The 144,179-nt window shown below is 41.1% G+C and overlaps 3 protein-coding genes across 5 annotated transcripts; all 3 read left to right on the forward strand.

The window, feature by feature from the left end:
- The first annotated feature begins 6,478 nt into the window (after positions 1–6,478).
- Positions 6,479–72,197, forward strand: spon1a (spondin 1a). The gene is made up of 16 exons (XM_076726863.1): positions 6,479–6,925; positions 8,007–8,113; positions 12,587–12,720; positions 20,525–20,598; positions 21,063–21,185; positions 26,575–26,723; positions 52,588–52,652; positions 60,418–60,619; positions 63,281–63,421; positions 64,916–64,991; positions 65,100–65,282; positions 68,924–69,094; positions 69,174–69,341; positions 69,659–69,823; positions 70,912–71,178; positions 71,273–72,197. Exons 1-16 carry the CDS (start codon positions 6,694–6,696, stop codon positions 71,434–71,436), a joined length of 2,421 nt encoding a protein of 806 aa, XP_076582978.1. The 5' UTR covers positions 6,479–6,693; the 3' UTR covers positions 71,437–72,197.
- Positions 72,198–93,485: 21,288 nt separating this feature from the next.
- Positions 93,486–116,012, forward strand: syt9a (synaptotagmin IXa). Its single transcript, XM_076726889.1, has 7 exons — positions 93,486–94,375; positions 101,276–101,762; positions 102,069–102,624; positions 111,910–112,030; positions 112,127–112,298; positions 112,587–112,716; positions 115,298–116,012. The coding sequence occupies exons 1-7, from the start codon at positions 94,228–94,230 to the stop codon at positions 115,364–115,366; spliced, it is 1,683 nt and encodes a 560-aa protein (XP_076583004.1). The 5' UTR covers positions 93,486–94,227; the 3' UTR covers positions 115,367–116,012.
- Positions 116,013–126,961: 10,949 nt separating this feature from the next.
- ppfibp2a (PPFIA binding protein 2a) lies at positions 126,962–142,970 on the forward strand. 3 transcript variants are annotated; one of them, XM_076737519.1, is made up of 22 exons: positions 126,962–127,075; positions 128,923–129,009; positions 130,016–130,129; positions 131,872–132,003; positions 134,460–134,552; positions 135,952–136,063; positions 136,264–136,296; positions 136,914–136,975; positions 137,672–137,750; positions 137,895–138,019; positions 138,102–138,178; positions 138,264–138,324; positions 138,548–138,686; positions 139,479–139,620; positions 140,038–140,166; positions 140,428–140,578; positions 140,769–140,880; positions 141,149–141,237; positions 141,380–141,502; positions 141,775–141,900; positions 142,004–142,192; positions 142,277–142,970. In XM_076737519.1, the coding sequence occupies exons 1-22, from the start codon at positions 127,028–127,030 to the stop codon at positions 142,490–142,492; spliced, it is 2,439 nt and encodes an 812-aa protein (XP_076593634.1). In that variant the 5' UTR covers positions 126,962–127,027; the 3' UTR covers positions 142,493–142,970. The 3 variants fall into 3 exon arrangements, with proteins under 3 accessions (XP_076593634.1, XP_076593643.1, XP_076593652.1); XM_076737528.1 differs by lacking the exon at positions 136,264–136,296; XM_076737537.1 differs by lacking the exons at positions 126,962–127,075; positions 128,923–129,009; positions 130,016–130,129 and adding an exon at positions 130,779–130,944.
- The last annotated feature ends 1,209 nt before the right edge of the window (positions 142,971–144,179 follow it).

Genomic DNA, 144,179 nt, shown 5'->3' on the forward strand with positions numbered 1-144,179 from the left:
AAAGATTCGTATTCATTTACACTGTGTTCCAGAAGGGTGCCTTTGAGTCATCTTAACTAAATTCACAGTTTACAATTTTATTTTTCAGTCAGACGTAGATGCCATTACTCAATATGTATACATCAACTGGAAAAGTGCTTTTGCCGATTCCAGGGTTATTCAGTGGGTTCTATCTGGTGAAGCGCGGTGACATGGCTTGTAATAGCGCCTTACATCAGCTCTGAGAAAACGTGACTGCCATGTCTGGTTTCTCTAATTTGCCTTTGTTGTTGAGAGAGTATGTCTATGTTTGACCTGTGAAGAGAGAGAATCAGAGTTCTCCATTAATAGACTCTGTTTTTGGTTGTACTGTCCAGATTTTATGTGTCATTGTCCAAACACATTCATGGAAATGTCTCACTAAGCCAGTCTTCAGCAGCGAAACATATATTGCTTCTCATAGACTACTAGCAAACTTTGGCTGAGACAGTCTGTGTCTGAGACAGAAATATAATAGTTTCTGACAGGGTGTATAATTTCCTCAAAGCCATTTAGATATGGCCCAGGTCTCCTTAGAGCTAAAGACAGGATTCAATAAGCAATGCCTCAGCAGGCCCCAGCACCTGGCGATCCCCGTCACCCTCTAGCTGACTGTAATCATTTGTGATAGCCCCGTACGATTGCTGGCCTCCCAACAGCACATGTTTCACTCAGGCTTTTAGACGGGCATCAAAATGCATTACCTCCAAAGCAGTAGATGGGGGCCTGGATGCGTGAAGCCAGGGTTGAAATAAAGACATTAACTCTGTCTGCAGGCCAAGATTGCTGAGCTGTACTGTGTGACATCAGAGCCTGTTGTACGTATACATCAACCACCATTAATGCACGTTCAGGACATGTCAGTCATTTGCACACCTAAATTTCAGCCTGCAGATCTGAAATATGTCTGACATGTAGAAACGATACATTACTGCAACATTATTGTTCTACTGTACAAGTGACTGGAGAAGAGAGAGAAAAGAAATAAGTTTTCTTCCGTCTTTCCTGCCTGTATCCTCTAACCACTTCTCGTTCTCCTTCAAATTAAGTGGAAACAGCATGGTAGATCTTCTCAGGTTCTGTGCATATAGCGCTATTGCATGGCAAATATGGCCTTAATGACTCGGCAGCGGGGGGCTCGGCTACTTAATGAGCAGGCTCTCCTGTTCCACCACGATCAAATGAAAGCCTAATTTGATTTTCCCTGTTGACCTCTATTCCTCTCAGAAAACAACAAAGCACTGGGGATTTTTTCAAAGGCTTGTGCAGTGGAGAAATTCAGAGGTGTGTGGCGAAAGAGTGGGTAAGGATGAGATCTTGCTCATGAGGATATAATAGTTTATAGATATTATATTATATATATTATATCCTTGCTAGGACATTCATACACACATGCAGTTATAAAGCACGCATATTGTATGAATTTACACATACGTTAAGAGGTTTTAAAGGGCAAAATTAATATTAAGCAGTTGAAGAATGCTTTAAGGAATAGCTAGATGGATAGAGAGATACTTTTATTCATCCCCAAGGGTTAACATTTTGGGAAATTTGTGAATTAGATGAGAAGATTAATTCCACCCTGATGTTTGTCCATTAAACATGAAGATACCACTGGCAGCCGGTTAGCTTAGCTTAGCACAAAGACTGGAAACATTGGTCTTGATAAAAAATGTGTAAATATGACTGTTTGCCGTTTAACATGGGGCTACGTGTGGAACTGTTTCTTGGCCAGGCACAATAACTTCCTGGAGTCTCCAATGGTTACCTGGCATCTTTTCAGACCAAATAAATAGCCGTGCATCTAACCCTCCCAAAACGGCTAATTGTCAGTTTTTACAGTTTTCGTACAGATTAAATAAATGAGATAAAAGAGTGCTGGTAGATGGATTTTGTTACTTTTGCACAGAGCCATGTCAGCTTCTTCCCCCTGTTTCCAGTCTTTCTAAGATAATTACCTGCTTGCTGTAGATTTAATGGACAGATGTCAGAGCGGTATCAGTCTTTCCACCACCTCTCAGCAAGAAAGGAAGTAAGTGGAAGACTTTGAAGCATAAAATGTGTTTTATATTGTACTCGGTAATAAAAAGCAAATTAGATAATTCTGAATTTATTTTAAGTGAAGCCAAAAGGAAGCACAAGCTTTTTAAGCAGGCAGTGGGAATAGGGATTAAAATCTAGGTTTGCAGGACTCCTGTTGGAAACCGTTCTCATGATTTGATCCCTTAGATGTGGCAGTAGAGGAGCCCACTTCAGAAGCAACCAGCAGACCATGGTGTCACAACAGAGGAAAACACACAGTGGGTGTCTAGACCAACAGTAACAACCTTATGTGCTAATACCACCACATCCACAGGCCACGTGTTCTGTCAGACTGGTGTCAGCAGTGAGAAAGACTTTTTAACAGACGACTTGGATCCTTAAAATTTTGTTTTTGTGAGGAAGGGAATAAAATGTGGTCTGTGGAAAGTCTAGTGAGTGAGGTCAAAGCTAGTGGCATTTTTTATCACTCTTTAAAGAATTCTCTCTTATCAGCATGTCAGCAAGGCACAAACTTTTCATGTATCGTAGTTACTTACTGCTCACCCAACAGAACGGTAGTCTGTCTCATGTTTAAATAACTTATGTATGTCCAGAAAAAGTCAGCTAAAAGTCAAGGCTATTTTCAGCTTTGCTGTTTTTTCACATCCCTAGCCACACACACATGTACCTGGACACAATAGCATGCAATACACTCAGTCTCCTATTGTTGGCTCTGAGCTGTTGGGGGTTAAGTGCCACACTCAAGGGCAACTCACAAATAGTTGTTGATGGAGTGACAGCTCATATTTCACTCAACTTCGCCTCTCAGATTTTATTGACTGTTTTGGGAATTCAAATAAGATTTCTGTGGCCAGAAGCTCCTTCTCTAACACAGTGAAGCAATACAACATGGACACATTGTCATCTCTGCAGAGGATAATAAATGTAATGCAATACAAAAAGAAAAAGTTTGGAGTAAAATCTCTATTCAGCAGCTGCAGACTCTTGTTTATTTTTATACAGAATGATATGGTTCTTGTTGCATTTGTAATGTAGAGGTACATCACATATGAACATGTATTATATAAGCTGTACTGTGGTAAAAACAATGTAGAGCTTTAAGTTATTATTTTCTTTTAGAAAGGAGTGACCAGGCCTTATGCAATTCATGAGGTAAATGGCTTTGAAAATTCTGTTCTGCTGAGTGCAGTCAACATTTTCCCTCAGCTTTATACTTCCATTGGTAAAAGGAAATGTAAGGATCTTGTTCTGATGTACAGTATATTTTGTAAAAAGGCAGGGCGTAACCCGAGCACTGAGGGTGGTGAGCAGCTTCAGCTCAGCAGGGCCGAGAGACAAAATGCTTTCATGACACCTGCTGGTGTAGCGTTCTGCGGTCCAGGTTCTCTTCCACTCCTCCCCATCATCCATCCATCAACCCAGCGGAGGATGCACAGACCATAGCCACTCTCCATTTGTCAGCGGCCATCAGAAATTGTTACTTTCTCATTACATGCTTGCTGACCCTTTTGAAGACTAAAATAAACTGGGAGTGTTGCAAGAAAATGTCACAAAGGATAAAATGTTACCAACCTCCTGAGTAAGATTAAGAGGCAAAGAAAGAAAGGAGCGGGATTACATCAACGCTTTTCAGTTTATCGCTTCACACCTAGTGCCGTGTTGTCGTCGTGTAATGTGTCATCATTTCAGTGACTGGAAAACCTGCACTGAACGGACAACTGTCAAAACCAATATGCTTTGGAAGAAAAGAGGAAGCGAGAGTTGAAAAGGCAGAATAGAAGGTGAGAAAGGTGACAAGAGAGCGAGGCAATAAGCAATCAGGAATGAATATTTTATTCCTCAGCCTGTTAATGAGACACAGAAGGTCAAAATAAAGCAAACCACAGAATAGATTAAAAAGTGATTAGTCCCCTACATGTGGTTTCTCTACCATGGTTTTGTCAAACACCCTCTATGTTTTCCAGAACGGGGCTAATTTCAATCTTTAAGGCTTTTTAAGTATATATGCAGGGAATGGTTGAGTTTGAGTGAAATCCAGCTTTTGAGACCACCACTAAACCACCATGCTTCTGTTACTGAGCTAAACAACGCATAGTTGATCCTAGGAGCTAATAGTTGCTGAATAAATCGATCAATAAATCAATATTGGTTATTATGATGAAAAAAGAATAGACCAAATGTGCATGAATGTCTTGATTAAATGCCCCTTCAAACACTCACACATCCTTCATCATTTATTAAATTGCATTATATCTGGACACAAAGGACACTTTGTTTACAGGAGAGCACTTGGTCACAATCGTGAGTAGCAGCTGAACTCCATGTTTAATGATTCTGATAAAAAAAAAAAAAGCCTAAAGGTGAGTGGTCTTTCAGTGGGTGATGTGTGTTATAAAATTCAAATAAATTGCTGCTGCTATTAGTTTTTGCTTGTATCTGAGGTCTTCCATTAACATCTCCCCACTGGCCTTACCCCGTGAGTAATTTAACACAAGTGACAGACAGGTAGTTTAGAACATTTGGGTGTAAGGAGTAATATATGGTCTGTATGTGTCCTGTTAATGAAATTGTCTGCCAAATTGTATCCATTAAAAATAGATATAATGTAATCTATCTGTGTGTAGTACTATCTGACCTAGTCTTAAAACCGTCTGATGGTCAGTTTGTCCGACTTTGTGTATTAACACACAGTTGAGACTGAGTAATACATAAACAGCGGTGGATGGTTCTGCAATTCATATATCATTTTTAAAACTGTGGGTTTATAATTTTGAAGACTGATTATTTGGTCTTATGAAAAAACTAAAGGTCTACAGCCAGGCCATTGACACTGTGAGTAAATGCTAACGTCAGCATGCTACAATAACATGCTCACAGTGACCATCCTGATGTTTAGCAGGTGTAATATTTACCTTGTTTGTCATCTTAGTTTGGCATGTTTGCAAACTAAGTCACAAATTGGCCCACCAGACAGAATGCAAGTTTTGCAGATGTTTGTTCACAAAACAAAGTATTGGACAAATGTAAAATTTGACCTGGTGATGGCGCTGGATGAGAAATCAGGGGACCACCAAAGGCATTACAATTCATTCTGAGGGGGAGGGGGGGATGAATGTGTGTACCAGATTTCCAGACACTCCATCTAATAGTTGTTGACACATTTCACTAAAAACACAAATGTGAACATCTTGATGTCACCAGAGGAAATGTCAGGGGCTCATCAAAGCCAAGATGAGAGAAGTTGTGTGGGCAGATATATATCTGTACCACATCTATTTCAGTAGCCACCCACACGTTTAACTTAAATGCAATGTCAAATGTAAACCTGTTGGTGGCGCTGGAGGAAAGCTCAGTAGATCACCACAACTCACAAGCCAGCAGACTTCATCCTCTGGGGACCATGAACATTGGTTCTAAATTCCATGGCAATGCATTTAGTAGTTGTTGAGATATTTCAGTGTGGACCACAGTGGTGGCCTGACTGAACACACTGGAATCTCAAGACACGTGCAACTAACATGACTTAAACTGCTCTCTGTCTACATACACAGTGCTACAAAATGAGGATACGTAAGTGTATGCAGTAAATCTGCAAGGCCACACCTCACTGCTTGCATGACAACTTAATTATGAGCTGCATATGTGTGCCTGAAGCAGCATGTGAGAGACATTTGGATCAAGATGCCTTCAGGTTATATGCTTTCCAGATGTTACTCACATGGATCAATATTCTCTGAGTGGCCCCTTGTGTACTGGAAAGATGTGAAATCTCATCCCATGCTGCTCTGATAATGACAGCACATCACTTCCTTTCAGTCCCAAACATTTGAAACCTCACTTTGCAGGAATTTGCCTAGAACGCATTCACCTTACCAACCCGTATGCCCGTCTGATCTTACTGATGTGTTAAATCAAGTGGAAGCTCGTACAGTGCTGAAATTTAATCAGTTAACCGTTGTGCACCAAGAAAATAGAGAGCAAAGCACTCAGCTACCAGCCAATGAATTTCAACACTTATTGTTTAATTAGTCACCCTGACAACCATTTGGCATGCTTTTTAATTCCTTTGTGTGTCTGTGTGTGTGCGCACGCCTGTCATCCTTCAGGCTCTTGAGTGATGGCACACACACGCGCACACACACACACACACACACACACACGGACAGTTCAGGCCAAGTATGTCAAACGTGTTGCCTCCTCTCAGCACTCATTGGTAGGAATGTTTGTCTTTGTTCCCAGTCTGCTGGTTCAGAGTATTCTTCTCCTATCCTGTTAGTAAATAGCTGTGGCCTTGGAGACAGCCACACAACGCTCATGCCTCGCTTGGCCATTTCCTCGGACCCCTGTTATCCTGCTCAGTGTCAGCAGCGGCACGCAGTGTGCAGTCCTCCTAGAGCGAGAGTGCACAGCACATCCCAGTCAGTCCTCCTCCTGCTCTCTCTCTCTCTCTCTGTCATCCGCACCGGGATGGATCTATCCTCCTAGCAGAACAGAAGTCTACTTCAGCAGTTGGCAAGTTGGGCTCTCATTTAGAAGTGCACCGGGAGCTGAACGTTTCTTCTCTCCCCGTCCACCACACGACATTATTCCCTTCTACTGCGCGCATCAACTTGGCTGTCGGAAACCTACACGATGACAGCAACCGGGCGACATTCACGCGTTATGCTCCTGCTCTGCTTCATCTCCACCGCAGCGTGCAATATGTCTGCGTTCACCGAGGAGCCGTCCGAGAGAGCCGGGAAGTCAGACGGGTATTGTAGTCGGATATTACGGGCTCAAAGCAGTCGGAAGGAGGTCAACAACGAGTTTCGCCTCCGCGTTGAGGGAGACCCGGAGAGCTATCAGCCAGGGAGCACATACAGAGGTTGGTGTTATCCGGGAGATTTACGCACACTGCGCTTATTGGCACTATGTGCGCAATGTCAAATAAACACTAATCTACGTCCAGTAGGCTATGCAAACTTAAAATAAGTTTCCACAGAGTCTACTTTACATGCGACGCAAGTGTAAATGCCCTTAAAGTAAACTGTATTTGGTGAGTAAAGAGATTATCCTTCGTCAAGAAATAGGCATTGAACTCAATACCGAGGATGAAGACAATTTACTTTAAACCTAATGTGAACACCCATGAGTAAACATTCTGCCTTAAAACTCCTTTATGATCAAAATTTTAAAAGGTTTATATAAATCTGGATCCCTCTGCGGTCTATTTCATGCATTTTGGTATTCTCTTTCATAGTTAAAACAGATTTTTAAAAAGCCAGCACTCCCTGATTTCAGTGCTTTTGTCGAGAGTGGAAGTTATTGGGTGCTGCTAATGGGCATGTGCCATCTGCTCTGTGTGAATCTCAAAGGCTCACGCTGCTCTGGTCTCCACAATATGTTGCACTGCGGTTGGTTCATTCTTTTCTGATTTGATCATAAATAGTTTTCTTATCATTCAAATCGCATAACTGAATTAGCTCGGAGTTGGAAATCACATTTATTCAATTATTTTGCCGTCACTTACAAAAGAAATGAGTCTTTTGAAAGACGTCTTCTCCCAACACGTAGATAAAGTTGTCAAGTACAGGAAATTAAATTTTCCCCAAAGTAAATGAACATTCTTTTATGCTCTGCTGGATTGCAAAATGAATGAAAAACACTATCTTAAACATCTTATTGAAATGCTTCCAGGCTTAGACTGAAGCATTGTAATTACTGTTATCTGAGTTAAATCCTCAAGAACAGGTGCAACGTCTGATTGTTCATTTAAAAAAAAAAAAAAAAAAATCTGTAGAATTGTGTCAGAATATGTTACCCTCTATCCACCAGAGTTTGACATATTGTATTATTTCCAAATGTAACTAAGCCCACTTTGTCCAGTGTTTGGGAGCGAGGATTGCAGTTCGGCTGTTTTCTGTGTCAGCTGATGCTTGTTGTTGCTCTTGTTTGCTTCCATCCAGTGACTCTAATTGCATCTAGCCCCTCATACTTCAGAGGGTTCACCCTTATTGCCCTGAAGGAGGGTGCAGAAGGAGACAGGGACGAGGACTACATCGGAAATTTCCAGGTAAAGTAGCAGCAAATGATTATGACTGCCTGTACAATCAGAAACATGCAAACAGTTTGTGAGTTTTTCCCCTCTATTATCACAGCGCAGCTACATGGTAATTAATTAACTTGTCCACTGTAATACCCATCCTTCGTATCACACATTTTAATTGAGCACTCAGCTGTAACAAAAGACAGCACACCAGCACAGTTTCCCACACATGGCTTCACCGTAATGTCAGTGCCATCCTTCCTCTGGACTCTGTGCGTGACGTGTGTGAAGAGAGAGAAAAAATAGATCCTGCTGTAGATGGGGGTCTTTACAGATTTTCTTTCCACGTCCTTCCTGTCTTCACATGTCAAAGTGTGATTATTCTCACCTCACCTCCTGTAATAGGCTTGATATAGCATATGAAAAGAGCTTACTCTAAGCTCAGCTCCATGCAGCATTGCTTTGCCAGGCTATGAAAGTACATGCATGTGGAATTTGAGCGGCTGTGTGTGCTCAAGCAGGCATGCAGCTCACACATGTAGGAAGTGTACAGTTGGTGTAGTCGTGAGGCTAATAAGCATTTTGCACAGGCGGGTCCAGCTGGAGTACTTTGGGAAGCGGGGAGAGAAGGAGAGGGGCCAAGAGTGCGAAAGAAAGAGAGAAAAGGCAAGGAAGCTGGTGCTGTTTCGCAAATGTGATAATAGCCAAATATGTGAGGCCTTTGTAAATATAATGCTGTGTGAGGAGTCAAGTGGTAGAGAGAGACTGGTTGATGGAGTATGTGAGGATAACAGTCGTGTACTCTAATACAACAATAAACCTTATACATTTATTTTATTTCTAGAATGTAACAAATTATTCTGCATGTAGTATTACACATTTAGAATAATATAATGTCAGTAGATGCAATCGCACCACACACACAGTATAACACTACATTGTAAATGGAAGTATGAAACCTAAGTGTATTATTAGATTCATAACCTTTAAATTCATTCTTCTTCACTGGTTCTTATTCTGCTCTCCTGCCTCCCATGCAGTGTCAAGAAATTCATACAGCTTACAGTGCACAAGATGACATCCTGTTTTCAAAACATTTGAAAAGAAGTGAGCAACTTAGGTTTTGGTTTTAGCTTTATCAAGTACCCAGATACTTGAGAAATACTGATGTGTCATTTACAAGAGTAAAATCAGTATACCATGATACGGTGTATTCCTAACAAGAAAATACAAGGCATACATGCAGGCACCCAGTTTTAACCTAAGCCAATGCTCCCAGTCCTGCCCAGAACTTAAAATTGTGTTTTTTTAAAGCAGACATTGTCAGGGAGCAGTTGTTAAATGGGTTTAATGGCATGTGCGGAGGTCCCCTTTTCAGACTTTTGTGAACCTGTCGGTTTCAGTCGCTTCCCACATAAAACCCCATTATTTTATTGAACCTGTAGTACAATACATGGGGACGTTTGCACAGCAGCCCTCAGGCTGTTTTGATCACAGTTACTGCCATGCTGTGGCACTCTCAGTGAACCTGAGCCTTGAATATGGGACGACATAAAAAACAGGAACATTTTATTTTTGTCCTGTGTGCACCTCACATCTCATTACCCAGCGTTATCACTGGCGAGGTTTATTCTGTTTTTATTTGTCCTTGCAATTGATTTCATGCTGTCGTTATTTAGTGCCAGCCTTGAGCGTGCTCCTCAGCCATGTGGCGGAGTGTGGCGTGGTGTGACAAGGCGCTGAACGTCAGGAGTAAAGAGGGGGCACGCTGCATCATTTAGCCACGTTCTGTCGCTTTGCTCCACACATGGATGAGACTCGAGTGTGGAGTGGACAGAGAGTGCTAGATGTGATAGACAGATGTGTGACCATAGGCTTTGGCATCAAAAGTAAAAAGAATGCATGTGTCAGTACTGGGACCTGCCTTTGATTAGACTCCTGCTAGATTTTCAGAAGTTGAAGGTCTGTTTTCATGGCTGCAGATGATCACCCGTCTTGTTACAAACACCATGTGACAGCGCAGTGAAAATAAACTGCTGTTAGAAGAGAAATCTCCTCTATCATCACCTGCTCAGTTAGTCCTTTATGTTTTATGTCATTTATGTTAAAAAAAAACAAAAAAAAAAAAACACAGACACACATACACACATACACACACTATTCCTCCATTGTGAAGGAGCTCTGGGTGGGCCAGCCTCCAGGCATTGAGAGAAAAGAAAGACAAAAGAAGCTGCAACAGAAGACGTCAGGCTTTATTTAACATACAGCTCATTTGAAATCCGCTGGTGTGCCCCATCCCAGCCGTCTCAGGACAGCTCCCGACTTGATGAAAAGCACCTTTATTGAGCTTTCTGGGAAGGTCAGCTGCCACCGTGTGCGTGCGTGCGTGCGTGTGTGTGTGTGTGTGTTTGTTGGCAAGAGCGTAAACCAGCGGGCAATGCTGGTGATGTGTGACGAGACATTGCTTCTCAGCAGGGTGAGATGATAGAACAAGAAAAGGCAAATTGTTAGGTGGCTGCGTGAGGGGTGAAATCGGTGCCACTCAGAGTGCAACATATGACATCATCGCAGACATAACAGACATTGTGAGTGCATCATCTCCACATCGTAATTCCACAAGGACTTTTCCCAAGTCCTCATGCTATTTTAGATAGATGTTGAATGTTATTGAGTCTGACCAGCACATTATTTGATGCATTCGTTCTTGCAGAAACCTAGAAACACAACCCAGTTTTTCCAGTAATGAGTTACTCTTTTCCCAACGCTCATGTCTGTCTGTTGGTAGATGATCTAAAAACTTGGAATTAGACACGAACAAGAAGAAATGGATCATAGGTCATTTTGTGATAAAATGCTTGCAAATGTTTTTGAGATTTCACTGGTTTTAACATGTGTTGTAGTCCAGTCAGGCCGACCCAGGATGCCTGTTAGAAACCATGGGAACATGGGGGGGGGTTATAATCTGTCAGACAGAGATAGACTGCACATACACACAGCTCCCAGGCTCCCCTTCTCACTCCATCTCTCCTTCTCTCATGGACACACACACAGACACACACAGACACACACACAGACACACACACAGACACACACACAGACACACACACAGACACACACACACACACGGAGGCATGCACATCCACATTCAATCCACTTTCAGAGGGAACTCATTCATAACATGGCATGACAAAGGAAATTCTCTGCTGACACCTTTATGGAGTGAGAAAGTTCCCCGTCTTTACTGCCCTGATGTCACTTCGTATCAAACACATTCTTGGTTTCTGGGTGGCGAATATTAGCTCGCTGGCTGCGCTCACTCATGCAACCCCACTCTACTAATTTCCTGTCCAGTTAAAAGCAGTGAGATGCTTCATGTCTCAGGTGAGCACCTGAGTAGAGAGGACACTATACATGTGGACTCATCAGTTTGACCTTCTGGGGTCTTTTTTTTTTTTCATGGCTGCCAACAGTGATAGCATCATGACTGGACATCTGGGTATTAAATTTGTGGTCAGTTTGAGTATCGAGTGAATCCACTCAGTATCATTGCTGATTTTTACTGAGACAGGAAGCTTTCAGCTGCTGGTTGATGCCATGTGATAGTGAAAGTGTGCAATGTATCACCCATTCACTAGACTGGATTATTTGCTTTGCTGTTTGGTGTCAAATGCCTTAACCAAATTTTTTTGTTCCTGCAACACACTGACAATGACAGATTTTCACATGGAGTGGAGTGAGGGAAACGTCACAACTATCTGACCATCAGCTGTTCTATTTCTCTTATTGTGACTCAGTAACTCCCAACCTTTTTGGCTTATGGCCAAATACTCCCAATTACTTGTGACTCCTAGTCAAACGTTGCACACATCTATGATTTGTAAGCACTTCCACCAAGGAGAAAATTTCCCACTCCGTTTTGTTTTAACCAGAACAGAAAAGTATCCAGTATTACACAAGAAAGAAAAAACAAAAACAAAAAAACCCAAACATTAGAGAACATGAAGATGCATATATACATTATGCTGTCGTGACAGAATGGTTTTAACTCTGTCGTCTCCTGTTAATCACATCTCAGATTTATTTTGTGACCAGTTGGGGAGATGCTGAACGTACTTCGGGAGAATTCTGTTCAGTTCAGCGTAACACATGGAGCTGCTGGCGTCAGATGCTTTAAACAGCAGACAGGCACAAATGGTTGAAGACTAACATTTTCTATTATAAATCCCATTCATGATAATTGTTCAACTCCCAGGTTGTGTATTGTTTGATTTATTTTGAAGTAAATCCCTTGATGTGTCGTGACAATGTGAAATTAATGTCAACTTCAACTGCTAATTACGTTTAAAGGTGCTTGAGCTGACAGTGGGAGAGGAAATTAGTGGGAAATGCTCCAATACCTAATAAATAATATCACATGTGAATGTTTTAATTGCCTCTTATATGTGGACATTTTTATTCATCACTGATCTCTTTGTCTATGTGTGTGTGCATGCTTTACAGATAATTGATGAGGAGGAAACACAGTTTATGACCAACTGCCCACCTGCAGTGACAGAGAGCACTCCCCGCAGACGCACTAGCATCCAGGTGTTTTGGACAGCGCCCCCTAGTGGCTCCGGCTGTGTCTCGCTCAAGTATGTACACAGCAACTGATGAGCAGAGTGCTCAGCTCAAATGCTTAGAGATACAGTGTACACTGCCAGTGGAGGATTAACGCTGATAAACAAATCCTTGAACTTGATAAACTGCCATTCATTATGTTATAAGAGGTCTGGTGATATGGAGAGTCGGGCTTCCCCCTTCTACAGCCTCGATTCCAAAAGAGTTGGGACTTGGTGTAAAACATAAATAAAAACAGCATGAAATCATTTGCAAATGAACAGTTGTGCAAAGTGTTCCAGTAATATCCTTTATCCAGCCACGTGTTTCACAAAGTGATGATCCTCACTCCGTCCTAGCTCTTGGAGCATTTCTCAGCTTTCCCAGTCCTTTGTAGCTCCTGTTCCAACTGCTTTGAAACATGTTGCTGGCATCAAATTCAGAATACGCAGATATTTACAGAAATCAGTGAAGTTGATGAGGTAAGTATTAAATATATTGTCTTTGTACTGTTTTCAACTGAGTGTGGTTTATTTATGTTTTACAAACCGTCCCAACTTTTTTTTTATGGAATTATTAAAAGGTGCTTTTTCATCCTGCATCACTGCTTGATTGATACAAGCTACAATCTGTAAGTCCCATCATGTCTCAAAAACAGGGTAGATTTGATTTGTAATTACCTCCTGCGGACCAGTTTCACAGTATACTGTACATTTAAAGATGGATAAATTCTAACTTTATGACGTAAGGATTTATTCCAGGACTGTTGCGTTTGAGTTCAGATCAGTTTTAGCTTGGTGTACCTAATAAACTGGCAACTGAGTGTACAGTGACATTGGTAACTGTAATGTAATAGGATGGCTTTAAGCATTTGGTTTCAACTTTTTACCTAGATCCTCTTTAAGTTGTCAGTGCTTTCCAAGATTGGTTGTCCATCTTATATTTAATTCTGTCATAAAGACTTATAGCTGAAATTGAATCATTTAATGTTTAGTGAGTGTATAGTGGGATTGTGAGCTGTGCTACCAGCATACAGTATGTCAAGTCCACATGTACAGCAACTCTGTTTCATTACATCCCTTCCCCCAGGCAAAGCAGACTTAAATGCAGAAGGTTTTATCAAATTTTCATTTCCACTTGGCTTAAGAAGCTATTCATGACCTTTATATGGCCGAATGACACTAATCATTTCTATTGTTGTGTGCCCTCTGGGCTTGCTTGGATACAGACATGCAGTCATGTGCAGCTGAAGAGACATCATGGCAGAAATCCATTTATTAATCCAGTACTGTGGGGAAATATAGGAGGTAGAAAACATTGGCCTTCTTATCAATGCATTATTTAACTGTTTACGTACACAGTCAGTTTCTCTGCTGCCTGGTCTTCATCTCTGCTCTACAAGAGATGATTAAAAGGTTCCATTTCTTAGTGATGCCTGTTATTATGTGACAGCCACAGAGTGTTATGAATTTTCCTTTTCTGTGTCTCTGTGTTCTCCCTTTCCCTCGTCCTCGTCTTCCTGAAGTATCTTCATGACCTGCCTGAGCTTTCTTGCACTCTCTCAGACTGGGGCAACTCTTCTTTCTGCTCCTCGCTCCCTCCTCCTCGCTTTTTATCTGTCTCCTCTTTGTTTTCATCTTCGCTGCGGTGTTGTCGTCGTTTTCTCACAGCAGGTCATGTTGTACAGCACTTCTGCTCTCCTCATAGAGACCAGTGGGATGATGGCAGAATTGTATTCAGTTAAGCACATGGATAGAGGAAAGAAGTTGAAAGTGTGACAGAGCGTACAGCCTAGAAAGAAATACTTGAAAGTGCCAAGATATGGATGTAATACCAGGGAGCAGACAATAGGGGAGGGAGAGGGTGAGAAGCCTGTAGTTCAAAAGAGATGCCTCTGAAAGTCATGATTACAGGCTGGGAGTGGGTATTTGCAACTGTTCTTCTCCCTACCTAGCAGTCACAAAGATCACAAGGTTTTTGTACGCCTCTGTGTTGCAACACAACAAAAGTCTTAATAAAGTCTCATTGAGGAGGCACAACTCCTGAAAACTGATGGTACATATTAAAGCTGTTCAGAGACACTCTTGTACACCGCGGCTGTGTTATCATACACAAGAGACACAATGGCACATACACACACAGTCAGCGTAGTCAACAAATATACAACGAATGAAACAACATGATTATGTGAAATAATATTGTAGATTAGCACAGAGAGGACAATTTCATGACCACCCGTGGCAGGGTAAATGTTTGTTTTTAATTTCATTTCGTATCCCCAGAGAGCTCTGTGACTGCCTGTCGGTCTGCCTGCCTGTTAAAAAATCACAGTTATTTAAAAAAAAAAAGAAAAGAAAAAGACATCTGGCCATGAAATTAGAGGTGTGTGTGTGTGTGTGTGTGTGTGTGTGTGTGTGTGTGTGTTTCATTTAGAAAGCTCCTGTGACTCGAATGTTGTCCCACGAGTCTTGCTCTTCCCGGGTGGTTTGCTGCAGTATAATTGATGGGCAGTTGCTGTCTTTTAGATGGAAAGACTGAGCTTGGTGGTTTGGTTCCGTCTAAGGTTGGTCCGTGATGACAGGGTCAGGCGAGGATGCTGATTCAAACTCCTGAACTCAGAGCACTGACTTTGAAAGTCTTACCATCGAATCCAGCTATTTTCGTCTTTCTTGTATGCTGGAATCAAGTCTCGCCAAGGTCTCCTTCACCGTGTCTCTGTTGCTGCTACGCCACTCTTGTTTTGTAAAAATGTATTCTACAAGTGGAAATTTTCCTGGGTGTTGTGTAACTGACCCCTGCAATATTAAACTCGTGTTTTTGCTGATTTTCAGTGGTTGAATTTCCCACCTTCATGCAGTGATACGGACATGTTTCAGGGTGTGGATACAGATGGAACAGAGCACTTTGCTGACAACATGCAGTCATGATGTTGGGTGTGGTCAGAGGTATCGAATCTACTTATTGAATCTGATTCCTTTACCTTTCTGTTAAATCTGGAATCCTCTATCTTAAACACCACAGCTTTTTCATTAATGTTCACAACCTGTTGTCACAACCTGAAAGTGAGCTAATGAGCTGAAGTATGAAGTGCTGATTAAAAATTGTATGGGTTATTAATAAGAGGTGTTGCCTGCTGAGTTTTTCATCTTTCACAGGCTACTTGCCACACCAAACAGCGCCATTTAGTTTAGAATACTATATAGATATGAATAGAAGTTTAAATTCTCCTAATATTGACGTCTCGAGTCTTGTTGAACTATAAAAACACACAGTCTGTTCAGGGTTGCACCATGGTGTTACAGAGTGATGTCAGGCAGTCCAGGCACCGGTTTGCAGGGAACACTTGCAGATTTTTTCTGTAATTAGCTACAGTTAACTACTGACAGTGACGTTGGCCATTTTAATTGGCGAAAGTGACATCAGCTAAAAATAAGAAGCTTGAATTTGAATGTTTTGCTCTTTGCTAATAAAACAGAGTGAGGAGAGACGAACATTCAATAAGAGATCTGTTTTTCTCTGAGCTTAGTAAGTCAAAGTATTTTGCTAGCTGTATCTAAAAATTAGCAGGTCATCAGAACTCAATTCTTGTTAGAGGCATAATGTTAGCTTGGAAAAATAAGTGAAATTGCTATTTTTCAGCTTGGTTTTCCACATTATGAGACATTTATGAGGCCTTTTCTACTGCTGCTTGATTGGAAATGCTGCATGAATGACTGTTAAATGCTGTTTAAATGTAAAACATTGTAAATCTCCTCTCTTTTCTACCATATTAGCTCTGGTTCTTTAACCGGTTCAGTTCAGGATTCTTTGATCCTTGGTGCTATGTAGAAAACCAGCCTGCATTTTCTCCAGTTTTTAGCAGAACCATTGTAATTAAAGATATGATATCAACGGACGGTGTTGCACAATGCACAATGGAAAAACAACAATAATAGCAAGATGGCGGATCGCAGTGATCGCCTGCAAGCACTTGTTCTGTTATTACAGACATTTATATTTATCCAAAAAACTAGCATGGACCAGCTATTAATCATAAACTGATGTCGAAGACTAACCTTTTCCAGCCTCTCTTTCCAATCTATATAATATGACATGGTTCACACTTCAGGTCAAGGAAAACCTGCTGTTTCATGGTTCCAGCTGGGCACCAACTATTTGGGCTTTGACCCAATTTATTTTTGGTCAAAATGCTCCGGTTCAAAATAAGGTGTGCAAACATTTTGGTGAAAAGTGGCATCTGTGCCCCTAATTTTTATCCAGACTGTTCTTTACGCAATATCAGATCTAATTGTCAAAATTCCCTCAAAGCAAATTGCAGCAAAGAGGGATTTTGTCTGTTTTTCCACCCAACTTTGTTCTTAATTAAATGTTTAGCTTCATGTCTAATTGGGTTGGAAATAATTGGCTTCCATTCTGCTCATTAGAGAGAGCTTGATGATAAAACCAAACATGACCTGCCCGATGACAAAAAGTGGAAATCTAGTCAGGAGCTATCGTCACAGCTGAACCCTCGTGGTCGGCTTCGTCCTGGGTGTTCCACAGAGTCAGAATACGTCACATCGAAATATAATCTATATATTGCAGTTTTACCATTGAAGTTGCCACTATCTTCTATCTTTCCATTTGTAGGTAAGAAGCAATTTATTTGTCATCTCCCCTCTGGCATGTGATGTGTTGCCGTTGTGCGATGTGTTCTGATGGGCTGAGTGAGACAGTGTATCTGTGATCAGATGAATGTCACAACCCTGTGCCGCTGTCAGACCCTGTTTATCTCCTTCAGCACAATGATAAGACGGATCAAGGAGGACTTCAGCAGGACACTATAGACAAGCAGATACATAGAAGTAAAGTGTAAATGCATTTGCTTTTGTGCAGCCGATTCCTAGTTGTTTCTTTTTTTGTAAGTTATGTTTGTAGCAGCGGCAGATTAGACAAAATGAAATTATTTAATCTTTGGTTGTGGCAGGAGCAGATAGAACAATATGAGAATTTCTTTTCTTTTGCACATCTATTGGGCATGCAAATGGAAACGTAGCCATAGAAAGACAATATCCATCTCGCTCTTTTTGCTTTTTTTCCCTCTTTCTCACTCTCTCTTCTTTCTGTCTTTTTGTTAAGCTCTCACACTGTACATGCTCCCTCTCACACCCCCACACACATTCAAATCAGTGCACTTTTGGGGTGATTGGGATCAGTGGTGGTGTGGATCAGGCAACGTGAGATAGAATTTAAATTGGATGTTAAATAAAGCATTACTCTGCTTGATTGTCTGGCCAGGCCAGGAAAGTGGGCAAGCAGTGAGGCAGAGTGTGCTCCCCTCTCTCAGGGAGATATGTGAAATTGGGGTGAGATTGAATTAAAGCGTGAACAATTAGAGATGTGCCGGTGGTGTCGCTTACTTTGAATTGTTTCGTCCACGTTATGATAGGCCGTTTTGGCCATAGATCGTACTTGCTCTCTCACACATCATCATAATCTCACATACACATCAATAGTCGATGTGTTTGAAGGTGGCTGTGGCGTGTAGCCTCCTGAAATCAAAGCCTCTTTGTTTTTACCATTTCATTCAAGTTCTCTCACACAACTATACATATATTTAGTATGCACGTGATGTTTGAGATTGAAAGAACAGAGCGCATGAGAGAAATGGTTTGTATGTGTGTGCGCGTGCATGTGTGTGTGTGAATTAGTATAATGTGTGTGACTGTACCTGAAAGAGTATAATTATGTGTGTGTGAGATTATGGTAACGTGTGGGAGAGAGTGATTTTCTATGAGAAGTAAAGACATTGCATATGGCAGACAATAGTAGCTTGAAACAGAGCTTTTAACTAAAATGGTAATTTAAGTTGGAAGGTGTCTGTGGCATGAAGCCTCCCGAAATCAAAGCCTTTTTGTTTCTACCATTTCATTCAAGTTCTCTCACACAACTATTCTTTATCGCACATAGTGTCTTTCTCTCAAGCAGTAAGCATACCATTGTTCTGTTTCACAGATACCGTCTATTTTCAGTCACTTACAGTGAGGGAGTGTAGCTATAGTAAGTATAGCTGTGAATAGCAGTGTGTAGAAGAGTATAGTGATGAGTGTAAGAGAGTGTTATCACAATGCAGTACTGTGTATGAGACCGAGTGTGATTTATGGCCTAAACGGTCCTTCACGATGAAGACACACCTGTCTCTGTACCATCTTTGTTAGAAAAGGACATTTTGCAACAATATTCTTCCATTTTGTCGATGTCTGATCTTTTGATCTTTTGGTTATTTTTCTTTCTGTCAGTTCCTCTCATACGCACTGTATACATTGAAAAGGTAAATGAAGCTTATCTTGCGAAGAGGATAGGCAGTGTTATGTTAGTAAGGCCCATCCTTCCCTGTTATCATGGAGATGTGATATCCCCAAACCAATCTATCATCATTCATAATAATGCAAGAACCACTCGTGCAACAGCATTTGGTCTTAAGTGGCGTGTTCAAGTGACGTAAGAGAATTTCTGGCATTCACAAATTTTATTGTTCTTTGCATTGTTCTGTTTACTATAAACAGAAATTACAATTAGTCTAGAACTGTTATATGAGTTATAAACAGGCAAAAACAGTCAAAACACAAATCTCCAAACCAATAAGTCATCATTTCTAATGTATTTGAAAAGCCAGCTTGGAGAGATGTCTGGGGGTCCATTTGCACCACTGGCTCGTATTAGTGTATTTCCATATAAATGAGTTATACATGAGGTGGTGGATATTTAATTTCTCTCATGTTCGAGGTTAATGTACATTTTCTCTCTTCATGTCACTGTATGTATTTCCTTGCTGTGAGGGACCGGTTCTGTGATCAGCTCAGCTCAGCAGAGCACAGCACAGTTCAGCTCGGTGTGATACTCCAGCATAAATGGTATCCAAACAGTCCAGCTGGACGGGGCCCACCTGGATCAGACCTTACCCTGGCACCTCCATCCAGCATCTCATTGTTGGGTTTTATCCCCATGGAAACCTTCCTGCAGCCAGGGCTGGTGTAAAAGGCTGGTGTTTGTGAGGAAGTTAGGTGCCTGGAGGCATGTTTTCTGTTGTTGTTTTCTCAAGTCTGCTGGCCTCTGAAAAGGTTTGTTTGTGGCTGATTTACATGTCAAGGCCCCTCTCAGACCTGTGTTCCCCACCACCCAGTGGAACAAGCCTCTTAGACAGCTCAATCTAGAGAAGCTCCTCTCTGCCAGGCCTCACATTTTGTGGAGCGTTACTGTTGGCCTGTCAGTCAGTTCTTATCGGCACAGTGCATAAACCAACTGTATACTGTCTGTGCATTTCTGAATATTTTCCTTAAGAAGTTTAGTGGGGACTTTCTTCAGTGCAAAATTTTCGCACTTGGTTGCTGTCTCTTTTTCATTTGCTGTCTCTTTTTCAGCCTTTCAACCTCTCATTTCTGTGTGCGTGAGTGTCTTAATGCTGATGCATTCTTTTCTGTGGTCTTTGTATGAGACACTGAATGCCTCCGTCAGAAAGACAGCCTGATTTAGCAATTTCCCTGTGGGCTTTGATACCTGCTTTTAGGAGTCTTCTGAAAAAACAGGAAGATTATTATGAATAACTCTGCACCTGTTCCATCTGCCACAATCCACTGTTCAGACTATCACAGCTTAAAAGCCAAGATTTTCCTCATGTCCCGCTGTCTGTTGTCCTCTTTAGAAAAAACAAAAAACAAAAAAACCCTCACTGCTTCTCCTGCTTTTCCAGTTTTCCCACTGTGATATTTTTGCCCCTTATGTCCACATTTGAAGTTGGTCCTGATCCCCAACAAATTTCATTCCACACCTCCTCCATCTCTTCTTGTTCTCTCTGTGTAGGGCAAGCATTGTGCAGAAGAGGATAATCCACTTCCAGGATGAAGGCTCACTCACCAAGCGAATGTGTGAGAAAGGTTGGCTTCTTTTATTGACATGGAATAAATTATTTACCATGAATTTCCTATCCCTTCAATACCCCTGCTGGTATTTCACTCCCTACCGATGGTCTCTTTTTTCTGTCTTCTTTTACTCTACTTTCTTTCATTCTTGATTTTGAAGCAGGGACTTTCCTCTCTCCTGTTGCTCTGGCATGTGAATGATTGTAAATGAGTGTAACCCCTGGCTGTGCATGACATTGAATGCCACACTGAGCAACAGATCAAAAGAACTGTGTTGCACATGCTCCCCTTTTCTCATGCTCTCCCGTCTCTTCCTCCCCTCGGCTCCTCACTTTCTTAAACCACCCATCTCCTATATGATGGGCACCTCTCTCATCTGCTCCATATACTAATGAGCAATCTCTCTATGCGTATGTCTAACGGTCTTCTGTATTTCTCTCTCTTTTTCCCTCCTCTGTCCTCCCCTTTTATCTGTACAGAATCCCTGTATGGAGACGCTACAGATAAACCTCTGCTCGACTGCTGTGCCTGTGGAACGGCCAAGTACAGAGTCACCTTCTATGGGAACTGGTCAGAGAAGATTCATCCCAAAGACTATCCACGTAAGCACACACTCCTCTGCCCTTTGTCACGCCACTTAAACAATAAGTCTTGTTTTTTTTTTTTTTTACTGTCAAAGAATCCTATAAAAAGTCCTAAACTAGCAGTGACAAGATCATGCTAATAAGTATTTCCTGTGTCGCCAGTGCCTGTTCCATTCCATTCCATGTTTTCTAAAGAACAACCCCATTTTACTCGTTGACATGTCCCTTTATTATGATAAACCTGGGACTTGCAGTTTACTTTCATGTGAGTCCACATACGCCAACCTGTTGCCATAAATACTCACTAGTTCCCCACATCAGCAGCTAAAATTAGTCCCCAACAAATGCACTTTTTACTCCTGTTTGAGTAACTTTTGCTGAAAAATTACAGTGCCTAGCTGTTTCAGGAAATAATTGATTCTTTTTTAAAAAATGAAATACATTCTTGTGAACCTTTTTTTTTTTTTTTTTTTTTTTTTTTTAAAGATTTAAGTCTTCAATATGAATGATTGGGCAGGGGGTAGAGAAGACTGGTAGAGAGTCTGAACATACTGAGAAACTAACACATTGTTGATTTTGGTCTTTTAATAGCATTTGTTGACATTAACAAAAGTACAGAAAATCAGCAGCCTTATCCTTTAATACCAATTGTGGTACCATAGCCCTGAAAACTCTAGGGTATGTCCTGACACATGGGTGGCTTTAGCCCCGGTGCCTGGCTTTCAGTAGTGATGTGGGCAGTGAGCAACAGTATGGTTGAATGTGATGTGTGCATAACCTTGAGTCACGCTGTCAGGATGTGAATGGACTTAAGGATTACACTGGCTCCCTTGTTTAAATCAGGCTCTCGCTGGTCAGATCAATACACTGATTAGAGTGGAATAAGATAAACCCTGAGATCGAAAGGAACCCTAATTTACTGTCTCATGGAGGGAGTAGTTGGTATGTGACTCACTCTCACACAGATGCGCAAACACACACCTCGCAGATAGATCAATTTAAAAGAGGATAGGGCAAGCTGTGTGGTTTCTGTTTCATCCTGACTCTTAGGATGCTACAGTTGGATTTCTCCTTGCACAAAGTCATATCCTAGGTAACCAGTTATTATGACTCCGCTCGGATTGCACTGGGCAATATTGTTCACTGACTACAGTATAGTAAGCTCATGATAAATCTGTCCTTATTGAGTTCTGATGATACTTTTCAATCAAAAACAAATAAAAATCTTGTTACAGGTAAACTTTGCCTGACTTTTCCTTTCTGGTGCAAGTAGTGCTGTGGCACCAGAGATATGCCACTATGTCCCATGTCATCCTTCTATTTTTAACATGTGTCCTTCAAGTGCTGGAGCCGTAGACCATTTTGGTGACACACATACTGAGACCAAAAATTCACTGTAAAACAGGCCAACACTGCCAACATGATAACCTTGGCAGTTCTATTTTCTTTCTCCCCTTTGTCCCCATTGTAAGTCATGCAGCAACTTGTGGCTGTTCAACCCAAGCGACGACAGCTCGCTCGGACACAGAGTATATATCGAGACGGTGTATGGCCCAGCTGTCAACAAAGATTTTTATTAGATTTGTGGGAGAGAGAGAGAGGGAAAGAGAGAACGAGAGCTTAACATTCTGTTATTGACCAAATAAAAAAGTATTCCATCGTAGTCAATTTCCTCTCACTCGAGGGAAGCGATACGTTTACGTCCAAACATATACACCAAAACAACTGCCTTCCATCTACTGTCAGAGCATCCATATTGTTATTTAGCAGTCTAATCAATCTATTTCATGTGCACTGCCCCCTATAAATAAAAACAAAATAATGCATAAAACAATTGCATGCTTTGAACTACTACCACACTGCAACTCTGCATCATTTGTGTTAGACATCATGTCCAAAGATCTCTATTTACTTACAGACATCTGGCAATACACGGAACAGTTTTAGTTGAATAGAAACAGGAAACTCAACTGTAATCCCTAAATTGGGGCCAACATTGTTGAAGTCAAACATCGAAAGCACAGTTTACCTCTGTCTGCATCAGCTGCACAACTATCTTGATGACCTGGTCTCAAGTACATCACCACTTAATCAGGGGTCCGTTGAATGTCTCTGTTAAGTCTCTGTCTTGCCCTGAGGTCCAGGAATACATCATGGATCAGTGCATCCTTTTAACCTGTAGAGAGAGGTTAAAGGGGGCAGTTATGTCCTTTTGAGGCTCCGTATTCTTAACACAGGCCTGTGAAGATGTGGCAGGCCATTAACGTTTGCACTATAAGCACACATCATGTCACTGCTATATTTCCCTCCCTTGTATCACATAAAAAACATTTCCACAAATTGAAGATGGAAACCTGCCCCATCACTGACCACATGCACCAATTCCTACCAAAACTGCATTAAAAAGGACAAGACAATCTCTAAGTTATACTCAACTTTGAAGTTAACTAATACTGCCTCAACCTTGGGTGAAAGAACCCAATGATGGATATAAAACTAACTGGAGCCATAATGTCAGAGCTATTTAGTTATTGGTAGTGGCTCCCTGCCTGCGAGGGCCAGACACTTATGAAAGCTTGGGGCACAAATGGACTTGAAATTTCATAAAGGACCATCAGCAAAAATATTAAACAACTAATGTGTTTGAAATAATCTTGACAGATAAGACAAAAATGGATGGACAGGCCGGTCAGTTGAGGAAAAGGTATCCTCTGTTTCTGTCATTCTTATCATTTCATAAAGTTGCTTTTGTACTTACAAAGACTTAAAACATGAAGAAAAGCCTTTTAACATCAAATGATGGAAAAAATTGTCCTCAAAGATTTATTTTTCATCCTGGTCCTCACTATATTCAAGGCACCAATCATCGATGTTCAAGTTCACACTTCACAAGAGCTTGTTCAAAATTAAGATTAAAATTAAGTTCATTCATAGCATAAAAATGCCAAAAACAAAAAAGGTTCTGGGTTTGATCCCGGGCTGGGCCAGGGCCTCTCTTGGGGGAGTTTGCATGTTTGCTTGAGTTGGTCCAGGGCTCGGGTTTTCCCCACCATCAAAACATATATCTTAGGTCAATTCTCCTGCCAGTGCCCTTGACCAAGGTCCCCAGGTGCGGCGCAGTGGCTGCCCACTGCTCCTCAGGGACGTGTTAAATGTGGAGTTTCACTACATCGTACTGCGTTTGAGTGTAAGTGACAAAAAAGAATTCTTCAGATATTGTTAGCTATGTCTGAATTGCCAGTTGCACTCGCCATGCCTGCATGCCATTTTTTTCCCCAATATCCTCCCTACTCTGCCACTGATTGGCTGGTACTTCTTGCCTTTGTTGGTTTGGTTGGTTAGGTTTAGGCCCAAATAGTGAGATCAGCATGAGGAGTGACATGGGTGAGGGTAAGAATTTCGGGGTAAGCCAATCAGAGACAGACCAGGGTGGGTCATGACTTTGCCATCTGGCATTCCAGGTACCGTAGAAGGTCATTAGTTGCAAATGGATATGTTCAATTCAAGACCTCCTGGATTTGTTGACTTTCCTCAAATTAATTTCCTGGTAAAGACCACAGCTTTGGGCCTATCTAACCATTGTTGACAAGTTATGCCTCATCATGAATGGATGGATGGATGGATGGACAGATGGATGAATGGATGCATAGATGGATGGACAGATAGATGGAATACTCTACTGTGATTTTGTGAAGCCTCCATGGGCTGATGCACTCACTGTGTGCTTTTACTATCACCAGGGGAATAATAGGAAAAAGAAAACAGAAAAAACAGACATCTATGACATCTCTGACTCTTAAGATCATAGTGAGTTAGCCACGACACAAAAGGCTGAATATAACTGAATTTGACTATTACACATTTTATACTTGCTGTAATCAATAGAGTGTACAATTTAAATAGTTCATTTAATTAGGTGTGTCATCATCATCATCATCACCATTTAAGAATAGGAGAAGATGGCTTTTGTGACAGCAGTCAGACCCATTCAAATACAGTGAAAATGCTGTATTAATCATAAAATCATAACTCAGACTTCATCGAAAAGGTAAGTCAGTATTTGAGAATCAGTAACTGGACATGTCCGATAACCATATGAAAGATTACATTCATAGATAATGTATTAATGATCAAAGGCAAATAGTGGGAACTTGTAAAACAAGGTCATACAAAAGAAAAGAAATGTCAGGGTCTCTGCAACAAACCCTGACAATAGACCCACGATGTAAGAACTGGAAAATGTGTTGGTCGCAAAGGAGCTACATCTACCTGACTTATTAAACTGCAGCCATGACAGTCCACCACTGTGCACACAGGCCTGATATTCATTCTGGGGATACAGTCATCCTTCATTCTGGGGATACAGTCATCCTTCTAGCTGTGTTTCCAAGCATTTAGCCGAGAGATCACTAAAATACAATTTTGTACAAGTAAAAATCAGGAAAAATCATTTGAAAGTGGTCCTACATTAACATTATGCATGCCTCCATTGTACAATGAAGAGCTGTTTGAATATCCACAATATAGTGTACTATAACAGAAATGCTGCGAACACAGAGATTAGATTATCAGAGAGATTAATCTTTGTTCAGACTCACACTGGGAACCAGCAGAAGGCAGAAAGGGTGACTTACAGAACTGCAGAGTAAGGGCTCTATTTAGGGCATAAGGATGAGAGGCAGATCCATGACCTCTTTGAGTGAACCTCACCTTGACTAAGTAGCTGGTATAACAGTGTTCAGATAAATGGTGAAGTTGTTCATGTAAATGTTTCTCTAACGTGGCACAATGGTTATCTTTCATCTTGAATTAGCTGTTGCAAGCAACTGTTTATGTCTTCAAAAGACTCAAAGGACTCAAGCATACGCTTTGTGTTGAACGTCGCTGTAAAATCACCATTGTGCTCAGAGGGTAATGTAGTTGGATCTCATTCCAGTCCATGTGCATAATAACATACCAGGCAGGGGAGTAATAAGACAGTGGGGGGGATAATAAATGAATATGAGGCAACTAGTTTCTGTGCTCTTGATCTAGACATATCAGAGGGCCCCCAATGAGTTAGTACAAATACCCTAAAATGACCTGCAAACATCAAGAGGGAGCCCATCAGTACTGGATGAACAGCCGCACTCCATGCCCTCTTGTGGCTTAAACTTAAACAGTGAAGGTTACAGCAAGACTTGAGCATCCACTGGCTCTAAGTTAGTCATTAATTCTATACACTGTAGGTGGTTTGCAAAGGTAAGGAAGTGTTTTTGGACGGAAGCAAATGACTGTCAATGAATATGTTGCATCAAAGGAGGTATTTGTCTGTCAATCAATAGAATTTTGTCCTGATCTGCAAAGGTGACTTTGGCAAGTTGGGATGTCCAGCTAAAGGGACTGTTTTATTGTTTTATTTCACCAGGTCGAGCCAATCACTGGTCAGCCATCATTGGTGCCTCCCACTCCAAGAACTATGTGCTGTGGGAGTACGGTGGCTTTTCCAGTGAGGGAGTTAAACAGGTAGCTGAGCTGGGCTCCCCGGTCAAAATGGAGGAGGAGATCAGACAGAAGGTAAGAAATTCCAGCACTGATTGACACGCTGTACATGTCGAATATGAGATAGAATGGAAAAAGATCAACATGTCCAAAACAAACCAGGGCCAGAGTATTTTAACCAGTGAATGAGTTTATTGATACAAATATTCAGCTTTCTTTCTGGGAATATTTTGCTGCAACTAAAACTGGTACGAGATGAGGTGCATAGCACCACTGGGGCCTCAGAGGATGTTTCAGGGTGAGCCCACCTGATTTCAGTATGGGATGACAGAGCATTGCTTTGACATTGTTATCCAGATTGATTAGTGCCTTCAAGCATCTATGCTATTCTTAGCCTGCCTCTACATCTACTGCATCCAGTCAACCAATACACAGGATCTGGGGGAGTACCTCTGTAGGACCATGTTTGGACGTTAAAGGAAGGGGTTAGAGGTAGATTTCAATGTTAAATTATTGCTTGTCAGTTCATCATTGGTCCGACTCTGGGTGTTGACACGATCCTCGTAATGCTCCAGAGGTGCACCTGAGCTTGCATCTACACGAGGTTGCTGTTATTTTCATTAGTTATTGATTCCTATCAGGTTGAGTGATGACTCTCCTCCTGCTTCTTCCTTGAGAAACAGTCTCTGTGGTTTCATGCTTAAACTGCCTTTCACAGCTTTCACCTTATTTTTACATATTAAGTTGTAATTTTTAGATATTTCCTCTCTTCCCCGCCTCATGTTCATGTTCTCCCTCCTTGGCCTCTCTTCTCTTTATTCTTTCCACAAATAGCAATAGCAAATCTTTCTTCTCTCCCGCTTCTCCATGGCTGTCTCTCTCACTCTGAGAATAACCCGTGCTGGCAGAGCAGATGGTCCTGCAGAGTGCTTATTGTTGGCTAATATTGAAGACCTGGAGTCACAGCAGATAATGAGAGCATAGTGTGAGCAATAGGGTCTCTGTGTCATTGCTGCCTTCGCACTGCTATTACAGCACACACTCTTTTTTTTTTTTTCTTTTTTTGTATTATTCTCATCTCTCGACTGGGATCATTAGATGAATTTTTTCTGAGCTTAGAGGTGAAAGCGAAATGGCAGCAGATTTGATTGACCGGTACAGTTATGCATGCTGAAAAACATCATGTTTTTTTTAGTTATGTATGGTTTAATGTTGTCGCGTTTGCTGTTAACATTTTGTGGAGCACATGATATGAACATGAATTTACTCATGCCATCAATCATGTATGTCTAACCAGACACCCTGCTTTCTGTAGGTAGGTTAAGTATCATTATATACAGGACATACAATCAATTATCCTTTCCTTATCAGATTCAGTGAAATGATTTAACAGGACGAAATGAGGCATTTTTCTCATCACTCGCCATCATGTCACCACCTGGTCCAAGCTGTGGTTGTTGAGAATAATCACTCAATAGTCAGGTGGGATTGGCTGACACATGACTGCAGGGTGATGATTACACAGGAGATCAATATAAACCCTGATTAGGGTGATATAAGCAAGCTGCATGCTATCATTCACCAACTGAAAAAAGCAAGTGAATAATCAGCCTTTGTCAATACTCTGCACATGGCTTAAGTTGTGTGTTTGTAGCCCATGTGTGGTGTAAGTGGACATACACACATATGATCGTAGTGTAAATAGTTGATTGCAGTGAGCTTTCGTCTTGTAATTTTGTCTCACATGACATGTAAGTTCCTTGTGGTTTGCGTCCACAGCTGCTGTGATATCTGGAAGCTAAAAACTCTTTTGTGTTTAAATGACTTTTTATACGACTCAGACAACCCACAGAGTCTGTCGATGTCCTTGAGGTAAGGAGTCTGGGTGAAGGAACCGTGCAGCGCTTCTTGCTAAATGCTGACACACACAGAAAGCTGATTCTCTTTTGTGTCAGGTGGGGCGTCAGGGGGAGCAACTAGCGATGAATGCAAAATTGATATTCATAGCCAGCCTCTACTCCAGCGAAGGGGTACACTAATCAGAGTGTTCATACAAAGTTTCATTTGCAGAGCCAAACAGGCATGCACACCATGCAAACACGTGTGCACACACAAACAGAGTCCTCTTTATCTTGATCATGTCGATTCAGAGTGATTGCTTTATTTTAGTTGTGTGATTGTCACCCTTTCCAAGCTTGGACAAGCCTGTGCTGTGCTGTGCTGTTACTGCTCATCAGATGTGTGTGGAAAAATTTTACATGTGCCTGTCCTCTAAGAATAAGTGCATCTTTAGAATTGGAGCTTCATTAAACTGCAAAAGCTAAAGACCGCGATCATCTTACTTTGTGCGTATGTTCTTAGAATTTCCCTTTTAAAAGACGGCTGTCATATATTAAAAGGAGGAGGTAGGATGTGACAGGGACAATTTGCTGAATTTAATTTGTCCATTCAGCTGCTTGGCCTGCTCATTCCGTTTCTCACCATGTCACTGACTGGTAATAAAAATATGATTGTATGTCAGAGCCTCTTCAAACACAACCTTCACCCACACAGTCTCAGCACCTCTGCACTGCACGCAAGCAATCATGACACCACCACCACTCATCACACTGAAAGGTCCTGAGATGTGACCGTTACTGCCCTTTTAAAAATTCATATTGAAATCAGCAGCATAAAATTGTCTGAGAATTGCTTGAGATGCAGATCAAACCTGTATTTGCTTAGTGTACCCCTGTATCTGTTAGTATGTGTATTATGTTAAATAGGTGATCATTCTTGAGCCAAAGTGCTCAAGTAGTTCAAATAGGTGAGTGACAGAATCAAATGGGGGACCTTTTTTTTTTTTTTTTTTTTTTTTTTACAAATTATTTGTCAAGACTGTCAACAGATGTGCAATACAGCACCATTTTCCAAGTACAAATGCTCTTATCAGAGGACTTGGCAGCACAGGGATGCAGCCTGGGTCTGTTGTTGTTGTTCCTCCTTTCATGTCTGAGGTGATTTGTATATGCATTCAGTCATTACAGAAGCTCAATGTGTCACTAATGAGAAGTTTAATGAGACTCTCTCCATGGACCAGGGCCAAGGCCTCAGACGGATTATGAAATCTCCTATTTCCTCTCGCAGCATGGGGTGTTTTTCATTATAGCACAGTATGCTGACGGAATCCTCTATTATCCTGAGTGCTACAGCTGGGCCACAGAGCAGAGACAACACGACTCTGACTGGAGCCAAAAAGAGACATTACAGATTAATGATAGGAAACACGGATCCATGTCACTTGTCGCCACAGCTGTGGTCCTTATTATATTGTCTGGCATCTTTTTTAGTTTTACAAGGTTGCATGTGTACATGATACTTTGATTGATAGTGTAAGTGACATCTGGGATATCCCTAGATTCCTTTTTGAATACAAGAAGGAAATGCATGATATTGCTGAGCAAGATTCACAGGAAAGTTTTTCAAATCATAATGCCAACTGCTGCTTGTATTTTATCATGGTCAAATTGCCAGCTTGATGACAGCTCTTTCGCAGTCTGCGAGGAGCAGTAGAGCTGACATGCACATTTAGTTTGCACGATGGGCAAAAGAACAACAGGTATTACAGAGTGAAAAAAGCTTGTTGTTAATATTTCTCCTACTGCTCATCTTTCTGTGCACCTTGCAAGGTTTCAAATGATAATTTTGCAGTTCAGTTGTCGTGAGAACAGTAAGGTCTGCCTTCTGTAAGTGGGAGGCCTGCAGTCAGGAGCGTGGGTAGAGAATAATAGATATGCAGGATCCTTCGGGTCCTTGCCTCTCACTGAATGAGCAGATGTTTATATGTGTTTCTTTTTGTACACAGAGAATTACTTTCACAACCACTTTTGACTGCATGGAAATCTGCATTCCCCATGTGTCTTTGGGAACACTTTTAATTACCTCTTGCGGTAGCGTTGTCCAGTCAGAAGTCTAAACAGAGTTTATGTCTTGAGAAATGGTGTAACTGTTTAGTAGATGCTCAGCTAGATGAGCCACTGTCTGTTGTGTTGATCGTCAGAGATAATTTTGGGGGGTTTCAGGATAAAGTGAACTTATTTTATGTCACGATATCAATCAGTTGCTACTGTTTGCTGTCTTTTTCTATTATTCTGTCTGAGGAGAAGTACTTTCAGACCATTGACTGTTGAAGTTGAACTGAAGTGACATTTTGATAATGAGCGATTGTGAATTTTCTTCTTTCTCTGGCACACACCTCATTCAAGACCTGGCTGAACAACTGGAGTTTTTTTCTTGCGTCATTAAGTTTTGTAATGTCCCTCTGAGATTCAGTCTCTCATCAAATGAGAGATGAAACTGGTCCTCACCTTGATGTCATTCAGACTAGGTCTTTCAACCCCCCCCCCGTTTGATTAATTCCTTGGCCAACTAATTATCTTGTGCCTGGGCCTGTGCAGCATGCAAACATGTATGCTACATCAATGAAATTCACACCCTTTTATCTTCCATGAAAGGGGCTAGTTCGTGATTACTCACTCACTTACAAACTCTAATGACAGTTGTATTTGAGATGATTATGTCTGTAGAAACATGTTTGTGAGATCCTCATACAGTAAGCTTTCTGCTGTATTGTATGACGTCCTTCACACAAGTGGCTTGCTGAAAGGGGTCAAGCCGTGTAGTCGTGGGGGGTTTAAATGCTGTTAGGATTTACAGTGGTTCAGATTTTTCCTCTTGAGTGCCTCTGAGCTAAACCCTTTCTCAGCCATGTTGTAATATAATGAAGCACAGAGAAGGGAAACTGAACCATCAAACACTCTCAAAGGGGGCCATGCACTGAATGTTTGCCAGAGGAGTAGAAATCTGTAAATTTTAATGCGGTTAAATGCTGTAAAACACACGTAATTATGTACAACATAAACATGAAAACAGAACGGGATAATTTGCTAATTCTTTTTGACGTATACTCAATTGAAAACGGTACAAAGACAATATTTGTATATATTTAATATTTTACCTCATCAACTTCATTGATTTTGTAAGAAAGTTGTAGAATGCTCCAAAAACACCTGTACACAGGTAAACAGGTTAATTGGTAACAGGTGATAGTATCATGATGGGTGTGAAAGGGGCATCCTGGAAAGGCTCAGTCGTTCACAAGCGAGGATGGAGCGAGGGTTGTACTTCATAAACAGTAAAAATGGTTATTTTTATGTGCAAAATGTTGATTTTTGGTGATTTTGCTTAGTTGGATTTTCTCCATCAAAATGTAACACACATGATAATATTTGTCTTTAAATAGTAAACATTATTATGCAAAATAAATGCAAAGAATGTTGTTAGTCAGTCAACTCTAATCTCTTCCGGGCTTCTCCTTTTGTGCATACATATGCCAGTGGGACTGAAGTTTTGTTGAAGTGAAGCACTAAATGCTGCACCTCAGGGGCATGAAAAACCATGTTATCACAGTGATGGTTCCAGCAGGTAGCTCTCTTCAAAATCCTACTTCAGCCCTCTGGACACAGCAGAGTGGAATGCAGAAGATGTTGATATGTTAATTCACACATAAGTTACAGGTTCTTCCTCAGTTTCTGTCTCTGTTATCGTCATCACTCTCTTCTCTCTCAGCATACCATTCGTCATTGTCCTTGTATTCCTTTTGTATCTCTCTGTGCGAGTGCTGCTGCATGAGGTCAGGTTTGCCACAGTGGGATAGCAATTAGCTATAAAGGATCCTCCCAGGGAGTCTTGAGCCCACCTCTGTATTCAACCTTGCCAAGCCATGCTGCACCATGCCAAACCCCAGTGGCTGTAAGAGCATGCAGAAATTCTCTAGCTATTCACTGCCAACTCCCCATGGCCACTTCTCCCTTGCTATACCACGCTTTTGCTTTTCTGCCATATGTTATTGGCTGTCTGTTAAAAACAAGAAGAAGAAGAAGAAGAAGAAGTTTAGGAGGGAATTATACTTTAATGTCTCTCAGCCTGTCAAGTCAGCTTTATGAGCCCAGCAGAAGTATTCCTGCTTGGGAAAACAAAGCTCTCAAAAACGTTAATGCCTGCCTTGGTGCACAGGACCGTTATTATGATTGCCAAAATCGAGCAGTGCAGCAAGAGGTTGGCACATTTTAAAATTCAGTGGGGTAGAGTTATGTGTTATGTGTTTTGTGTATTTGCATGTGTATGCCTTGAGTGCACACATGCGTATAGTTTGGGCATGTGACTGGATTGTTTATTTTCTTCATAATGAAGGTGATGATGGTATGTGTTTGTTGTTAATATGTATAATGTGTTGTCATATTCATGCACTTGTGTGCGTGTGCGTGAGTGTGCAGCCCTTAATGTTGACTCAACTGGTTCTTAGTACAGCTGGCTGAATCAGGGCCACATTCACACTCACAGGGATAAAAGCCGGATTATTCTGGAATCTCAGACATCTTGGCCGGAGGTGGCTTTGATGAAGGCATCCCAGTGTCCAGAGAACTGAATGGAATAAGAGAGCAGAAGCGGGCAAAGGAGGGAAAACGTAAGGCTGCTCCAGCCCCTCCTGTTTGTGCATCATAACATTCAAGGATTAGACATGTGCCTTGTTTGTTTTACTTGGATGTGCCAGAACTTTTCTGTGAATATTTGTCAGTTCCTGTGAGTGTGAGATGACACAGTTCAGGCAAATTAAGATTCAAATTTATGCTAAACATTGCAATGTTTTGAGTTAGCATCGTATCTGTAGCCTCTAGGCGGAAATCTTTCCCCCTTTTATCAGTTATTAATCAGTGCTATTAATACATCTCTTGTGGTGTTCCATGTGTTTATCTGTTTTTTTTTTTTTTTTGATTTTTGAGAAGTTAACTGCAGATACCATGCTTGGTGTGTCACTATCTGTTTGTGTGAATGTGCTGTTGGTGCCAAAAGTGCTGCAGCTCACAAACACACAATAAAACAAGTGAACAATGTGTGGACAGGGGTCAGAGAACCACGTCAGTTTTAGTGGATATGAAATTCCTCAGTATTAATGTGGTCAAACAGACCTATGTATGAGACCATATGCCTCTCACATGTTTGCTCAACTGTGAAGAGATGAAACTAAGGATTACTCAGTGCATTTCATTTCCATGCCATCTGTTAGGAAGTGCAGCCCTTGTGATTCAGCCTACATTTACGTTCGTTAACATTCTGTGTGTGCATCACACATTATAACCTGTGTGCAGCCGAAGTGGCGATTCTCCTGAATTCATTTTTTTGGATATTGAATAGAGATGTCTCTGATTTTCTTTTATATATATATATATCTTTGTGAGATCAAAACCAGCTAAATACAATAAACCCTCATTATAAACTGGTGTCATCTTTTATTCATGAGGTGGCCTCGACAAATCTGTTTTCAGCAATGGCTCTGCCTGTTATGTCGTCCCTATGTAAATGAGACCGTGGCTCTGAAGCCCAGGATTCACCGCAATCTCCATATCATTTGATAGGTTGGGGACCTGGACCCTGTCTTCCCAGGGACGGGTCAAACAGATGAAGGAGACAGAATGCGATTGACAGTGAAGGACGTGGTAGAGCATTCAGACATGTCCACACATGTCAAATCAAACACAGGTGCATTACAGTTTCATACCTCATAAGATTTGTCTCGATGTTGTTGTCTGATGTGTGACAGAGTATGTAAGCACAATCTAACATTGCGATTGTCTATTGTCAACACTATTACCATCTGCTGCTATCAGCTAACTAGCTTTCCATAAGAGTTGGGAAGACAGCAGAAATTTATTATCCAGAAACACTGTTTTTTTCACCACTACAGCTTTTGCTAATTCCAGGTTATTGGTTATTCCATTATGTTTAGTGCTGCATCTTTCATTTCTAAAGTTGCATTATTTTGCCTCAAATGCATTAAAAAGCTCATTACTCTGTGTGTGTGTGTGTGTGTGTGTGTGTGTGTGTGTGTGTGTGTGTAAAAAAAACCCAGTAATAATAGTTACTCTGTGGATATGATTCTTCTGTAGAGAAAACTGACAAAAACATGGCATTTATGTTATGAGCTCAGGTGGACTTCACACTGGATGATGGACTTTGAGGGCAGGGAGACTGGCTGGTTCTTGTAGCAATGTATTGTGAAGCTAACTCATCTGATGTAAATACTGCTCTGTGGCCTGCATTTCATGCATCAGTGCCGACTACAGCATCTAAACCATCTTAGTGCTGGGTGTGCATGTGTTTTGAGACTGTGTTATATGTGTCTTGCATGTAAAGGTTAGTGGGAACAGTGCTGTGGGCACTTAGACACACATAATCCTTTCCGCAAGCCTTTTGTGTACCTTCTGTTACTTTCATGTCGACTTATGCTGAAATTTTGTTTGCTGAAAATGGGTCTACTGTATTTCTTCAATGGCACACAAAAGTGTTGATGTATTCTGTTTCAAACATCCATAAGTTCCTGAATGCATCGTCTGTTAGGACAAATGGACACACACATTATGTATTCTGCAAAGAGACATAGCTCTGACAGTCTCGGTGGTCTTGCATTCTGTACATCTAAGTACAGCAAAGTAATGTTTTGCCTGTAGCGGGGTTTTGTTTTCCCCCTTGGAGGTAATGCTGAGTTAATGTCTCTTGTGAATTTAAGACTGAATTATGTATTTTGATGCACAACTGTGTGTGATGTAGTGCTTCCATAAGTATGTATAAGATGTCTCTGTTGTTGTGAATATGATAAACACATGGACTATATCTGGGTTAAATAAATTTGAAGCTCCAGGGCTGAGCCTGATTTGGTAGAACTTTGTTTTCTTACCAGCGGTGGGCAGTTTCAGGATCATCACACACTCTGCAGTGCAGTACATCTAGCCTCAATGGCCACTGACCTCCTTACAGAGAAAGCATTCTGGAAGTAAGTATTAAAGTTAGTAAAATGGAAGAAAAGCTCAGAGAGCGACAGACAGCCTGAACTGGGTCATCAAAGGCAGTTACCTCAATTCATCTCTAATAATATCCCCTAGCCCTGGGCTCAGGTCTGCTGGAGTTGCCTGTATGATGGCTCAGGCTGCTTGATGAATGAGTGTGCCAGGCAGCACTATAGGCTTCCAGACTCTGCTGCAAAGCTCAGAGATTGCCACCGAGGACAACCGCAGTCAGCAAATCAATTCACAGCTCTCTAGAGAAGCAGTCAGCGCTTACAAACTCATCTGCCTTAAGCATGGACGATTCCCTTGTCACCACGTTTCCTCCCTAGCCTGCAGGATGTTCCTCCTGTCCGGTTTTGAGCATGATTTGTGTGACTGAAGTGGCTTCACCTATGCAGTATCTGAACTGCAGCGTATTCTGCGGGGCAGGATGTGGGGATGTCAGTGGAGATTTAATTAACACCTGAAGGCTGTGTAAGCCTTTACACTACGCAATGATAACAGCCAGTATGCATCCCATTGGAATTTCGAAGAAATTTATTTTTGTCTATTAATAGTTTGGAGTACGTGCTGGGACAGACAGATGAGAGATTCCTGAGCAGAACTTTGATTACAACATCAGAGGGGCTGCTATCGCACACAGGGAAAAGGCTCCTTTAGTGAAGCTTTGGCTCACAGCTCTTAATTTCACATAATTGTGGTGTCCTCGGGAATAGCTTGACCAGTTTAAATACAGAATGAAGTTCTGTGCCATCTGTAGGTTGGGCAGAATCTTTCTAAATGTGTAAACTGTGTTCAGCATCAGAGTAGAGTTCATTCATCTCCTGCAACACAGTGTGCCATGTCACAGTTCTCAGTGTCAGGTTGCTTTGTATTATAGTGGCGACAAAGCATATGAATGACTTATCTGCATAGTTCTGCACTCGGAGGAATTAAGCTTTTGTGATAATATTAATGAGGTGAGACAATAACAGGGGTATTTGCATGGTAATTAGTACTAATGATCTTTTTAGCATGATGATTATACGAGTATGTCCTGTGGCTGATATTCCGAAGGGATCTGAAAAGGCAGAAGCTCCAGCTGTTACTGCTTCACATGGACGTCTTCCTGCTATTGCAGTGAGTAAAGGGGTGTTACCTCCCTCATGTTGTTAGCCATCACAGCCACCAGGAGCTGGGGATGGCCATTAGTATAATTTCTCTCCAGAAACTGTGTGAATGACATCAGCAGTTTCCACAGCCGTCTCCTCTTGGTTTTTACTTCTCTGTCAGACTGGCTTTGTTGGCATGAAAGATGTGAATACCGTTGCATTTGCATTGTGAACCTTGATCATCTGTGCACTACCTCATCTGCTTTATCGAGCAAGGCTCTGGGAAACATTATCATCATCATCAATGTTTAATGACAACTCAACCCTGAAGAGTCTCGGTTCAAAATTTGAACGCTCCACCAGCTCACACACGAAAACACACACGCGCGCCCAAATGTGCCCACAGTTATGACAGTGGTGTGGACCCTGATGTCATACAGTTTGCTTAAAATCACAATAGATCTGTCTTTGGTCCTCAGGCTATTGGCCTTCCATGCACGTTAGCATTAAACAGTAAGTGATTAAAGTGAACAACGTACAGTGTAAAGCAGTCAAACAAAAAACATAAAATCACACAAAACACAGAAGTCAGTACAATGCCTTTCATTTGCTCAGCAGCCCATTGATTATTCACTGTTTAACAGGTGGATACTTGTAGGACTAAATGATTTGACAGCTCTTTTTGTTTTTCAACAGTGAGAGCTGGTAGTGGCAGCCTGAGGGCAGGATGGTGTATTCACTGTGGAGGGGTTGAGATGGATCAGCAATGATTTCCTTCTCTAGTGGTGCAGTGTGGTGTTCTGAAAGCTGTATGATATTGGGAACAAATGTTTGAGCTTTTGCTGGCAATAGTCTGTGTTTTGATAAGTTTGCTCTTTCTTTTGTGAAAAGGTCTTTACTATGGTGTTGTATCTGCAAAGCTCTTGAGAATCCTCATAAAAACAGTATTTGATGGACTTCAGTGTGTTGTCCATCTGCTTTTGTATTCTTGGTCAATTTATTAGTGCTCCAAAATCCGGTTGTTTTTTGGATCTGAAACCTATGACCAGTTATTTAGTCTTGGTGTTCAGAATCTTGCTTTCACACAAGAGCGAGAAGGACTGGGTCATCCATAACTGGTTTTATTGTTGTTTTGTACAACCAGTGCTAAATCAGCTGCAAATTCAATGGTCTGGTGTCTGTCCCGAGTCATGTTTTAATCATCCGTGCAGAGCACAGAGAATAATGGGGAGAGGACACGTGCTTGAAAGACTCGTGTATGGAAGAGGATTGGCTGTTTGAAAATCACCAAAAGAAAATGGGAATTAATACTGTATGCAGTATGTGTTTCCAGGTGTTTATCAGCTGGGTCCAGTAAGGATCTTGCAACTGTTAATATTTTTTTTGATTCAATGTGGCTCAGATTCCATTGACTGAATTTAAACAGCTGGCTACTATTTATCTAGTGGTGGTGCCCCACTGTGTTTTATAAATGGGATACGAATATCAAATGATAGCCTTGATTTTCCCCAGACTCCACTAAATGTATAAGCAATGTTACCCTTCTACAACCAAATCTGTACTCATGACTTTTGTCCCAGACTCAATTGAGATGTGTGTATTTTAAGTGTTTTCTTAAACAAATGAATATCATAAGATAAATGTTGTATTAAACTCAAAACTAAAACAGCGCAGGTTTAAGGTGCTAGATTGATTATAGCAGGTTTTTGATTGTTCATTCAGCACATAGACCACTGTATGGCTGCCTTGCCGCCCATGTTCATATCAAATCATCACAATTGTCAGTGGAGTATGCAGGCAATATTAAACCATCTTAACACTGTGACTCTGTTCCTAACCATTTCTTATTCGCAATGATGCCAGTTTAAATGCTGTTTCTTGCCTAACAGGGAATTACAAATGCTAAATCAAGCATTGCAAATGTAGGTTCACTGCGCTTGTCAGAACTAGATGGAAATTATTCATGCAATATGAATCGTTTCCCTCCAAGATGAGCGAGTATGTCATCTGCCCTGCATGATGTGTCTTCTCTAATGATACAAGCAGTTTTCTGTTCTGGAAATGATTCCACTGAGCTTTTCACAATATTTTTTTCCACTACATGAGCCAGTTTGTTTGAGTGAGCAAATCTATAAAAAATAATAATAACTGAAAAACATCCCAGGTAGAATGCACAGAAGCTACCTACAAGCAGGATCTTTGCATATACAGCACACTGATGCTCAGTAACCTATTAGCCTAAGCTTCGAGGCAGGTGGGAAAGAAGCCCGTCCATTCTCTGACTGTCTCCTACTGGGAGCCTTGAGGCCCAGCGTGTTCTTAGTCTATTAGGTTTTTAGTTAAGATATAGTTTGAATTTTTCCTGTGAACTTCCTGCATACTAGGGGGTTAGATAGATTTAGTCTTCGCTTTGGTTTACATTTATATAATAAATTCAGATGAATAAAGTAGTTCAATAATAAGCGACTCAATATTTTTTCAGGCAATCTAGATGGAGAGACACTGGCAAGCAGTTAAAGTTGAATAAAAACCTTATTTTTCATGACTTGCAATCATAACATTTTACCTTTTGCAAATGACGGCTTTGTCAATGTGTAGTTGTAGACAGAAGTGACACATACATCAATTATGCATTTGATGAGTGTTTACAGAGTGATTTATAAATACAGAATTACTTAGTCCTGACATGCAGTCATTCCTACTTTGCCTTCACACTGATATTGGGAATGAGATCTCCCTTCTCCAGCTTGTGCGGAGCCTTTTCTGTGGCTGTACCTTTGTAAAAACAGCCTCAAAGCCTGCTTGTTCATATGATGTTCATTGTCAGAAGTGTGTAATATTTTATGAGTCCTTGCTCTTATGCTGAGCTTTTATTCCTCTTTTTTGGCCTCATACCTTAATTGTACCTTTAATGTGCATGCTCTGTCTTCATTTCTATTGTCTAAAGTCCTATTGGACATACAGTATGTAACCATATATACAGAGCTGCATAGGGACCAGTGTCTGATATGGCTGTTGGAGAGGAGTCTTACGGTGAGCTTAAAAAGATGCAATGCACATGTACAACATGTACAACATGTAATTAATGTTGTACAGACAACAAGTGTTTCGACTAAGACAAGTGTTTTGACTTGTCTTTGAAGGAATTGTTTTCCCAGAATTTATATGCAAGTATGCTCACTAAAGCTATTTTATACAGCACTGTTATAATCCCTCCTCGCAATGCATAAGACGAGGGGGTTACGTTTAATTTAAGTCCTGTCATCTTCAAAACTCCCAGCAAGAGCATTTTCATGTGCATGTAGATGACTGTATTACTGAATAGATACTCATATGATGTGCAGTGTATGCCCTCCTTCCTCCTGTCATGTCCTTTTGATTTTTACCTTGAAGCTTTAAGATGGATCCGTTCCTCTGCAGGCCCATGTTTTCTCTCGTGGTAAATAAAACTTAGTACTATTTTCACCTTAGATACATTCTGATCTCCCAGGTACATATGCTTCGTCAGGGAGGATGGCTCTATCATCATCTCACCCATGCACTGAACTAAAATGCATTTATATGGGAATAGAAATATGGAGTTTAATACTGTAATTCTGAATGACTCCCAAGCTGTTTCTACAGGGGGAAACACTGTGTTCAGCAATTCCAATGATCGTCCTACACTTGTGACACTAATGACTTTCTAAGAAGACAAAAGCATGCGTGCCTAAGGCACTCGTTTCTTCAATAGTTCACCCTTTTCCTGTGTCTGTCTATGCTGTCTTATTTAAACTTCCAGTGTCCCTCACTGTCAGATTCAGAGCTTGTAAATTTGCAGTGTATCTGACAGACAGTCTCCAGAATTGTGGATTGACTGATGGGAAGTTTGAAGAGAGAGAAAAAAAAGTTTAAAGTTGTGACGTTGTCAGACATTTTTGACGACATTTTAATAGATACTAAACTATTAAAGGAATGTACCTACTGTACTTCTTACATATTGTACAGTACTGTGCAGTAGTATCTGTTGTTTCTTATTGTTGCAGTGTTGATTTCAATATGTTTGAGATGGTTGGTATCATATCTTTCTATCTGTATGCTGGAAAATGTAATGGTAACATAATGGACTGTATCTGTATAGTGTTTTCCTAGTGTGATGACCACTCAGAGGGCTTTTTACAACACAAGTGTGCATTCGCCCATTCACACACACACACACACACACACACACACACACACACACACACACACACACACACACATTCATACAATGGCAATTTGGGGTTCAGCATCTTACCCAAGGATACTTCAAGACAGCTGAGGCCAGGGATCGAGCCACCAGCCTTCTGATAAGTGGACGGCCGCTGTACCTCCTGAGCCACAGGAGGTGTTCATGTACCAATACATTTGAAGTCACTGAAAAAATTGTTCCTGGAATTGTGAGCTTGCAGAAATAAATCCTGTCAAAGCCTTCAGTGAGGCTACAGTGCACATCACAAATTGTTCATTTCTCACATGTCCTTTTGCTACAGCTGATATAGTGGATATAGGCAAAACACATTTACGCACACATATCAAGAAGTGAGAAATTACGAGATGTGTGACATTTATAGACATTTATACAAGTCATTTTTTGAATGCATGTGATAGCCAGGCAGCCATCCTGCCTGCTTCCCTACTTGGCATCAAACCAGAGGCAGATTAAAATACACTAGTGTAGTGGGAAGGAATAAGAATTATTAGTCACATTTCTTTTAAGGACCTCTTTATTCTTCCTTGTACCAGGTTGCTGCATCCAAAAGAACTCATAACAAGCAAGCCAAAATGCAATGTAACATAAAACTGGGATACGCTTCATCCCACAGAGAGCCATCTTCACAGAGCAAATCATATTTCTTTTAACACTTGAAGCTGTGATATGATGGCATGCTCTCGTCTTTTCTAGCATCACATTCCCTCCATCAGTAGTCCCTGTACATTTACACATACTGTATTCGCAAAAGGGAGCTTTCTGGCACAGTAGGTACTGATTTCCACTGATAGATCTGCTGAAGCAATTCTAGGTGTTCAGAGTTATGTCCAGTGACTGGAAAAATGGACAAAAAGGGCCTTTTCTTCACTGTGTGTCTGGCTTTAATGGGTGATACTGTAAATGGCCCTTTTATAGCACTGATGAATAATTGTTTGTATCAATATTTGCCATTTGTTCAGTGTTTTAGTGTCATTCTGTTCTGAAATATCTTATTTTTGGCTAACAACATGTTCTAGTTGTCAGGTTTTAATGATGTAAAGGTGATTCTAATGTTCCAGCTCTCTGGTGTGTAAACTGGATGGACAAAACTGAAACATAATCCAATACAGAGGAGCTCAGCCAACAGCTCAGATACAACTAAATCTGAACATTATGAACAAAGACAAAATTTATTACAGGGCTACTGTATTGGATTACATGAGGTTAACAGATTTACCAGATAAACTGGTAACTCACATAATAATATGAAATGTGGTTCTTGCTCATTTAGTGTCTAGTTTGAGGTTGAATCATCCAGCAACTGCAGCAATTATTCATACTTTGTGTAATTTTTATCTTAATTATTTGTAAACATGAAAACATAATTAACTTGAACCAATAAAATCATAGGGTCACACAGAGTCAGATAGTTAGGTGAAGATTGCAGAGGCTAATAGAAACTGTGCTTATTGAATCACCCTGAAAATATGATTGAGATGAACCCATTTGCCTGACTGCAGCCATCAGCCTTCTGTGCTCCACTGCAATCACTGAGCATACACAGTGCTTTGCACTTGTGCCAGTTCTTGTCACACACGTGTGCAAACATTTACATGCACAGATGTTCAGAATCACTTACATTGTATGATCAGGTTGGCATTTGAAAGCCAATTAATGCATGAGCAGGCATGTAATCATGCTGCCCCGTCAATAATGGGCTCAGGTGCAGCACAGATCAACATGCCCACAGACACCCGGCACACACTGACATGCATACACACATATCGCTTTACATGCAAACAGACAAGAATGTATTCTGCAGCTGCATTGCCTTTTTTTTCCCCGAGACCAGACCAGCGCCAGAGACACAACAACACGTGTATCAGTGTTTAGTTTATTTTTGGTGGTCTAGGCTCTGAAATCTGCCACCTGAGGGGTGACTGCCAAACGGAATCACATTCACAAGCAATCAGAGTAATTTTGCATGGCATTAAAATTCCAAAATGTTTTCAGGTCGGCTACCTGTGTAAATTCAATATATGGGAAAGCACTGCTTATCACAGTTTGGTCAAAGTGACTCGAAATGTCACAGAGATCTAACTTTGAGTTTCACCACTAGCATCTCAATAAGACCAGTCAGTCCTAAGTGAGTAAATGAGCAGGAGAAATTACTGGCGGAGTTACAGATGAGGCATGCAGAGAGAGTAAAAATAATTGCACTGAAATGTGTCCTGCAGTAGCACGGGGGTTCCTGTGGGCATGCACATGCACAGCTGTCCTAGTGATGGAAGAAAAGGAAAAGACTTGAGGGTTGCTAAGGTTTTCTGTGCCAATGGGAGAACCATGCACTACATGGGGTACTACTGGAACAGTAGTTAAAGACTACACCCTCAAGTCGCCGTGAGCCAATTTCATACCTGATATCCTCAGTGTAAGGGACTGCGACAGGGTTATTCCCACCCCAGCAGGATAAACTTGGCCTCGGGGGCTCAGAGGCCTCTGACAGTGGGCTCACTTCCTGCACAGGGCCACTATTTAAGGTTAAGAGCAAAATCAGACGTGTTCTTGTCTGCATACTTCAGAGTCGTATATTCATTTCACCATTTTTGAAGATTAAATCAGAAGAAAAAACAAACAAACAAGTAAAACAACCTGAAGCTGGGATAATACAAAAATTCCTTAGGGTTAGGGATGGGAATCATAACACACAATACAGTCATGTTTTGCATTTCTGAGATACAGCAAGACAGCTGGAATATAATCTGGTGGCTAAATGACATTAAATTCTGTCATCTCTTTCATTCAGCTGTTAAACAAAATGGCAAATGACCGTAACTAACTGCCATAAACTCCTGCAACGTCTGGATGCTGCTTCACACATTGTGCCGATGGGCGAGATCTTTCCCAGTTGTTACAAGAAAAGCATGCACTTAATCACCTAATGATTTTCTGAACTGCAAATATGTAAGTATCCAAACTGTAGTCTTTTTGAAAAGGTTTACAGGATGATCATGTTTGCTGTTCAGATGAAAAGTGTTAAATGTGGCCAATAAATAATGGACTCAGAGTAATTCCCAGTTCCTTTAATGACATCCATGTTTCCCTCATTTCCATCTTTTCCTGCCGACTTAGACTGTCCTTGAAGATGGGAGGAGAGATAAATCAGGGAAACCCATTTTTAGAGAAATGAGATGACAGTTCTCTCTGAACCATCATCTAAAATGACGTCAGTTTCTCATGACGGTGCCACAGCTGGATCCCCCGTCAGTCAACTAGGAGCTCTATGAAGACTTTTGATTGGACTTTGTATTTGTTCAAAAGCTGCATTCTGTATTCATGCTGTTCACAGACCAGTTGAACCACATTGTGTAAATGGATTCACTCCTCAGAAGCTGAATGCACATGAAGTGCTTCTCCTGACTGTTTTTTTCCCCTTAGATTAATTATTTTCATCTGCCTTTATTAATATTCTATTTGTGCACTCATTGTTGAATCGTCCAGGTTGTGATTAGAATCTCTTAGAATTTGTAGAAATAATTTAGACTCGTCAATATTTCAGCAAATTGGGAATTATTATCATTACGAATATATTTCACATTAAAGTGTAGTTTCGACCCTTTAGCCTCACACTCCGCGGGGATGACGATAGACAATTAAAATGTCTTTATTGCTGAAAGACAACAGACCCCCCTCCTCTCCCTGACTAGAATATTATCCATAATGGAGATTAAAGAAGGATATTTGATTATGGTTCTTTTGTCAAGCAGACCTACAGTTACTACTATCCTCTGAAGTATCATTTTCACAGATATTGAAAATAACTGTACAAGTGTTGGTTCTTAATCCAAAGCTGCACAAACATTTAGCAGTTTTATAAAGTTCTGTTGAGTCATAAATGTAGAAAATGTGCCTGAAGTCCTCTGATGTGACCACTGAACAACATGCTGCTTATTGAACTTGGCAACGTTCTTCAGTAATATGAAAGATTTTATAATGACTGGGTAATAATTCATCGTGGCATAGTTCTCAGCCACACGATGTAGAGATTTGGGTTATCAATTAATTAATACACTCAACTTAAAATTTGCTGCCACACAACACCCAGTTCATGAAAGTGCTTCTTTTGGATTTGAAAAAAAAAAGAAAAAAAAAAAAAGAAAAAGGAAAAAGTTTCAGGAGTGAATTACTTGCCTGACGTTGATAAATGGGCCTTTGCTTCGCTGGACAATGGTGAGATAATTGACTTGGAGCAGATGTTGTCTTATTGCATAGAGTATTTTAATAAGTCACATTTTGTACTGCGACGTGAGCCAGTGTTTGTCCACAGTTGGACAGATGTGTTTGTGTGTGCTGCTGTGGTCTGACAGCGATTAATGGCACAGGGATTGTGATGCACAACATGATGCATCATACAATATGATTGATTGCAAAAACAGATAGAATAGTGATTCTCATTGGAATGACGTTAAAAAAAAAAAAACCTTTAGACAAAATAGACAAATGTTTGTTTTAGCTTATTTTGATAGTTAAAATCTTAGTCACTTGTGGTGCAAATAATCTTTTGTCAACGGTAATAGAGTGCAACAAGAGAAAGGGATCAGTTAATGTAATGCATTAGTATTCACTGATTCAGTGAACTTTGTGGTGCTGCACAAATGATGAAAGCAGCAAACTTCCAAAATGCATCTATTCAAGATTGAAATAAATCTGCATTATTTTTTGACTAGCAGCTTTGGAAGAAGCTTGATGGGACACAGGGTAATGAAAGGTTGTCAGTGTTAATAATAATAGTTGTATAGTAATTCAGTTAAAATGAGAAAGTGCTGAAATTGGAGCCTTGAGAAGTGGAAGCAGTGAGAAGCAGTATGTGGGTTTATTAGTAACTACTGGGTTGCTGTACTTAAGCTTATAAATTGAAAGGACACTTGTTGAGCCCATTCTAATGAGTTCCTGGTAGTTGTCCCTGAGCTGCCATCCTCCAGGACACAACAGAATTCTGCATTTGCTTTTCCTCAATATTAAATTAGCGCAGGTAAATGACAGTCTCTATGAAAAGCTAACTGCAGTGGGCAGAAGTAAGGGACAAGTTACACTGCTAATAGGGTTCAGTTTTAGACATCATTATTAAATATGCGCTCCATTTGAGCAGCAGGTCTACTTACACGCCATCTTTGAAATCCTGTCCCTCTCTGCCTGCCTTTGACACGCGTGTGACAAACACTAAGGAGTGGATTTAGAAATAATTGTGGCAGTTAATTTGTCCAATTAACAATGAAAATGGAAAAGTATGGTGGTCTAATGTGCTAAAAACATGTAAGAAAATAAGACAAAAATGCAAACTTTAAGAAAACAGTAAAAAAGTGTGGGCTGACTTGGCTGAATGGTGGCTCTTTCATTGTGAAGCAAGAACTAGCTTGCTTGGCCTCTCTGATTACTGTACAAAAGCACAACTTTATAACTTTATTCACTGATTTGAGAAAAGAACCAGTGGAAGCGAAAGTTTTCAGGCACAGGGTGGACAGCTAACTGAGCTAACTAGCTAACGGCAGCTACAGTTAGCAGCAGCAGCGGTTACTTTAGTAACAAGTAAAGCAATCTGTCCATCAGGTCCACCCTTGAATCGCAAAGAGTTGAGGCAGAGCAGCTCAAAGACATCAGATGGAAAACCAGAAAATATTTTCTCCATAAAATATGATCCAGATCAGAGTCCTGGGCAAAGCCGCTGTAAATCACCTCAGTACGACAGTGGTGTAAAAGTGAATTGCACTATGAAACTGTTGGGACGCAAAGTTGCAAAACCTGTTATTCTTTGCATAATCTACAGTTACAGGACAACTGTTGCAGCCAGGAGCTTCAACAGATCGGATTTTACAAACTTCAGTGATTTGTGTAAGGTGCTATGTTTGGTCCATGCTAATGCTATGCCATGCTGGTCTATGCTTTGGTCCATAGTAATTTTGCGAAACCTGGCACATTTCTTTCATATGTCGGTGTGTTGTTCTTCGGGGCTGTTTGTCACTTTTTGAAAAACAGGCAGAGAGTTTCTTCTTTCTTTTGCTCTTGCTGTCAATAAAGTCAGTCACCATAATTTGACATTTCAGTCTGGCGCACTAATGGCTTAACTGCGTGAACGGATGCATGCACAGTTCTACTTGTTAATTGAGAAATGAGTTCAGTCTTGGGATTCCATGCTAAGGTAATGATCTGTCGCACATTTTGTCATTAAGCCAATAAATCTCTGTGCTCCCAGTCATTAAACTTAACAGCAGTTGTGTGAAGCAGTAAAAGTGAGTTTATTTATGGCAGCATGCTTCAATATTTGTCTCTTAATGAATGTACACAGCAAAAGATTGAGTCCGAAGTGGAAAAGTTTCCAGTTGCATACATGAGAAGTAAACATACAGATTTAAATCTTTGCACAAATCATGTTGAAACATACTCTGGGCAAGTGAAATCCAGATTCTGGCAAAGGTTTGTGCAGAAATGATGAAGTCATAATGCTGTAGCATTGTGTAATGAATGGAAAGTGTTCTTAGGACTCGTTGGAAAATAGTCTTTGTCCACCTGTTTTCACTGTGCATACAGTATGTTTACTTTTATTTTTTATTAATATTTTCAATATTTAAAAATATTGTGAAATATCATGATATACAATATTTTTGATACTATGTTTCAAATTAGTTTGAAGAATTTTATGGCTGTTTGTAAACCAAAAGCACAACAGTTCCTGTAGTAGTTTATGAAGTCAGTAAAATACAAACGCATGGTTTGGAAGCTAAAAACAAGACTGCTCTTTGTTTCTGAAAACATTTCTGGACATTTGATTAAAGCTATTTAAATCCATTTTATTCTCATGTGAAAGCGAAAAGTATGATTCTTGTAAAATGGAGTAAATCTCAAAGTAAACATCATTGCTGTTTTCTCTACAAACGGTGCTAAGAAAAAGATTGAGGGATTGTCTGAGGATTTGTGTTGCAAAGAGAGCTATTAGAGTCAAAAGCAGTCCATTAGGGTGTAAGGGTCCCTGACTCTGAAGATTTATATTCTAGCTGAAGTTTGCAAGCTGTGCTTTTGGTGATGAAGGAGCCTATTTGCTTGTGTAATGCTCTTGATTTGCATATTTTTTTTTTTAGTGATGAAAACATCTTTATCTTATGCCGTGTTTATCACTTTGCAACTGTGTGGCATGTAATGCAGCCGTGGAAGGGAAGCAAACCAGCACATATTAGCATTAAATAAAAAAAAATGCATTTTTGATGCTGCTGACTGTCAATTATAAGGAAATAAAAAATGAATTGTCTTGTACCGAGGGGCAGATGAGCCTCTGGCAGCCTAGCTTACAGACACTGCACTGACAAGTCTGCAAAATGATTATAAAACTTATCCATTCCATCAAAATGTCTAGGGAGTTACTAAGTGATGGACTTCAGGTAATTAGTAAGTAATGATGGGAAATATTGGATCACATCCTCTATATTGATCCTACAGAGGCTTTCTACGGTAGACTAAAGACTCAATTATAACTGAAAGAGAGCCAGCAGTGAGATTCTGCGATGCACCCTCTTTTAATCACATGTCAGGGAACATTTCACTCAATGGTGTGTTTTTGGGAGTGTAAAAATTAATTGCTGATGTATGTAATAATGTAATAATAATCATAATAGGCAATTATTACAATAATGTTAATATTTGCTTAAATGTAGAGCAGGGCAGCATAGATCCAAGAGTCTCGTGACCAAAATGCAATCAAGCAAAGTGTGAGCGAGTTACTGAGGTTTGTTAAAATCACTGGAAAGGTTCAGCTTGATGGGAGTGTCCCGTGTGCTGAGGTCACACCTGTCCCGGTTGCTTGCTTGCATTTTCTTTGTGGTGATTCGCTGGCTTCCTCGTCCATAGTGAGGGTCTTAAACTGTGGCTGACGGCGTCTGAGCTGATCCACCAGTCCTGCTAAACCAGTGTTTCTCAATTCCGGTCCTTGGGCCCCCCTGCCCTGCATGTTTTAGATGTTTCCCTCCTCCACCACAGCTGATTCAAATGATCGGCTCGTCATCAAGCTCTGCAGTGGCTTGATAACGAGCCACTCATTTGAACTGGAGCAGGAAATATCTAAAACATGCAGGGCAGGGGGGCCCGAGGACCGGAATTGAGAAACACTGTGCTAAACAAAGTTGAGATGCTGGCAAGAGCTACCTGGTTCATTGGCAATTCCATTGAGAGTTCAAAGGACAAGGGAGAGGTTTCATTGTCTGGCATCAGAGGCCGAGGGAAAATTCAGCTGTTTGGATTTTGGTTGATGCTGGAGTGAAGACGTTGGCAGAAATTTAACGTGTAATAAGTGTGCTCTTCACTCTTAGGTTTACTCCTACACACAGTTTAGATTATTTTTATTACATCGAGACATATTACATGTAGAATCGACACTGAAATGCAAATATAGTATTCTTTGTGTGAGATGTCTCAGGGCTTATGTTTGTATTTGACACCTGATTAGTGGCTGAGTGATGTAGGTAATGAGCATGGTAGCCTGAAACATGATGCTCTACTTTTAAAAGCGAAGTTGGTGTTATTTGGGAAAATATAGGACACCTTCAATGGAGATTCCAAGACATTTTGAAATGTCAAGTTAATGCAGGTTGTTGACTAGCTTTTGGGCTATATTTTGCAGTGCTCATGTGATAGTTTCATGACCAGGGGCACACAGTGTGCCTGCTGATAACTTGTGAAGCTAGCATCAATTACATCCAATCATATCAGCTCCTCTGATCCCTGTTAAAAGTGCTGCCTGACCAGCATGACTTACTGGCACTTTGAGGAAGGGGTTCAGACTTCCCAAAGAAGAAACAAAGATTCCTATTAGAGAGTTTCATAGTTGCAACATTTTAAAATCCGAAACACGGACTAGGGCGATCGAAAAAAAAACCCCAAACCCATATGGTCATTTGTGGATAGCTATTTTGGGATGGTCGAGGGCGAAATAGAGAGAGATAAAGGGAAAGAAAAGCATTCTGTTGTTTCTGGGTTTGCAGGTGCAGAACATGAAATGTGTCCTTTTCAGCAGTTATGAGTCGCATCTTGACAGTTCAATTTGTTCTGCAAATGGCTGCCAAAAGACTAAATTGTGGATGAAGGTCTTTTTTGGCTCGCTCACTAGTGATCCTTGTCACGTCTTGGATGCTGCCGGTTGTGAGATATCTGTTTCTCGAAAGGTCTCACAGCAATATTTGCTAGCTCTATTCCTCATCAGACCAGTATTTCTAAATGCCATTCTTTTCACCTTCAGCCAGGGAAATTGCTTGTTGAAAACTTCCTAGATCACATTTAAGAGACAGATCTGTTTGTTAAAAGCAAAATAAGCATGCTTTTTCTCTTTCTGTATATTTAGCTGCAGTAACTTGAGATGCCACATTACTGTCACAGCTCTTCTAATATATTATACTTAACTGGAGTATCTTCAAAATCCTAAACATGTTTCCTTGTGCAAACCAAACATTTTTTCACTATTTAAATGCACTTGACAACCTGAACCGAGACTAGAACTGTCATCTGCTATTCATTGTTCATTTTGCAAGTGCCTCAGTAAATATGATTTAGTACTGACTGAAATGTTTACTCAAAAGTGTGAATATTCTCCAAGAATGCAGTACTGTGTCGCTTTGTGGAAATGTGTGAAAACGCATAAGTATAAAATATTTGAATCCTTAGCACAGGCACAGCCTTCAGTGACACTCTTGAATCTAAAACAGGATTAGTCTGCTGTACTTATTATCAGCCTGTCAGATTTGCTGCAATGAAATTTAATAACACAGAGCAACAGATTCCTGACCACAGGAGACAGGAGGGTAACTGTCATCATTGCAACAGTTAGGCACATTATGTATATTACATATCTGCTTTTAATGAGAAGCAGTAAACTGAATGAAAAGTAATTAATTCTCATCTGTTTGGCTCTGTGTGAAAAGAACATTTGTGACAGTCTTCTGATGGTTTCTGAGGGAAGCAGTGGCCTTTGACTGCAACTATATAATGTTCATGTTCAGTTTGTGTGTGGTGTTTTATGGGATCTCCTGACATTGCCTCTACGTTGAACTGGTGTCCACTGGCAATCTTCCCTGCAGATACTGAGTGCATAACCCCATTTAGTGGGCTATACTGCTTTTAAACCTGTACTGAGATTTTGTTCAGTTCTGTTTACTTTTAAACAAACACAAGAACAACTGTAGCATGTTAGAAATACCTCCTTACATCTTCTACTACTCAACCAAATAATGACATCCATGTGTAATTCTCTGTAGCTGTTTGGGAGGATCATCAGTGGCATGGGGGGCAGGGCCATTTACAGTTCTTATGACTGTTAGCATCAATGGCAGTGGCCAATAGAAAGCACTACATGTGCTTTAAGATTCCATAAATGGAGTTAAAACATTTGTCTTTATTTCTAAGCTGGCGACTGGAAGCATTCCACACTGTGTGTGGAAACTGTAATGAAACTACTGCACGATTAAAGCTTTGTTGTTGTTGCTCCTAAAACCCTAACAAACTGCCATGAGTCACTCTCTCACTGTGAAAATACATGTTGAAACTGATGAACATACAGACAGCCCAGTCCAGAAAGCAGAGCAGCAGTCCCAGACCACAAAATTTGGAGGTACACATTAACAAGACGCTGAAAGAAAAGCTTTGCCATTCAAATCTGAAGATTTTGAAGACGTAATAGTGAATGAATGAAATCTTTAGCATTATATCATTATTGTTCATACAATTCATGAATTCATGCCAGCTGGCCCAAGTTATAGCTGGTTCTGAAGGTGTCACAGAGGATAGGCTGACATTAGTCATTGACATTATCGAGCTAACATTACCTCCATAACATTAAGTTAACCACTGCATGGGGCTATCAAAACGTTAACATTAAAACTCTAATTAGCTGGCACCTCGTTAGGTATAACCTGTGCTAAAACTGTGGCTCTGAGAATCGGACAGACAGAAATCCTCTTCCATTTCAGTCAGATTGTGTATGTTATGTGCTCCATGAAATCTCCTTTCAAGGCACCGGGTAGTATAAATAAGCTTTAGGGTATTCCAATCTGTACATTATCTGACAAATTACTAGAGAAGAAGCTCAGCAGTGTGACATCGTGATTCAACACTGTTTTCAAGGTATGCTTTAGTGTCTGTGAAAGACTTATGCAGCCTTGTAACTGAGGCCACCTTCCTGTGTCTGTGCTCGAGCATAGAAAGACGTGTAGGAGGAGTTTGTGGTATGTGCTCTTGTGAGTTAAGGTTGAATATTAACCTTTTCCTGAAGTTACCTTGGTTCAGTTTATTTGCTCTGAGTATTGGAGCAGAAACTAAACGCCTTTTCTTTAATTCCAAACTTGTCTCGATTGTCCTTTGCGTTCTAGACATAATTCTGGCACATTTTTGTTGTCCTCTTTCATCTTCCGTTGAAAACACAGGTCCTCTTTAGCCAGGGCCATGCCTCATTTTCCCCTGTCACGTTTAAATTAATCTTTGTTCCTCATTTTTTCCAGTGCTTTTCGTCTCTATTTGAAGTTGCATTTTCAGCTCTTTTTGACCACACGTGGCATCTTTATCCACTGAACATAATGTTTTTATAGACTAAGTGTGGAAATGGAAAAAGTCTTCCATTTGCTCGTTTAATCATTCGCCCGCGAAGCGTGATTGTTCAAGAGTGAAGTGTTATTTCGGGGTACTGAGATTGAGTTTTTGTGTCTTTGTCTGTCTCTCTTCTGCAGGGTGATGACGTCCTGACAGTCATCAAAATGAAAGCGCAGTGGCCAGCCTGGCAACCGCTTAATGTGTAAGTAATATATCTCGATTAGCATAATGCTCACCACATATCTGCCACTGACTACGCTGCTGCTTTGTGTTATCAGAAATTGCAAATCATCTACAAATGTTTCCAATAATTTGACTACAGTATAAAGCCAACTTGTGGAGACCTAAAACTTGCTAAAGACTGAATCACACTGCTACAGAATATTAAATATCTGGTGTTGTCTTCACAGATTGTTAATTCCCATAACTGCGGAAAAGTATCCTATTTTATCGTGAATGAAGGAATGAATGTAGTTTTTCAACAGCTACACAGCTCACATAGGTTTACAGTAAACAACACCATGAATTCATATGAGCCAGATACAGAGTGCTGCATAAACATTTTCCAAACAATTCTGACCTTCAGCATGAATGAAAATAGTTGTTTTTTTTTATGAGTGACTAAAAACTGCACTTTTAATTTACCTTTTACATACTATGCATTTTGCTATGTTAACAGAAATGAGCTGTCACCCAAGCTATGTGTGTGCATGGTCACACAGGAGAGCTTTAAAGGGTCACACGACACAAACAAAGAGTCGAGCCTTTGTGCTATTAATGAGCTGAGCAAATGCAAATATATTGAGAAAATCAGGCAAATATTTTTTTCTCTTTGTTTTTTCTCTAATTTGCATTGGTTGTTATTTGTTTTACAGTGATGCCTGGTGGTGAATTCATTATATAGACTGTTGCTGGTGAAACTGATCCTGGCCTTTCACTCAATAGGCTACCAGTTGTTATTTATTCATGAATGTATGAATGAAATGTAATTTTTGAGAAGCACTGGGAGAGCGCAGATATGGGCGGATTGAGCTTTGCATGTGACGCTCAGGTCTCCATCTATATACAGACTTACCCCACTTCATTCAACAATGGGCTGCTCAGGCGTTATTGCCACAATAATTCTTCGTGTTGTAAAGATTATGTTCATAGATGCCTGAGGAACAATTACGTTGCACTGGTTGCCTGTGCTATTGCAAATCATGTCCTTTGAATCAAAGCAGCTGGTTTGGTTGGCTGCATCTCCATATCAAGAAAGCAACAGTAGACGGCAACGAGCAAACATGATATTTTAAAGTGATCTTATCAATACCTTCATGTAGATAAAAAAAGAGGTAAAATAATTGTATTAAACAGAAATAGGTAAATTAAATTAATAAAGACTTTTACTTTCACTTGAGCAAATTCATGGGAGTAAATGTGCTTTTATTTGAGCAAAGAATGTCAGTATTGTACCCAGCACTGGTAGTACTATAGAAATCTGAATAAATACTATTTGAAAAAGTCCTTTCCAGGCATTTGAGACAAAGCTAGTAAACTTAAACACATCAAAATGAAATAGCAAGTCCAACTTCCAATAATTTATACACCAAAAGATTATATGGAAATTAACTCTCTTAAACCCTCATAGTTTGCTCAGTACAAAAGAAAATGTGGTTATTTTTCTATTATACAGAATATGGAAAAACCTGAGGAAAAATGTATTAGATTGCACAGTAGGACACATCCATCAGGACTGATGGGGTATCGAACTTAAAAGTCAAAATGTTCCACTCTCTTTTTTGTTGTTCTGTCTTTTAAGTAAAAGCATTATGTAACACTTACATTACATACATTTCTGACTTAATGCATGTGTAGAAACAGGAGTTGCTCAAAGGTTGATTCACAGCAGACCTCCTTTAACACCAGCCGGCATTATTACTAATGCTGAAGTCCCTCATGTGCTTGTCTCAGCCCTGCAGTGAATTTGTATTAGGATGGATTTAAATCATTCTTGAGCAACTCTATGGGGTCCGAAATGGGTCTGTGGTATATAAGCACCTTTGTTAACATGCCAGAAAATGTTCAGCGTGCTCCCTACATTCCTAAATGTACGTGATGGGATTTCTCAAGCAAACTTTAAGTCATACCACATTAAAATGACTGGAAAGCAACATTTGTGTCCACAATTTGGAGTTAATGGACCAAACTAGTCTCTACCATCAGTAATTCTCCACATACATGATATCGTGCTGTAGGTAAGATTTTAAGACTTTATGTGTCTGAACATACAGAAGGAGGTTAGCATCCAAAGTTCGACCAAGAGTTTGCTGATCAGTGAAAACTCAGATCAATGGTGCCCTGAAACTGCCAGCTACACTATGCTCACAGTGAGTGTGCTCATTTACTCCTAAATTCGTAAGAACCATTTAATCTCTTATTTATGAGAAAAACAAGAAGCTTGTTGGCTCAGCTAACTCAGAAGAACTTCAGTGGCAAAGGCCCGTGCAGTGTTGTTTCTTCAACCACGGGGCCTGAGTGAAGGCCATGTATTTTGTCTCCAAAGGAAAGTACACAGCCAGGAATAGATGCAGTGATAACCACTAGGGCTAATTAGCCTACTGTGTGCTGTATGGGCAACCAATTAATTGTTTCACACAGTGATTGTGTAAAGCACATGCAGCAGTGTGTCAGATCAATTATGTTGGCTTGGAGCAAGAAAAGGAGAGGATGTTTTGTTTTGATGACTACATGGAAGTGGTCTCACCATGAAAGTAGTTCAGTCTACGTTTTGCTTAACCAACTGGAAGATGTACCTTGTTAAAATCTTTAGAGAAGGTCTTTAGTTTTACATATGAGCCACATGAAAAATGCATCAGTGCATGTGTATTTCAGCACATTTCGTAGTTTGGAAGAAAAAGAAAGAGAGATAAAGGAAAACAGATAGCATGAAGAATACGCAAGTGATTAAATAAAGCCTCTGAAGAGACCGGGGTTTAAATACACTAGTAGTGTTTTTTTTTTTTTTTTGAGGTTAATTATGTGGTTTGAAACTGGTATGTGTACTGCAGCTGTACTCTGTGAAATGAAGTGGCTCCTCTTGCAGCAAGCTTTCAATTTGATTTGACTATAAAGAGCAAAATGATTGCTGGAACAAAGGGCAAAGCAGCAGAGATGTAGAGTGAGAGTAGAGGTGGGCGATGAGAAAGGAATGAGGCAGAAGAAGTGACAGCCATTATCACACATATTACAGCAATATGTCTACAGCAGTGGCTCTCCTGAGACCCAATTCATAATAGGCAAAAAGAAATAAACTTGAGTGCAGTAGGAATTTCTTTTCCGGGAAAAAGGTATACGAGACGGACTCTTGAGGGATGACCTAAGCATCTGTCAATATGGTTCAGATCACTGGGCCTTCGGTGAATAATTAAGCCCAATAGAACTGAAAATAGAATTTAATGAGAGTGATTAAACAATAAATAAGGTCAAACAATAAACTAGGATGAAAACATGAGCTTCCAATTCTAATCTTCTAGTGGTGTGAATTTCCCTCAGTATTCCTCCACTCGAAGTGTGACCGTCCAACCTGTGCTTTCTGTGTCGTTTATTAAAACTACAACTACTGTGGCACCACCCTGCACACTGAGAGAGAAACTGCCTTTCTGTTGCTAAGTGAGCCTGACCCACAGTGTCTGTATGTACCAGACCAGCTCAGCTGTTCTTAAGATCAGTCTTGTGGCTTGATAGTCCTCTCACTACCATATCGCTCTGCAGCCAAGGTACACAGAAATGACTTGGAGCAAAGTTACAGTTAGTTTTTCCAAATTTAAAAGCCGATAATACACTCCTTTATTTTTAATCAGTGAAATGTTCCATCTGATCTTTGTGGGCCGATGGATATGACTCAGTCTCAGTCACAATTCATCATGGCTTCCTCTGAGGCTCTTACTTTTCTTGCCTATCCTCAAACAAACTCAAAATATTACTGTTGACTGTGTTGGGAACAAGTAATGCTGGAATTATGCTTCTCCAGAGTCACACGTAAAGATCCCTGCTGACCTGCGCAGAGAGGGGCATTATGGGTAACCACAGATCACTGAGGAGCTTCTGTGCACGTCTCAACGACACGTTACACAGATCTGTGCATCAAGCAAGTCGATTGTTTGATTCTACTCCTGTCGATAGAGAGGTTTGAAAAAGAGATGGACACAAACATGAACATACAACCTACAGGCATAAAAAAACTGGCACAGAAATGTATGTGAGTGACCCCCGTACACATTTTCATAGACTGACAAAACTCTCTCAGTTCATGGCAGACGTGGCTCCAAAATGCCTGTTTTGTCGTGGTTAGAGGAACTGAAGCAAGTAATGTTTTAAAAATTTGAAAGATCTCATTCACAATACTTCTCAGGTGTAGGAAATGGCTGTGTACCAAAAAAGTGTGAAAATGTGATGTGTTGGAGGAACATCGTTATGTTGGAGGAAGAAGGAAGAGTGCCAGCCTCAGCTCCCTTCAAGCTGTAATTGTTGGGACACAATTTTATTCAGAGTTTAACATTTAAATTTTAGTTATGTCACTGACCACCTACACAAACAAACATTTAGGGTCTATGAGTTGGCAGGTATGTATTCATAATACAAGTCCAGCTGCTGTAGCGTCAATAGCTGCAGCTGTAGCTGAAACAGACACATTGTTTGTCAAGTGGCACTTTTTTAAGCAATCCTTACCTGCAGTAAGCCACCAATTTGAGTTTACAAGTGTTTTCCACATTAGCTGCATTAACATGGGCTCTTTTATTCCACTAATAATCAGAATAATGACCCAGTCAGAATAAAAATGCCTCATGTCACCATCTCAATTGGAAGAGACTGGCCCGATCTGCCCCAATCAGAAGGAAATTTCACTCTGGTGGAGAGGGGTGGTGTAAACCTTTGAAAATCTGTTCAATTACCAAAAAATAAAAAATATCAGGGCCTAAAAACCATGTAAATGCCCAATCTGATCATGTCTCTCTGACTGGAATCAGTATATTCTTTCTGTGCACATTTGCCTTCAGATAAAATACTTATGACTCTGTTCACTGTATCCTCTCACTCTCTACCACCAAGTCACTCTGTACACAGCAGTGTCTTCCTCTTCTAAATTTCTCACTAGCTCACCCCCTTTTGCCACTTTTCCCACTTCATACTGGATTAAAATGGTTGTGTCCATGACAGCTGCAGTTCCTCCCTGACACTCAGCTGGCTCCTCACTGTCTCTCCACTCCCGTTCTCTCTTGTCGGGCATCTTCATAATAACCAGAAGACTACTTGGGTTACATCTGATTAGCAGGTATAAAAATAAGCTGGTTGTCAGTGGTGTCAAATAAGGAGCTTTTGAAGACAAGAATGCAGCTGTTAATGAGCTTCCTTCTTTATTTCTACCACTCTCAGAACTACTCTTTGGGGTTAATTGCAATGGTTTGTGTGGGTGTGTGGTGTGGTGTAATTGTAGCTTGGATAGTGACCTAGCCCCACTTCTTGGCTAGCCTCTGTTAACTACTGTCCAACAAAGTGTTTTTGCATGGTAGAAACACATGAAACATACTGAGGTTTTCTATCGCTACAATAATTTGCTGATGATCGGACTGAGCTTTGACCATCTGAAGCCCTGCTTTAGCAAATCTGTCCACACATCAATAAATATCCCCGCTGTCAACAAAATATTTGACATGAAATGATGAAAACATTTTTAATTGTTGACCATTTAAGTAAAATATGCCCTTTTAATAGATGCCATGGATACATCACAGTTGACTTATGCAAGATGCTAGTTTTGGAAACCTGGCCATCACATATGCTGCATGCAAGTTTTTTGTGGCAGGAAGAGTTAATTAAACCAATCTGAATTACCAAGTGTGGAACTAAACTAGGCTCAGAGGTATTTTTGCTCGTATATCAGTAACATGTTTTGCCTAATCACAACCACAACTGATATCCCACCCACACAAGTAATTTGCAGAATAGTCAAACGTAAGGGGAAAAAAAGACCTGCAAACATTCACTATCAACACCTTTTCAAACATATGAACGCATTTTACAAAGCAGAAACATTTCATTGGGGTTATCTAGGGCGATTTATCCCTTCCTCGTTTGCTCTGTCTCTCCTTTTCTGTCAGTTACTCTTTGGCTTTTTGTAAAGCAGGTAGCTGTCTGAGATAAACCTCAGACTTGCAGTGCGCCCAGGAGTGTAGAGTCAAGTTGTGTGTTCTCAAGGGATAAGGCCTATTTCACATCAGAGACCATCATTAGTGGAGTCTGCAAGGGCAGGACTGAGTTGGCTGAAGTCAAATGGATTTACATGGGCATGGTGACAGGTGAAAAGGAATCCCTGGCCAATCGTCTAAGTTACAGCAAGAATCTTCCCACTCCTAATTAATCTCGTATTTGCTGGGAAAATTCTTGTAATTAGTTTAGCTGTCAATCATAGGTCAGGACAGATGGCCAGGGGGGCGTGTGTGTGTGTGTGTGTGTCTCCTGTGCAGGAACAGAGAATATGGTGTACAGATAGTCAGATGTGGTCTGGCAATGTGAGTCCAGAAAATGTTAAATAAAAAGTGAAAGGCACTGCAGGTATCTGTCTTTCTATCTTCTCTTTCTCTGTGTCTAAAGGCAGAGTTTCTCACTTCCAGGTGAGCTTCTCCTCTAGTTCAGCACCTGTTTCACAACATTACCTATCTTCTGTTTTCTTTTTCAAAACACGTTTAACAACTGCAGCTTCCTTGAGTTAATGACATTCATAGGTGCACTTTCTAAGCCTCATATCGCTGTTGAATGCTGACAGAATTATCAAAATGATAAGGTGTGTAGAGGTGGGGAGATGTCCCAAGTGAAACCTTATATCAGGCTGATCTGGGCATATTTTCATGTATCAGTATTGGTTAAAATAAACCTGATCCCCTTGTTTTTTTTGTTTTTTTTACTCAAGGCTGCTGTGTGTTGTGCACCTCTGCCCAACAGAGCTGCTCTCCTTTATAACATCCAGACTCCACGGTGTGAGCATTTAGTTTGTATGAATGCAGATTAGAGTGTGAATGTGAATGAGTTCTGATGCTGTTCATCTATTCTCTTAAGCTCCGGTGTTATCAGATGCATTTCAGAAATTTCCTGAATTGCATTCTCCCAGTTAAACTTTCATTCATATGATATCAGTCATTTAAGATTATCAAGGCAACAGTTTTGAACCAGGACCCACTTCGTTCTACATATGGGCCAAGTTGTTCATGATAAGTAAGCTGTGCCAGTGTAAGGTAGTGATTGAATACAGGTGTATATTTAATGAAGATGGCATATCATTTATTGCTGTATATATATTTATTTTTACTGTGTATACAGAAACGTACGCCGAGATGAAATAAGTTATACCTTATCACATTTTCAGGTTGTAGCATGAGTGTGCACTGGGCAGCTGTGTTATTAAGGTACAAATATAAGTGTTGTATTATCAGCACATACCTGATATCAAAGGATTCAGGTTGGGATCTGGATACCCCTTATGTGCACTAGACTAGAGGATCGATTATATAAACCACAGCAGACTATTGTATTCAGTTTCCTAAAGCCTCCTGTGCACACCTTGAATGGGACACTGTTGTTAGCATCCTGGATTCGTTGTTGATAATTGTTTACCTGCAAGTAAAATGTCAGAACTCGTTCACTTGGGTATCAGAAACTTGTTTTAGACACTAGTTTTCCTCTTGTATTTATTTCTAGTTCACGATGAGCAACCAAATGCATCAATGCATTTTTCTCTTTTCTCTTTTTTTTTCCCAAGCTGGTCATCTCCTTTAAGGCGGAGCAGGTGCAGCTAAGCCTCAGGTCTCCTGAAGGATGCACCTCTCATCCTTTCTGCTCATCAGTTTGGATGCAGCTGACACCTCTGTCCCTTCCTCACACCTACAAACCGCTTTGATTCACTCAGACCTCATTCTCACTCTCCCCTTTAGGCGGGCTGCCCCCTCAGCCGAATTCTCAGTGGACCGGACCCGTCACATCATGTCCTTCCTGACCATGTTGGGGCCTAGTCCAGATTGGAATGTGGGTCTGTCTGCTGAGGACTTGTGTACCAAGGACTGTGGTTGGGCCCAGAGGGTGGTCCAGGACCTGATCCCCTGGGATGCGGGCACTGACAGTGGGGTCACTTATGAGGTCAGTAACATTCAAACATTTTGATTTTAATAACTAAAAAAAATTTTATTAATTATTTATTAACCTACAGTACTTGTGGTGAAGAAAGCAAACACTCTGAAATATTCTTTTACAACGAGTTACATTGGAAACTGTAGCATTAGCGTCATTGGACGGGCCTAGAGAAACTGAAAGTGCCATAGTTTAAACTCTTTTTCATCATATTTACTGAAATGGAGATTTTACACATGACCAAATAACCGTCTCTTCAAATGTATTAAATAAATAACTTTAAACTTTACCAGTCATCATTATTTTCATTAAAAATGTAGTTACAACCCCACAGTCCCATCGAGATCCCAGCCTTTTGCAAACTGTTTGCACCTTTTACCCCTGAATAACCCTCCCTCTCACTCATATGACCAGCTGAGTCTTCCTTTCACACTCACATTGTGACCTTGTCAGGACGCCGCCCTCGTCTTCTTCATCTGCTCGTCTGCTCGCATTCACAACCGCTCCCTCTTTCACCTCTTCACATGCTGCCAGTGTGCAACAATTCAGGTATCATCACCCATGCAATTCTCCTTTAACAGCCTTCAACGTCCTCCCCTCCCGCCCTCAGCCTGAGGTGCTGTCTGCTGCTCGCTCCATGTTTCCAGTCAGCACTAACAGATTAGGTTGTGTGTGCGCATGTTTGACCAAACTCGATGACGCCATGTGTGAAACCTTTGGCTGATCCCTCGTAGCACACAGATGAACCCACTGAACTGTGCTCTCTTGGTTGTTTTGGCCAGCCCCAGGAATAATTTCAGTCTCCCTCTTCCTCTCTCTTCTTTTCCATCTCATATTTTTTCAGCTTGCCCTCTATACGTTAATTTTTGGACAGCTCCGAAATCCTTAACAGCAGCCAAAAAGACTTTAAACTTTATTTATACAGCCCTTTTCAAAACAAAGTTACAAAATGCTTTACATGATTGAACCAGGGTTAAAATATTGCAGGACTAAGGCAGAGAAAATTAGGCAATTAAAATAATACAAATAAAGCAATATGGTTTGATTCCAACCCAGAGTACATTTACACACAATAAAATAGGAATAAAACCAACAATAAAGATAAATAATAATAGTAATAAGACACGTTGGCGATAGAACAGTGTGCTAGAATTCATGAAACACTTCTCTATAAAACCTTTTGTGAACTGAAAGTGCAGAATCTGAATCATGCACTGCAGGGATTTTCATACGGTGAGGTGTGGAGGAAGGCAAAGATGCTGTGTGGGGTGAAAGGGACCGGCGTTCTAGAAACAACAAGAAGTTAGTTGTTTGACTTGCTGATTTGGCCCATTTATCAAGACAGTCAGCAGTTAGCACTGCAGCAGTAGCCATGACGCCCAGTTCACGGAGGAAATTCAGGTCCTTTAACACCCTCGATGTCTAATTGCTGCAATTAGGGTCAAAAATCGTACTTATCAGATTCATTAATCTGACCACAGACAGGATACACATCTCTTTAGATTCAGGGTGAGTTCGCCAGGGATGTCCATTCAATATAAATGCCCATAAATCTGCCTAAAATTCATAAAAAAGATGCTCCTTATACCTTCTGAACCAACTTCAGAATAATCACATTTAAACGTTTTCTTCAGGATCAAAGTAATCCAAGGTTAGTTGTCTATAAGACCTGGTAAACAGTGATCTGGATCTGAATGCATGATTCTTCGGTCGCAGACTGAAAACTTGGCCCTTTAACAAAAAAAAAAGTCTCTATCTCTCATTCTCTTATTATTATAAATGCAGCACTTGAAGCAATTCAGCACATTTCTTGCAGTTCATTGTGCTTGGGTGATTCCTGCAATTGTTGGGTTGTGTCCACATGGTTGAACGCACTTATTTCAAGTCGCTTTGGATAAAATCACTCTCATGAGTTTTGCAGTGCTCAAATATCAAAGATGTAGGTGTTAAATGCCAACAAAACAAGTATTTCCATAATTTTGTGAGAATTACAACTTGCTCAAACTCAACCATACAGCTGAGAATAAGCACAGAACACACAAGTATCATGTTTAAGCTTTTCGGAGAGATCAATGAAAAAAAAAACCCTCGATCCAAAAATACATAGTGCAGCAGAGGAACAGAGGCTATTCTGGACGTGAGGTTGGACTTTGGCTCTGTGTTTGTTAAAGACACAGGCATGTAACAGAGTAATGAGATCCGTCCTTTGTGCCATTAGTTTTACTGTATCTTTTAATTAGTGGCCACTCATTACCCTTCTCGCTATCTCTCTCGCTCTCACACACAAACACAAACAGTTCTGCTCTTGTCTGTTTTTTTATGGGTGGTCTCAGTGGGGGGGTGAAGGATGAGCTGGTCCTCTGCCTCCAGACAGCCTCTGGCGGTGATGCTTCTATCAACCCCATGCTGGCAGACCTTTACTGTTGACTAATAAGAGCATCTCCCATATAAACTACATCGCCCCTTCACAGCTGCTCTCCAACTTTTAAGGCTTGTCCTTTGTGCGACTTGTGCTTTTGGGTAACTTTGACTGACTTTGTGCTCATTGGACTTGCACAAATGTATTTTTCAAACAAATCCTGACAGTGTGTTATTTGTGAAATTCTAAAGATCCATGGCTTCGTGTTTTTTGTCTTCTTCTTTTTCTGTCTTTCTGTGTCCTTCTTTTAGTCTCCCAACAAGCCCACTATACCCCAGGACAAGATCCGTCCCCTGACCAGTCTGGATCATCCACAGAGCCCTTTCTATGACCCTGAAGGGGGCGCCATCACACCTGTGGCCAGGGTGCTGGTGGAGCGCATCGCCAGAAAGGTCTGTTTTCACACCGGTCAGCTCTTGCTGCAGATATGGATACTAGGCGGCTTTCGTAGGATAATAATCACAATGCAGGCAATTGCATAATGGTAGCATATTTTAACAGATAAAGCCACGCATTCCGACTTCATTTGAGAATCATAATGTTATAATAACAAGGCTTGAATTATATTTAAATATTACTGCAGAGGGCAGTACAGTGACCCAGTGATTAACCAAGGAGAGCTGGGCTGTTCTGCTTGCTTCTCTGCAGATTATTTTCTCTTCACAGGCACTGACAGCCTTGCTTTATATCTATTTTGAGGGTGATCCTCTAGTATTTCCACCTCCATGCTACACTGAAAAATCAGCCAAATTAGATTGACATGAAAGTAGAACTGGAATCTTTTAATATCTGCCATCGTTGTGGTGCATAGATGCCTTTTGAAAGCTTCAAAAGCAGAGACAGAGAGGAAGGGAGAGAGACCTTTACTTTCTCTTTATCACTGCTGAGAAGGTACGATGATGAGTTCAATCCTGGCCATCAATACAGCCACTGATCAGCATTAGATGTACTTCTTGTGTTTGTGTTGTACAGGGTGGGAGTAGAGTTTCATAAGGTGACAAAAATCATTGGTACACCTGTCAACAAGTTTGCCGCTTTCCAAATTGAACAAAAATGAAATATAGGCTTTCTGAAATGTGATTTGTGTCACACAGTGTCAGTTGTTAGGAGTAGCAGTAGTAGTAGCAGTAAGTAATGTGCAGTTCAGTTTCAAGTACACGAAACAGCTCTACTTCAAAGTAGGCAAGACATAATTTAAAAACAATGGAAATGTGATATTTCTTCAGCCCGTATGTGAATGATGGGACCTCATAGCTCTATGTAAGGGTAATATTTTGAGCTGTCACCACCGCTGTCAAAGTGAACATATAAGAAGAAGAAGAAATTACATTATTGCTCATGTGTGTTGTGACACAACTCCTAAAAGAACGATGAACAATGAAAGACAAGGGATGAAAAAAGTCAAAGTTAATTAAAGCATTTATGGGTAGGTATTAAAATTCACTCTGAAAAATAACCTTTTTTCTAATTATACTTTGATGAGTGCTGAAACACATTCCCTCGCATCTCGCTGCAAACCAGAAAGGGATGAGGGGTTGGCAGTCCTTCAGCGGCATCTAGAGGCAGCTGTGGGGATTTTGCTTTATTGCTTTGCCACAACCAATTACCATTTATTTACTCAAACAACAAACACACTGGCACACACTCTGAGTTTACACTTGCAGAATGCGAGAACATTCATTTTTATGCAGCATATCTTCTGCCTGTGTACTGTGTGGATACCAGAGTTAAGAGAACTTATGCTTCCTTCCCATTAACCGGCTGCCACTCTTTACTTGATAGCTATCAGAAACAAACAAAAGGGTTTAGAGAGCAAACAGAGAAGCGTAGCAAGAGAGCATGTACAGCATGATAGAATATGTCACAGCACTACTGTGTGTCTGCAGGGCGAACAGTGCAACATTGTGCCAGACAACGTGGATGACATTGTGGCAGATATCGCCCAGGAGGAGAAAGAGGAAGGTCTGGACCCTGCTCCTGTTTTTCCTCACTTGCTTTTTACACAAAATTAAAAGCATAGTTGCAGTGGTAGGCTGTTATTCTGTCTGTGCTCCCTTTACCATCCTGCAGATGATACTCCTGAGACCTGTATCTACTCCAACTGGTCTCCGTGGTCCGCCTGCAGCTCAGCAACTTGTGAAAAAGGCAAGCGGATGAGGCAGAGGATGCTAAAGGCCCAGCTGGACCTTAGTGTGCCCTGCCCACACACCCAGGATTTCGAGCCTTGCATGGGGCCTGGATGCAGTGACGAGGGTGAGTGTCTATCTAAAGACAAAAACAAAACAAAAACGTATGTAGACGATGATGTAGAAGACATGTGAATTCACTCTTTAAAGGTTCAGCATCTACGCAGTTATGACAATTATTAATCTCTGTTCATTTCAGTTTGAATTGTAGGATTATTGCTTCCATTAATGTTTTGACACTTAAAGAAGCAAGGGCATGTTTTTCTTAAAAAACGGTTTTATTGTTGTAGGCCATCAATAATACCCAAGGCTCCATTCTACAGCAGCAATTAAGTGAGAGCAGAGGCAATGAGAGCACTTTGTTTATACAGCAGGCTTTTAAATTTCACAGCAAGTCAAGTTAAATTGCATGAGGTCATTAAATATATTTTGTAAGATTTTGAAAGTAATTCACCAAAGAAATGATGTCTGCTGGTTGCTCGGGGTTTTGTTTTACTTTATGATCATTTTTGCTCCAGAGCAGGTCGGATGTTGATCAGTCAGTCTTTCACTCTTTTGGTCTAAAATAATGACTTGACCTTTCACCAAGCACCACCATCAAATGCAAGTTTCCTTTGGCCAAGGTTGATCGGGAGGTTGAATGTGCCTGTCAGGGCCTTTAATTACTGTTTTAATGGAAGACTTATTGTGCTTTTAGACATTAATTATTTGCATCACGTTTTCCACTTTAAATGCTGAATATGCAGAAATATCAAGACCCTTGCTTATGATGATATGGTAGACTTTATTTATTTAGCACTTTTTAAAAAACTAAGTTACAAAGTGCTTTATGGGGGAAAAAAGATCAAAACGCTTCAGCACTACTGTTAAAGAAAATCTTCATAAAATGAAAATGAATATGTATAATATGCCACAATAAAAAACGAGAGAGTGGAATAAACTCAATAAAAGTGTCTGAATCAGCCAGAAAATTACGCCGGCCATAGACTCACTCACTCCCTCACAGATTATTCCAATTAAATGTGCTGAGAAAATCCTCCTGTTGGTGCCATAACACATGCACACTGCCCTTCTGCTTCAGCGTAGCCTGGCTGGCTGCCTACACACATCAACGGCACGGAAATAGCATCTTGGAGAGACTATGTACAAGATGGGCTGTAAATCTCACATGGTTCATCGAACGTGGATGTAAACACCCTGAAATCGGAGCTGAAAGTTTTAACCTCACAATCACTGTTTCATTTCAAATCTAGTGAGCAGGAGCACAGAAATGTCCCCGTCTTAACATCAACCTTCTGCCTCCATACACCAGCTCATCTGCTTCTGGACAGTGTGTCCCAGTCCCAGAGTTATGAGGTTCATATTAATCATTACTGGCCTTTATTAGTCATTTTTACATGTGAAAACCTTTTCACAGGACAATGGGATGACAGAGGGACAGGGTGTAGGGACAGGTAGGGGACAACATGACTAATATCTGAGTCCCATCACAATCTGATGTGTCACGACAGCAGTCGTGGTTTAAAAGGTGTGTGTTGATGTTCACTGCTAAGTGTTCATCCTGTCAGTGTGTGCTGGTATTTCGGGTAGACAGCTGGTGTGTGCAGTGTGCAAACGTCATCTTTTGATTATTGTGAGGAACTGTTTTGGGGATCTTTTAATATTAATAATACTAGTGGACATTTCTAACATACAGGAGATTTGAAAGATCTAATATATACAGTAAATATATAAAGCATGCATACAGTGTCAAACTACTGAGCCCTGTATGGCTATTGGTGAGATTAGAAGCTTCTTGTATAACTAGCTTATTTTACCTTAAATACACATTTTCCTTTTTTTTGGTTACATTTTTATATAGAACTTTTTACACAAACAAATGTAGCTCATAGTGATTTACACTGAGAGAAAATAACAGTTGTAACAGAGTGACATTGCAGACAACTTAAACAGACAATAACATACATGTGCCTATATTTCACCTATATGTCAAAAAGGGAATATACATTTTTTTAATAGAGCAAATTAATTACAAAGGCAGTAGAATATCAGTGTTGTTGCACGGTGAGGTTTTTTAGCAGTTACTTGAAAGCCTGGTTTTCTGTCCTTAGATCTAGAGGGAGAGTGTTCCCAGAGGCAGCTTCACTGTCTTCTCTGTTTTGTCGCTCCCTTTGTGCTACGGCGAGCAGCAGAGAGAAAGATCGGATGGTTCTGTCAGGGGCTTATCTGCAGGAGCATATAAGCATTATACTCAAGGGGCAAGTCCATGAATAGATTTATAGATAGAAGTAAACGGATCTATCCTAAAACTGGAAGATAGTGCAAGGACTATTTGCTTTGGTCCAGGTTAACTGTCAGAAGCATTTTGTACAAACTTTGATGCATTTATAGACATTTTGCAGCCACCTGAGAGTAATGTACTGCACTAATTATGCGTGTGTGTTGAATGCATGCACAAGCTTCTATCTATGTCATTTTTTAATGTTCAGAAATGACAGTATGCTGTTAATATAATATTCAGAAGTATGCCGTCATCAGTGTATAATATGGTCGCTGTCCATCTGGAGAAACATGCTGCAGCGTCAGAAACAATGCCAATTCAAAAACACATAGAAAAATGGCAACGTGCTGCAAATGGAAATACGTGCTGCAGAAGGCCATCTCTCTTTCTCTCAGGCAAAAAAATCAAGCATTTCAACTTAGCGCTGCTCCTACAGGCCTGGAGAATTTTTCTGTTCTATTTGTTTTCAGAGTTTGTGTGTTTTACACACTTGGGGGGGGGGGGGGGGTTCAGTTGCTTGCCATCTGCAAACTCACCACTAGATGCCTCTAAATCCTACACACTGGCCCTTCAAGTAAAAGTAGCAATAGTACACTGTGAAAATACTCCACTACAAGTGAAAGTCCTGCATTCAAAACTGCTTAAAAATAAAAGTACTCCTTCTGCAGTAAAGGTACTTAGTTACATTACACCTCTGATTAATTGTTAGGGAATATTCCCTCCTTGCTCTCTTTGATCAAAAACTAGAATCTCTGTTCAATTTAGTCACCAATGATTTGTTGAGCATAACTTAAAGTTTCTTTGGACAGATTCACTTTAATGCTCCTGGTTATCAGCTAATATTACATAAACTTTTAAACATACATTCACATACTGTGACGCACTTGTGTATCACTTGCTTTCCTGTTTCCTGCTATAATGGTGAAACATGTATGTAACAAGAATATATACAAATATAAAGATATATATTCCACATGAAAGCATAGTTTTTGGGAGCCTCCATCCCTCTGATACCTCCAACCTCCTATCTCCACCACTCAAGCACCAGACCTGGGGTGGCAGCCCCTCTCCATAGCCGCCTCATCCCTTTAGAACTCTCTCCCCAAACATATCCAAGACTGCACTGATGTGTTCATGTTCACTTATCAAAACTCACCTTTCAGAACTGTTTTAATGTGGGATTAATGTTGTGTGTTACGAAGCATTTTTAATGTATTGTTTTCTATGATCATTTTAACTTATGTAAAGTGTCTTTGGGAGTGTCATGACACGCGCTCTAAAAATAAAAGACATTAGAATTTGTTATTATTAGAAACAATTTACAGCAGTTAGTGACATTTCTAAGAGATGACAGCATTCAGTTACCAAAATCACTGACCCCCCCCGAAGCTTGCTTACATCTTCCTCTTTGTCCTCTGACTCTTCAGATGCTTCCACCTGTATGATGTCAGAGTGGATCACCTGGTCTCCATGTAGTGTGTCCTGCGGGATGGGTTCACGTTCTCGGGAGCGTTACGTGAAGCAGTTCCCTGATGACGGCTCGGTCTGCACCCTGCCCACAGAAGAGACCGAGAACTGTCTGGTCAATGAAGAATGCTGTGAGTTTTCCCTTTTCCTTTAACATCATTAAGTCACACTGTACGTTTACTTTACTTTGTCTTTTCCTCTTGCCCTTAGCTCCCAGCAGTTGCCTTGTAACAGAGTGGGGTGAATGGGATGTGTGCAGTGCCACCTGTGGTCTTGGCATGAAGAGGAGAGAGCGCATGGTGAAGATGCCTCCTGCAGATGGCTCCAATTGTGGGGCAGAGGTGCTAGAGGTGGAGAAGTGCATGATGCCAGAATGTCGTGAGTAGCACCATGACTATCCTGACACCTCCTACACTGCAAATCTGGAGGAAAATTGTCTCACTAGGCAACTGGGCACATGGGGCCGATGGCCAAGCTGTAGATCCATGAAAGTAGCTCTGAAGTACGAAAGTAGTTTTCCGGTAATAACTATCTGAACTTTAATCAAAGAGGAAATGAATTCACAACTCAAACTTTTGAATCACCTTATGTCTCTTGTTCCGCTCCTATTGTTGTCTTTTTAAAAAGTTGATTTGATCAGTTGCATGTATGTTTTGGATATTAAAATACACGTGAGTCACTCCTGTTGTGTACAGATACAATCCCCTGCATGCTGACTCCATGGTCTGACTGGAGTGACTGCAGCGTGACTTGTGGGAAGGGCTTGAGGACACGACAGCGAATGCTGAAGTCCCCTGTGGAGCTGGGAGAGTGCACGGAGGAGTTAGAGCAGGTGGAGAAGTGCATGCTACCAGAGTGTCGTAAGTAATAAACGTCTCACATACTGTACATGTAGAATTTATAGAAACTCACAATAAATTTGTTTTTGCTATGCAATCTGGTGCCTTGATGCAGTTATATGCAGTTATGACGACCTATGTACTGCATGCCTGTTCCAGATTTACAGTAATGTGGTTCTTACTGGTCGATGTGAGAGGTAACAGATGAGTTCATGTGCTGTATTTGCATTTGAGCTGGAATTAAAATCTGTACGTGAAGTGTTTTAAAGGAGAGATCTAACATTAGGGAGGGGTTATAAAAAAATACCATGAAAATAATCAACATTTTTAGGTTAGTTAGAGCTATAAGACCCCGGTGAAATGAACTGACATGTGTTTTTAGGTCAGTTAGAAATAGCTACATAGTCTGTCCTGACACGTTTGTCTCCCAAGTGCCATAATCCCTTGACAAACAGATTCAAGGGATCTGTGTCAAAAAGTTTGTCTGTGTTATGTTTTTAGGTGAAAAAAATTATATTGCTTGATATATTGCTATTTGGTTTTCATATTCAGATGCTGGTGTTGCTTTCAAAATGCCAGTATCAGTTTGGATGTACTTTTTATTCACCGTGTCTGTTGTTCTCTGTAAATGATGTAACGGATCTTCCATGATGAGTTGTGTGGTTATCAAAAAACAATGCATGACGCTCAGGCATATTGATAAGTGATGCACTCTTTAAATAGAAAGATGTTTTGCATCTTTATCCCACTATCTTGACACAAATGATACTCGATTACACCAAGAAGCCTGAGAAGCTGTTGCCATACCAGTCAAAACACAGTTTCCTCATACGTTTTGTGTTCCCATAAGGATTGTAATTTATGTATAAATCCATTTTGTTGTTTCAGGTCTTACAGTTATTAATACTGTACATTGTATGTTTTTTCATGTTAGTGCTTATTAGCTTACCGCAGTGGTGAGGAAGCTACATCAGACCCATGTGGTTATGTGAGAACAAATCACACTCTAGAAAACCAGACAAGTATTCTCTGTGGTGCCTCTGTATAAATAATTATAAGATGCACGTGGATTCATATATGATCCATGACTTGTAATTCTGTCTCCTCAGCCATAGACTGCATCATGTCAGAGTGGACTGAGTGGTCAGAGTGCAATAAGTCCTGTGGGAAGGGTCACACGATCAGGACACGCATGGTGAAGCTGGAGCCTCAATTTGGAGGAGACCCCTGCTCTGAAACCATCCAGAGGAAGAAGTGTAAGATCAGGAAGTGCAACCGAGGACAAGCCAACAGCGACGAGAAGAAACGACGCAAGGAACAGCGTGAAAAGAGGAGGAGCAAACAGGGCAGAGCTGAGGTCACCACCGAGCATCCAGGTTTGGCGTCCCACCTCATCACATTCAAAACTACGACACCACACATTATTCTGACAGTCTCTCTCTTCCCTTTCTCTTGATTTCTACCTTCTAGGGTGTAAAATGAGACCGTGGTCGAGTTGGACAGAATGTACCAAGCTGTGCGGTGGAGGTATTCAAGAGCGGCTCATGACAGTGAAGCAGAGGTTTAAGACTGCCCAGCTGTCCAGCTGCAAGGACAGGAAGGAGATCAGGGCCTGTAACGTGCACCCGTGCTAGGAAGGAGTAGGGGGAGCCGGAGCTGGTGTGGAAGGGAGGGAGGGATGACAGTGGGGCTGGGAGCAGGACAGGGCAAGGCACACTGTCGCACAACGATCCAATGCACTCCGTTTAGGGCTGAAACAGCACATACTCGAATCTGTATTGGTTAAATCCAGAGCTCAGGTCAGTGGTCACCAAGAGAGGATGAACTTAAAGATCGCGCTGGAAAACTCTGGATCTAAACTACGCCGATTCTTCTGTGCTTTCAAACTAGCTCTGACACACATACAACTCTTTTGCAAGGTTACTGTAAACTTGTTGTGGTATGATATATCCTGAAAATATAATTATGAAATATAAATTGATTTAATAATAAGATAAAGAACCATTATATCTTGTGGTATCCTTCAGTAGTACAGTATATTCCAGACTTTAAAGCACAGGTGCCCAGCCATTCCAGTGTTTTATATGCCTTCAATTGTTCAGTTGTTTCTAGGACACAAAATGCCCAGTTGACTTTTTACCCAGCTGTATTGTTGTACATGTAGATGCACCACAATTGAGATCTATATGATTTTCAGCATTATTAGAAGATTTTGTTATTTTTTTGCTGTGGAATTTTTGATAAGAATGTGTCCCAAGATTCTTACCAAAGTCTCGTGTAGATGTTTTCTAGATCTTTTCCCCTTCTTTCCTTTATCTCTGTTCCTCTAACATATTAATATTTTGGAATAATATCACCTTTACAATAAAAGTAAATGTGACAACTTGTCACCTGGATCTGTCTTTTTATTTGGAGGATAAAAGTGTTATGGAGGTAGTCCATGTTGTGCACTTCTGTGGCCATTGGGTGGCGATAAGTAGCTTAAAACCTCTGCCTTCAATTAGGGAGCTGCTCACTCCTCAGGCGGCTTGTTCTAATGTCATGCTGTACCGGCTGACTTGTCCCTTAGCCCCCCTCGAGACATATAATGGCCACAAGGGGGCAGTGTGGTGCAAGAAAGATGACAGAGGGGCGTTTTATTCATTTTTGTATTGTAATTTGGTACACAAGTAACACTTGAGAACTACCTGAAGCTGAAAACATGCAGCATTTGTTAATTCATACAGTATTAAACTGAACAACTTATAGTTAAAAGCCAAATAATTTGACAGTAATGGCCTTCCAGACAGAAACTGAACAGGTCTCAAAGATTTTTCCTACTCCACAGAGAGGGTGTACTCTCACTTTAAAGGAACATGGAGGCTGGTGTGCAGCCAGTTTTTCTGAACATGTGCTGGCTGAAATCTTGAAAGAAAATGCCCCCCCAGCCTTTTACTCTCTGGTGTAATAGGTGGGGGGAGGGGATGGCATCAGGCTTTCCTCACCGTGGAACTCTGGGAACAGCGGTGAAAAATTCAATACGCGCACATCACAATGCCATTGCTGTTTCCATGCCAACACCACCACACATGGGGGAAGCCTACACACTTCACAGGCGATAGAAATGGAAGGGAAATTATTATGGCCGTGATTGAGCTGTTAAAACAAATTGCTGTTGAGACTGTGACAAGAGGTTCATAGGTTAAGAAAGAAATGGATCTGTGTTTGTTTATGTACGAGTGTGACTTGGCTAGAAACCCCTCTAGGCCTCATCCAACCAAGTGCAGTGTGGGCTAGACTGGTGGATATGTAGCCCAGCTGCAGATCGGATCAGACTGGAAATCAACTCAAACATGCACTTATGGCATATCTCTGATAGTATAATGAGCTTCTTTTATCTATGGACGCGCTGATGAATATTTATATTCTGGGGGCAGGCCACGATGCTAACATGAAAAATGAACTCTTCAACCTCTTCCTCATTCAGCCTGTTTCTGAGTATTTCTGATGCTCAATAACTGATCAAAGATCAGATCCATGAGTTACAGTAGGTAACATCTTTGAGCATCACTCAGCTGAACCACAACTCGTTTGACAGACTGGCTTTATTTTTTGCCTCAAGATCTTTGTAAGGCAAGATTTATGTACTGTAAGTTACTGCAACACCCTGTCCTCATTAAGGCCCCAGGCACAGCACTGTGGTGAAAGCAGTGTACAGTGGGTTTATGTCTAAGAGGTTTTACAGTATCAGTCATCAGTCTCTGGTTGTTGCGTATAAAGTAATTCACATCTCCATCAAACCCTTGTCTTTCGGTCGCAAACATTGATTAGACCACTGAAGACAACACTGTGGACCATAGAGGTGCATGGTAACATGCTCACAGTGATTAGTAAAATGCTGATTTTTAGCAGGTATAACATTTACTGTGGTCACTGTCTTAACGTGTTAGCATGCTAACACTTGCTAATTAGTGACCGAACACAAAGAACAGCTGAGGCCGATGGGAATGTTTTTTGTCATAAAACAAATTACTGCACAAAGTGAAAAACTCACCTAATGGCACGAGATGAACAGTCAACAAAGTTATTACAATTTATTTTGAGGACAGCATGAATGAGTGAAGTGGAAACGGATGTCATGGAAATCATCTAATAATTGTTGAGATATTTCAGTCAAAACCACAAATCAAATCAAGACAGGGGACCAACAAAGTCATTACGCCTCATCCTCAGGCGACCATGGCTGTCAGCACAAAATGTCACGTCAGTCCATCCAACAGCTGTTTAGATATTTCAGTCTTGACCAAAGTGGTGAACCGACTGACCAACTCACTGACGTGACATTAAAATTCCTACTGTAGATCCATGCTGGCACATTTCTACCAAACCTGATCGGAAGACATTATCAGGAATGTGGCTTGTAAAATCAATCAATTTTGGGTCTTCAGAATATTCAGCTTTATGAGCTCAATCAGATCAGCAGCGAGGAGGATTCACACATGATTACAAATCTGAAAAGCACACACCCTCACTTTGTAAGAGGGTCCAACTCTTTGGCATAATGGCATGAACGCGTGCGTGCGTGCGTGCGTGTGTGTGTGTGTGTATATGCATGTTTGCAAATACAGCACACTTAGTTGCCAGGGTACACCCAGCTCAAGTCTAGTGCAACAGCCACACAATAAACCCTAACGTCAGGCAAACGTTATGATTATTTTAGAGACTGTACATTTATGATGCTGTTGAGATGTACTGCCTTATACTGAGGTGGGTTTCTAATATTTTGTCCACTCCGTTTATATTAATAAGGATAGTAGTTGATGTGACTTGACTTGACTTCACTTTTATCCCTGGCCTCTACTACACAAATCACTCTCACTGATGTCGTCTGACATTTTAGCTACACCTCCTATGACACACACACACACACAAACACACACACACACACACAGCTGAGCAGAGAAGGTGTGTCTGAATTTCCTGTCCTGAGGTTTCTTCAAAAAGTCAATCTCCAAAGGTGTTTTGGGGAATATTTCCTATGTATCTTCAGGCAACCACTGCTGTTGTGGGCCTGTAAAATGTCTCAGTGGGTCGCCTTGACTGCTCGGTATTGGCTGTAGATTGCAGCTTTTCTAAGAAGAGCTCATGTTTGGCGTAGCAGGAACAAAACACAAACACATCTTGCGTATGATTGCTGGGACAAATAATAGTTTTTGCATGTTTTAACCCACTAACTACAAATTTATATCCCTAAAATGACCAATTCTGAAAATATCAGCTACCTTCAGGTCTCAGTATTCACTTCAGTGTGTGAAAAGTCAAATTATAGATACTTCAGATTTTTTCTATTTTTCTTGTCATTTTATTTGTCGTTGTACTTCGTCCCCTTCAAGTTCATAAGATTACAAGCTTATGTGTAATGAATTCAATTGTCTACTATAACTAAACCTGTTGGAACATTCTGAGAGCGCCTCATATGGTTATCAAGGAGTAAGAATTTAAGCTCTTAATAATCATACATACTTATCCTCCTCCTCTTTGGTAATCTACATGATAATATTGATGTTACTGAAGCTTAATATATCAGCAGTATTTTCTTGTTTAAGTCTTTTTAATGAGTCATGTCACATAGAAACAGAGTGGAGTCTTCACATTGTTGTGTGACACATATTGCAGGCTTGCCTCATACTGGTGTGGCATCTGTCTCATGATGTGACAAGCTCTAATTTTTGCATATCAGTTTAAACAATCATTTGTCTCCCTTTAGTTATTCTGAATGGCAGGGAAAAACCTCAACTGAATGCGATTTGGTTATATAAAGTGGATTATTATTGTTGTCTTTCATTCTGAGAGCAGATGTTTTCTTTCGCTTTGTAAAGGCAGTGAGGCATGAGAGGAAAAGCTGTGAGGAACCAGGATGGTGGGTGATTGAGTTGGCAAATTCTGCTCGCTTTGGTTTGATTTGCCTCTGAGCCCTCTTGAGTGTGACAGGGTCAATCTATTCATTGACAAAACATACAAAAGGAAGGGAGAAGTGAATAGGCTACAGCAGCCCTTCTGTTTTTTTTAAATGAAGATGGAAATGCAGGTACAGTGTAGCTTCCCTTTTCATTGGCCTCACAGGCAGATCGTTGGCCCGGACAGAGAGACAGGGGAAATATAGGATTTCATAAACTAATAAACCTCAGAGGGAAAATCAATATGGTGGCTGGCCCTGCAAAGGCTCCTTTTCACAAATTTATAGACCACAGCAACAATCAGTGTGCTGAGTTTATAACCTGTTCAGACTTGAAACAGGAGGAATCTGTGAAATGTCGGTTAGCATTAGAGCATATTCTGACTATTTAGTAAAATAAACAGTTACAGTGTGTAAGGCAGAGCCAGGGCATGCCTGTGTGAAGATTTCAGCCCCAGGCTGCAGACAGCCTCCCTGAGGGCACGGCTCATTATCTGGCTCCAGTGTTATGCATGTTTAATTTCAAAATTGAAATGGCTATTCTGCTTATTGTCCTGCTCATTTTTTTTCCGCTTTCATTTACTGTCACCCCTCTCTAGTGCTGGCAAAGACTAGGAAAACCCTTTTACAGTGATAGCACGAGATGATTTTCCTGTCATGTTATCTTCCTGTTGCTGGGGAAACACATTTTGCAGAGATTCACAGAGCACTAATCTGAAATTGACTGGCAATCCACAGCAAGGCTACTGAGGCTCACTGTGAGGCTTTTGTAGAGCCTGATTGTCATTGTAAATTAAAGCTTGAGTGGGTGTGAAATGAAAAATACAACGTTGAATAGAATAAGGTTGTCAGACATGCTAAATAGTTCAGGTATTATAATCCCAAATTATATCAGAAATTAAATCTCTGTTCCTGAATTTACTCTAATGCTCGTCTCACTTTGTGTTTGTGAGCTGTAATATCAACTCCATAAAGGTCTGGGATGAACTTTAGAATTAACTTAATGCCTTAAACTTAGCTACGGACATAGTTTTTCATCCTTTGCATGCCACAATATTTATCTTTAATATTTCATCTTGAGGGCTTTGCGTGATGGATTGTCAGGCTTCCTTTGCACTGATGGGAATCAGGCACTGGTGATTTCCAAATACCGGCCCTTATGCACGTGCACACTCACAGCTGATTTGTGTATAATCACTGATGCTGCAAAGTGGAGGCAAACGCTCACCAACATTTGTGATAACAGCTAGAACTGAATGAATGCAAATGCCTCCTAAGATGGCTTTTACTGCGTGGGCCAAAGGTTCTTCTGTTTCTGTGCAACATAAAAACCAACTGCTGTGACAGTGGACGGCTTCAGAGTACACAGGTGTATCGCCCTGTGTACTCTCCTGCTGTGCTCCAGATATCGATGGTGAACTGAGTATTTTTCAATGTTTAAATTGTGCTTTAGGGTCTCATTGTTACCATGACAACACAGCCATCCCAACAGTTCGAACTCTTAACTAACCATATGGGCTTTAAAGTGGCAGCTCACGCGTTTCTCAATGATCATCCCACCGTTTAAATTGCATTTCATGAGTGCTGTCACACACAACCTCCAGCCAAAAGCAAGATCTCCTCTGCTGCTGACGGATAATCTTCCTCACAATGCCATCAGTGCACTGAGTGGGGGTTAAAGTCAGGTTTAGTGTTGCTATCAGTATTGCTTAACGTTTAAATGACTATTAAATAATGCAGAGCAATTCACATCAAAGTTTACAAGTTTCAACTAAATATACAGACTTAACTTCAGAGCACTTGGACCTTGTCTCAGACCGCTTTGGATAAACTGACTCTCACAGATACCACAGTTTGTATTATGGTGATTAAAATTGGCACTTCCAATGAACCATGTGCAATGTTCATTAAAATGTAATGCCACTATGTGTAACATCAGTAATTAAGTATTCGCTGGTTTCTTTAGAGCCCATTCTATAATCCACTATACTGTCTAATTGAACAAGCCTCATTTGTTTTGATTTTTCCCTCAAGGCAGCTTCCAGACAGAGATCACACAGTTGTTTGTTGGTCCGTCCATTTGTGGGTGTGTCGACAGCATGTTTCTGTGGCTGCATCCAGAGACAACTTTAACCTCTCTCACTAGATCTGCTGTTTCCTTTCATCCATCCAGAGTAGTCCGCGTCCCAATGAAGGAGATGCAGAGAAAACCAGCATCACATCCATCTTTTCTCATGCCTTTTCTTTTTGTTGTCAGCCAAAGCGTTAGAACATAAAATCAGATCATTAGGAGACACCACAAGAGTAAAACGCCCCGCCAACGGCGAACATTTCACTAACTTGAAGCTGCATCAACAGCCAGCATTTCTATTTTTGAAAAACCGGATTAAGTAGTTTTCTCACGCTGGAAACATACCCCTAAGGATTTGGATTTTAGTCTCTTTCTCTGTCAGTTTGATAGCTGAAAACAACAGTTTTGCTGGTCATGCCTAAACAGGGTAATTGTCTCAGGATAAGAATCCCAGATCCAGATTGCCACCAAAACAGAATCAATTATTCCCAGGCCGGAGGACTCTCTGTCGACTAAATTTCATGGAAATGTGAGACGCAGACACAAAACATGACCTCCTCAGCAGAGTTAATTATTTTTGCGGGTGCTTGTGATGGACATAAAATGATTTTGTGAAGTTACAAGGTTGACTGTAGCTAATTTATTCTGCTGTAATCCTCTGGCACTTCTTTGTCCATTCAGTGCTGCCAAGACTCAACAAAAGCTTTGGGACCAAAGCTCTTAAACATGTTGGCACAGGGCAAACCAACTTGCTCCACGTCGCTCTTTTTCACAGCCTACTGCGATCTGAAGCAAAGTTTTTTTGCTTTAAGTCCATATTTTTGTTAAATTCTAGATTATTGTACATTCAAAGAGTAGAAAGGATGGAAAGTCACAGACAAAGTGTTGTGTTTGTCATGCCCTGTGCAATCTTTTCACCTTCAAACTACTTTGCAGCCACTCTTACTGGGGGAGACCCATTCCTTTACAGTTATCCTGGTAACACTTTATCATGAAACCTGCAATTTACAGTGTCGTTTTGTCATGTGAATAAGTACATATATAAAACTTACCAGCCCCCATGACCCTGCAGTGCAGCTGTCCTGACAAGGCTGGACTGCCTCTATCTTCCAGGGGAGCTAAGGACATAGCAGAGCCTTAGGATGTATTTACATATTTGCTGAGTGCACCATACAACGTGACTTAGGAAGGCATCGTTTCTCGTTTAGGATCCAACACCCAGTACAGTCCCCACATATGTATAGATGGGAGAAGAATAGCCTTATACTTGGACATGTGATAAATCTTGTAGGCCCATTAAGGGTTAAATACGCCCGTCCTGGAAGTAGCCCTTGTTTTTTTTTACACACTCTCTTGAACTGATCATCTTTATTCTCCACAGCTGAGCTCCAGTTAATGCTTCTGCATAAGACATCCAGGTCTCCTGAACCCTCTTCAGGCACGAGTTAAACAGCTCTCAAGATTGCTTTTGCAGGAACTTAAAATGTTAAAAGTACAGCGGGAGAAAACAAGACTACGGGGAACAAAGGAGTAACAGTTAGGAGTTTTAGAGGAAAGGACAGTATTTTTAGGTACAGCAGTGGTAAAGAGAGCTGAATGGCTGACAACAATGACATTGTGCTGTACCTATCAAGGAACTGCAGTGTAATGTATTCTCCAGTTACCAAATATAATACATGAATGGATGCAGTGAAATAAAAATAAATGTGTGTGCCTTCAGGAGGCAAACTACACCCACACCCCTGGGATTTATTATGTCTTCTATTTTATAGTATGATTTGGAGTAAGAACAAGCAGACAAATTGGTCTATGCTTTTGAAATTTTGTTTGTAGCAGGCGTGTTCGTCCAGCAGTGCAGCAGTTAATAACGGGTCGGCTGGAGTAGAAACCAATTTAGCTTTCTCAAATGCGCAGCTATGCCAGGCTGCACACACAGTATTTACATTATAATTAAAGAGTACAAAGGGGAGAACAGTGGACGCTTATTAGCCCTGCCCACACATGTTGTTGTTTGTGTGTAATTAAAGAGAGAAAAGGGGAGAATCAAGATCTTTTCAATAACTATCATACCTCATTCTTCGTGTGTAATTAAAAGAATGTAAATAAATACTCGGCTCCCTCCTATCTCCCTGACATTCATGATCTTCATCTATATGTTACATTATTACTGTATTGTGGTAAGTTTGTTTTCTACTCTGCCCATTATTAGTTGCTGCAGTGCCTGCTTGGAGCTAATTTTCACACCCATTTCTCGACTTGTTCTTGCTCCAAGTCAAACAATAAAGTAAGAGACATAGGAATAACGAATCCCTGCAAGGTGGGTGTAGCTTGCCTGCTGAAGGCACATGTGTAAGAAATTATTGTTCAAAGTACCATGAGTAAAGGGTAAAATCATTTGTCTTTATTTCATTTCATCCTTTAGTATATTACATTATGGCAGCACATCAGATTTGTCAAATATATCATACAATAACTACTTCGTAGATACCACAGGATGTCATTGCTGTCAGCCATTCAGCTCTGTTTACCCCTACTGTACCCTATAGGTATTCAGTATTATATACTGCGTAATTTATGTCTCCTCTCCTCTAAAATTCACATTTGCTACTCAATTGTTTCCCTTAATCTGGTTTTCTGCTGCTGTACTTACATTTAAATACCAGCAGTAACTGATGAATATTTGATATGTACTGATTCATACAAAGAAATTACACTTTAAATCGCAGGAAATTACACTGTGCAGTGCAGGTGATTACAGTGTAAATTGCAGGCAGTATCATGGTATTATTATCCTTTGTCCAACCAATAGGCTGTTGATATACATCAGCCCCATCCTAATTCATGTTTTTTAGAAATGCTATTATTCTTCTGTTCCTGTCTTTTTGGACAATAAATTCCCAGTTAAGTTTGCATTTTTGGAGTCTTTGTACATTTTGTACTTGTATGCAGTCTTATTAGAGTATTGCAAACATTGTTCTGCTGCTATTTTAAATTCTATAAGCCAGTGCAACAAAAGAGGGACCAAGTGAAGTTTAGCTTCACTGTCTCATTCACCCACTTGTTCCTTCTTGTGCGCTCCCTCTCTTTTGTACTATATTTGCTATATTTCCACAAAGCAAATGGGAAAAACATTTTTGTGTGTAGAGGGGGAGATCACAACTAAACAAGAACATACATGGTTTTGAATGAGCAGGTGTACATTCACACCATCTGAATCTTGATGTCTCACAACATCAGGTCATCTTCCAGTGAGCTTTCTCTCCCTGTAGGTGTTAAAAAATGGTCACAGATGAACTCAGAGTCAACGTGAAGCCCCCAGCAGGTATCACTGTAACTGTTCTCTTGGCCTCCCCTGATCTGCGTGACATAGACAGAAAAAAAGCGTGGCTTCTGGCAGATTACATGACTGTTAATGTGTCTGAAAGCACAAAGGCATCACACACCTAGCGGGCATGCTACCCAGCACCATCCCAGAGAGGACACCAGGGGTGTGATGGTTGTGTGGTTGTAGCAACAGGGGAGCTCTTTCCTTACATCACCATTAATGGGGGGTGCTTATTGTCCAAGCGGATTCTCTGCAATAGACAGAGCTTCAGGGCCTGCCACACAATTTTTGGCAGGACTGACATGTACTGTAGTGCTGACCAGACTGTGCTCAGTTAGTGTGAGCAGGAGGAGCAAAGACGGATTATCTGTGAATCAATGACTAGAGCTCAGTGGAGGAATGACCTGTTTATACAAGCTAATGGCTCCCAGAGCAGCGGCAGACCATGTAATGGTTCCTACTAATGTTTTCTCACATCGTTTAAACTCTCTCTCTCTTTCTTTCTCTCTCTCCCTCCATCCAAGGAATTCTTTATCACAGGCAATATAACTCTACTTCTTCAAATCCTGTTGAGTCCTCCTAAATTGGCTCTCATGTTATTCCCTTTAACCAAAATGGTTCAAGCTATTTTTATTTTATGTCTTGGTTATCACTTGACATTGTTGGTGTGCAGGGGAAGTGGGAAGTGTGCGTATATGTGTTTGGTTATGTCATGAGCAGAATAAGCAGACTCAAAGACAAAGCAACTGGGTTAAGAACAGTCATCAGCAAACAAGCTTCCGTAATGATGCTGCTTAAATACATACATTTTGCTCCGTCTGCCGTCAGTATTCAATGAAGTGCAACAGTACATCAAATGTCAGTAGAATAAGTCGATGCTTCATTGGTAACTATGCTGTTTCTACTGAATGAATGATACAGTGATACACACACGGTACTGCTGAACACCAAAAGGATACAAGTTAGTCATAGTTAGTTATTTTTATGCTTCTGTAAAGCACTTTGAATTGCCTGGTGTATGAATTGTGCTATACAAATAAATTTGCCTTGCCTAGTCCCTGATAATTATGGCTGTAACTGTTCATGCATTTGTTCTGAAGCACCACAGTGCAGAGATCATGGTCCCGTACACGCAGCCACACGGAGAGTACACGGGATGTAGGATGATGCACGTAATGCCGAAGCAAAGTTAACAAGCATGAATTCCACAAGGAAACTTTTATCTGTACATCCATAAGCAGTTTGCTCTGAGGTTAGCGCTGACTGCACACGATGGTGATCACAAATGAAACGTCAGAGCTGGAATGAGGAGAACTTAATGGCACCGCAGACCATGGTGTCGGATCCAGAAGGTTTCACTGGAGTTGTCGAAATGAATTTTTCAGACACGGAGCATCTTCTGAGCACGCTGGAAGCACACGTCTCAGCTCAGACAACAGATTGTTCTATCTTATGAGAAATCTTTTGTTGCTGTTGAAAACATGCTTTTTCAAGTGTAAACAACACAAGCAGCAAGCGGTCTCTGAATATCATCACTACAATAGTTAACGCTCCCAAAAATGCTTGAGTCCTTCCTTGCTCATGTGCAGTCTCTGGACTTGGAGGAATGGGTGAAGTATTTCTTAAACAGTGTAATGAAGAGACATGATATAATTCTGAGTATGTTACTAACACAGCTCAATAATGCCCATGTGATTCCATGTCGAAAGACAGCTTGTCTTTTTTTTGTGTACAGACACAGTAGTGCTGTTAGTCATGCTTATTTGCATCTTAACAGGTTGTACCACCAATGTGACTAACACTGTTATCATAGACAACATTGTGCTTCACAGACATACTCCAAACACAATATTTCTTGATTAGCTTACTTCTGTGTTGCTAAGCAATCTTAGCTTCACCAGCAGATACAAAAGCCAGAAATGATAGTTTTTAATTGAAACATCCACCTCGGTCATGGACAGAAGATGAGATAAAGAGTAAAAACCACTCTCTCTCCTTGGAAATGGTCAGCTTGCAAGAATTCAGACTAAAAATGGAAGAGGAGTATATAACTTTGTAGCGGTAACAGTCTCAAAAGGGCTGGTTAGCTTTATCCCGCAAGTCTGCGTGGCTCATTTCCTTGTGATTCCCACCTTGAAAGAATCAGTCATTTCATAAGGCTTTCCCTGTCACGTGGTTTGTCGAGTAAGAAACAGACAGTCGGTCTCAGTTCAGGCCAATCCCAGCTTTTCTGCACCAGTGCTACCCTGATCCGGCAACTGGTGAGCAGAATAGTGATCAATCCCTCCACCTAAGGATGGAAACAGACAGCCATAACCGGAGACATAAGAACTATAGAGGTACTTGCTGCACTGTTACCACGGCAACAGGCCGTGCAGGGGACGGGGTGGGGGGTTGAGGGGGCATCATCATCGGCTCTCTGAGATTGGCTGTCGGTGGTTTGGTGCAATGGTTCAGCTTAGGTGGTTGTTCTGTCCTCTGAGAGACACAGAGAGTGATCAGCTGGTTTTCAATCTTGATCTGGAGGAGCAGATTTATGATGGGAATACGGGGAAGACTGTAGGTCTGACCGCTGAAAGCCTGGGATAATCACATGGAGCCTCAAAAGAAACATGTATGATTCAATTACATAACAGCCACATTAAAGAAGCACCCTATTCAATTAGTGTATCACAAGTCTGCCTGTGGTATATGTTCACTACGTTTGGTGGAAGGTAAGGGTTAACTGTTTGCTTTGCTGATTTGCAGTGCATTTATCATTAAAATAAAAAACATATATATAACACTGCTGCTTTTACTGCTACTACTACACGTAGATGAACAAGTCAAATATTTATAACTCTATCATAGCGTGCACATGATTGTATGTATATTCAGTCAGTAAAGCTTGCTGTGTAGCGCTCACCATGCTGAACCCAGGGGACACATGCACAATATACACATCCAGCCTCACAGATTCTATCCAATGATATATTACTGACACGGTATCACAATCACTAACATGAGATGGCTTACTGTCCCTGGGTGCATACTGTGTAATAGGAGTCCAGAAATATGCATTATGCAGTACTTGTAAGTACATACATTAACACAAACAGATGAACGCTTGCTCACAGACACACAACTGTGAGCCTGAGCCCTGCCCTGCTCCCCTGAGTCTACTTAGAGAGCTCTCTCACTAAGATGCAGACTTCCAGAGAGGATAGCTGCTGCATCGTTCACACTGGTAACAGCCCTCAGGATGAGGATATCACTCAAAGATAATCAATCACAGGCTGCTACACACAAAGCATTTCAACATTATGTTGTTAACTGCAACCATCTTCTTACTGGATGTAGCATCTCCATTTAATTACAGGATTTTGCACTTCAGCATTTAATGCTTTTGTATAGGACAAATTTATCATGTGTTTTCATTACTTATTAACAAGATGAAATGATGACGATAATGAATGCGCTTTTTCTCCAGGAAGGAAATAATAATGAAGGAAACTTTTAATCATCCCTTGATTGCTTCATCAAACTGTGACAGAGAGAATCTGGTAATGTCAGCTCAATTGTTTCCTCGTGTTTATGCGAAGGATTTTCTTTTCCTAATTGCTATAATGTGCCATGACCATATCTGGAACATCTGGGAGCTTGCTACAGAATATATGACTACTAGCAATTGTGACTCGAATTGCAGTGATGATTAGCAAAGCAGCAACATTCCCCAGCGCCTCATGGCTAAATGAACCAGAGAGCAACTAAGCTTTGCAAAGAGGTCCCAACCCACACAGTGTTAATATAAGGGCAAAATAATTTGTGCTTTTGATATAATTATGCAATTTCTACTCTACAATCAACAGGTGTCATATGTGGCATTGAGGTAAAGAGTTTGCACTGTATTGGCATCCAGCAGTTATAATGCCGGCCATTAGAGAGCTATATTGTAGACTAGAGAGCTACTGAAAGAGAAATTTGGCTGGCGTCAATTCAGAGCTTGTTGTGCTTGAGGTGGAAAGTCAAATACCCTGAAAAACACTGACATCTGACGTGCAAACAACAGGCACGGAGGGGTCAGCAATTGTTCAAACTGTGTTCTGATGAATGCCAGTTTAATTTATCTTTGCCCAGTACGGTAGACATGTCAGCCGGAGCTGAGAGCTCTGCATGTGTGAGTGTGCCCATGCATTTATGTTCCTCTGTTTATCTTCTTCTCTCCCAACTAAATCCTTTTTATAGAGAATCCTCCCACGAGCTTCAGCAGGTTTAGCAGGTGTTAACCTCTCTCTGGGAGGCTCCCTCCTGAGGCAACACACAGTCTAGCAGAGCAACACTTCTCATTCCCCGAGCAGCTTGCGGTCTGCCAATCACACAGGTGGAGATGATGGACAGGCAGATGAATCTCCCTCAGTCCCTAAGTAATATTACTTTCCTGTTCAGGAAAACAACCTACACTGTCTTTCTAGTGAGTTCATCAGGCGGCTCCTCAACAACGTGTTCATTAGATCACTTTTTTATCAGATTAAAATCCCAATCATATTTGTTATTTCTTTGTTATGTAGCGATCCACCTGCAAAGATTAACTATGCGTGTCCATCAATAACTTATTTGCTTTCCCAGCCACCACCCATTGGTTCAGCTGTGGATGCGTTGCTGTTTCAGATACTGTGTGTGTCAAGAATGCCCTAAGGCTTTGGTGTGTTTTGCACTTTTAAGACTGACAGTACAGATTTATCACTCCTCAAGTTTACGATATCAAACACTGTGCACAGATTTAAACAGCAATTGTTATTTCCTCACTTGGGGCATCTTGTTAGCTGCTGCTGCAGATGCTATTGATCTCATTAGTCCAATAGATCTGGATTTAACTCCATGGTAATTTTGAGACAATGGATTGTGGTGCTGTTGGACTGTTCTTTTGTACGCCTCTTAGTATGAAATGCATTTACAATAGCTGCTGTGTTATGTTGCATCATACAGTAAAGTAATCCTGTTATTGTGTGCCCCCTACACAGACACAGCACATACTGTGTGTCTTAAATCCTGCGACTATGATTTAACTCATGAATACAGCATAACTGTCCATAGGAGGTCTGTCCACTGATAGTCACATTTTGCTACCTGCTTTTCGGCTACTTACCCAAATGAGCTCTGTCTGCCTGTGAATGTTGTTCAGAAGTGTATTGTGGCCTCAACATTATGTCACCTCCCTGTTGTGTTATTGCCTGACAATTGCACTAATGATGGTTAATAGTTGTAGGAGCGGTTCTTACCCTTAGCCACTGCCTCGTCCTGATTTTTGGAAAGTACCTGCTGCACAGAAATCAAGATAAACCAGTGCTGTGGGAGAGAAAACTCCAATCTTTTCTCATAAATTCCAAACTAATCACATGTCACCGCACTGTGTGTCCATAAACAGCAGCATGATATTTGCTTTGGGAGCTTGAGAGCAAGAGATGGACCCCCAAAGAATGTGCTCCAATTGAAATTACACGTCTCAGGCCAATGCTGTGTTACCTGCTGTAAACACAATAAAAAAGCACCACATCGCAGCTGTAGAGATTTGCATTCTGTATTCAAGCCTATATTAGATGTGAAATAATTAGAAAAAGAGTTTCGACTCGAGGCAAAGGAAGTAACCCTGTTCTTGGATAAAGATTTTCACTTGCTTTTTTAAATGTCTTCTGTCTTGATACAGTGAGACATTCAGAGGACCGTTGGGCTTCATGTCCATGCAGGATAAAGATCCACACAGCTTGACCCGATGCTATATGATGTACTACACACTATCTACTGCATACATAAAATCTAGGTGTACATAGATTTTGTGCGTCACTGGCAGTTAATGGCATTCAAAAAGCAAGATGGAGCGAGAGCAATATCTAATTCTATCTAATCCAATTCTCTCTGGTTACAGAGAATAGCCTGTGCCTCTGTGGTTATTTTTAGCAGCATTCACACATGATTTTGCATTCAGGCATGCAGAGAGGTTCGAGGCCATGCTTCCATTCAGTTAATGCCCCTTACAATGTTGATGCTTTTGTGGCTGACATTAATTACCTGTTTTTTTTAATTAGCAGATACTTATCTTCAGATCAAATGATTGGATTAAAAATATTGAATTGGCAATTTCTTGCACACTTGGGAATATGCAGGCCTGATTGCTGTGTACATAATGGCACAGAGATATGAAAGGTGTGGAAACTGTTTCTGTGGCGTGGTAGGTACTACTTGACAGTCCTGTTTGACATCGCTGCATTTTCCCTGTACCATGAGTGCACTTCTGGTCGTCCAGCAGGTGCCACAGTACGCTGGCATCATAATTACAGTACTACAATAAGTCTGTCTTGTATTTAAGTATTAAACATTAGTTATTAGTAATATGTTAATTCTAATCATTTTCAGGGCCACCATAATTGCTTGCTGTTAATGGAAACTCCTACAAATGATTGGATTTGTGTGATCTCTAACCTACCTCATGTGCTCACGTCCAACGCTTCTTATACTCCCACTGTCACAATGTGGCACAGCACAGTATGCTTTGCTCGTAACAGCCCTTCACGCTGGCCTGCAGAAGTAAGTCGGATAATTAGCAAATAACAGTAGGCTTACTAGCTGGAAGAAGCTGAGCTCAGCATTATATTTCTGTCTTTCTCTCTCTCTGCAGGCCACTAACCTAGGGGAGAAACTTTTTGTCTTAGCTCAGCAACAAAGCCAAGGGATAGTAAGCTGATACCTGGGGGATGAGTGAACAACTGATTGTATTACTAAACAGTGAAACAGTGATTTCCACATGAAAAACAATTCACAAATTGTCTTTCTTCTCTCTTTAATGAAGACTCTTAAAGTTACTGACACACTAGACGAATAGATGAATTCATGTTTTTGCTTTTGCTGAACAAGTTGTCCGAAATGCTTGAAAAAGCAGCAATAATATGTGTGTGTGTTTGTGTGTGTGTGTGTGTGTGCGTGTGTGTGTGTGTGTGTGTGTGTGTGTGTGTGTGTGTGAGAGAGCGAATCATGTTTCATCATAATGACCTGGTTCAAAATGTGAAACTTAGCCTACGCCTGTGGCACGCTTGTTTTGTGTTATCTTGGCTGTACCTCACCTGCCCATTAGGCCCCTTCACTGAGTTTCCTTCACACCTGCTTCCCATCAGCCGATTACCCCTGTGACTGCTACCTGCCTGCACACCTGCCCGTTACTGGCTCATTATGCTACCTGTAACTGCAACACACACATCACAGGCATCACTTTCCAGAGGGACTTCATCATCTAAGCTGCCTTAGAGCCATTCTAATTACCTTACAAGTCATCTGCTTATGTGATTGCATGTTGCCTTTGTAGTACTTTCCTGCAGATCCGAGACGACATGAGTCCCTTCATTGACTTGATGTTGCTCTGACAGGTGAACACACTCCCTCTGTCAGCTTTAGATGTACTGTATGTGTACAACACAACTGTGCATCTATGCAGGAGGTGGCTTCTGATCAGATTCAACCACTAAGAGAGGAGGGCATGTATAATGTACTGCTACCGCAGTCCTGAGGTTTTTAAAAGGGCCAAGACCATCTTCATTTTTCAGGTCGATTTCAACATATCAGAAGAGCAATGGTTTCACAGTTAAAAGTCTTTTTTATCAGGACACATGAAACAGTTTGAGATTCAAAGACTCAAAGGAAACATCTTAAAGATGCACCACCAAACATCAAAACTGTAATTTCTTGCTCTTAAATTAACTGACATGAACATTTAAGGACTGTACATCAAAGTAAATACACTTTACATGCTGATGTCCATAGTATTTCTCGACAGTAGAGTAAAACTCTGATTTCACAGTTTCTGTCAGATCATCACAATTTCACATTTCAGGTTCTTCGAGCAGTGCTGTCGTCCATGGATGGTGAATATATAGCACCCAGATCCCGGTCTGTTGGCTTTACGGTGTATGTCTCTGTGTGTTGCCTGAGTGTTTTTTCTCCTCTTACTTACAGTTCTTCCTTCTTATCCCCTCCCCCCTCACAGTAGCACCCTACATCATTCTGTTCTTCATGTACACAGTGTGATCTCTCTCACTCTCTCTCTCTCACACACTGTCTCCCTCTCGCACACACACCAAAATATCTTGAATTGGCTTTGCCTTTGTGCCTTTTGTTTTTTGAGACCCGTTGCTCAAACCCTCAAGGCCTCTCTTTCAGCCATAGAGAAAAATAGAGGCAGAGAAAGAGCAATTGAGATGAGAGAGAATTCCATCTCATCCTCCTCCTCCTCCTCCTCCTCCTCTCTGCACAGCTCCTCTACGAACCACTCTTTGTTTGATTCAAAGAATGCAGAGAGGCTTGGGCTGCAGATGTGAGAGTTTGTGGAAAAGAACTAGTAATTTATCTCTTTGACGCTCATCTAGTGACATATATGTTGTTCTCTCCTGTCCGTGGTTGATGGATCTGTTTGTCAAAGCGGGGCTTCCTATTCTTCCTCTTGTGTAAACACCTATAAAGAACATTGAGACAGCTCTATGGCTCCCCTTTCCTATTGTTATCCGATATTCTTCACAGTTAGAAGGTGGGTGACTTAGTATGCTCTTATTAATTGATTCTATTCACACGTTCTCTGATAAGCTGGTAGGTAAAATGGAAGTGGAAGATGTTTTTGGTGATTTGCATGATGATAATCTTCTGAGTGTTAAACATATCAAAACCAAAGGAAACATTTTTTAGTATCTCCATCTCAAGGATTCACTCAGCGTGAAACACATGTTCAGGAGATCATTACCACCAAGAAATCCAAACCATGAAATAAATGAAACACATAGTTTTATTGACATCATCTGCTCAGCATTGCAAGGCCAGAGGCAGAAACTCTCCCAGTCTCTGTGATCACAGGAAACATGAAATGAGAGAGTGATCCATAAAACAATAAATACATCTTATTACAGAATGTCCCAACAAAATAAATTACAATTTATGAAAGGATAAGCCAAGGGAACTGGCCTATTTGCATTTAAATGAACACGAATACAGAATGGAAGAGGGGTCATCAGACCGCATTTGAACAAAGCGTTGCCAGCTTGTAATAGTATATAAAAAAAAACATAGCTGTTAAAGCATGTCCTATCAATCACAAATATGCATTTTTTAAAATCATATATATGATATGAAATATATTTTTTAGTTAATGTGTATTTAACTCAACAAAATGTGGTGTCGTCAACTGGTGTAGAATATTTTGTGAGAATCGATATTCATAACATCAATTAAATCGTTACCAATGAAGACTCTGGGTGACGTTACGAGACACAGACACATGCTTTGTCTTGTGCATCAAGACATACACAGTATGTTTGTAGGCTGTAACACACTTTAGTCTTGAAGCTTGAAAATCTAAACACAGCCTCCACGGACCAAACCAATCATGCTGTTCAAAACATCACACTCACAGAAAACAGTCACAGTCACAGAGGTACTTCACAGCTTCCCTGTATTCAGTCTTGATACTGACCAGTTTAATCAGATGTTTCCATCTGTGCCAGCAGAAAAGAGTGTCAGCACAGCAATGGTTCCTTCCTCCAACATCAGTTTCTTATTATAAGTGATGTGGAAAGAATCACACGGTGGAGCCCCACACACTGGTGTCCCACAAGGTCCTGTGGTTGGACCTCTCGCTTTCTCCCCGAACATGTCATCTCTTGGTGATGTCATTGTGTCACATGGTTTTTCATATGCTGATGATGCATCACAAGTGTCTGCATGTGTGGCAGATGTTGACTACTTGATGATGACCCATTCAAACCAAGACTGCCTGCCATGCTTCTCTTCCCATGACAGGGCTGTTTTTTTTTTTTTTTTATTAATCTCCCCTCGTCAGAGGAGGAAATCATGGCCACCAATTTGTATAATGCTTTGGCTGGATTGATTGATTGACTAATTGACTGACTGATTGGTTGGTAGACTGAATTAACTCTTTCAATACTGTGTTGATGATGAATTAAAGCTGCAGTAGGTAACTTGTAAAGAAGTAATTTTTTGTCATATTTGCTAAAACTGTCCCCATGCCCAGACAGCAGTACATGAAACACGTAATCTGTCAAAAAAAAACAAAAAAAACAAAACAGCTTCATTGGTCCCACCTACTGCTCCTACTGCGATTTGCAAGAATCCACTGCGCCCGACACAAAACAACCAATCAGAGCTAGAGGAGCATCTGAGGGAGTGTCTGACATCTGTCAATCACTACTCACACACGCTGTGAACCGCCCCCTCCCTCTGCTCATGCTGCCAGCTGCTGCTCAGTCAAACAGCTCTGTGAGCGGCGTCAGCAGGTTAGTGAAAGCTATGGCGGAGCAACAGCCACCTGCAGAGGAGAAACTGCCCAAACCGCCGCTGCAACAACAACATATACAGCTAAGACAGCAAATAACCATAAAGCTAATATGGTGATTGTTACAGTAACACTCCGCAGCACGTATGGTGTGTTAGTGACTGTGATGTAGCGGCCAGGCAGAGTTAGCTTGTTTCCGATGCTAAGGCTAACGTTACTGGTTATCACAGCAGCCGCACAGACGCTGCAGGGAGGAGGGGCTTGGAGGGAGGGCATGAGTGCAGCGGAGAGGGAGGGGGGAGTGACGTGGACTTGTGTTGGTTCAAATTTTCAGGCTAAGTCTGCTCTCTTCTCCATCTTACCTACTGCAGCCTTAATGACTTGCAGAAATTCAGAGAGGAACTTGATTTTCCTTCACCTCATTTGCATCATCCTCACCCCTCTTAACCAGAGCAAAGACAGGCGGTTGTCCATAATGAGATGGGAAAGAACGTATGGAGATGCAATCTATGCTGTGACAATCTGCCTGTAGGCATTCTTCATACAGGCCTTTTATCACTGCCCCAATGTTGTCAACCTGTTGAGCTACCAGCTGCTAAACCAGAAAATACAATGACAAAATGAATTAGAGATGCAGAGAGAGAGGCAGAGAGAGTTATGATAGGAAGTAGGAAGTGGTTTACAATGAAACAAGACAGCAAGGAGCGAGAAGGAAAATGATTATAAAATAAAAAAAAAATGTGGAGGAGGTGGAGTAGAAAAAAATGCCAGTGCATTAGTGGATGGTGTGGAGGAGAGTAGCTGACAAAATGAGAGTTTAAGAGAATAAATGGGTGAAGAGTGCCTTCTGTGTTTTGTAGTTGCCATGGACAACAAGAAAGCTGACTTACTGCTGTGTGAAGATTTTTTTGAATGGAAAACGCGCGCACACACACACACACACACACACACACACACACACACGGTACATTAGTGCCATGATAACCACCATCACCTATTTGTCTGCAATCACAAAACGCCCATCCCCTTACCTGTTCAAAGAAGACATGTGTTTCCCATAATAGCATGCTAACCACATTCCCATGTTGCTGTGTGTGGAGATAGGGTCTTTTAGGATCTCATTATTACAAGGTAGAAGAGCACAACACACCATTTGCAAGACAACAGAACAACAAGATGAATGCACAGAGGACACAGTTCATTAGAAGCTCTGTTTATCTTTGATGGGAGATGACTGCTAGGCTCTTTGTTCTTGGTGGAACAAGTATGAAGTCACCAACACTGCCCTGTCTGTCCATCATGTTTTCATCCTCTCGTCCCCTTTTATCAGTATCTGCTTTTCTGTTTGTCCATTTTGAAATTACCAATACATGGGAAAGATCCTGGAGTTCTGATACTCATCATTTAACTCATCTACATGAGGAAATTCTTTTACCCCTTTTCTTCAGTTAGCAACCTCTTTGAACTCTCTTTTTTCCAGTAACCTCAATAATGACTTCCATACAGCCCCGTTACAACAAAGGACCATTTTATGCATGCAAGAGATTATTTATCAGTGAGCATTATTTAGATTTGCCTGCAGCATATGTACTTGGTGTGTGTCACAAACTGCCTAGTTTCAGTAATGATATGTTAGACACACTCAGGCTATTACTTTTCCACTCAAGTGCAATGGTGTGCACCCTGAAACCACCTTGAGTCTATACATTATAATTGGACTTGTCAGTCACTAAACTGAAGGTAAAATTGACTGTGTCCCTACTTACTACTGAGGCTACATACTGATCTATTGAGTAAATGCATGATAGGAATGACAGCACAAGCAATGCTCCTTGAAATATTTATGTTGATTGTCCCATGAGAGGTCTGCAGAGCTGTTGATTCTAATTATGCCGTGCGCCCTTCAGAAACGACTAGAAACAATAATAAAAAACAATACACAAAGATAAAAAATCGTTCTCTTTCTGCGTGCCTGCGCAGTCATAATTTCTAATTAGTTCAGTGATTGGCATAGCTGTGGTTGTCTTGGCAGGATGTGAAGAGCTCACTGAAGAAATCCTTTCTCCCAGCTGGTGGATGGCTGACAATCCACTGCGCTGGTTTTAATGGTGCAGTTCCTATAAGTCAATTTACACGAACTTACATGTGGATCGTTATTTTAGGGACATTTTGCATGTTGCGTCTCAAAAAAAAAAAAAAAAAAAAAAAAAAAATGTCATCCTCTTATTGGTCACGTGCAGGCACGTAAAACCGCCCTAGGTTTGTAGTAGCGGAGAAGTGTCGGCGGCAGGTAGTACTCATCTCTAATCCAGCTCTTTCTCCCTGCAGGAAAATGCTGCTGAACTTTTGCAGGGCTTGTTGCGACTCGGAGGCGGACAGACATTAGATGACAGCAGGCCGCCGGGTGGAAAGATTCACTGTGGCGAGAGTCCGGCTCTGAAGCGCGCGCACACTTCAGCACCTTGGACAGCGCGCGGCGCCGCAGTGGCGATGCGTGGATTCAACCGGTGGCTTTCAACCAGAGCGGCCGTGTGAGGGGACCGTGTGACTGAATGTTACATAAAAACTCTTTGAGCTCCACGTGTGGGGACGGCTCGCTTTCCGGACCACTTGGACTGGTGTTTCTTCCTTCTTTCGAACACAGTGCGTCCATCGTGTCCGTCGGGCGGGTAGGCGTGCCTCCAGGAGCCGTGCTGAGCTGAGCGGCGTGGAATAGGTGACTGTCAGGCGTGCGGAGTGGTGGTGTGGTGGTGCCTAAGAGACCCTCCATTTATAAGGATGCTGGTGGGAAATGCCTGGAGACAGAGATGACGAGATTTGTCAAAAGGCACTTGAACTCCTGTCAGATCTGTGTTCGAAGGGGGAAGTGCAGAACAAACACTGCCTGGATTTTATCTACTATTTCCGAGACCTTGCCAGGCCACGCTACTCGGATTCAGGTGAGGCATCATCTGCACGCTTGATTCCACGGTTGCATTTAATTGAACTGGAGTGAACGCATGTGACTTCTTCCTTTGAACACTGTGCGCCTAAAACTCAATAGGTGGTCCAAGCTATTAAAATAGATTAGACTGCTTTGACAAGCAGCACCCCCTGTTTGGGAATTCGATCGGCACCATTCTTCCTAACATTAATTAGCTCACTAATTATCCAGTTTAATTATGTAATCTTCTGCTTGCAACGGAAATGCACCGTGACAGCCCCTCATTTTCACTGAGAGCCGAGTACGAGGGTGATCATTTTAAATTCTTACTCCCAATCTTGGGGGGTTTACAGTCTGCAAGGTTCACAATGTATGGTGTTAGTCGGGCTCATTCTTTACACACGTGCAAAGATCCCAGAGCGGCATATCATATAAACCTGGGTGTACAGGCTATATTCTCTCGCCCGGATGAGTGTGCGCTTGTACCTGCACTCGCCGGTGTAGCTACTATCCTGCACTCTTCCTACTTCTTTGAAAGTTTAGCTCACATTGAATTCCTTGTCTTACCTGAAGCATGTATTCAAAGTGAAACATTGACTGAATGGATGTATTGAACTTCAGATGTAACTGTGTTGCAGAAGAGGGCGTGCTTTTTTGAAAAGCAGAGCCGACATTCAGTCACGCGTGAAGAATTAATGTGACCACAGAATCACGTTTCATCCTCACCAACCCCTCTGCGAACCATCTTCATTGGAATGGCGTGCGTGTGCGTGCGTGTGCGTGCGTGTGTGTGTGCAGAAGACTGAAAAAGCGAGGGAGATAATGTGAGGGAGCCAGAAAGCACAGTAACTGCAATCCTCCACATACCTACTCTATTCATTCTGCTTCCTTTAGTTGCATTATTATTAATCATTATTCGCCACATGAAAGCCCTTTGTGAATTCCCATTCCTCTCCTCCTGCTGTCCCTTCTCTGCACCCCTTTCTTTCAACCTTCCCCTCCTGATTTCCTGGATTCTCTCACCTCCCAGCTCTCTCCTCTCTTCCTCATTCATCATGTGAGCCAACCCTATCTTGTCTTTTCCATTTGACAGTTTCAAAAATGGAGTTGCTATAGTGGGTAGTGGAGTTAGCTTTAAGGGTGGCTTGCCCATGAGGTTTAATTTCAGTTCCAGCTGGCACGTGTCACCCAGCATGATGGCAGCACCCATAATAGAATGACAAAGGAAGTGCAGGGAAGTAGATTAAAGATCAAATGTCCAGCACCATCCTACCCACAGCTCAGGACAGGCTGGCTGGGATTCAGTGTATTTCTTGATGGTTCTGCTCATTTTTCACAAACATTCTGGAGCTAAAACATTATGTTGACTTGACAACTTGAGACACTCATAGTGGTAAATGTGATAGTAGCAGAAAGGTTAATTCATGTAAGTAAGTAAATGTAACAGTGTTACAGAGATAAAATTCATGTAGCTGTATAAACTTTAAAGGAACAGTTAGTCATTTTGGGAAATATGTTTATTGGCTCTCTTACTGAGAGTTAAATGAGAGAAAGAGTTAAATTATCTGTCTGTTAAATATGAAGCTGGAGCCAGCAGCAGGTTAGCTTAGTTTAGCACAAATACTGGAAACAGGAGGATACAAAGAGCCTGACTCTGGTGTAAAAACAACAAGCTGTGGTTTTATGCAATTTTTCCACTTCAGTTCAAAAAATCAGAGTTCACATGTTAATTAATGAGCTTTTGAGATGCTGGTAGGCAGATTTTGTTATGTTTGGATAGAGCTAAGCTAGCTGTTTCCCCATCTCCAGTCTCCAGCTTCAAAGCCAGCGTTCAATCAAAAACGCAGCAAGAAGGCGAATAAGCAAATTTCCCAAATTGTGAAACTATTCTTCCAATGCTCAGCATGTGCACGACATTTAATAGTGTTCCCCCAAACAAGATCCACAGCACTGCTAGTTTTAATTGTCGCCATCTAATTAGTTAGACATGGACCGTCGGGTCAATGCATCTAACATCCTGTGAGGATAGAAACCAACAGTAGTTGGGGCCCTGAGGACATCCAATCACAACCACTCACATGTGTAATATATCCTGTTGTGTATTTTGTGTTCATACTGAACTACAAGGGGAAAATTAAGCAATTTCCAACACTTTTTACTCAGACAGAGGTATGATTAAGGCAAATAACAACATCTCAGGAGGTGGAAGTTCCAGATATTGCTTTTTCAGCACTTGCTTGCCTCCTACACGATTGCACCTCTGAAGGTCATGTGTTCTAAAATTGGTCCACCCTCTTTGTTGTGATGTAGTCTCTGAATCCTTCCAGATGTCTATAGATTCTTCTCTGACAGGCAGCGCTCCGGCGGCCTGCCAAGCTGACTGTGGGCCTAGTGTCCTCAGATGGCAAGTCTCTCAATTTTTACACATTATTCTCCCAAATCACACGTACTCTGGTATTCACAGAATTTCAGAGCACAGAAAGGACAGTTTGTCTGAGTTCCTGTGCGAGGTCTTATGACAGCGCCCACACACACACACACACACACACACACACACACACACACAGAGCTAGTCCTGTATCAGGCAGAGCTGCTTGGTTTGGACGATAGGTGATGCAAAATGCAAACCTCGTATTGTCAAAGTCTTTTGAGATTTGCTGAGATTGAAAGCACTCTTTATTGTTTCATTTATTTTTAACTAGTAAGTTAACAGCCCCATAACACAAAATGGTAATAGTATCTTTATATGAATAACCAAGCTTCTGTCAGCTGTGACACAGGACGGGATTAGTGTGTAGTTTTAAGACTCTAAATCAAACTTATTGTGCGCACTGCCAAGTAAAAATCATGCATTTGGTTTTACTGTGAAACAGGGAGGTTAGCCATCAAGCTCTTTTTAGATACCACCTGTAATTCAACGCTCCATATCACTGTGTTGCAAATTCATTTACACATATGCGCTACGTGTCAGTAATAATTACAGTCCAAATACTCTTCTCTGCTCTTCACAAAGTCAGCTAGTCACTGAGAAGATGCTCGACAAGCTAGCCACCTCATATTGTATGCACATGTTCTACTCTGGTAATCATGAGGGGACCATCTCCTAGATTTGATGCTCATTATGTTTATTATGATTATTATCTTTATTGAAACTATATCAGCACACATTTCTTTTGAATTCGTTTTTTGCCTAATAAAGTGACACAGGAAGAGCAATCATTAGTGTCTCTTTACTAAAATGGGATGATTTTGCTCATTACAATAATTAAAGTAATTATACTGATTATACACTAATTACTTTTCTTTTGAGTCTTTTGAGATTTTCTTTTGATAGTCCACACAAATCTGCGTCGACATGGACTGTACATACATGGATGGACATAGCATCCCTTTGCTTTATTACTGTAGGCAGCTAATAGCACGTTGCACAGTCAGCACATAAACTGGGCACAAGTCTGCAGCACTGCCCTCGCACAGAACGAGGCTCAGCCAATAATAGACATGGTTAAGATGATACAGCAGACTGATGCTATTTAAAAAAACACACTGTGCAGCCTGAACTTGCCAGATTTACCTCAAAGGTTTACGATATTTCCATACAGTAAATGAAAGCAAACATTACAGCAGCTATGCAGGGATGGATGTTCATCACCATAGTATTTTGCACACAATGGTAAGCAGAGTCTGCACAAAACAAAGCACCTCCAGATACACTGAATCAATAACTAACATGTACCACAATAAAGGAGAGGGTTGAAAAATGCATAAGCACCACTGGTTTTTCTGCAAATTAAAGACAGGATGTACGTCCACCTTCGATGTCTGTCCTCCCGGCTTCAAACTATCTTCTCCCACAACAGTTGTTGCTGGGCAACAGTTAATTCCTGCACATGAATATTAACATCATAATTAAACAATTTTAAATAATCTAAGTAGAGACTCATTTTTCATCTTGTTATGTCAGCATTATTTAGTATAATAGTAAAATATGGAAAAATTATATCAAATATGCAACACAAGTAATTTTTCAAGTTTGCGCTCACACATGGAAAGAGTCACTGGTGATTGTTCTTCATGGCTGAACCTCTGCTGTCCTCCATAAAAAACTGCATTAGTTCAGAAAATACTAATATGATGCTTCAGCAGTCTGAGTTAGCCAAATGAAGTGGCTCCTGTCCAAAGTTAGTCTTTATTTAGAACAAAATTGCTTCTTTGTGTTACTGTCCCTCTGCCACAACTCAGCAAGGAAACACTATCAAAACCAGCATTAGGGAATTTATACTAAAACATCCATAACTTTGGAAGATACGCTTTAAATGTGTCTAACTGAGACTGCCGAAGCCTTTGCTTTGGCTGATCTTAAAAATGTATTTTTGCCTGGCGTGGACTGTAGATTCTCCACATTTTCCACCGTAGCAAAGCAGACAGAATCACTTCACAGCGAGTTTGGAGAGGAGGGATGATTACAGTCCTCTTTCCATGGACATGTGAGTCTTGTGTTAAACAAGACTTGAAATAAATCTGGATCTATTCTGTTAGGGTAATTAAAGGCCAAAACAAGGTGAGAAACAATTAAAGAGGACACGTGACGTGTGATCGCAGTTCATGGCAATAAACCTACGGTTTGCTCCTAATGGCAAAATGGTTTGGGCTGGCTTTGAAGCCCTTTCAGGGTCAGAACAATGTTTGTAATGCTAATTATTATTTTACCACTCTATCATTATCTGGTAATTGCAAAGCACCCATCTGTTGTGTTTTGCCCTCCAGTGGATGTATGTGAAAGGTGCTGCTTAAGATTAGATTTCATTAAGATGCAGTGGACACCATAACGCTCATGTGCAGACATTGTTGGAGAGAGATAACAGGCAGTCATGTTGTGAACATTCTGCTCACAGTTCTGCTCTTATCGTGCTGTGGCGTGATTGCAGTAATCATCACTTAATGTTTTTATTTGCCTCAGAAAAAGTCAAGAATGCATAGGAGCATGGGAGGAGTGTGGGGAGGCACAGCGTATAGAACGTGCATGCCTCTGATGATTACACATAGGGAGATAGATAGAACTAATCTCACAAATGCACTCTACCCTATTGTAACATGAGCTATAAGCTGACCTGAATGCTACTGTTGAAGTCTTTTAGCTGATAGGAATAGTTCATGAAAACACGACTCTGGACTGCTTCTGAATCTTTGTTTTCAAATGAAGGGTAGCAAACATAAATCATTCACTACAAGCAACATTAAACAACATCTTTATGCTATTTTTTTTCTTATTTATGCAACTATTACTACTACTATTGTCATTTATAGTCATTTATGCACAGTACGCATAAAGAAGGCTTATGGCGTTATTTCACGGTCTGACACTGACACAGAAAGTGAAGCTTTTAATTTCATTATTTGAATGTTGAATATACCATTTCTTTTGTATAATGGGCATGTGCACCTTCACCCTTATGTTTTGTTTGGCCCCAAGCAATGAGGAACTAAAGCAAATTTCAACAAAACACAAGGGTTAAATGTTAACAATTAGGTACTCCATCTGTTTACCATGATCATGTAAACTCACTGACATGTAAAAAGGATTGCAGTCATAGATATCTTCATCATAAGATCTCAGCACTGTTGTGTTGCAGCAGTTTCTCTGATTTATCTTTCAAAAAGAGAGAAAGAGAGAGAAAGGGAGAGAGATTTTTTTCAGGGAAAGTCACCCACTTCTTGTGAACAGAGATGATTCAGAGAGGCCGCAGTGACTCTGCCAGTTCACACCTCACCTCTCCTTCCACGGTGACTCTCACACCCCGTGCTGGTGCAAACAAATGCACTGCAGGAATATTCAGTGTCATGCTTTGAAACCACCAACTCTTACTTGACAGACTAAAGCCTGCTGTGATGTGTGTGTCAAACGTTCATACCCACACACAACATACATTGTAACCAGCGACACTGCTTCTGCTCTTGCCCACTGGTACATTGACATAACGTAACGGGCATGTTGTGCGTGATAGTCACCTTATCATTTTTTGCATGAACGTGTCTGGTCAAACTGCTATTGCAGAGGACTTGGTGGGACTGGTTGGGTTTTCTAACATGGCTAAATAACAAGAAGCCTAATTTTACCAAACTGTTACTCAGACATCTTCAATTTGCATAATGACTGCTTTAGCAGAAAAAAAAAACAAGTCTCTAGAGCTAAAATCAGCTCTTACCAGTTTGGAAAGTAGGCAGGATTTTCTTTTTACTCAGAATTTTTCAATCAGTCTCTCTTTTGAATCTGGCAACTTTATCATGAATTCTTCAACGTCAGTGTCTCTATTTTGTGTTGACTGTGTGTTGTAAACATCTGAAACTGTTCAAAACACAGCTCAGCCACTCGACAGTGTTCCAGTATTTCAGTGAGAATGTGTGAACAGGTATTTACTGCTGCTTTCATTTCAACACACTGTTCTTCTGCTTTCAGCAAAGGGCTGAAAATTACAGCATGGGGAACCATCCACTTGGGAGGCAGATATAAGGCTCCAGATGCTAATTAAATAAATTCAGTTAATCCTAATTAATCGTGTTGAGGATTCTTTGTAACAATATAGAAAAGAAGGGGAGAAAATCCCACACAAAGCAGGCTGCTATGCTATAACGAATCAAGTTTTTTGTTATAGTGCAAAGAAGCATGATTTGTCCAAAGACATTCTTCTGATGTGACACCTCAGGTGAATGAAAAAACCAGCCTAATATATCACATGCTAGTGAGTGTTATTGTGATAACACTATGATGAAATAAGTGTTTTCTCATTAATTAATACATCTGAGAGTTATGATGGTGATGGTAAAGGGGTAAAGCAATGGGAGCTGCTTTGCAGCAAAGCAGAAAGCGTGTCAGACGTCAGATCCTGATTTCCTGTCTCTCTTGTCACCTTCACAGATATATCAGTGAGTTTGTTGTCACTGGTTGTGACTGCCTGTGGCTTGGCCCTGTTTGGGGTCTCACTTTTTGTCTCCTGGAAGCTCTGCTGGATACCATGGAGGGAGCGTGGGCTTTCCCCCACCACCAAGGAGGCCCATGGGCCCCTCAACCCCACCATGAGCCCTCTGCCTTCGCAGGCAGCACCCAGGCAGCCAGTTTACACAGCCGTGGACCCCCCGGCACACAACCGCCGTGAGTCCTCCCACTGCTCCATCGCCAGAGAACCCACTCCTGTGGCATCTGTGGTATCAGTGGAGACTCCCGCATCACCACCACCTGTGGTCTTGGCCACACCAGAGGCAGCTATGAAGATCAGTCATACATCTCCAGACATCCCACTGGACGCTCAGACTAAAAGCCGGGAAAGTGGGGTTCACACTAACCCTCGTATGCAGAGACAGACCACTGAACCACCACCCTCTGGTCACTCGATGTCTGAAATGGGGTCAGTATAAGAGTTTTGTTGATTTCTGTGTCAGAACTAGTAGATTTGTCCTTGAGAAAGTTAAAACACTTCTGCTTCCACCCAGCTGTTACTGGCACTGGTGTTGGAACTGATCAGTGCTCCTCTACATGGCTTTTAATGCTACTGCCCGTCAGAAACGACAATATTAGACCAACAAAGCTTTCAGTGCCAATCATCCAACCTTTGGCACTAGAGATACATGGACGTAAATGCCTATCTGCCTTTTCTGATTCAACCTGTTCATGTTGTGTGATGATGTTTGCTCTTGATTTCCTCTGCCCACAGACAAGGGTCTATTCGCAGACATATGAACCTGTCTAACCCAGACTTCAACGTGGCCCAGTTCCAAAGGCAGGACTCCCTCACTGGAATGGGGCTGGGCCTCGGTCGCCTCAAGCCTGAGCTCTACAAACAGCGCTCCCTTGAGGGCGAGGAAGGCAGTCGCAGGGGCGGGGGCTGTGGGCGCCTCCACCTTATCCTCAAATTTGACTGTGACCTGGAACAGTTAATAGTTAAGATCCACAAAGCAGAGGACCTCCCAGCCAAGGACTTCTCTGGTACCTCTGACCCTTACGTTAAGATCTACTTGCTCCCCGATCGTATGACCAAGCACCAGACCAAGGTGCACCGCAAGACGCTGAACCCTGTGTTTGATGAGGTCTTCCTGTTTCCTGTGGCGTACTCTGAGCTTCCTACACGGAAGCTGCACTTCAGTGTCTATGACTTCGACCGATTTTCACGGCATGACATTATTGGCCAAGTGGTTGTGGACAACTTCCTGGATCTGGCAGATTTCCCCAGGGAGACAAAACTCTGCCGGGAAATCCTGTACGTCTCCTCGGTGAGTCAACACTTACGCTCAAACTGATGTCATGTTCAGTACACTATGTTATATATTTAACTTTGCATTGTTACCAGAAAAGACGAAAGGAAAAAGTGTGACAGATATGCTGCAACTTTATTGAGGACCATGTATCTGGTGCACTTTTGAGTCCTTCTTTTCAGCACAGTCTGTCTCTCAGTGACAGTATAAAGTATAAAAAAAGTCGACTCCTTTTTTAAACACGCTGAGCTGTCAGCTTTGAATAAACAAAGACGCATTAGTTGGTAGGTAAGGTGAATAGGTCTCACTTCAAGAGGATTCACTGTCTCTACCAGCAATACCTGAACTGATCCATAACAAATTTCATACATTTGCTTTCTTTCTTTTAATTCTTTGTAGATCAATTTGTAATATTTTTTGACATGTGCTCTGTAAGAAACAGCGGAGAAGAGCAGTAACTTAAAACAATGAGACCCTGCAGATGCAAATATTCCTTTGATTTGAGATATCTGTTGTTCATTTTGCAACAACCATTATTGCCGTACACATTACAGCCAGTTGATGCAGGTGAAGGACAGAGAGACATTTTCATTTGGAAACACATTTACTGCATCCACCACTGCTGCTACTAAATTCAGTGCCCTTTACTGAGACCACCCACTTTTTTTAAATGTATGTAAATTAATCCAGGGTGAGACTGCCTAAGGTCAGCGGGATTTAAAGCCCCTTGGCGTGTTACGGTATAATACAGCGTGCATGTGTGTATGTGTGTTGCACATCTATCTTTATGAGGACTAATTTGAGTTTTAGATCAAGGGAGTGAGGACAGGAAGGAAGTCTAAAACTAAAAACATATGTGTGTTTGTGTGTGTGTGTGTCTGTGTATGAGTGTGACAAGGAGAAAGCAAGGAAGAGGCAGCAAGAGAAAGAAAGCAAGTGCAAAAATCCCCCTACTGAGACCGAAATCGCCTTGTATCTTGATGTGGGTCTTTTGGTACAATCAGAATGAAGTATTCACCAAGGTTATGTATGAGGCATTTTAATTTGCATGACGGATTAACTGACAACCCCTCCATAAAATGCATTCCACATCCCAGAAGGATCCTGTGGGCTTCACATACTTGGTACTGGTCCATGGTCTTTATGCATACTCGCAATACAGGTGGAAGAGAGAGGTTAGTCTAGTGTTTCGTGTGCTCCTGAATCTCTCTTAGGCAACACATGGCATTTAATGCCTGCAGGTTGAATGTCACACTGCAAGTCTCTGATAAGCTACGGTGTATCCCAAATTTCACAGGTTGCACATACTGTGCTTGTTTATGTCCTGGCAGATTAATAACAAAAAGCATCAATCAAAATTGTGAATACAACCTAAGAAACCCAAAATAAGCCACATTTAATACAATATGGTAATACATACAGAAAAAAAGCTTTTGTTTGTATTGCCAGTGTAATTTATAAAATCATAAAAAAAAGCACTTTCTTCCATCAATCTGTTTCTACTGCAGAGCTAACAAGCAAAATCTGGCTATGAAACAAACCATATGGTTCATCCCACTGGCAGTTATGACTTAATGATAATCCTATCCTTCCTATCAATTAAGTCAATAAATCTGTGCAGTGATTATGACAAATGGGCTCCACTGCCTGGCAAACAAAATGTCCTACCTCTGTCCAAAAATGATTAGTGTGTTTCTGGGGGTATGTGTGTAGGGCATGTGTGCACATGTTTGAGAACAAGCATTTGTGCAAGTGTAAGAGTCTGAGTGTGTGTGTGTGTGTGTGTGTGTGTGTGTGTGTGTGTGTGTGTGTGTGTGTGTGTGTGTGCGTGCATGAGCTGAGTAGTGCGAAACTGAAAAAAACTGAACAGTGTGAGAATGGAGCTCTCCAGATACTGTGAATCTCTGGTCCTCATCACCACCTGTCACATACCATTCTATTCTAACTGGGTGACACTGATTGACAATCTATAATAAAGGACAGAAGTGACAGCAACAGCCAACAAAAAAACAGAAGTTTACACAAAAATATCAATAGTTTTGGAAATATCAATATTCTCCCAAGTTCTCTAGCTGACTCTGACAGAACAAATATCTCTCATGTCATTTTCTCAGCGTCTCGTCCTTGCTCACTAGCTCTCCGTGTCTCTTATTTTCTGCAAATGCAAACCCCGAATCAGCTATCTTATAAGTATATGAGGGCATATTAAGAAGTGATAGCTAGACCGTTCATCTCTAATCAGGCACTCAAAGCGCTTTACAAGACATGCCACATTCATCCATTCACACACCAAAGGAACAGCCATAGGGAGCAATTTCAGGTTCAGTATGTTGCACCAGGACACTTCAACATGCAAACTGGAGGCTCCTGAGCCAAAGTCATCCCCAGATGAGGTCAAACTTCACAAAATGCTCTCTTGATACTTACATATTTGTAACTTGTTTTCACTTTTGGATAAATTCTTTGCCGTTGGCAGCTTTAGACAGAATGCTGGCTTTATTAATCATTTTGCAAAGATGTAAGTATAAACTTTCAAGGTAAGTGCAAATGTCAGCGTACATCTCTGTGGTCTTTTTCTCACACTCTTTGCCCTCCATCAAACTCTATTGGCGTGGCCACTCTAATTGCAGAGAAGCACACTGAAATATGCATGTACTTCCTGAGCTTATCTGTGCGAGTCGGGGCCATTCCCCACAATGCTGACTGCACACAGTGCAGAATCATGACTTAGGTGGCCATAAAAGAATGTAGGCATCCCTGACCCTTATGTTGAGGTGGGGGCATTGTTGTTGCTTGATTTTTCTTAATTACAAGTCGAACAGATTGTATTTGAGCATGGCTCTGTGCTTTTCTAACCAGAGTGCTGAGAGTGCAGTAATGGACAAGCAGTCACCCACCCCTGCACTTTTGACCCTTCATCTGTCAAGTTGGTGTACTTCACCCCCTTACAGACCTTATAGGGCTCATTAGAGGCTGAAGACTGTGAGAAACAGAGTGGTTACACATTGTGACCCCAGAACTACAAGCACAGGGAGAGCACTCAAAATGCGTCACGCTACTGCTCCTCAAGTTGCTGATGTCCCCATTACACACAGTTCTACACACTACAGAGGGACTGCCTTTATATAAATGGCTTGTATTTGTTCAGCGTTTTTCTTGTCTGATGACCACTCAAAGCGCTTTTACAACACAAGTCTGCATTCACCCATTCACTCACATTTGTACAGCTTAGCCAGCTGCTCATTATGAGCGTTAGCCATTCACAAGATGGCACAGCATCAGGAGCAATTTGGGATTCAGTATCTTGCCTGAGGATACTTTGACATGTAAACTGCCGATCAAACCTCAGACCTTCTGATAAGTGGATGACTGATCTACCTGCTGAGCAACACACAACGCTACATACTAACACTCAGTAGTATAGTTCATTGTTTCTGCACTGAGCGTACAAGAAACTAATGTACTTTATAGGTACAAATATGACATTTTGTCACAAGCATGATTTTTTTCCTTCTACTTATTGGCCTTTGTCAACTTGTTGAGTTGCGCTAAACTAAGTTTAATTGAGTTGAGGAAATGATACAAGACAAGAAGTGAATGAACACCAACTACAAAAGCTGCACCAAATAAAAGGAACATTTTTTTTCTTTTTTTTACCTTTTTCTAAGGATTTCAGTTTTTCTGTTTTGTTTTCCAGGGCCTTCTCGCAGCTGTCTCTAAACTCTCTCAATTCTCTACATATTGACATCTAATATTTATATACTGCTTATTTTGGTCACTTTGGTGCACTCAAAACCCAGTTAGAATTTGTATGGATCATGAAAGTGGGACACAGCTGTTGCCTTTGTGCATGCCAACAGGGGCTATGTCTGTATATATGACTTGTACTGTGTGACGGGCCGAGCAACAACATATACATTTCTGTGGTCAAACAGTGACTGTTGGAGGGATCCAAGCAACTTTCCTTTGCTTTCAGCACTCACAGGTTGCACAAATATACACAGCAGCTGCGTGGAGCAGGAGGATACGGTGTGTGTGTGTGTGTGTGTGTGTGTGTGTGTGTGTGTGTGTGTGTGTGTGTTTGAGACAGACAGAGAAAGAGAGCACAGATGTTTTTAGAGGGCCTGAGTAGGAAGCTGTTAATGGCTTTCAGGACACTGCTTTTTAGACTTTGTGCATTAAATCATTGACTGGCAAGCTGATTTTTGCTGCAATCAGTAGCCTCCACAATAGACAGATAGGCACCATGCCACAATTTTAAATAACAAAGACAACAAAAAATCTGTGTTCCAGTTGGTCAAAAAACAGAAAAAAAAGGTCAGCATTCCTACAAACAGTCAGGACAAATAAAGCAGCCATTCTGTTATCATGTGTGTATATTACTAAACTGTTTTGTTTTCTTAATTAATTTGCGTACCATGCTGGAGTCGCAGCCAGGAGGTGATGGCGGTGATACAACCTGAGACCTCTCCCCGTGCAGCTTAACAGCCATTCACACCAGGACTCATTTGACCCTATTGAGACACATGATGGGCAAGTGGGTCAATGACCCACTCACTCTCACCCATCAACACCTAATGAGCCATCAACACCAGGACTCATGTGACCCTAACGACTGGCATTATAACTGGGCGGGGCTATGATCCTGCAAGAGGACAAATGTCTGGGACTCCCCCCGTCAGTTAGACCTGAAGAAGCCTTTTGGGTGAGAGGCGAAACTTCCTCTAGAACCATAAGCAAGTCCAGTTGCCTTTGGAAGCACTTAGAGGCTGAATAATGCTGTAGTCACTGCAAGTGGATAGAGAATTGCATGGTTATCTATTTTGGCAGAAAGCAAATATTTTGTCAGTGAACATTTGATTGATACATTAAGCATTTTTGCAACTTGCCAGAGACATTAATTAACATTTACTCATTATATTAATAGAAAACCTAATTCAGTCAGGATGACGTTTCCTCAAAAACCTTTTTTCTGTTGCAAACTAATTGTATATAAACATAATTTCTCAGAGACAGGGCTGACATCAGTGATCATTGTATTTAAATAATCATGACCAAAATGGCATTTTTTCACTGTGCATACACTCAGAAGCTGCTGTAGTCTTTGTATAATTATGGAAGTTTTGATCTTCAAAGACAAAAAGCTGAAGTATTTCCACGTTTTTTCATAGCTGGCTTCCTGACAGATGGCTCCTGTATTGCTTTGCAGTTATCTGTGGCTGCCTGCTTTTGCTTGGCGTCCTCATTTTGTCCAGCTCTGTGAGGAGTGTCTCCTACAGCTGGGCAGAGACGTGTCAGTTTGACCTGAGGCAGAGTATCCAGCTTTATTATAATGTAGTTTTTTACACTATATAGCACTTTCTTGATTGATTGTGAAACAAAAAAAACAAAACAACAATATGCCATGCAGCCTTTCCTAATATTGCCTCTGGCAGGTTTTCTTGTCATAATGGCCAAATGTGAAGCATGCAGTCAACTGTAACTCTATGGATGTGTTTTCTGCTGCACCATAGGACAAACATGACACATTTCATCAGGGACTACACTAGATTAGCGAGCAAACCATTTAAACCAACCTATACAATGCAGGGTCCGCATAACTTAGACTTAAGAAGTGCAAGTGATTTGCAGCCCTACAAGCAGCCAAAGAACTAAGTGAGGGAGAAAAATTTCCTCTGGCTGTTTCCACAAAGGTTCAGATTGTGAAGTGCTAAATTTGATTTCAGAGTGTTCCAGGTCTGGTAGAGGTAATCAACTTTAACTGCATGAAACAGTGATTGTGAAACTCAAAGTCCAACTTCGAACTACATGATCACATTAAAATTTGAAGAAACGATTCAAACTGTCTGCTGCACAAGCCAGCTGAAAAATATCTGGGAGCAAAAATATATATGTAATAATTTTCAGGGTAATCTGAACATGACTGATGACAACATCGGCACTGTGGTTGAGGCTGGTGTTTTGTGGTAATCTGTATATGACTCATCTGCCCTTGTGGGGAAAAAAATCAGCATGTCATTGAATTTATGTTGTATATAAATAATATATATGGGAGCAGGATATGCCCAGGTAGGCAATTCTAGATGAGACTGTTACACAAATTCAGTACTATCAAAATATGTTTAACAGATGCCTTTCAGATGGATTTCCGTTCTTATACAGTAAGACTACCATCTGGCAGATATAACAAGATTCATAGACACAAATTATACACAATGGAGCGGTTACTCTGCATGAAAGCATGAATGGCTAAAAAGTAATATGAAAATTAAATGATGCAGTTCTCTCAAAGCAGAAAAACATGCTAACAAATTTGAACAGGTTCCTTTGCCCAGCTAAATTACACACATCACATTACTACAGCGGCTATATTTAGCATGGATTGACAGGTGGATCGGTAAGACACACAAATTCAGGTTACTTAGGGACAAAGCTCATTAAACTGAAATGTCTGCAGTGTAGACGAGTCATTTAGATATGCACTGAGGAGCTGAGCTGCAGGCGACAAACCTGGACACCAGCAGAGGGAGAGGATGCTTTGCTTATTGGACAGACAAGCGACAGACACACAGCTGCTCAGTCATACAGTCCCATGCTGCCTTATTGTTGGGGAGATTACTTTTGAAATATGCTTAACTAGTTAACCTGTTGAGATGTAATTAGTGCTGTCACTTGTTCTTCTTTGTTCTTTTTCATTATTTTTACAGCAACATTTCCTCATTGATGGTGACATTGACTCTCAGAATTTGATGGCATACTGCCCAAAGAATGGAAGCTGTCAACATGCAGAGACAGTCATTGTTAGCCATCCTTCACTTGATGGTGTTGCACTCAAAATTGTCTCAAGGGCTTTGCTGACCTACCTTGTCCGAAAATATGCAAAAAGAAAGCATTTCTGCATGACAGAAAGAGGCAAAGCAACAGAATGAGAACTGCATTCTACAAATAAGAATAGATTCAGACCTTTGTATTCTCCAACATTTTCATTAGCAACTGTAATTTAATTTCATATTTGCTCTCAGTAACTCTTACAGATTACAATTACATTAATTTTGTTATTTAATTACATCTAAGTAGCTACTCCAACACACTGTGTTGAACTGATTTAGTGTTTTGCTCAATTGTGCCATGTTGTGGCCATTTCTGTTTGTGAATGCCTCAACGTTGCTAAAAATAGATCCAACCGGGCAGCAAACCCGAGCAGGCAGACAGGTCGTAAACAAACCCCACATGTTAGTCAAACTTATTTGGATGAGAAAACAAATGTGAATCATAATCCAAGCTGTCCACTGTACACATCCGTTACAGTTGAGTGTTTGGCGCCATGCTGGACATATTTTTAGCGGAGGTGTCATGTTTCAACCAATATGTCAGCAATTACTGTGGCAAGTGAAATCTTATCTTAACAGATTTAACAAGCACTGGAGCCACAAAAACGTAACCTATGTTGTGTGTATATATATAGTTTGCTTTTAAACACCTCATTGAGCTTGCTTCCCATCCCTGACCTCCTGTGGATGAAATTAATTGTCTCCAGCAATCAATGACAAGGAGTCTCATCGATGCCACTTAAGCATGTCATGACAAACAGGATCAATTGCACAATACAGCTGGTCAAAGCTGGTGAGGACACTTACTGGCATATTGCATCTCCTAATTGCATAACCTGACGCTTGAAAGCAAGTCTTAACCTTAAAACAGCCCTCTGAAGCTGATGACAGGCCCAAATGTCCTCATTTTCCAAATATGCCCCAACTCTGTTGATTAAAAACTATTTGCTATGTACAAGTACGTACACAGACACAGACACACACAGACACACACAGACACACACACTAACACACACACACACACACACACACACACAGTTGAGAGATAAAAACAAATGACACAACACTGAACAGGACGGTTGTGTGTAGCCAAGCTGACAAATGGTAGAAAAGACTGATTTCTTTTAAAAAGAAGAAAAAGAAAAAGTGTGTGTGTGTGTGTGTGTGTGTGTGTGTGTGTGTGTGAGAGAGAATGAGAGCAAAAGACATCATTATCATTTTTAAATCCAGACCTATTTTCATAATGAATTCTTACTTTGACTGATGTTGTATGTAGGTGTTTATATGATTCATATTATTGCACTGTATCTCATACTATGCAAACGGTATTACGTGTACCTATATTCATAAAATCTTTTTTCATGATTGCTTTTCATTTAACAAAGCTCAGTCAACCAAGATCAGTCACCCCTCGGTGTCTAAATGTGTGAGACACTAAACTGTACCTAAGACTTGCTGCAAAAATGAAATGCCATAAGTCATTAATTTCTCCTGCTAGCAGAGAGCCAATAGACCTGTACTTCTTAATAAGTGGAAAGCAATGACATATCTGTCCCTTCCCTCCCTACAAGGTGTGCTGGCTAAGTGATCAACCATAGTTAGCACCTAGCACGCATTGCACTTTGGCTAACAAACAGTTGGCTATACTGTACAGCTCAAGCAGATCAGGCTGTAAAGTGCGTGTTACACATGAATCTTTGCAGCATACAAAAGGGACTATTTTGCAGGTAAAAGCTTGCTTGAAATTGGCCATGAAAAGGTTCCTGCGTGTTCTTTGTAGTTCAGGATTTTCAGAACTGTGAAAGGCTCATTTCAATCTAGTTTAATCTCCCAACGTATTTGAGAAATGATCTCATTATCTCAATCACAGTCAGTGGAGGAGCTCTTTAAAATCAGTGTCCCACCGCAGACTCTTACTTCTCAGGTTTTATGTTCACGAATAAACCTCCTGAGTTTCCCTTTACAAATGACTACCCTGACAGTTAACAGCAACCACACAACACACCAACACAATCTTCCCGACATCCCAGTTTATCAGCTAGAGATTCTACTGTAGTTTTGTCTTCGCCAGACGCGTTTGTGTGCTTTCCTGGTTCTCACATCTTTACTGAAGCTATTTTAAGAGCAAGTGATAAGTGAGCTTCTGCCTCCCTGCAGCGGAACAGAAGTCACCATATCGGGTGAAATGTGGGAGGCTTTTATTAGAGTGATGTGACAGAGGAGAGTATTCATTAATAGAAAGATGTTTGAACTCTGTAACCAAATGTCAGACAGCCATGCCCTTATTCTCCACCTTCGGCTGGCGTACAGTAATGAAAAGCAGCAGTGCTAATAATAATCTCATTATTGTGATTTATAGAGTGACTGTCAAGTTGCTTTTATCAATATAGACACAATATAGATACACAAATTAGTAATGTATCATCAGGATAAAGCATATGGCAGAGTAAATGTGTCTTTTATTGTCTTTCAGGATAATGTGGACCTCGGCGACCTGATGTTTTCACTCTGCTACCTGCCCACTGCGGGCAGGTTGACCATCACCATGATAAAGGCTCGTAATCTGAAGGCCATGGATATCACTGGTGCATCTGGTAATTAAAAACTGACACTGTCTAACTGCGGTCTCACTGGTACGCATCCTGAATGAAAATGAACGTCTTGCCCTTCCTTTTCCCTGACTTTCATAGATCCATACGTGAAGGTTTCACTAATGTGTGAAGGTCGCAGACTGAAGAAGAGGAAGACATCGACGAAGAGGAACACTCTGAATCCAGTCTATAATGAGGCCATTGTCTTTGATGTCCCTCCAGAAAATATAGAGCAGATCAGCCTTTTGATTGCAGTGATGGACTATGACCGGTCAGGAGCTTTTACACAGCTTTCCATAAGTTATACGATGTTTTCAACCTCTTTTGCATGAATTCTTTTGCTGCAGGATGAAATATTTTCAAAGCACATTTTAATGATTCTCTAAACTTTGACTTTGTTTCTTTCACATAGATAGTTTGGCTGTTTCACTTTATTGTCACACACAGATGTAATGCATCATTATTTTTGGGTGCAGTGTAGGTCGTGATCACATGTTTTTTTTTCTCTCTCTCTCTCTCTCTCTCTCTCTCTCTCTCTCTCTCTCTCCTGCGCCTACAGTGTGGGCCATAATGAGGTCATTGGCGTGTGTCGAGTTGGCAACGATGCAGACAGCCTCGGTCGAGACCACTGGAGTGAAATGCTCACATATCCTCGAAAACCTGTCGCCCACTGGCATCCTCTCGTTGAGGTGACTTTACTGTCACGGGTGTGACGTGTTTCGTGTTCACATGAGGATACACACTTTTGTTCTTGTTAAACAGAATTTGCTGCCAACACTGTCAAATCTATTATGTAGGTGTTACATGGCCAAGATTTGGACCTCAGGCAGGAAAATTAGAACAAGGGCTTAGAAACAATGAATGAAGTACAGTAGCTCAGGAGGTAGAGCGGGTGTTCCACTATAGAGGTCACAGTTCAATCCCTGGTCCCTGCAGCCTGTATGTCAAAATATCCTCGGACAAGATGCCGAAGCCCAAATTGTTCTTGAGGCTGTGCCGTGTGTGAGCGCGTGAATGCCGACTATATATAAATACATACAGTCCCATTTACCAGAAGCCGTGCAAAATCTAAAAAATGAGTTATCATTTGCAAATCCCTTTTTTACAAAGACAATATATTTAATGTTTGACCTCATCAGCTTCATTGATTTTTGTAAATTTGTACTTATTCTGAATTTGATGGGAGCAACATGTTTCAAAGTTGGGACAGGAGCAACTAAAGACTGGGAAAGTAGTGGAATGCTCCGAAAACACCTGTTTGGAACATTCAACAGGTTGATTGGTAACAGGTGAGAGTATCATGAGGGGCATCATCGAAAGGGTCAGTCATTTACACTATGATGAAATTGGGTAATGGTAGCACTAACAGAAAGTAAATGGACTGTATTTATAGAGAGCTTTTCTAGTCTGACGACCAATCAAAGCACTTGTACAACACAAGTCCGCATTCTCACACACACAGACACACACACAGACACACACACACACACACACACACACACAGACACACACACACACGGTGGCTCATGACAAGAATTAACCATTGATACACCCATGGCACAGCCTTGGGTGTATCAATGGTACTACTTCACAGACTGCCAAGGCCAAGGATCGAACCACCGACCTTCTGATAAGTGGACGACCCACCTCCTGAGCCACAGCCACCTGGAAAAAGACTTAAAAAAAAAGATTACTAAAGGCAAAATAAATGGATTTCTGAGATTTATGTTCAATCTATTATATAAAAAATAATAGAAAGTATGCGCAACACAAAAGATTTTATAACAAAAAAATAAATGAATAATTAAAATCTTGCCAAGGCTGGAGAGGAGTCCAGGATGAAAAAAAAAAAACATGTAAATGAATAAGTGATTAAGATTATCACTGCCCAGTCATTAAGGCACAGTGAGCTCATTAGTATTCAGTGACACAGAAGTGTGTTGTTACAGTGAAGCTGTGAAAAGATTTTTGGTCAGCGGTAATGAGAATATAGCTGTAAGCGACTGATCATCGAAGTGAAAATCTGCCTTTTGATGGGAGCAAGTTGCCGGGACAGCCCAGAAACATTATATATCTGATTTAATCATCTTCAGTGACAAGAAAGTGGTTCCCTCCAAAACATCCACAGAGAAAAGAAAGCAAGCACACGTCTGGATCTGATGGCTGAAAACTGTGCTATTTTTGAGACCCCCCCCCCCCAAAAAAAAAAAGTTTTAAACCCATAATTTTTACTGTTAAATTATTAGTCTGACAGGTGCCAATAAAAGACAGAGCCCTTGTCTTTGAGAGCGTGCCAGTTCACTCATCCTTATTCTTCATGGTCTTTCTGTTTTTAGATCAGAGTGCAGAGGGAGAGTAGACAAAGCTCTGTCGTGATTCAGCCCCAGGCATGGGTACATGTGGTTCCAGACGAAAGCCACTCAGCTCTCTGTGGGCACTTCATGTTTTAATAATTGGTAAATAAAATAAATACAGTTGCCCAAACATCTACCCTCGGATTCACTGGAAGATTTATGACTGAATTGCATACGAGAGGATGAAAGCGAAGAGAGACTATAGAACCGACTTTCTGACAGCAGAGACGAGGAAGTCACACTGAGAAGTTGCTGGTTGGTGTCTCTGACCTGTGCTCTCAGCCTGGGAAAATAGCTTTGTGTGTATCTGTGTGCACATCAAAGAGACAGTGAGAGAAAACTGGAAACTGAACTCGTTATGTTTCTTCCAGTCAGAGCATATAGGACTTTGAAATCTTCATTTGAGCCTCAAGAAACCGCATTTATGATTTCCTTCCTCACAGTTAATTTCAGTGAAATTTCTGTCTTCACAAACCCTTCATCCTCGCGCTACTTCCAAAAACCGCAAAGCACTCCAGTCCTAAAATGCTGATAGGTCTATTTACATGTTTGTTTGCCAAGTAAGCCACTTTGTCTGTGAAAGCTTTTATTTTTTTGCTCGCAGATGCCAAATGAATCAGCCACAGTAGTGCAGTATATTCAAATGCAGCTGAGTGAATACATAAATAAACCAACCTCCCAGAAATCAAAGCTGAAATGAGAAACATTCACTGCTTGTTTTATTGCCCAATTCATAACTCTGTAGGTGGTGAGTACATTTGTGTGGAGGTTCCAAGATGAAACACCGGGATTTTGAAAAAATTGGCCGTGGTTTCATTTGCCTGTTTATGAGACTGTGCGAGAGAAGACTTTCTTGCACACGCATCACACACCTCTAACTGTTGTGACATTCTCTCTGCTTGACTCTCCTTTGCAGTACCAGGGCACCACAGGTAGTAGCCAGGGAGGGTCCTGTAATTCTCTGAAGACGCCTCCTTCTCCGTAGCCTTGAGCAACAATTCACATAAGGGCACCGATCAACCCGAAGCCTCCGCCGTACCTTTGAACAGACGTGCTGCTGAGCGCTGAACACAGATGGTCCTAAAAGAAGAGTGATTGTTTCGATAAACTACTGTAGAAAAGAGGGAGACGAACTGTCGTGAGCTCTGCTCAGCCGGATCAGTTGCATGTTGAATGACCGCAAAGATGGATGTTTTCTTTTCTATAATGTCCCTAAAGAAAAAGAACAGGCATATGCAGATATTTGAAGCCTGTGCTATCCCTGGTTTATACAGTAGTTACTGTTTTTTACATGGTCTTGTTACTTGTTTTAATGAGGTGAGTCTGTATTTGCACAATGTACTTACAACCAGTTGAACTGCCATACTGTTTTTAATTTGGTGGTGAATTGGTGCATGAGGTCATGGTTCGGTGGGATATCTTTTCCTCGTTTGTTTGTTTCCGGTTGAATTTTTGGGAATAAGATGTGTTGTTCTGTCAGTTGATGTGCAGTGATGGTTGATTTCTAAGCAAAATATCTGTAAGCAAAATATGTTAAATGTTATCAATAAATATTATTCCGTTAAAAAAACAACTATTGTTGATCTTTGCCAGTTTAATAATTGTCTGCATTAAAACCGAATTGTGCAATATTTTTTCTTTATCATTATTTTTATTTGTTTGACTTCATTTCAGGAAATGTAAGAAAAAAACACTGTCTGACTTTCCCAGTTCTACACGGCAGAAAACAAGAGAATCTGAGAAAGTTGTCAATTATTTAGCAGCATGTGAATTCAATTACTGTCTAATATCAGAATATTCGAAGAACAACGCGTAAAGAAGCAGCCAACTAGATTTCTGAAAGATTTCTGAAAAAGTCAAGAGCCAATTAGTAGCTACTTTAAAACAATTTATAGGAGGTAAAAATAGAAATACATTATCACAGCACACGTTTGCAATGGTTCTCCTTGCAGTGAGCAGTCAATTTAATTTGACGCAATCCCCTGGATTGGAAGGACTCACATGTGTTGTGCATGAACTGGCGAGTTGCTGGTGAGCAGTCGACTGTGGGATTCAAAATGACCCCTCAGTGAGGGATGGATGGGTGCAGCATGTGCTGCGGCTCTGCTTTGCACGTGAACAGGAAGTGATTGTGAGTTTGACACGATCTTTTTGCATCCAGGAGTTTGTGTGACTCACTGGGTGAGCAGGAAAGACAGCAGTCACCAGGGACTAAACTGCTCTATTTTAATGTCCCCCCACCCTTTTATCCCAGTTAAGAACAGACAGTTCCCTTCAAACTCATTTCTCATTTTATTTGCATGAACTGCTCACACTCAGCACTTCTCTCTACTGTGCCTATAGTGACGTTACGTTTGGGCTTCTGCTGCTCTGTCCGCCCTGTGTGATGGTGAGAGGGTCTGATGGTGAGTGAAAGTTACAGTAAAATGTCTTTCATTTATTGTCGAATGCACAGAGCGTCCTTCAGGCTACAAACAGTGAAGCGTATGCTCTCTTAATGGAACATTCAAAGGTGCAGCACTCACAATCCTCAGAGTAATTGTATTTTCAAAACAACCAAAAGGACGAGACCTGCAGATTCTGAAAGCCATTTGCCATTTACACTGCCTTTTCATGACAATATTACAGTCATTCAAACAAATGTGCTCTGTGCTTTCACATTGTGGAAGACGGCCTGATGTAAAACAATATTTCCATTTCTTTATCACATTTCTATTATTACATTAACACAGAAAACACCCAGTGAAAAGAGCTCGTAACAGAAAGTAACAGAGGTTGCAACAGTAAAAGAAGAGTAAAATATGTATAAGATGGAAAAAGAGATTCAACACCAACATTATGGGTGTTTAGCTTCAGATTTGGGGACATAAATCCCCAGATGAATGAAAGCGACAAGACGATTAAAAGGAACAATGTCTGTCTGGCTTTCTTTCAACAGAGCTAAGTTCTGTGACACCCAGCCCTTCATATCAAATAATATATATCCCTTGGCGGAATAAAAATAGCTGAAGCTGATGATGTCTTGTACTTCATGGATATTAAATCCATGTGCTAGCCAATTTCACTGCATGCTTATCCCATATCCTTAAAACACTTCGGAGAGACGCACTGAGGATTCACTTGAGGGAAACTGTAATCAGTTAGCTGGTTTGCTGGAGTTTGGATGTAGATTTTGGTTTGATTCTCAAGCTAAGAGGGAAGTATTCACCTGACTGAGGATCTTAACACCTCATTTCATTTCCTGAAACCTTGGGGTTGTATTAAAGATTCGTTACAGAAGCAAGACAAACAAACTGCCTTTTCCTCTAAATGTCTGCCTGACCACTGTTCTGTTCCACCTCTCACTCTCACAGATACCTTACTGCACATGAAGGCTGCTATCTGTAGAAGGCTTGATGTTGTGGGCCTCCAGATGAATAATGCAGGTGTCCTTAGTATGAGTGTCATGGCTCTCCCATAGTGCCTTCATGACAACTAGCCCTCAGCTGCTGCCATCTGGTTAATAACTATGACCTTGTCCACTTACTGTGCCCCAGATTACACCTCACCGTGTGTGTATCATGATGGAAAATCATCTAAAAGGGAGAAAAAGAGAGGGTGGGTGTGGGTTGTCACTGCAGAGACAGGGGTGTGTGGGTTGCTTGTTAAGGTCTTGCTAGTGGGCGCTGTGTATGACACATTTCTGCTCGGCTGTACAACTGTGATCCAGCCAGGCTGGTGGTAACAGGGAAGGGTAGAGGCACTCTTTTCACAAATCATCTTACTTGGTGATATAATCATCTGTCTGACCTTTACACAGACAAAGGACGTGATTATTGAGAAGTCTTAGGGCTCTTTATGCGCAGCAACATTAGCTGCTGTCTATTCTGAATGAAATTTGTTTGGTAACACTTTAAAACCCACTATTTTCACAGAGGAGCCTTTCACTCTAGGATGATATTGACTCATAAGTCTAGTTCTACAAAGCCATTGAAAAGGGCTCAACTTGCTGCAGAGAGTACAGTTATGTGCGGCTATATCATAAAACGCTGCTCTACAGGTTGATAGAGCAAAGCCAGATGACTAAACAGGACTTGACGATGTGCCACTGCCCTCCTATTTGTATATAAGCATAAGTATAAGGTGGCTGTGTTCTTCTCATCTGACTCTGGGTGGATCAGCACACAGGAATATTTCAATCAGGAGAGACAAGTGAATGAAGTAAAGATATTTTTTTATTATGACAGATAACATGATAATTAAGTCTTATCTTTGGCGCTTAGACTCTCCAGGGAGATCTTGTAATCGAGGGGCATGAGGTGGAGGGGGTGCACATAACAGCAGCATGAAAGAACTGAGGCTGAGAGAGCATCGTATCCAAAAAGACAGCAGCGAGATGATAGGCTCACAATGAAGGCGTGTCGCTGTGCCATTGGATAGACGTGACCAGCTGATGAGAACAGCTGAGATCTCAACTGGCAGCACCAGACAATGACAGCAAAGAAATTATGAGTGAGCATGTGTGAGAGGAGTGAACGCAGGATGGTTTGTGGAATAAGGGACAGGCTGAAGCACGTAAAAGAATAATCCTCCTGATTGAACCTCACTGGAGCTTCGTTTGTGATTCTGCATCAAGCCTATTTCAACCTCAGGACAACAGGTCCAGCAGTGTGTGAGCACTATCAGGCAATGCAGTGGATGGTTTGGAAACTAGGGTCCAGGTACGCACCGGTGTATGTTGTCACTTTTAGGTTGCCGGGTAACCAGAAGCAAAACCAGGAAGCTATTTCTAATGGTGAAGAACTCTGAGATACTATAGAATCTCCCACTGAATCAGATTCTCTGCCTTCACCTGCGGTTAGAAATCTACCTTTATTTAGTCAAGAACAATGGTCTGAGACTTTGTGGTGCGGATTCTCGCCTAAGCTACGCCACACAAGGAACAAGACTCTTCTGGCATCTAACATAAATATTTGTGAGCTGCAGCTGCCCTGTGTCTCTCTGTGCTCTTACTGCTGTTGCAGAGATTGGAGCCACATTGTTCACGCAACTGTTATGGTTTCTGTTAATCCTGTGTATTGTACAACAAACAAAAGGGGAGCCCATGAATAAAACAGTCCCATGAAGGAAAACAAAGATATTACTGAATTTAATTGCCTTCATAATGAGATTATGCAGAATTCCAAGAGGGAAACTGATGTTTCTACTACCAGCCTTTGTCATAATCTGTGAAATAGATGAGATGTTTTGCACATGCATAAGAAATCAAAAGCAAGGGTTCAATGTCAGTTTTCCTCAATGATGTGATTAATTACTAACTTCAGCCGACATCTTGTAATAGAGGCAGTGTATATTGCAATTTGGGCTTCATGCTTGGCCTCCTCCACGTACTCTCTTACATTCTGATGAGGTTTTGAGTGTCTTGTATCCACACTTGTTTTGCATTTCGGTGCTTTGTTGTGGTATACTGATCTAATTAAGTTGGTGTCTAATTACTTTTGTGAACACAGACTGTATATACAATATTTAAAGTGGCTGACCTAGCATACATCATACAGTCCATATGTTATATCACATATTCTTTCTCTATCTAGTTGGCTTGAGACTTAGTGGGAAGCAATTTAGAACGACAGTTGTCTAAAGATGAACAAATCACACAAACATATCTTCCCTTAAATGTTATGCAGAAGACTCCAGACGTGTGGCTACATGTTCCAGTGTCAGTACATGCACATATAATAAACTGAGGTGGTATAGCATCGTAGGCTCATTTGATTTGATTGTTTATTGTGCTTTTAACATTATGTAAGTAAATTGGTTGCAGCATTGACAGAACATCACATGGTACTATATGGGACTGCTGACTCTTTATAATGTGAGCTTTGCTTTCCTGCACATGTGGTCTTTAAGGTCATTTGTGGTGGACTGTGCCTGAACTAATATAAGCACTGGAACTGCAGCTAGATCGCAGGCTCAATTCACTTCTACTCAAATCGTAAATCCTCCTTGCCATACTGGGTGTGACATAATCAAGTCATGATTGATTTATTATCGGGAAACTATGGGAAGGTGCAGAATAACAAATCAGACAAGAGCCATTTGAGTCTTTTGTTGGAACCACTTATCAGATTATTATCATAATTAGGGGAAAAACCAAGTGTATGGTCCACAATAAACCATTTCCACTGAACAATCTCATTGTAAGAAAAGAGATAATTGAATTACTTCTCTGGTCTTTTGTGGGTCTTTGATTTCTATTTTTTGTTTGTTTGTGTGCATGTAATGTTAAGAAAACATAAAGCCAAAAAACTTGGGTTAAAAGTCCATATATCTTTTTATGTGCCCAGATCAGCTAAGCTACAATTAAAAAAAGCATCACTTTCTTTCTTTCTTTCTTTTTTTTTTTTAAATCAGTTTCTGACCCTAATCCTTTAACTTAATTGCAACTACACTTGCTAAGTAATTAATGTGGAGAGACAAAGAAGAAAAGAGGGAATAGAAAGAGGATAAAGAACAAAAAGATAGAGGAGAGAGATTGGGCAGACTAAGACACAAAATCGTGATCTCATCTTCAGGACAAGCTGCCTTCTCCATTTTCCTGTGTCCTGCAGTGATGTTGGTGTTGTGCGAGTGTGACGGATAAAAACAAGGCACTGGTGTAACCTCTCATGCTGTGCATTTCCTCTCACCCTCCGTGCAGTAATTGCTCCCATCAGCTGGGACAGGATCTGCTCAGAGCAATCCCTAAACTGACCATGGCTTGGTAGCTCATCTTCAAGGCGATCGATTCTCCGCTCCGTGGAAGCTACATTAGCCTGAATATACTGACGGCACAAGGTCGGTGTTCTTCAGCTGGTAAGACAATCGATATCTTGTTCTGAATTAGAATTTTTTTTTTTTCCATGCAAATCTAAATGCAAGTGTCATAGCAGCGTTAAATGACAGTCTAGTTTAGCTATTGGTCTTAAAAGATGTGATTGAAACAAGCCACTGTGGTAATTCAAGCATTGAGCCTGATATCAAATCAATTCTGTTCAGAACTGCAACAAACATTCAAAATTCCAAAAAGTGGAATAAACACATCTGACCACATTGCTCCAGGTAGCTGTCTCTCTTTCTGGCAAACACTTTATTTTTTATTTTTTTATTGGCATAACATGAATGCATCTGACTTGCCAAAGCGCACGGAGGAACTAACGGATGAAGGAAAAGTACAGTGAATCTTTCCAAAGCTGACAGTGACTGCATAAAAATACTCCTGCAAGTGTTTACATGTTGTGTAATTTATATAATAAACTGTATCAATTCCATTCTTTCTATTATGCATATCTTTATACCTTAAACCCATAATGTAGGCATAGCTAGAGACAGACAGCAGCTAAAGATATTGCACAGGCTGTCTTATGTTACTAAAATTTCCCAGGCCCTCCAGGTCAGACAGTTAGTCTGCAAAGTATCTTATTTTCGACTTATGTTCCACCAAATTAAATTCAACTTTCTCATAAAAACCAAATGTACTCACAAGTCCAGGAGGCAGGGAAAATGTTATTTTGAAGCTAGATCACAACATGAGAGCAGGCATTTCTTTTCCAGGGTGACAGCTCAGCCTCGACTTGATGTTCTGTCCCTACGCACATGACACTGACTGCATGTGTTTGCATGGTGTTATCAATAACAAATGTACAGCTGTATTTTAACACTTTAAATCAGAATAATAGCAAATATAAACATAACCTCAGTGTAGTCCACTTATAAAACACTACTTTAAATATACATAGACTTTTATATGAACTCAAATATCAGAACATATATAATGTGTTAATAGTACAAACCATTTACCAAACAAAACTATGTGTGTCAGTGGCTCTTAGAGATGTGACATGAAAAGGGTAAAAAAAATGAGTTTAATAAGTTAAGTTTTAATAAGTTTTACTTATTTTATCTTGTACTATGGCAGAACTATACTTACTTCAAAGCTCGCCAAGTGATACTTTTATCCTCCATCAATAGAAAACAAATCTTTTTATTATTTGGCAAGGCCATGAAGCTTTTCCAAAACTTTGAAACAATTTATTTTTAAGTCATGAGGAATATCTGTTTCATAATGCCAATGAAGGAGTACAAATATGTTTTCTGGTCTGTGTGATTTCAAATAAAGACTTATATTTCTATTTTGTGTCTGTCTTCTCTAGATTTGGACAGTGGTGCTTGCTCTTGACCAGGACAGTGACCTGAGTTTGTTCAGCACTACAAACCACAACTCTGTGGTTTGTAAAGCTGAACCTGACCTCCAAGCCTCTAACATCTGCCTGTGTGTGCTCTGGGAATCCAAAGCCTACCTGGCACTGCAGCGTGAAAAATAAGTTTAGTGTACACGTAGTTTCACATGGTGCTTAGCCAAAGCATGGCTGCACAGACTGATATTATAGGTGGTTAAATGAATAGATAAATGACATCTAGACAGTATATTCTTTATCTAAATACATGCAAATTCTCAATAAAGATCAGATGAATGAGATAAAACTTGTATTACATATAAAAACAACAGTTAGCTTTCTGTAGCTGTTACAAATTGTTTTTGTTCTGACATTTGTTCCCCTGTTTGAATTATGTGCCCTAATAGCTCCAACAGATGTCAAACTATCTAACATTTAGACACAGGAAACCTGCAGGATGTTCATCAGACCTTATACATTTACTCCATATACAGTATTATTAATCATTTCAGCTACTCTGCAGTTAATTTTTCAGAAGTAAGGTATTGACAGTGCAGATCTCAGTTTGAAGATATTGATTTTCTTGACTTGTGATGCACCCTGTTGGCCATACTGTATATGACATGGCACAGTTAATGAACTAAAACGAGATATGAAAGTTAAGGAGATAACTGGAAGCTAGTGAAGTGAATTACTCGGACTAGATAAGAAAGAGCAGCGGATCAGGTGTAATCTTAGTGGTTGTTACCCACCAAAAGAAAACAGATGAACGGATGCTAAGGAACAACTGATCAGTTCATGTTTTAAATCAAACATACAAATTAAGCTGCATCTGTTTCAATGTGATTTTACTTTGGACTTTAACAATCTAGACTAATTCTCCTTAGTTTGCATTTTGCACTTTTATTGATTGATTAAGGTTTGCAGTTGAATATGTAGCTCTATAGAGGTTGGTAAGGTGTTACAATAGATCTAAATCTAATGCAAGCATAAGCTTTCACTTTCAGTTTGCAGAACTCATTGTGCTCATGTGAAACAACAGGGACAGATGCTAAATGAAATGCAGCTTGACTCATCTTTATGTGAACTAATAATAACAAAAATAACAAATTGCATTGTTTGGCTTTCCACAGACTGATGTGCTCTTCAGGTGACAGGCAATCTCCTTCGTCATTAAGACATATGATCAATCTGTATCATTGTTCCACTAGCTCACCCCGCTGATGCTGTGTGTTACGACAGAGCAGCAATAAAACATGGTCGTTTACTAAGTGTCAGGATATCCTCAGTGACTGCTGTGTGTCAGTGTTGTTTTTATGTTATGCAAGACCAAATACTGCCTCGAATATCAAATCAATGAATGAAATATTACCAGACACCAAGCTCTTATGGGTGCGACTGCTCGGTCAGCTGCTGCTTTTTCCAGCTTCATTGTGCATTGCTTGTCATTACGAAGTGTGTTCCCTGTCATCAACGTCAATCAAAATCTGGTTACTATGGTCCAATGTGCTGGTGTGACCTCTGTGGCTCCACTAAAGTTGGCTTTGAGCTAAATATACAGTTTTCATCATTTCTTCCACCTCTTTTTGTGCACTAACTGGCATTCACGGATGTAACTGGTGCGGATTGAAAACGTATACAAACAAACAAGCAATACAAACTTAAATCAACAAAAAAATAAACTTTTCTAAACATGAGCTTTGGCCTTATGTGGATAACAGCGCTGACAATGGGTAAGGCTCAGGCCACAAAATGAGAGGAGAGTTTAAACCCAAAAGCCACATTCAGGAGGTTATTTACTTGGAAGTCGCTCAGATGTCAGGACAGCTGCTGTAGCTTTGCTGTAAAAAGATTTAAGTGTGACAAGGAAGGGGAGTAGCCTGCGACACTCCGTCTTTCTGCTTAAGATCTCTCCTTCCACCCGCTCACACTCGTCTTCAAACCCGTGAATGAGGATCTACTAGTGCTGCTTTTTAAGACAGTTTGTTGCCATGGCGTCAAATGCCAGCCACATGTTGGAGGCTGCCTTGGAGCAAATGGATGACATTATTGCTGGTAAGAGCTTCTGTTCTCCTTATCAGACCTTCAGTAGAGTGCCCCGTTTGTAATTGAAGGTCTACCTAAAGGCAACACTGCCCACATGGTTTTCACATACATACAGCCTGTATGGAGTACACAGAGAGGAAAGACATTTTCTGAACTGTGATGGATAAGTTAGACGCTAGAAAAGAAGAGAGTTAGCAAAGCTGGAATTTGTTCAGGATGAGAAACCACTTTGTTTGGAGAGGTTGGACTGAAATAGAAGTTTTTGATGAGTACTTTGAACTTTCCTGTAATCTCTCCTCTCTTTATTCTCCTTCACTCAGTCACTCTTTTGTTCTTGTATTGCTTCTCCTTGATCTCAGTTCTCTCACAGGACACTGACTGCATGAAGTAAGTTACCAGGGTCTCCCCTCTTGTGTTTTCTAGCCGAGGTGACACATTTGAGTCAGCGCTGTTTGTCTCAACCTCAGTGGCCTGTTGTTTTTGCACAGGGTCAGAAGACAAAGTTCTATTATTAGAGGTGACAGTCCAACCATTGGCTCACTGTAAAGACAAACTACACTGCAGATACCAACTAACAATCACACACTGTCACTGAAAATGCCTTTACATTTATTTACATTACAAAACTTTTGTCCACATTGTGTCCTGCATGCATCACTGAGCCTTTGATTTGACTTCAAACAGCATGTATCAAAAGTACTTTATGCGTCTTAGTCATCATGATGACAGTAACCTACAAGTTGGACCTCTAATTTGTGGATTTCAGAAGCCACAGTGTGCAGTTCTCAGCCATTTGGTGCTATTTACATCCAGTAAGCCACATGGGAGCACAATGGTGCCCTCAAGAGGTCATTTCAGGAACTATTGTTACTGTTCTGCAGCCTGCCGGTCACCTCTTAATCTATTGTACATTCAGAAAGAAATCAGGATTCTGGAATACTGAAATGTTGGATTCCTTAGTGACTTTTCTGCTTATTCTTTCCTCTCTAGGCAAAGTGGGTGAAGGACTGTTCAGTGCCCTTCTGCGGTTAGGCGGTCAGGATCACCAATCCTCAGATTGTACCCCACAGTTGACCCTTCCCCCACCTGTGGACCCTAGTCTGAAGGCTCTTCAGCTGACTGAAGCCCTCAGGGCGGTGCTGGAGGGACAGGGGAGTGACAAGGAACAGGACTCGCTCAGGAAACAAGTCTCCACTGATACAGCACATGTTATACTAAAATGGCTGAACAGAGACGAGGTGAGTTGTGTCAAGGTGCTCAGCACTGGGGCATGGATGGACAACAGACCATAACAGCATACATAGCTACCAGTATGCACATCCAAGACCCAATCTAAACTATGAGAAAGACTTCTGTTAGAAAACTGTTCTGATTTACTACAACAGTCTACTACGACAGAGTCCCTGGGTTTTATTTGTTGCATGAAGTGGTGGTCTTTGATCCTGGTCATCAACATCTGGAGGGCTTTTTCCTGTCTGCTCAGAAATAGTGAGCTGGAAGCTGGATCTATTGCAAACTGCAGCAGTAATGAGATCCAGAGCTCCTGTTTAAAGTACAAGCAGTTGGACCCCCATTTTCACTATCCAATTCTCCCTCATTTCCTTCATTCTTACCCTCCTGCAATACTCCTGTGCTCTCTTCTCTGCGACAATAGTTTGTTTGTCTGGTTCAGGTTAGCCACCAACAGTATTTGCCCCGTTCTACTCTAGTTAAATTTGTTATTGTCAACTTTACACTCACGATCCCCTTCAGTCTCCTCCACTGCCTCTTCCTCCTCCCCTTCTGCGTCGTCCTTACTGACTCCTTGCTCTGCACCACATCTGACAAGCATGTGCTGCAGAAAGTTTCCTCTCCCCTGTGCCCCTTAAGGAAGCCCCGCAAAAATAAGGTACTTCAGACGGAGCGAGAGAACGGGCTGGAGGCACCCAGAGAGAGGTACAGGAGGTAGAAAGGGAGGACAGGAAAAGATGAGAGATCGTGGGGTGCAGCAGAAATGCAGAGATGTGGTACATACTGAAGCAGTTTGAGTGCGCTTGAGAGAGAAAGCAGGAGGAAGAAAAAGGGGGGTTGGAAAGAGGTAGAAAAAAGTGAAGAGAAGAAAGAAGGGGAGTACAGCCAACTGGCATAGTTTGAGTTATTCGGCTCAGCTCTAAAAGTCTCAGGCTGCCCAGACTCCAAACCACATGGACTAAGGTCCTCTCTGCTTTCTCCACAACTGCAGTATGGAGGGTCTGTAAAAGGAGGAGAGTTGGATTCAGGGAGATCAAGAGTGCAGCTCAGTTGAGAGCCATTGTTTTGTCTTTCTGTGGATTTTGGTATCCGGTCATTTTCTTTGATGCTTTGTGGCATTAAGCAGCTAAATTCTCTTAGTAAGAGCCAGACCTACAGTATAATGGGCCTGCAGAATGGAGTATGATATTGATTTCTACAAACATTTTGCCTGGCTTAGGAAGGTAAGACGTCCTTCACTTGCATGTCTGCCCTTCATACCTTCATACTGCAGCACAACTTCACAAAGGATCTTGGTTGTTCATTTTGCTCTTGCACTGTTGTTGCTTTTACTACATAATTATGGTTGCCATGGCAGATAATTTGGGAGGACGGTGTGTTTTGTTTGTGAGTTGAAGAGATGTGCTGCAGAATATGCAACACATGCACTCGAATATACACGCTCCTTAAGGACTTGAAAAGTTAATGTTGTGTTTTTTATTAAAGCTAAAATGAAATATTTTGACATAATATCTCAGATATATTGAAATGGATGACCGCTGAGGTGACACCTGGGTGAATTGTTGAACGCACGAGCCGGTCACGAGGTTAAAGTGTTTGAGGAGACAGACAAATGGATACGCATGGCAGTTGAGATCATTTCCTGCCACTTGAACCTATAGGGAGTCTGTGGACAACACATACCATCTTGCTACCATTAAGAAGGCATTAGTCTGCACTGCCTCCATTAGGTTAGAATTTTTACTGAATGTTAAATCCACAGAGGAAGCCTTTTCATGCGCATGCTTGTCAATTATTATGTACAATGTTGAGCCTCCAGTTCATAATGTATTGAGAGCATGTTAGCGATTATTTGATAATCTAAAGGGGAAAAAATTGTAGATGTTTCCCCATGCCACAGATGTTCATGACACAGTGTGGCAATACATTCTATCTTTGGTAAGTACATATAGTAAGTAGAAATGTATTTCCAAAACATTTTTTCAACTCAAACACATGAGGTGCTTCACACAAATCACAGATATAAAAATATGAAAAGACAAAAGCGCTTAAAAAGGACATTGAATGAGGAGAAAAATGGAAACAATTGTGCCATTTAATGCAATGCAACAGCATATCCCTGCAGCGCTCAGTTCAACCACATCAAAAACAACACCTTTCTGACAGGATCAAGAACAATTACAACTGTGTAGTTTCATAAAGAAAGAGTGGACTGTTATTTGGATTGGATCATGTGTATGTATGTATTATTATGGCCACTCAGTTTTGGTGCTGCTCATTAGATGTAAAGCTCACTGGAAATTATTCACATTGTTATGATTCAAGCTGTGAAACATTTGTGCATTTGTTAGGTTTCTTTTTTTAAAAAAAAAAAAAAAAAAAAAGGCAAAAAATTGTCTGAATCAAATTAAGCACACAGCAAGAACTACAGGAGCTGTTCACATGACTAGTGCAGAGACTGTGCATGACACAAGTGCTATTAATCACAAAAAGGTCAGTAGAAGAATATCTGCAATAACACTTAAAAGTGTTCATACTGTACATTTAAATATTATACTGCAAAAACACACAAATTCAGGGTGTATTAAAGGCTTAATGGTATTTTTAAATCATTGCAAACCACTTCAGCTGGCCGGCCCACTGGATGCTGGGCTATATAATGTTTCCATGATTGTGGTTAAAAGCTTGGATTTCTGAGAAATTTGAGATCATTTGGTTGCACTTTAATTCCCTTGCACAGGGATGGCTCTGAAAAATCTCTGTCTACACAAGCAGCCCTGAGCTCAGCCTTCACTCAACATTTTTTCCCATTAATCACCCAGTTTAAAATGTTGTACACAACCTTTAATGCTGGATTAGGACTTGTAAACCTCTTACAGACTTCTCCTGCCTCGTCCCACCAACACGATAGGAAGTTTGGCACTGAGAGTTGTGTGTGTGTCTGCGTGCATCTGTGTGTATGTGTCTGAGGCTGTAACCTCATGAAAGGAAACCAAATTTGACCCACTGGGCAACTGTTCTGTATTAACAGTGTACTTACTGAACTTAATAGCTGACCTTTACTCTGAAGGTAAACCTCCATTCACCGAGCAACGGTGAGTCGTACCAGGAGCGATTATCACGTCTGGAGGGAGACAAAGAGTCACTAATTCTGCAGGTGAGATTAGTCACTCCTACCACACAAAATGCACAACAAGAGTATCCCTGTGTGCCTCTGTTTGTATGAGACTTACACGATCTATAAAGGCAGCAACACATTTAACCAAAAGCAGAAAGGTGAGTCCACTGCACTGAAAATGAGCCTGCTCAATTGAAAGAGGACATATGAGACCACACTGACAGTGGGCACTGCTTCTCCACAGTGCCCGTATCAAATAAGAGTGTTGAGGAGAGGAAAAGAAGCAGAAAGGGCAAAGGTAAATCAGCGCATTGTGTTGTAAATGTTGCGCAATTGCTGTTTTTTTTTCCACTGCATGGGCGAAGCAACAGTTATAAAGCTGGGTTTGGTGCTGTCACAACACTAGAAAGTCTTGTTTCATGTGATGTGTTTGTCTGCATATACAGGCGTGTAGGTGTGCACAGTTATCAGGAGTGCTGAACAAGTGCTTATCTGAGACAGGTTGAGGCTAGCACCACCATGTGCTGTAGCGTGTAGGTGTGTGTGTGTGAGAGCAGGTGCCCTGTTTATTTCTTCAGGCCTCACATAAAACGTTCCTCTGTAATATCCACTCCATTTGGCTGCTTGGACCTGCCTTTCAGCACGTGATAAGCCATTAAGTGGCCTTAATAGTTTCTTTCTCTGCAGATTTACATTCAACCTGCTGCGTTCTGCTGACATTGCTGGAGCCACTCAAGTGTTGCAAGCACCCACTGAGGCACAAAGGATCATTCATTGCTTCTCAAAGGAAATGTGTGCACTGTTTGATCTGGCGCAGTTTAAGAAATTTCAACAAAAATGAGCACAGCAATTGAATGAAAATAGCTCATATTAAGGTGCACTGTGAGAAACTCTGAGGCCTGAAGAATGTTTGCCAGGCCTAGGCTGCAATTATGTGAGAAAATGATGTGAAATTATGGCAAAAACTGTTTTATTCTGTTTTGGTGTAGAAAGAAAAGATTCTCATCTCTACTAACATTCTGTCAACACACGCAAATACACACAGGTGAGTGTGCTGACAGACCAGGTGGAGGCTCAGGGAGCCAAGATCAGCGATCTACAGAGTTCTCTGGTGGAGCATCAGCACAAACTCGACTCTGCAGAGGAGATGCTGCAGCAGGTACGCTGCTTTGTAGACCTAAAAATATCTTACACTGGACTTTCTGGATGCTAAAAGCTTCATGTATCACTGGACCAAAATCAGGAAACTCTGACTTTCACCAGGAGACATCTGGTGCTTTTATATCAGTATTGTTCTTCCATTGAATGAGATATGACAGGGCCTCAGACAGCCCATCTATCTTAAATATGATTCTTCTGCAGATCCGATCTTTTCTCATAAGTTGTAGAATGTAAGTCAGGATGAGTTCTGCTTCCTGGGAAGAAATTCCAGCCCATCTGTCCATAGATTACCTTGACAACCAAAATATTTAGGACGCTCAGACTCATTCCAGGGCAGTGTCTGAGAATGTGTTTCTGGTTTATGCATGCAGGGCTGACTGGGTCTGTCTGGGCAGGTGATTACAGCACCAACAGCCACGCCCCCCCCCCCCCCCCCCCAAAAAAAAAAAAAAAAAAAAAAACTGTAACAACCAGGAGAGAGAGAGAGGGAGAGAGACAGAGAGAGACAGAGAGAAAGAGAACAGAGGCCAGAGGGAGGAACAGCTGAAAAAGGTGGAGAGATGGGAGGGAGAAAGAATAGGGGTGGCGCTCCTTTAAGAGTTAGAAGTGTATGTGTGTAGCTTTCAGTTGTTTGCTTTTGGCTTCAAATCTACAACAGAAACTCTGATAAGCAGTACGGAGAACACTGATTGGAATGGATGTATGAAACCGTAATCTACTGAAACTACAAGACGCTTGAAGCCATTGCATTCATGAGGGAGCTGCACTCACTCTTCCTTTGCTGCAGGCAGGCACTGGAGTAAGATGAACCAGGTATTACGCAGAATCTCTCGCTCTTATAACGCAGCTCTTGTGAAATTTCCATTGAGAGCGAACTGTTTCAGTGTATTCAGACTAATTGCTAGGAATGTGTCTTTAAGCTTGCTGATGAGTTGAGAACTTAATGCTCAGTGTCTACTTGTATGCACAGGGCTGTGTGTGTGCAGTGTATCAAAGGGCAGCCAGGGCTGGTTTCTTGGAGACATGGTCATTATGAGGCTTTGGACCTGAGCCTTAAATCTCTTCCTGGTGACAAAGCTCTAATATTTTCCATGTGCACGCAAGAAGAAGCCCAGATATTTTCCGAAGCCAGAGTTTTAAATGGATATATCCATATGTAGTGTTTGCCTGCCTTAGACGCTCATTTCTGGACTTTAAGTGATTTAGCACCTGCTTGACATCAACCAAATTAGTAATGCATCTGCCTGCATAGCCTGGCTAAACTCTCAAGGTTGACAGCCATTCAGGACAGATAGTCACAGAGCGGTACAGCAGACCCATAGTCTCCCTCAGCACCAGGTTTGATTGGCTGCAATTCACACTGACAGGAAAATGCACCTGTCAAAGTTCTTTTAAAGTTCTATGAATGTTTTGCTAGCTCTTGGTACCTCTCTCTCTCTCTCTCTCTCTCTCTCTCTCTCCCTCTGCTGTGTACTCTGAGTGAGCTGTGAAATAGGCATTATAAATAGTGGTCATGGGTTGTGTATATTTAGCCGCTCAAACAGCGTCTGAAACCAGTGGGTTTGTCTGAGGGGACTGTCATTACTGAACTGGAAGCTTGCTGTGCCTCATAGTTGCCTTTGTTCAGTAAGTATTGAGTGCTGTGCGTCATTAGAGGTATAACGTGTTTATGAATGTTTGTATTTTCCTGTATGTCTGTTTGTGTTGCCTCATGCTCTCTGTGTATCTTGTCGGTGACAGGAACTCCTGCATAGGACGTCACTGGAGAACCAGAAGCTGAGTCTTATGGGGGAGGTGTCCCACCTGAAAGTAAAGCTCGCAGACATGGAGGGAAAGCCGGGCCATGGGACAGAAAGGCAGCACAAAGCAGAGGTAGGGCGTAAAACAGGCAGCAGCCTATTCCTTGTGGTCAGAAAAGTTTCATCTTTAATGTCAGTAAAATATGTAGATAATAGTTGTGCTGTTTGTCAGAACTTGTTTAAAGCTAATATGTATCCATTAAAACAAGGCTGCCTTGCTGAGTCGTACCAGTTGGACTTGATTTACCTGCTTTTAATTAATTAGTCATGCAGTTTTAGTTTTAGCCATCAAACATTTCACACAATAATTTTACAGTTATGCTTCATAGTCTTGATTAGTAAATTTGAAAACATGAATGCCTCATCTCCAGCTGACTGAGAGTTTGTTTCACTGAGGATTGGCTGCAAAGAGGAACTGGTTTAGTTAAAATCCTCAGGAACTTCTGTTTTACTTCAGTCCTTGGAAAGTTGAACCTAAGTTTGCCAGGAATGACGAGGGTACACACAAAAATCTGCCTTGTGTCCTGATGGATTTAACCTTGAAGTCAGCTGCTGATTTTATGGAAGATCATAAACACTTTCTGGATGGATGGAGGGGAACATTCACCCAAACCCTGGCTCTGTTGTTCCTGGGCGAAGTCTACGGGAAAAAAGTCTCCAAGGGGTTTAAATTTTTTGTCAGTTTAAACTGAATCATGTATTTGCTTAAGGCCGGTGTGTTCGGTTACCAGCAGACATCCTGGGCATTCAGCGATCATGAGTCGGAGAAACAGGAAGCAGGGAAAGCAGCACTACTACCAGACAGGATACTGTAATGTATGTCGTTACTTTCAAAACACTGCTGGTCAAAGAGCCTTTGTGTCCTCAGGTTAAAAGAGTTCAGGCATAGCAGAGCTGGCATGATGGATGGCGGGCCAAATATGAGTGTGTGTAGGCTTCAGCCCAGAGAATTTTGTTCTTGGTGGTGGGTAAAGGTTGACTCGGCCATTCTGAGGACTCTCTTCCTAACGGGAGACTTGTTCTCAAAAACATTTGACGTCAATAGAGTAAATCAAAGATTTATTTAAATACAATTGAGTGTTTTTAAGGTATTCATTTGTCCCTAAAAAAGGCATAGTGTAAGTGTGTTAGTCGACAGCAGTGTTTCAGCACTTTTTAATCCTGCTTTCATCATGTGACCAAACCCAACTTTCCCGACAACAGATGCTTGAACTTAAGGAGAACAGGAAAAAATCAGCTTTGAACATTTTACTGGCCTCCCAGGTGCTGCCTCTACTACACAAACATGTCTACACATATTGCACACACACACACACACACACACACACACACACACACACACACACACAAGCCTCCTTGCTGTGGAGCCACTAAACCCCTGGTTAAATTTAGACGTGGAGGCACTCAATATCATCTGTCATATCCGCTGTACCAGACCCCAAGTGAGACTTCCTCTGTCCACAGTCCGAGCATAGCTCGGCTGCTGTTTACACTCTTTCTGGAGGAACATGGGCACGGATCACCTCTAAAGATGGCAAACCCACTCACCTGTCCTGCAATCTATCATTGTAAACTTCTTATTGGATAAACTGGATATGTTTGAATTTCAGGAATATGGGACAGCATAGTGTTAATACAGGTAGTTCAGATCTATGAACTAGTAGAAAACAGTATGTGTTTACCAGATGAGACTGGCCCAGTCTGTCTGTACATGGGGACCAGGCAAGGACGTGTGTTTCTAATTCAGGTTTACTATCACATTTATGTGCTCAGGCTCATGAGCACAGACATGAGGTAGAGGCAAAAACTGACTTGAAAGATTGCGTCTACAGCAATACATTCATACACAAACGCAGCCAGATAGACCAACCCTACAGTATTTTCTCTTCTCTTTCTAAACGCTTCTCTCAATTCCTTCCTCCCCACTGCATCTGTCAGACTGTAGTGAATTTCATTAGTGAGCTGCAGGAGCAGATGTGTAGGTTTCAGAAGGAGATCAATAGCAAGATCCAGGAGAAAAAGGCCTTGGAGATCCCAGGCGACAGCAGCTCTCCAGTGGCCTGCCCCACTGAGTCCACTGAGGGCCTGGCCTCGAACTCTGGGCCGTCCTGTGACCGAACCTCAGGGGTGGTGCACAAACTAGACGAGGCTTCAGATGGGCCTGATGGGAACAGACACAGCCTGGAAGAGGGTAGCTCAGATGCAGAGCAGCAGCACCACTGTGGAGGAGAAAGTGTAGGCACAGCCGACAAGCATGACCTTCAATGCTGTGTACAGCATGGGTTGTCTCTTTTTAGTGTGTGCAATCATTAACACTCATCAAATATACTCAGAAGCGCTCAATGTCCCTCTCTGGAAAACAGCATTTATAGTATTTATCTCTCATGCATCAGTGTGTGGCACAACTAATAGGTGTGTTTCATCATTAACATTTAATAATGTTGGTTATGCAAGAACAACGCACAGATTTACTAACCTGATCACCTGAATATCTAAGATGGCTAAATGCTCTCATCTATTCTGTTTTAGGGTTTAATTAAGGAGCTCAAGATTCTCAAGGACAAAGTGGAGCACCTGGAGGATCAGAAGTTACAGTATGAGAAGAAACTCAAAGCAACAAAGGTAAAAGAAAGTTCTGAATTTCATGGTTTCTAGACTTCGCAGTACACCATCAGTGCTCAAATTCCACTGCTAACTGTCCATTCAACTTTCCTAAATGCTGTCCAATCCGATGTTCCAGCCAGTTAAGTGAGTCACTCTCTTTTGCACACACACACTCTCTCATTCACGGACACCTACAGTATGTTTTCTTAAGACGTCTGAGAACTGTTTTCCCCTCTATTTTAGAGAACTGTAGAAATAGATTTAATGATGGCTTAGTCCATTTCTAATTTCCTACTTGTGTGCTTTGGCATGAACCCGCCACATTAACTTCTTAGAGATTAGATAATCTCCCCCAATATTTCATCATCTCTCTCTCTCTCTCTCCCCCCGCCTTTCCCTTCCATCTCAATAGCTGTCTGAGTCTGTGTATTAGATATATTTCATCGTGCTGGGGCTTCACTTTTAATTCCATATGTTTACAACAAATTGGAAGTGTTGCCTGGCGAACCTACAGTCACAACAGGATTGGCATAAGGGTCACATGGGAAGAAGTGTTTAAAATGTTGGAATCATCCACATAACTCAATCATTTTGGCACCTCTCAAAGGAGGTCCACCTGGTTTGTGGCGCGGCTTATGTGAATAATGTATAATTCAAAGTCATATTGCCATCTGCAGTTCTTTATTTTTAGTTTTTAGAAGTTCATCAAATACCCTACTGGCATCTCTCCATCAACTGGATGTTCAGCCAGAATTGCAAGATGAGCAAATACTACATTTCACATAAATATCTTGTTTTCCTCAGTTTAGAGTTTTAAGTACTGGTAGTCAATTGGTAGACATTTTTTTAATCAAGCTAGGAAAATCTTAATGTACATTAGGATAATTGGCTACAGATGTTGATTGGCAGATACTGGGCTTTATAAAATGCTTTTATGTGTGAGCTAGTAAGAGTTAGAGTTAGAGAAAGTATAGCAGGAGTATGATGTGGTACAAGAGGCAAGAAGTCCACATCATAGAGACAGAACACACTGCAAATAGATCAGCCAGAACTTTATTGCCATCTGTTTTTTCCTTATACAAAGTAACTTACTTCAAAACAAACTATAAACTCCAGACTAATATTTGGTTCCCTAAAATTCAGAGAAGAAACGTTTCTGTGCTTTGTTGTGGGCGTTTTATATATACTTGCTAGCAGTGGGGGAAAAAAAAACGCCAATATGTTAAAAAAATTGGTTCTCAAGTGGTCATGTGCTGGCCCTTTAAATTAAGATGCATGTATATGTCTTGTTTTTGTGAATGTGAAAGTGCTTTCAGCTGCGTGCGTTTAAAGAGACATGTTTTGGCACATACACCGTGCATTTGTGCAGAACTGCGTGTGCTTTCTGCTAAGATTCCTCACTGTGTGGCACCCACAGGCGGAGATCAGCAGCCTTCAGCAGCTTCTGCTCAGTAAGAACGCAGAGATCGAGAGTTTGCACACTCAGCTGCTGGCCAGACCCCCTCTATCCCCTGAGAGCTCAGAGAGAGGTAAGCAAAGCACCCAGCCCCGAGTCCTCCACCTACCTGCCAACTGCAGCCTCTCACTCTGACGGAGTTACAGAGCCTGATGGGTGACACAGTTAATGAGTCCTTTTTGCATTCATTAACTTGCAGTAACAGCTGTGGGAAAAGTCTGTCTTGGCCCTTAATACACTGTCTCATCACAAGTCTCTGTCTCTCTCTCTCAGAGGAGATGTACAGGAAGAGGCTAAACACCAAATGTAAGCCTGCACAGTACTTAATGAAAATCATTTTACACCCATGGGCCATGTCTCCTTTTGATCTTTCATTTATTTCCTCTCTCCAGACATGGCTCTTCATTTTATTATCTTTTGTTTCTTCTGCTGTGTGGGGCAGCTTTGACAATCACAGACTGGTTTCCAAAATTACTCAGTGTGCTATCTCTCTTTCCTTTGCCTTCTTTGTAATCTTTATGGATTCTTGGAAGCATTGTGTCTTGTTCCTTGTTAATTTTGTCTGTTGTAGATAAACATTTCTCAGGGGTACATGCTTAGTGAAATCGCTGTCACTCACCAGCAACGCTACCTGTATGCCTGCAGATGTTACAAAGTCTATGGACTGTGGGCCCGAATATGGAAAAGCTGACATGACAAAACCTATGATTGGTGGATATATATAGAAAAAAAAAAGACTTGGGTGAATCTAAAAATATATGGTTTAATGTGGTGAGGAATAAATCTACAACATGCTGGCATGTGTTTTTGACTTCTCTTTCTTTCTGAATAACCATATGCCACTGTGTTTCTATACAAAATGCAAATTGATATGACACGAGCAGCTGCCCATACATATTAATAATCAGTGTTTCTCTTTATAGATCAGGAACTGCAGAAGCTTAGGAGTGGCATGAAATCACTAGTAGCTGCCAATGATGAAAAGGTAAGTTGCCAGTGATCCGGAAACCTCTTCTCTCTCTTTCTGGTCAACACAGCTGCGTGTGATTATGCAGCACAGAGCAGCGTGTGTGTTGTCATCAGTTTACTACAATGTAAAGTGTCTTACTGGCCTGTATATAGAAGCGTTATCATGACTGCTGTCTGAAAGGTGAAAAGGTAACTTTTTTTAGATGTGGTCATTTCTCAGAGGCGCCACCCTCCAACCATTTATAGTACAGAGGGGCTTTTGTATTCTCCCTCCCAGAATCTTGGACTTTAAAGACTTACAGACACGAGCCTACATGTGGCACACAAGTGAAGACGCACGCGTACGCACACACCCCAAGGCGAGCCATTTCAGGCAAAGCCACACTTAAGTAGGCCTCGACCTGCCAAGCCTAATTTTGGAGCGAGCTGCATTAAGAGAACCATGTCAAAACCAGGCATGGGCACCACTTCAAAAAACACACACTACATGCAGCTGGTTGCCACAACTAAGATTCCCAGCCAGGCCTATGTCAATCCCCTCCCTATCCACTACTTTGATGTAAAGGCCATATGGTGAAAGAGACGTTTGTGTGGCACATCGGTCAATAACAGAGTGAAGCATAGTCCATAAGTATGTGTGTTCTCTAACCTTAGATAAACATCTTAATTGGGTTTTGTTGGCCTTGAACCTCCCCTTCTCCTTTTTCTTTAGGACCGACGCATTGAAGAGCTCACTCTGCTCCTGAATCAGTGCAGGCAATTCAGAGAGGTCACTCACACCACAAGGCAAGGTAATCAGCTTATACACTCCTTTATCCTTCCCTTGTTCCCTTGCGGCATTTGTTTTAAGTTCGCATCAACGTTTGAGCATAATGAAAGCCACCATGCTTCCTTCTTTAACAGAATCGCATGCCACTGCTTCTCTGTTACTGTAGCTCCACCTGCTGTTCGTTCGCTGTCAAATGGCAGGACTCTGTCAAGCAGCAGTGAGGAGGAAGAGCACGGACTGACGAAGAACACTGACTCTGCCAGTGCAAAGTCTGAGGATGTAAAGTCTGAAGTGGGTAAAAATAAATTCAGCTGGTCTCTAGAGTTTTCTTTATCATTTTAGTTCCTCTAAATTCACATTTTGCTCATCACAGGTATCACACATTTCCACAACCAGTTCATCCTCCCATCAAACATCTCTTTCATCAGTCCAGAAGGACAGTGATTCCAGGTAGAGAAGCAGCTTTCCCTCAGTGGATGAGCAAATCATGTCTCAGTTGGATTTTACTGAGATGATCATGCTTTTATCTCCTCAGAACAGAACCGCAGACGTTATCGAGTAGCATGAATGACCTAACAACTGGACCTTTACAAAAGGTACTTTCTCATCATCAGAAAAATGGAATATACTTATTATTTTTTTAATGTGGATGCTTTTAATCCTTTTTTTCTACAGTATACAAGCTACTGCATAGTTTCTTACATGAGTAAACGTATTCAGAATTGTACGAGCACTGAAGTGTTTTGTACACACATTTACACTTCTTGATTTAGCTAACGTGCTGTCCTCTCTGCTTGCATCTGTGTGCGGTTTATCCAGTGCAGTCTGGGTGACACCAGAAGCCAGACGCTGCCTGTGAATGCCTCTCTGTCAGAGCAGAATGGGATCGCAGACAGCAGCGGAGAAAACCAGAGTCAAAGGTCTCCAGATGGCAGCGAAGATGGAGACTCCAGCCAAAGTAAATCCAGACATATTAACTGCACAAGGTGCTTTTTATGATATGATGGATGGTGCAAAGTAATGATCCCTAATATAGGATAAAACCTCCTTTTTCTCTGAAATAGTATAGTCGTGAGGCCGGTAATTCCCATGAGCAAAGGCACAATTCATATTTGGAGCAAGCCGCTCCCCTTTGACCAGAAGACCACTGCACCTTTGATGGCAGCTGTAATTGCAGAGGCTCCTGACAGAGCAGATGTATCATGGGAGAGACTCTCTTACCAAACACACCCTCTGTCTTGCTCTGATTGACCACATTCACCCCAGCTCCACCCTTCCCCAGCTTCACTGACCAGTTTTAACTTGAGCCCCACCCTGATTTCTCTCTGCTGCGTTCTGTAGAGTGGTGACTGACTGCAGCCTATATCATGGAGATCACACCTTGTAAAATTTAGCTTGAACTCCTTCTTTTTCACGGCGCATTAACCAGTGAATTATTTGCTGAACTCAATGTTCTGTAACCTGCTCACCCTCTCCTGAATGGAGCACCATGAAAAGGCAGACCCCGCCACATGTGCACTACTTAGCTCCTAATGTTTTGTTTGGTACGCAAAAGACTGCTTTCTATTCGGCCATCATCATCAAGAAGTTGTCTTCAACAATGGCTCGACTACAGCAAGCTAGATTTTGATAGCCTATTCTCTTTATTTGGCGAGATTACAGTGAGTTATCTATGGTACATTAATACAATTTGAACCATATTTGTACTTAGTCGTATTACACTGACTGTGGTTTTTGCAAACTCTTAAAGGAAAGTTGGACAGAGTTGATGACAGCACTTCAGGCAATAATTCCCCACTTCTTTCTGGAGGAAATACTCAGTCTGGCCAGCGAGCTGTGGGCTCACCAGAGTACATGAAGAATAATAGGAGCTTCAAGAGACTCTGGGGAAAGTAAGTGTGTGACAGACACTAATGCATCAGTGAATTAACAGAAATGTTGATGTAGGCTAAAACAGAGCAAACAGGCTTTAAAATGTTTATTCCTAATATGTTTGATGGTATATAACATATATAGGTTTATGTGATGTAAAGAGAGAAAACTATATATATTTTTTAATTTAGAAATAACATAAGCATATATTGTGCAACTACACTTGCCGTACCATTACACCCACCATGTACTGAAATTACACATTTGTACATTGTACAGACAGTATGTTGATGAATAAATGATTAATTGATATTTAGTATTCAAAGACTACAGGAATTTAATTGCTAATATTTATTAACCATAAAGTAAGTTTATTTTGAGTGAATGAAAGTAGTTTCCAGCATGCTTATCCAGAAGGTTTACCCTCATCCACACAGACTTCGAAGAACCCAGTCTGGAGGGCTCCAGGCAGCAGATCCAGATGCTGGTCAGTTCAGAAGAGGGGGACTGCGTGCGACAGCGGGGCCCAGACTGACCCGGACCCCTGAATCTTATGACTCCGCACGGTAAAGCTCAGCGTGCCTCTACCTGTCCCTGTACTACAGTACTCCTGTACAAGTATTTCAGGGTTTTGTATCAGCCAGGTCACGGTTATACTTTGCAGCTTTAAAACAATCTGGTTTGGCTCTCCTGCTTAATCCCCACCTCATCAAACACACTCAAATGAAAAGAGGCTCTGAGGGTTTTTTTTAAAATAGTCTTTTAAGCACTTGCAATAAATGAATCAGTTCATTATGTGATTTGTGCTTTTTTTTTCTTTATTTCAGTGATATGAATATTCCATTCAGCCAGTGGACCAAGGAGCAGGTGTGTGGCTGGCTAGAGGACTATGGACTGGGCCAGTATGTCAACCTCACCAGACAGTGGGTTGAAAATGGACAGACACTGCTGTCTGCCACACCTCAGGACTTTGAGAAGGTCAGAGAATAAGACCGGACAGTTATCGCCACACACAAGTCTTAAAGTATTGATCAGAGAAAAATGTGGATAAATTAGAATTCTCAAAAAGGCTTTTTCAGGCTAAATTAAATAGACTGTGTTTTGATAAACCACCAATTATATTCCAATTTTTAGTTTTACTGTGACAAACAATCCTCTCTGTCCTCAGGAGATGGGTATGAAGAATCCACTGCACAGGAAGAAGCTGCAGCTCGCCCTGCATGCCTTCACCACTAAAGTTATAGAGAAATCATCTGAGCTGGACTACATCTGGGTCACCCGTAAGAATGTTTTGAACTTCTCATGCTGCATGTTCTCATTTGAATCACAGCTACAAATAGACACAGGCCTCAAGCCAAACAAAGATTTGTAATGTGTGAGGTGTAATTATATTTAAAGAAATGTAAATATAGCCAGCATTCAAAACCAGGAACTGTGTCTTAACTGAGCAGCCACAGTGGTATGACAGCTGGCAGCTGATGATACTTGAATCAGCATTTAAAGGTTTAGTGAGTGAAGTGAATTAATGTCTGACTGTCACCCCTCCAGGCTGGCTGGATGATATTGGTTTGCCTCAGTATAAAGACCAGTTCCATGAAGCTCGAGTGGATGGTCGAATGATACAATACCTCACAGTGGTAAGACTTAATGCTGCACCTGACATGTGACATTTCCCAGTAAAGTGGAGTTCTATTTAAATTTAAGACATCAGTTCAAACAATGCTATGAATTTGTAGACTTTGCATAAAGCTCACTGATGTTCTTTTGCTGTTCACTCAGAATGACCTCTTGACTCTAAAGGTCACCAGCCAGCTTCATCATCTCAGTATTAAATGTGCCATCCATGTCCTCCATGCCAACAAGTTCAACCCCAACTGTCTTCGACGTAGGCCAGGAGAAGAGGTAACTGTGAATTGTGCCAGGGTGTATTGTATGGAGCGCTTGTCTTGTGTTTTATGTTATGCTACATTCTGTGTGCAAATTCACTTAGTCAAGCACATCAGTTGCCCACAAGATGGAGACAGACAGGCGTTTTCAAACAGAGCAAGTACTGCTACTGTTTAAGCTTCATTCTGCCACTTCTAGTGTATTTAGAAAAATAAAAGCCGAAGAGCTTTGAGTGAGATGGAAGGGGATATAAAATCAATTAATGTTTTTATTTTTCACCTCTTCAGAGACAGCCCTCTCCCTCAGAGGTGGTGCAGTGGTCTAACCATCGTGTGATGGAGTGGTTAAGGGCAGTGGATCTAGCTGAATACGCTCCCAATCTCCGGGGCAGCGGTGTTCATGGTGGCCTGATTGTAAGTATTGTACATTTTGAGTTTGTCTGCAAATTTTCCAAGTCACACTGGCTGGAGATCTAAATTTGTTGCTGCCATGTGCCATCAATGTGCTCTTCATTAGATCCTGGAGCCTCGCTTCAGCTCAGAGACTTTGGCCCTGCTGTTAAATATTCCACCACAGAAGACTTTGCTCCGCCGCCACCTTGCCATGGCCTTCTCTGCCCTGGTGGGGCCTCAGGCCACGCAGGAAAAGAGAGAGTATGGAAATGCCACGGGCCATGTGCCCCTCACTACGACTGCTAAAGTAAAGGTAGGAGCATGATCTAAGAATCGAATGTGGTTGTTGCAACATCAAACCAAAATTATTTATCAGTTGGTTGGTTCCTTTTTTCAGCCAAAGAAGCTGGGCTTCACCCAATTCAGCCACCTCCGAAAGAGGAAACCTGATGAATCTGCGGACTATATCTGCCCGATAGACAGCGGAGCACTGACAGTGAATGGGATTTCTCGCTTGCCCTCTGCAGCACTTAGGGGCCTCAGCCCCAGCTTGGACAGACAGGCTGAGAGGCGGGAGCAGGGGATAAAAGCTCAGGCTAATGGCCCCAAGTAATAATTTAAAAAATAAAGTAGGAAAGTTCAGCCTCTCCACCACACTCCCCTCTCACTCGCTAAGTGACTCTGTGAATCAGTGGAAATTCTGATCCAGGAACATACCTAAGATGAATCCATGCGGTGACTTGCTGGATGGGCTGCAAAGACGCTGTGTTTAGATGGTGATGTTAATTGTTGTTAATGTATTTTTTATCCAGATGTTGCTTAAACAGAGCTCATCTAAAATGTTGATGAATGGTGACATTGTATGAGTTGTCTGAAAGCTGCTCTCTGCATTCCTAATACAGTATACTTATGCTTTAAAACAATGCATTTTACTGACCATTTTGTATTTAGACTTTAGTTAACATTGATGATCTTGTTATATATCTGGATTGATTGTACAGAATAATATTTGACATCCGTTTTCACACCCTTTCAGAATGTTTCTTATTGATTTTCTGTATGACTGACAAAAAGATTAAATCATTTTGATTCTTGACGGCACATTTACTCTTCTGCTCATTCAAATGATTCGGATTCTCCTCCCAAATGTTGCCTTGTTTCATGAGATCTTTGTGAATATGCAATAATATAATAAAATCTGGTCAAAGGTTCATCTTGTTGGATTTTTCCCAGAAGAGGAAAAAAGAAAATTCTAACTACTTGTCTGTTCTAGTCTTAATAATATTTTTTTTGGCAATTTTCTGTCTCTAAACAGTTTGATCATATTTCAATTTTAGCTCTGCAGAATGTCATTTTCAGGTTGAAGATATGAGACTTTTTGGTTTCTAGCATAGTTGAAGCATATTTGATTATAGTAACAGAGGCAGTTTTGTGTAGCACAAGGACTTCCAATGATTTAGGATGACATCGCCTGAATGGATCATGGGATCTCGAATGGGACGTTGATGCAAGACTGCCCACTACTGGTCAAATAATGAAAAAATGCAAGAAGGAGCAAGAGGCTTGGCAGCCCAATAACGTACAGGAGGTTTGGTCTGTTCCACCAAAGGTTTTATAAAGTGGCAGAGCCTGAATATCTGCTTTAATGTAGCTGACGAGACTGAAATGGATCCCGGCTTAATTTGGTTGGTGGTTGTTAAATCAAAATAGATGAATCAAATAATCGATCGTCTTGTTGGTGATGATTAACAGCTCTGACATAATCTATTTGGGAGCATTGCCTGTCCAGCAAACTAAGATTTTACTTTGTATAATCAAAAGGATGCCACGCAATATACAGCTTCTATTTCAGGGGGGGAAAAAAAATCTTGATAGATCATTGTACAGTACACTCAGTGTCTATGCCTCTGTATTTTTTTATATTTTTCATATAAAAAAATCTAATAATTCTGACAAACTGGTCAACTGTAACTTGTTGTGCTGTATTGCATTTTTGGTTTACAAAAGAAATTGTTGAGTAGGTCAAATTAAATACAGGCTCTCTGGATTGCATTGCACTCTTTAACCTCGGGCTACTTCTTTTTACTGGAGCAACAGGAGAACCCAGAAATTTTAAGCAGGGTAGAGTGGTGCTTATATGGATTCTCTTAATAAACTTTAGCTCAAAGGCCAAATGAAACGTAGCAGACACGACTGCCTTGATTAGGTTTGCTATTTGCATGCTTTTAACTAATGTCCACTTCATCTAATGCCACTGTATTATAACTGTTATGCAGTTACTGTATTTGCCAAATGAGACA

Source organism: Chaetodon auriga, chromosome 1 (assembly GCF_051107435.1).
Source record: "Chaetodon auriga isolate fChaAug3 chromosome 1, fChaAug3.hap1, whole genome shotgun sequence".
NCBI classification, from domain to species: domain Eukaryota; kingdom Metazoa; phylum Chordata; class Actinopteri; order Chaetodontiformes; family Chaetodontidae; genus Chaetodon; species Chaetodon auriga.

Bases quoted from the DNA above. Each gene is read 5' to 3' on its own strand.
- ppfibp2a (XM_076737519.1), top strand. From the start codon at position 127,028: ATGGAGTATGATATTGATTTCTACAAACATTTTGCCTGGCTTAGGAAG. The intron at 136,297-136,913 runs GTAAGCCTGCAC...TTCTCTTTATAG, and splicing joins GAAGAGGCTAAACACCAAAT to ATCAGGAACTGCAGAAGCTT. The intron at 139,621-140,037 runs GTAAGTGTGTGA...TCATCCACACAG, and splicing joins TTCAAGAGACTCTGGGGAAA to ACTTCGAAGAACCCAGTCTG.
- spon1a (XM_076726863.1), top strand. From the start codon at position 6,694: ATGACAGCAACCGGGCGACATTCACGCGTTATGCTCCTGCTCTGCTTC. The intron at 63,422-64,915 runs GTCTGTTTTCAC...GTGTGTCTGCAG, and splicing joins TGGAGCGCATCGCCAGAAAG to GGCGAACAGTGCAACATTGT. The intron at 64,992-65,099 runs GTCTGGACCCTG...ACCATCCTGCAG, and splicing joins CCAGGAGGAGAAAGAGGAAG to ATGATACTCCTGAGACCTGT.
- syt9a (XM_076726889.1), top strand. From the start codon at position 94,228: ATGCCTGGAGACAGAGATGACGAGATTTGTCAAAAGGCACTTGAACTC. The intron at 94,376-101,275 runs GTGAGGCATCAT...TCACCTTCACAG, and splicing joins GCCACGCTACTCGGATTCAG to ATATATCAGTGAGTTTGTTG. The intron at 101,763-102,068 runs GTCAGTATAAGA...CTCTGCCCACAG, and splicing joins CACTCGATGTCTGAAATGGG to ACAAGGGTCTATTCGCAGAC.